The sequence below is a fragment of the Capra hircus genome, chromosome 15 (genome assembly GCF_001704415.2).
Source record: "Capra hircus breed San Clemente chromosome 15, ASM170441v1, whole genome shotgun sequence".
In the NCBI taxonomy this organism is placed as follows: Eukaryota; Metazoa; Chordata; class Mammalia; order Artiodactyla; family Bovidae; genus Capra; species Capra hircus.
Window position 1 is genome coordinate 78,756,026 of NC_030822.1, and position 144,179 is coordinate 78,900,204.

Sequence of the window (144,179 nt, forward strand, 5' to 3'; positions counted from 1 at the left end):
AAATTTCCATTTAAAATGAAATGTGAACAATGTAACTTTTATGCGTGTATGACCAACCTAGATAGCATATTGAAAGGCAGAGACATTGCTTTTCCAACAAAGGTCCGTCTAGTCAAGGCTATGGTTTTTCCAGTGGTCATGTATGGATGTGAGAGTTAGATTCTGAAGAAGGCTGAGCATCGAAGCATTGATGCTTTTGAACTGTGGTGTTGGAGAGACTCTGAGGTCCCTTGGATGCATAGAGATCAATCAGTCTTTCTGAGGAGATGCCTGATGGATTGAGATCGAAGCTGATGCTTGAACTGTGGTGGAGAGACCTTGAGGTCCTTGGACTGCATAGAGATCCAATCAGTCCCTTCTGAAGGAGATCAGCCTTGGGATTTCTTTGGAGGGGATGATGCTAAAGCTGAAACTCCAGTACTTTGGCCATCTCATGTGAAGAGTTGACTCATTGGAAAAGACTCTGATGCTGGGAGGGATTGGGGGCAGAAGGAGAAGGGGATGACAGAGGATGAGATGGCTGGATGGCATCACTGACTCTATGGACGTGAGTCTGAGTGAACTCTGGGAGTTGGTGATGGACAGGGAGGCCTGACGTGCTGTGATTCATGGGGTCTCGAAGAGTCAGACTCGACTGAGCGACTGAACTGAACTGAACTGACTGAACCTTCCTGCACTGAATAAATTTTCTTGGAATGTCTTTTAAGTGACAGACACCTTCTAGAAATGGGTTATTCAAAGATGAATAGAGTAGGTTGGTAAAGACTTAATTTCAATCTCTTTACAGCACATAATCCAAGGCAGGAATTGCTTAATTTTTAAGGATGTGATCCTCTTTCTGAGTATGCAACTTCAAAATATATTGACTTATTATAAAGTTTTATACAGTTTTTCTGTAAATTATAAAACTTACCTTTTTGAAAACTTGAAACCTTATGATATTGGAAACCTTTATGTCATAGGATCCAAAACCTAAAACATCTTTTTATGGGTACAAATACTGTGGTGTCATATTTTCATGCTCCGATTGAGGGCAAAGTTAGATTTTATAGCAGCTATGAAGTTTGACCCACCATATTTGTCATCATCACTAAGATTTATTGAGTCTTAGGGGAAAAATATCTTACAGTGGATAGGAGTTTAAAACTTGAAGAGTTCAGATAGAACCTTTAGAAGTAACTTATCTTCACCACTTGGTGAAAAAAAATAGATAACTTTTGTTCTGGTATATTTCATGCTAAAAACTTGAGGGACAAAGTGTTTACTCTGTAGTATAATAATAGATCTGTGCTTGTCACCCATTTACTCTTGGTTAGTGAAGAAAACTGATACCGTTTTCCTTTAGGATTAACAAAGTTATATGAGTTCCACTAATCTTATATTGAATTACTTTGCCATTACATGTCATGGAGTGGAAAAATAAAGTAATTTAAAATTTATATTTTAGCAAAGTGTATGTATATATAAAGTTACTACTTTAACAAATCCATTCATGAATCACAGTCTTGTAATGCATAGAGTCTTGTGTAACTCAATGAAGCTATGAGCCATGTCATGAAGGGCCAGTCAAGACATATGGGACATAATAAAGCATTTTGACAAAATGTAACAAATTGGAGTAGGAAATGGCAGCCCACTCCAGTGTTCTTGCCTAGAGAATCTCACAAAAACTATGAAAAGGCAAAAAGATACAACATCAGAAAATGAGTCACAAGGGCAGACAATGTCTGATATGCTACTGGGGAAGAGCATAGGTCAAGTACAAATAGTTCCAGAAAGAATGAAGAGCTGGGTCAAAGCGGAAGCAACCCTCAATTGTGGGTATGTCCAGTGGCAAAAGTAAATTCTGATGGTGTAAAGAACAATATTGCATAGAAACCTGTAATGTTAGGTCCAAGAATCAAGGTAAATTGCATGTGGTCAACCAGGAGATAGCAAGAGTGAACATCAACAACTTATGAGTCAGTGGACTAGAATGGGAGAAATTAATTCAGATTACCATTATATCTACTACTGTTGGCAAGAATTCCTTAGAAGAAATAGAGTAGCCCTTATAGTCAACAAAAGAGTCTGAAATCCAGTATTTAGTGCAGTTTCAAAAAAGACAGAATGATCTCAATTCATTTCCAAGCAAACCACTGAAGATCACAGCAATCCAAGTCTGTGCTCCAAACAGTGATGCCAAAGAAGCTGAAACCGAACAGTTCTATGATGACCTGCAAGACCGTCGAGAACTATCACACACACACAAAAAGTCTTTTTTATAATAGGGGTTGAAATGCAAAATTAGGAAGTCAAGAGATACTCAAAATAATAGGCAAATTTGACCTTGGAGTACAAAATGAAGTAGGGCAAAGGATTACATTTCTGTCAAGAGAACACACTGGAAATAGCAAACACCCTTTTCCAGCAACACAAGAGACAATTCTAAAAAAGGAAATCACTAGATAGTCAATACTGATCAGCTTGATTATATATTCTTAGCAGTTAGAGAAGTTCTATACAAGTCAACAAAAACAAAACCCAGAGCTGACTGCGACTCAGATCTTTAGCTCCACATTGCAAAATTCAGGCTTAAATTGATGAAAGTAGCAAAACCCACTAGGCCTTTCAGGTATGTTCATTTCAGTTCAGTTCAGTCCCTCAGTTAAGTTGAACTCTTTGCAGCCCCATGGACTGCAGCATACCAGGCTTCCCTGTTCATCACCAACTCCTGGAGCTTGCTCAAACTCATGTCCATCGAGTCAGTAATAATATCCAGCCATCTCATCCTCTGTCATCCCCTTCTCCTCCCACCTTCAATCTTTCCCAGGATCAGGGTTGTTTCCAATGAGTCAGTTCTTCGAATCCGGTGGCCTGCATATTGGAGCTTCAGCTTCAGCATCAATCCTTTCAATGAGTATTCAGGACCAATTTCCTCTAAGATTGACTGGTTGTATCTCCTTGCAGCCCAAGGGACTCTCAAGAGTCTTCTCCAACACCACAGTTCAAAAGCATCAATTCTTCAGTGCTCAGCTTTCTTTACAGTCCAATTCTCAGATTCATGCATGGCTACTCAAAAAATCTGCATGGACCTTTGTCAGGAAAGTAATGCTTGCTTTTTAATATGTTGTCTAGGTTTGTCATAGTTTTTCTTCCAGGGAACAACTGTCTTTTAATTCTGTGGCTGCAGTCACCATCTGCAGTAATTTAGGAGCCCAAGAAAATAGTCTGTCACTGTTTCCATTTTTTTCCACATCTATTTGCCATGAAGTGATAGGACCAGATGTCATGATCTTTGTTTTTAGAATGTTGAGTTTTAAGCCAGCTTGTTCACTCTTCTTTCACTTTCATCAAGAGACTCTTTAGTGCCTCTTCACTTTCTGCCATAAGGGGAGTGTGATCTGCATATCTGAGGTTATTGATATTTCTTCTGGCACTCTTGATTCCCACTTGTGCTTCATTCACCCTACCAGTTCGCATGATGGACTGCACATATAAGTTAAACAAACCAGGTGACAATAAACAGCCTTGACATACTCCTTTCCCTATTTGGAACCAGTTTGTTTTTTCATGTCTGGTTCTAACTGTTGCTTCTTGACCTGCAGATATCTCAGGAGGCAGGTAAGATGGTATGATAGTCCCAAGCCTTCTTTGGGATTGGAATGAAAACTGATCTTTGCCAGTCCTGTGGCAACCGTTGAGTTTTCCACATTTGCTGGCATATTGAGTGCAGCATTTTAACAGCACTGTTTTTTGGGGATGTGAAATAGCTCAACTGGAATTCCATCAATTCCATTAGCTTTGTTTGTATGATGCTTCCTAAGGCCCATTTGACTTTGCATTCCAGAATGTCTGGTTCTAGATGAGTGGCTACACCATTGTGTTGACCTGAGTCATTAAGATATTTTTTTTGTATAGTTCTTCTGTATATTTGTGATACCTCTTCTAAATACCTTCTACCTCTGTTAGGTCTAGACCATTTTGTCCTTTATTGTGGCCATCTTTGCATGAAATATTCCCTTGGTAACTCTACATTCTTTTTTATTTTATTTTATTTTTTTTAAATTTTAAAATCTTTAATTCTTACATGCATTCCAAAACATGAACCCCCCTCCCACCTCCCTCCCCACAACATCTCTCTGGGTCATCCCCATGCACCAGCCCCAAGCATGCTGCACCCTGCGTCAGACATGGACTGGAGATTCAATTCTTACATGATAGTATACATGTTAGAATTCCCATTCTCCCAAATCATCCCACCCTCTCCCTCTCCCTCTGAGTCCAAAAGTCTATTATACACATCTGTGTCTTTTTTCCTGTCTTGCATACAGGGTCATCATTGCCATCTTCCTAAATTCCATATATATGTGTTAGTATACTGTATTGGTGTTTTTCTTTCTGGCTTACTTCACTCTGTATAATTGGCTCCAGTTTCATCCATCTCATCAGAACTGATTCAAATGAATTCTTTTTAACGGCTGAGTAATACTCCATTGTGTATATGTACCACTGCTTTCTTATCCATTCATCTGCTGATGGACATCTAGGTTGTTTCCTTTAGTCTTTCCCATTTTATTGTTTTCCTCTATTTCTTTGCATTTTTTCTCTTAGGAAGGCTTTCTTATCTCTCCTTGCCATTCCTTGGAATTCTGCATTCAGATGGATATATCTATCTTTTCTTTCCTCTTTTGCCTTCAGCTTCTCTTCTTTTCTCAGCTGTTCAAAAGGCCTCCTCAGACAAGTACTTTACCTTTCTGCATTTTTTTTCCCCTTTGGGATGGTTTAGATCACTGCCTCCTGTACATTAAGAACCTCTGTCCATAGTTCTTCAGGCACTCCATCAGATGTAATCCATTGAATCTATTTGTCACTTCCCCTGTATAATTGTAAGGGATTTGATTTAGATCATACCTGAATGGTCTAGTGGTTTTCCCTACTTTCTTCAAGTTTGATTTTTGCAACAAGAAGTTCAATGATCTGAGCCACATTCTCCTCCCAGCCTTGTATTTCCTGAATGTATGTAGCTTCTTCATTTTTGCCTGCAAAGAATATAATCAATCTGATTTTGGTATTGACTGCCTGATAATGTCCATGTGTAAAGTCTTCTCTTGTGTTGTTGGAAGAGGGTGTTTGCTATGACCAGTGCATTTGCTATGACCAGTGTTTTCTCTTGACAAAACTCTATTAGACTTTTCCCCACTTCATTTTGTACTCCAAGGACAAATTTGCCTGTTACTCCCAGAAGCTCTTGATTTCCTACTTTTGCAGTCCCATTCCCTATGAGGAAAAGGTAGTTTGAGCATTCTTTTGCACTGCCTTTCTTTGGAATTGGAATGAAAACTGACCTTTTCCAGTCCTGTGGCCACTTTTGAGTTTTCCAAACTTGCTGGTATATTGAGTGCAGCACTTTCAGAGCATCATCTTTCAGGATTTGAAACAGCTCAACTGGAATTCCATCACCTCCACTAGCTTTGTTCATAGTGATGTTTTCTAAGGCCCACTTGACTTCACATTCCAAGATGTCTGGCTCTAGATTAGTGATCACATCATCATGATTATCTGGGTCTTGAAGATCTTTTTTGTACAGTTCTTCCATGTATTCTTGCCACCTCTTCTTAATATCTTATGCTTCTGTTAGGTCCAGACCATTTCTGTCCTTTATCGAGCCCATCTTTGCATGAAATATTCCCTTGGTATGTCTAATTTTCTTGAAGAGATCTCTAGTCTTTCCCATTCTGTTTTTTTCCTCTATTTCTTTGCATTGATGGCTGAAGAAGGCTTTTTTATCTCTTCTTGCTATTCTTTGGAATACTCAAACTACCGTACAATTGCACTCATCTCACATGCTAGTAAAGTAATGCTCAAAATTCTGCAAGCCAGACTTCAGCAGTACATGAACCGTGAACTTCATGGTGTTCAAGCTGGTTTTAGAAAAGGCAGAGGGACCAGAGATCAAATTGCCAACATCCACCGGATCATGGAAAACACAAGAGAGTTCCAGAAAAACATCTATTTCTGCTTTATTGACTATGCCAAAGCCTTTGACTGTGTGGATCACAAGAAACTGTGGAAAACTCTGAAAGAGATGGGAATACCAGACCACCTGACCTGCCTCTTGAGAAACCTGTATGCAGGTCAGGAAGCAACAGTTAGAACTAGACATGGGACAACAGACTGGTTCCAAATAGGAAAAGGAGTAAGGCAAGGCTGTATATTGTCACCCTGCTCATTTAACTTATATGCAGAGTACATCATGAGAAACGCTGGACTGGAAGAAACACAAGCTGGAATCAAGATTGCCGGGAGAAATATCAATAACCTCAGATATGCAGATGACACCACCCTTAAGGCACAAAGTGGAGAGGAGCTAAAAAGCCTCTTGATGAAAGTGAAATTGGGGAGTGACAAAGTTGGCTTAAAGGTCAACATTCAGAAAACGAAGATCATGGCATCTGGTCCCATCACTTCATGGGAAATAGATGGGGAAACAGTGGAAACAGTGTCAGACTTTATTTTTTTGGGCTCCAAAATCACTGCAGATTGTGTCTGCAGCCATGAAATTGAAAGACGCTTACTCCTTGGAAGAAAAGTTATGACCAACCTAGATAGTATATTCAAAAGCAGAGACATTACTTTGCCGACTAAGTTCTGTCTATTCAAAGCTATGGTTTTTCCCGTGGCCATGTATGGATGTGAGAGTTGGACTGTGAAGAAGGCTGAGCGCTGAAGAATTGATGCTTTTGAGCTGTGGTGTTGGAGAAGACTCTTGAGGGTCCCTTGGCCTGCAAGGAGATCCAACTAGTCCATTCTGAAGGAGATCAGCCCTGGGATTTCTTTGGAAGGAATGATGCTAAAGCTGAAGCTCCAGTACTTTGGGCACCTCATGTGAAGAGGTGACTCATTGGAAAAGACTTTGATGCTGGGAGGGATTGGGGGCAGGAGGAGAAGGGGCCGACAGAGGATGAGATGGCTGGATGGCATCATGGACTCGACGGACGTGTGTCTGAGTGAACTCTGGGAGTTGGTGATGGACAGGGAAGCCTGGCGTACTGCGATTCATGGGGACTCAAAGAGTCAGACACGACTGAGCAACTGAACTGAACTGATCTGATGAGGAAAAGGACATCTTTTTTGGTGTTAGTTCTAAAGGTCTTGTAGGTCATCATAGAACTGTTCAACTTCAACTTTTTTGACATTACTGGTTAGATTACTGGTTAGACTTTGGCGTTACTGGTTAGATTACTGGTTAGACTTCAACTTTTTTGGCATTAGTGGTTAGACTTAGATTACTGTGATATTGCATGTCTTGCCTTGGAAATATGTAGAGATTATTCTGTCATTTTTTAGACTGCACTTAAATAAAGGATTTTGGACTCTTTTGTTTTCTATGAGAGCTAATTCATTTCTTCTAAGGGATTCTCGCCCACAGAAGTAGGTACAATGGCCACCTGAATTAAATTTGCTCATTCAGGTCCATTTTAGTTCACTGACTCCTTAAGTGTCAGTGTTAACTCTTGCCATCTTCTGTTTCACTTTCTCGTTGACTACTTCCAATTTACCTTGATTCTTGGACCTAACTTTCCAGGTTCCCATGCAATACTGTTCTTTACAGCATTGGGCTTTACTGCCATCATGAGTCACATCCACAGCCAAGCATTGTTTTCACTTTGGCTCATCCTCTTTATTCTTTCTGTAGCAATATCTGTAGCAATATCTGTAGCAATTTCTGTAGAAATATCTCCACTCTTCTCCACTAGCACATTAGACACTTAACCTGGGGAGTTCATCTTTCTGTGTCATATCTTTTTGCCTTTTCATACTGTTCATGGGGTTCTCAAGGCAAGAATACTGCAGTGGTTTGCCATTCCCTCTTCCAGTGGATAACATTTTGTCAGAACTCTCTACCATAATCCATCTGTCTTGGGTGGCTCTACACAGCATGATTCATTGTTTCATTGAGTTATACAAGGCTACGATCCCTGTGGTCAGTTTCTTTAGTTTTCCATAATTGTAGTTTTCATTCTGGCTGTCCTCTGTTAGATAAGGACAAGAGACTTGCCTGGACCTAAATCAAATCCCTTACAATTATACATGAAGGTGATGAATAGATTCAAGGTGTTAGATCTGGCTGACAGAGTGCCTAAAGAACTATGGATGATGGTTCATAACATTGTACAGGATGCAGTGATCAAAACTATCCCAAAGAAAAATTAATGGAAGAAGGCAAAGTGGTTTTCTGAAAAGGTTTTACAAATAGCTGAGAAAAGAAGAGAAGTGAAAGGCAAGCTGCTGCTAAGTCGCTTCAGTCCTGTTTGATTTTTAGTGACTCCATGGACTGTAGCCTACCAGGCTCCTCCATCCATGGGATTTCCAGGCAAGAGTACTGGAGTGGGGTGCTATTGCCTTCTCTGGAAAGGCAAGAGAAAGATGGAAAGATATATTCAACAGAATTAGGAGTTCCATAGAATAGCAAGGAGAGATATGAAGCCTTTCTAAATTGAAAAGTGCAAAGAGAGAGGAAAGCAATAGAATTGAAAAAGACTAGAAATCTCTCTGTTTTCTGAGAAACCTGTATGTAAGTCAAGAAGTAACATTTAGAACCAGACATGCAACAACTGAGTGGTAGAAAACTGGGAAAGGAATACAATCAGGCTGTATATTGTTACCCTGCTTATTTAACTTACAAGCATTGTGAAATGCTGGGCTGAATGAATCACAAATTGAAATCAATTTGACTGGAGAAATATCAACAACCTCAGATATGTAAATGACAGCACTCTAATGGCAGAAAGTGAAGAGAAGCTAAATGAGCCTCTTGATGAAGGTGAAAGAGGAGAGTGAAAAAGCTAGCTTAAAACTCAATATTCAAAACACGAAGATCATGGAATCCAGTCCCATCAGTTCAGTTCAGTTGCTCAGTCTTGTCCGACTCTTTGAGACTCCATGAATCACAGCACACCAGGCCTCCCTGTCCATCACCAACTCCCGGAATTCACTCAGACTCACGTCCATCGAGTCAGTGATGCCATCCAGCCATCTCATCCTCTGTCATCCCCTTCTCCTCCTGCCCCCAGTCCCTCCCAGCATCAGAGTCTTTTCCAATGAGTCAACTCTTCACATCAGGTGGCCAAAGTACTGGAGTTTCAGCTTTAGCATTATCCCCTCCAAAGAAATCCCAGGGCTGATCTCCTTTAGAATGGACGGGTTCAGAATGGACTCTTGCAGTCCAAGGGACTTTCAAGAGTCTTCTCCAACACCACAGTTCAAAAGCATCAATTTTTCGGCACTCAGCTTTCTTCACAGTCCAACTCTCATATCCATATATGACTACTGGAAAAAACATAGCCTTGACTAGATGGACCTTTGTTAGCAAAGCCATGTCTCTGCTCTTCAACATGCTATCTAGGTTGGTCATAACTTTTCTTCCAAGGAGTAAGCATCTTTTAATTTCATGGCTGCAGTCACCATCTACAGTGATTTTGGAGCCCCCACAAATAAAGTCTGACACTGTTTCCACTGTTTCCCCCTCTATTTCCCATGAAGTGACGGGATCAGATGCCATGATCTTCATTTTCTGAATGTTGAGCTTTAAGCCAACTTTTTCACTCTCCACTTTCACTTTCATCAAGAGGCTTTTTAGTTCCAGTCCCATCACTTCAGGGGAAATAGGAAAAAAGTGGAAATAGTAACATATTTATTTTCTTGGGCTCCCAAATCACTTGCAGGTGATTACTGCAACCATGAAATTAAAAGACACTTGCTCCCTCGAAGAAAACCCATAACCAAACTAGAAAGCATATTAAAAGGCACAGATATCACATTGCCAATAAAGGTCCATTTAGTCAAAGCTATGATTTCTGTGGTAGTCATGTACAGATGTGAGAGTTGGACCATAAAGAAGGTTGAGCCCCAAAGAACTGATGCTTTTGAATTGTGGTACTAAAGAATACTCTTGAGAGTTTGTTAGACTGCAAGTAGATCAATCCTGTTTATTACTAAAAAAAATAAACCCTGAATATTCATTGGAAAGACTGATGCTGAAGCTGAAGTTCTGATATTTTGGCCACTCATGCAAAGAGCCAATTCTTGGAGAGGACCCAGATGTTGGGAATGTTGAAGGCTAAAGGAGAAGATTGTTGGATACCATCAATGATTCAATGTATATGAATCTGAGCAGATTGTTAGAGATAGTAAAGGACAGAGGAGCTTGGCTTGCTTCAGTCTATGAGGTCACAAAGAGTTAAACACAGTTTAGTAACTAAACAACAACAACAACTTTAACAAAGCAAAGTTATTTTTGGCTATTTTGTATTTGTGACACATGGGCAACTAAATATACAGATGTAAGTTTGGGGATTTCTAAACCAGAACCAATTAGTGGGGAAAACCTTTCAGCAATGATCCCCCATTTAAAAATGTACAATATGCAAGGCTGATGATTTTATACAAAACATAATAAAAATGCACAGAAATAGACATGAATCATTCCTATTTGTAGTAAAATGTAGAGGATATTTCCCTTAGCAATTGATCACCCTGAGGGAAAATAAGCAGTAAATATTAAATTATCCATGGAAATAAGACTGAATTGCAAAAGCTTCAAAATGTAGCACATTTTAGCCTGACTCTAATTACTATTGCAAAGTCTAAACTATTCATATCCATTTACAACAATATATTAAAATATCTCCACTTCTTTAAATGAAGTGGAAGTCTATAATGAAGCTACTATCAATCCCAGCAGAAAAATAGTTACTAATATTGGCAATTTATTTATTTTTTTTTTAGGGAAGGCAAAACCATGATCTCAAAGAATTCTTACTTTGTGACCATATATTGTTCTTTTTTTTTTTTTTTTGCTTTGACTGATTTTTTTTTTTTTTACTTTATTTTTATTTTACAATACAGTATTGGTTCTGCCATACATCAACATGAATCTGCTACGGGTGTACACGTGTTCCTAATCCTGAACCCCCCTCCCACCTCCCTCCCCATACCATCTCTCTGGGCCAGACAGTGCAGGGCTCTTCAATAGTGCTTTCTCTGAAGTGTACTTATGATGTTGAAATTTTTTATAAAGTCATTTTCTGACTTGACATTACATATTAAATGCAGAGTTGAACATGGTTGAACAATTTGGCTTCCTGGAAACCCTAAAAATAAATTAGGATAGCAGCAGCAAGTCAGTTTTAAGTTGCATTAAGCATTTTGCGCTAATGCATTATAATACTTGGCCAAGGTGATGCAAGTTGATTGTAAGTAAAATAATATTTTAAAACAACACACAGGACAAGTATCTTAAGTAACTAAAATGTTTGTTTTAGGCACTAAAATTGCAAATTGAAAATTCTGAAGCAGTTTAGTTTGAAAGGGGAAAAAGAATTATATCTAGTTCAGTCCCTTGATCGGGAACACTCCTGGGGGAGAAAATGGTAAGTCACTCCAGTATTATTGCCAGAATAATCCCATGGGTGAGGAACCTGATGGGCTATAGCCTATGTGGTCACAAAGAATCTTTCATAACTGAGTACACATGCACCCAGCTAAACTTGAAGTTACTCAAAGCTATATGTCATCGAATATGACAATTTCCTAAAGTTTACTAATACTAGCTAAAAAGCTCATCCATTTTCAGTCCTCCTTTGAAAGTAAAAGAACTATGTTTCTATCCTCCATGAACATTCAGAAAAAATTAAGCAAGTAGTGGACACATCAGGTTTTAAAGATGGAGAGTTAGTTTATATTATATTTATCTACAAATGTTGTTTAAATTTCCTTCTTTTATTATCTTAAAAAAGATCATGGTAATGGTTCTGTTTCTCTGGAAACCCTGAATAAGTGTTATAAAGGAACACATTTTTAAAAAGGGCTTCCCTGATAGCTCAGTTGGAAAAGAATCTGCCTGCAATTCATGAGATCCTAGTACATTTCCTCGGTTGGGAAGATCCTCTGGAGAAGGGATAGCCTACCCACTCCAGTATTCTTAGGCTTCCCTTGTGGCTCAGCTGGTAAAGAATCTGCCTGCAGTGCAGGAGACCTGGGTTTGATCCTTGGGTTGGGAAGATCTCCTGGAGAAGGGAAAGGATACTTACTCCAGTATTCTGGTCTAGAGATATAGTCCATGGGGTCACAAAGAGGCAGACAGGACTGAGCGACTTTGACACATTTTTTTAAAATCCAAAACATTCCATTCTTTTCCTCTTCAATAACCTTTTTGTTTGCCCTATTAAGATAATGCGCAATTATGAAATATTTCTTTAGGAAAAAGGATAAAACTGTTTTGGAGACAAAATGTTTGTGATTGTTTCTTTTTCTGTCTTTAATGTCACTTAACACACCCAGAGATTTACTTTTCCTTGTGTTGTTCAGTCTCTCAGTCATGTTTGACTCTTTGCGACTTCATGGACTATAGCACCCCAGGCCTCCCTACCCCTCACCATCTCTCGGAGTTGGCTAAAACTCATGTCGCTGAGTCGGTGATGCTATTCAAACATTTCATCTTTTGTTGTACCCTTTTCCTTCTGTCTTGTCTCAATTTTATTTCATAAGTGAAACACATATATCTATTATGATGATCATCTTTCCGGCACATTGATTCTGATGTGCCTGTTTCATTTATTATGGCTGTTATGGCTCCCTATGGAAATCTGGTCAACTATTTCTGCATTCGTTTTTCTAAATTGGTTAGATTGTCTCAAATTCTTTCATCTTTGATGTATGCTAGATCTGGAACAATAATATCAGTGCATGCAAACTTGCTTGAGTTTATATGAATTCTCTTTTCTCTTAATCAGATAAATGATATTTCAACAATCCAATCAGAAATTTCTACTTGATTAAAAAAAAAAAAGTCCTAGAAAAAATTAAGAAATGTATATTTATCTCCATTCATAACTGAACTGCTCCTTTACATAGCTCAGTATTTGTCATTACCTACCCCCATCCCCTTTACCCTTACCCTGTAACCCCAAAATTTGGGCATATAGTCTAAAAATCTTTCTAGCTCTCTTACAAGTGGGCTCCATTATCCTATCATCCCATTGTTTCTTTGAACCTAGGTCTTAGTGCCCTTTGACTTAGGGACTAGGAAAGGAGTGGTGGTAACACCATGAAGACCTTAGGCTGCCTGCAGAGTTCTGTCCAGCTGTAATTAATATCTTGTGTTCTCTGAATCACTAACTTCTAATTGTTTCTAAAACCTCTTCAATACTGGCTTTTCAAAAATCTAAGTGCTCCTGTTTCTAACTAATGGTCCTTCATTTAAAAAGACAGTTTCGCCTAAGCCAGGCCTCTGGCTAGACTCCTGGACACACTCTTACCCTCACCCCATTTAAGGAACCAGTTCAGTTCCCTTTCCCCAGAGAGCGAGCAAAGGAACCTGTTGCTTATTCCTGCTGGCCCCTGCTGTGGTAGGGGCTCCGATAAAGGCTTGCCTGAAAAATAAAATAAAAAAAAACATAAATCATCAATTTCAAATATTTTAGTAAAAAGCATTTTTTGATTTATATTAATACTCATCTCCTAGAAATTTACTATGCATTTCTTAAAAATGATATAAAAGTAACTGGACTTAGTGACTTGACTGTTAGAAACATCTGGTTTCTCTTTATATTTGTCACTGTATTTATTATTCTTTGTGTACCATAAGCTCTTGAGGTAAGGGACCATGTTTTCTATTTCTGTATACTTTAGATACTTTGCAAACATTATACTAGTAAAATAGGGGAAAAGTTACAGATAAATGTTGAATCTTTGTCTCATTGAGTTGTTTGTGTTTATGTGTGTATGAAGGAAAATCATAAACATCATAAATCTTTGTTAAAATTGTGGTGTAAAGAATACTCAGTACTTCTTTATGAGGATTCGAAATTTTCTGATTAACAAATGTCAGTGACTTCACTCATGGAAATAATTAAAGTTTGTTACTCACATTTACTTATCAATAATTTATTATGTTCCAGGCATTGTAGCACTGTACCACTCACAGCTGTTTGTGGAGGGCTGAAATATAATAAACATCTTCTCATTTAAGAGTTCACTAATGGTTCTTATCCATTAATTAGCCTAAATTTGGACTTCATTATAAGACATGCTTCATATCAAGGACAAGAGGAATAGAGCCTGCATTTTCTTGCCTCTCTGTGGTGGTAAACTACAATGTCTTCGTCCACTTTTTTCATCCTTCAGGCAATACCTGGCAAGTAATACTAACATCTATTTAGTATGCTTTTTCTAATGAATGATAGATAATGAAATTTTGTAATGCAGCAAGTATAATTTATGAATCAGCATCAAATAAAGCTTTACAAGAAAACTAAAGACAAACCTCACCAAATTAGCTATTCATAGCCTGTCCCTGGAATGAAACCAAAAACACTGAATAGACTAACATCTAAAGATTGTGGGCCAACTGTCTTTACAGCTGACAAGATTGTTGGCACTTCCACACACATAAAAATTAATTTCATCATTTATAATTTGCATTGGTTTTGCAAGACTGAGCAGAAGAGCTAAAAAAGAATACCTATAGGCCATTAAGGGGAATATTTTTAGATGACAACAACTGCTTGTATTGTCAGATGTTTATTTTCTTTTTTTGAAGCATGTATAATATCATATAAGAAACTAATCACCAGTCCAGGCTTGATGAATGATACTGGATGCTTGGGGCTGGTGCACTGAGATAACCCAGAGGGGTGGTACAGGGAGGGAAGAGGGAGGGGGCTTCAGGTTGGGAAACACATGTATACCTGTGGCGGATTCATGTTGATGTATGGCAAAACCAATACAATATTGTAAAGTAATTAACCTCCAATTAAAATAAATTTATATTAAAAAATAAATAAAATGTGTAATTCAAATATATAAGTAATTAAAATGCACACTAAGTCATTGACATAAAAAGTAGGCTTGAATTTTATATAAAAGTGCATGACACTTATAATTTTCTTATCCTAACTTCTACTGTAGATTTTCACCTGCAGTTTTTCACAAACTGCCCTCCTGGCTATTCTCCAGTAAAAAATTTATTGAGAATTTTTGTTCTTTATTGAGAATTTTATTTTCCTGACTTCCTCTCTTCCCCTCAATAGCTCAACCTACCACACAATTAAGAGATCATTAAGCAAAGATAATTCTACTTCCTAAGTATACCACTAAACTTTCCTCTTTTCTCTATTTATCATGTTACTGCTTAATTTATTCCTATTTTTGTCTCTTATGTGGACCGAGGAGGAGATTATGTGTAGGAAGTTGTGAAGGAGGCAGGGGGCAGGATGATGTGGAATCGTAGGCATTCTAAAAATATCAAAGCCCTAATCCCAGGAACCTGTGAATGTGTTACATTACATGTTAAAATGTTAAGGAGTTTGTGATGGAGATTATCCTGGATTATCCATCAGGCTTCAATGTAATCACAAGGACACATATAAAGGAAAGAATGAGACTGGAATCAGAAAGAGCTGTGTGTGTGAGAGGGAGAGAAAGAGAGATTTGAATGCGTTATCCTGATGGCTCTGAGGGTAGAGAAGAATCTGTGAGCCAAGGAAAAGTTGTAGCTTCTAGAAATTATTAGAGTGAAGGAAATGGATTTTTTCCTAGAGCATCTGGGGGGTCTAGGACACCTGTATTGTAGCGGTCCTATTGACACCTGTATTTTAGCCTAGTGAAATCTATTTTGGACTTCTGACTTCCAGAATTGTAAGACAATTCATTTGTATTGTATTATTTTAACCCACTATATATGTGGTAACCTATTACATATAAAACTAATACACAAGGCAAAAGGAATAGGAAAGAGGAAACATCAGTTTCTCTGGGTTAGCATGAGAGGGCATCCCTAACAATTTCAGTAATCCAGAAACACCAGGTTTAGAAGGTAAATAGATTAAGCATAATACTTGAATCATAGTTCTTCAGCAAAATAATCATGCAGTTAGACTAAGGCATAGATTCTTCAGGAGATATTCTTGCTTTGTAAGAATAATATAAACATGGTGAAAACAAAACTTAATGCTGCTATTATAACATATTTGAAACTTAATAATGATATATTTTTCAAAATATGACAGATTTCTTGTTGTTAAGTACAATATCAGTATGTTTGCATAACCTAGGATAATAATGCACTGAAACCACTTTTGTTTTCACTATAGTTCCTAAATACATGGTGAAAAGTAACAAAAGGCAGCGAGTATATATAACTTTTGGACACCACTTCACTACTTCATATCTCTATGATTAAATATTACAAACGAAACACAGTAGAGTTGTATGTATGTGAGGGAGAGTTGGAGAAGTATATTTTTCAAATTGTTTTGGTTGTACCTAAAATTTAAATAAAAATCTGTTATGATAAATTAGGTACCTAAAACAATTTTACTAGGTAAATAATTTTACACTTGAAGAAATATAGAACCAGAAATTGTAAAAAGTCGCAGTGATGATATATCCATAGGTAATGAAAGAAGATCACTGAAGGCCTGATGTGCTCCCAATTTTTAACCTCTACACTATTTTGTTACATATATTCTTTTCCATTTGTGAATAACTACCCACATGAGTAAACATAAGTGTAATCAATATCTTAAGGATTACATAGTATTCAATGCAGTATTATTGTTGAACATAGTCTTATTGGATTTTTTAATGAACAGTGCTGCAATAATCATTTCTTTAGCCAAATCTTTGTATTTATTTTTATTTATTTTCAATTTCCAGAAATAGCATTTATAAATAAATTGTATGGTTTGAGATTTTTCTTTAAATAGTACTACATTGACATAAAGAGTTTATCATACCTATATAAAAATTTTTCATTTAGTAATGACTCTGTAATATGAAATGATTTATAATTACTTATAATTATGGTTTACATTGTTGTAACCACATCTTTTCTTTGATCACATGGATGATTTCTGTCAGTTAAATGTAGTGATAGATACAGTCTGTGAAACACTAAATTTGAAATGAACCAGTGGTTTTTGGTATTTTACAAAATTGAGAGAAATTCTTGTTACAAAGAAGGAAACCTTCTACTAGTCTCAAAGTAATTATTAGAATGCCTAACATATTATGGTCAGCACACTCAAATTAATGAGATGTCAACATGATCTAAAAGTAGTCTAATTAGAAGTACTGTTAGATTAAGTTTTCATGCCTTCTGAGAGCTGGGTCTGATTGATCTAAGTCAATACTTTCTTCTTGTCAGAAAGCTTTCCAAAATCTTTTTTTTTTCTTCTCTTTTTCTTCTTCTTAATAATTTTGCTTAAGACTTCAGTGTTGGAAATGAAAGTATTTGAAAAAATAAGCAATTGCCAGCTTCTGTATAAATGTGCTTTTTCTAATCCTTTCAATTCTGTTCTGTACTGGCACAACGTCTGCTTTTTCATTATTTTATTTTTAGAAATATTTTAAATAATTGCTTTTAGCTATTAAAAAAGCTAGATGGCCTGTTAATTATTATGTAATCATTTATATGATAAACTTAACTGAAATACTCAGTATAATACCTATTAAAAAATAAGCTTAGGGCATGCATGACTAAATCTTCATAGTTAAGTTCAAAGAAATCAACTTGGTACACACACACACTAACACATATACTAACCACCTCATTATTCATTCATTAATTCATTTTCACATAACAAAGGGTTACTGATCAGCTGTAATACATAAGATATTGTGAGAGATAAAAAATTAATAACATACAGTTCTTGCTTTCACTAGTCCAATAGAGAAACTGGAAAACTAAAAATAAAATGTAAAATGAAATAAAAATAGATATTATAAGATTATCTGTGCTCTTTTATAGGTGCAAATTCTATATTTATAAACAATGAAAAATACTAAAGTTCTAAAGGATGCATGAGCAAAAATGTAGAGACAGAGATGGCATAAAATACATAAGGAACAGGTAACAAATATTTCTGCCTGATTGCATGCATGCATGCTCAGTTACTTCAGTCATGTCCAACTGTTTCAGACCCCATGGACTGCTGCCCACTAAGTTCCTCTATACATAGCGTTCTCCAGGCAAGAACATTGGAGTGGGTTGCCATTTCCTCCTCCATGGGATCTTCCCTGCACAGGGATCGAAACTGTGTTCCCGGAATCTCCTGCATTTCAGGAGGATTCTTTACTGCTGAGTCCCGGTGAAGTGCCTCTATATACTGGGGTAGCAAAACATCTAGAAATGCATTTATGTTTTCAAGGTGACAGGAAAAATGTGAAATAGCTTGTTGAGAAAAACTTTGAGCAAATAAAAATGTAAAGAGAGGGTAATATGAAATAATGTGTTTCCAACACACAGTTTTAATGATTATCTACTAGTAGCTAATGCTGCTTCATCTGTATCCCTACCTACTTCTGACCCTTCAATCTCACCATTGCACTCATTTTGCATGTTAGCAGGGTAATACTCAAAATTCTTTAACCTAGGCTACAACAATATGTGAACAGTGAACTTTCAGGTATACAAGATGGATTTAGAAATGGCAGAGGAACCAGAGATCAAATTGCCAACATCCCCTGGATCACAGAAAAAGTAAGGGAATTCCAGAAAAACATCTACTTCTGCTTCATTGAATAGGCTAAAGCTTTGACTGTGTGATCACTACAAACTGTGGAAACTTCTGAAGGAGATGGAAATACCAGACTGCCTTAATTGCCTCTTGAGAAACTTGTATGCAGGTCAAGAAGAATAGTTAGAACTGGACACAGAACAACGGACTGGTTCAAATTGGGAAAAGAATACGTCAAGGCTGTATATTGTCACCCTTCTATTTAACTTATATGCAGAGCACATCATGAGAAATCCCAGACTGGATAAAGCACAAGCTGGAATCAAGATTGCTGAGAGAAATATCAATAACCACAGACATGCAGATGACACTACTCTAATGGCAGAAAGAGAAGAGGAACTAAAGAGCCTTTTGATGAAGGTGAAAGAGGAGAATGAAAAAGCTGGCTTAAAACCCAATATTGAAAAAAAACTACTGTCATGGCATCTGGCCCCATCACTTCATGGAAAATAGGGGGAAAAATCAAAACAGCGACAGACTTTATTTTCTCGGGCTACAAAATCATGTTGACTGCAGACATGAAGTTAAAAGATGTTTGCTTCTTGGAATAAAAGCTATGAGAAACCTAGACAACCTATTGAAAAGCAAAGACATCACTTTGCTGACAAAGCTCCATATAATCAAAGCTATGTTTTTTCCAGTAGTCAAGAGTTGGACCATAAAGAAGACTGAGCGGCAAAGAACTGATGCTTATAAACTGTGATAACGTAGAAGACACTAGAGATCTCCTTGGACAGCAAGGAGATCAAGCTAGTCAATCAAATCAATCCCGAATATTCATTGGAAGGACTGGTAGTGAAGCTGATGCATCAATACTTTGGCCACCTGATGCAAAGAGCTGTCTCATTGGAAAATACCCTGAGGCTGGGAAAGACAGAAGGCAGGAGGAGCAGGGGATGACAGAAGACAAGATGGATGGATGACATCATCAACTGAATGGACATGAGTTTGAGCAAACTTGGGGTGACAGTGAAGGACAGGGAAGCCTGGTGTGCTGCAGTTCATGGGGTTGCATAGTGTCAGACATGACTGATTGACTGAACAGCAACCCCTGATCATGTATCTGCAGGAAACATTGCTATTTTCTGTACATTGTTTGTCAACAATGAAACATTAGTATAACATCAAGAAATATATAGTAATTTTTAAGTCACTACAACTGATTTACTTTAATGCATTGAGTTTTGCATTTCTTGGCTTCTATTTCTTCACCATTCTGAGTCCAATCCTCTGAAATCTAGCTCCTGTTTGAACAGGTTAGGCTTTTCCAGTAAATATCTAATTTTCATCTATGTATATTCTTCAGTTGCTGTGTCACCCAAAGCAGTTAAAATTGCTCACTTATCCATAGTGACTCTCTTTCTTCTGTGTTCTTTTTTTCTTTGAAACTTTTGTATATTTAGTAAAATGGCATTCACCTTTGGATTAAATTGCTTGTGTTAACCTTGTCACATATTATTTCTTCAACAAGTCAACCAGAGTTTTGTCAATGAATTGTACAGTCCAAGCCATTTCTCTCTTTTCATTTTCTTCAGAGGAAGCTTTTATTTACAGAAAAAAAAATCATTAAGAATAAGAGATTCAAAAAAAAAAAAAAAGAATAAGAGATTCAGACATCCTCCCCCCCTAAAAAAAAAAAAAAAAGAAAAGAAACTGAAGACTCTATCTAACCGACAGGCAAGAATACTATAAAAATACTTTTATAAAAATAGCTTTAAAAGTATGGTCATTTAACTTCAAAATCAAATATCACATATTTCTACTTATTTCAACTTACATACCTAAAAATGCTTTGAGATTAAAAGAAGAATATTAAAAAAATAAAATGAATTCCATATATATGTGTTAAAAAAAAGACGACTATAAATGGTCACTCAGAATATTGCAAATATTTATTCATCATATTTTGTAGCTGCTTGCTAGTTTAAAACTAAGCCAATCATGTGTGCTGGATCAAGTCTTCTAACTTTGTTTTTGTTTTTTACTTTTAATATGATGTAATTTTTGTTGCTGTTGAAAGCCAGACTATGTATCACATAACAGGAGCTGTGGTATGTAAGTTTTCAGTGTGAGGTTTAAATAATCCTGGTAGACATTGGGTTGTATTTAATGTTTGTTGTAGACATAGGTGTCAGAGGTTCAGTTTCTTCTAGTGTCCTTGTTTTTATCCTGTTATTTTCGGCAAAGAAGAACAAAGATCTCCTTCTTAAGTAGAGACTGTGCCATACAGTTCAGCTGTAAGCGACCATTTTTTATACCAAAGTCTTTTTGATGTGGTGGTAAAATGTGTGGGAAGACAAGTATTCTATAAATTATGATTAAATCTCAGTTTTTAGGGCCTTGGGCCCGAGGCCTGTGACCTTCACAAATGTTCCTGAATAATTTTGCCCTTACCTGTAGGTGACATAGAAAGGCTAGATAGGACTGAATGGGATAAATGCCCTTCCTTACAAAGTATTAAACAGTCCTTTTCTTTAGAGAGTAGGTCACTGTTATCTCTGAAAATATATCAAAGAGGCTAACTGTCATTTCTTCTTGATATAAACTCAAAGGCTATTTATTTATTTATTTATTTTGAATTTTCACCATGAGAATCTGGTAGGATCCTGGAGGTAATGAGTACATGGTTATCCCTTTAGACATAACCCTGAGGAGTTTCTCATTCCTCTATTAGTACATATTCACCTGATAGAAATAGAATATACTAGTTATAAACGTAGCTGTTGTTGTTCAGTCATTCAGTCTTTTCCAACTCTTTTTGATTCCATGGACTGCAGAATGCTAGTCTTCCCTGCCTTTAACTCTCTCCCAGAGTTTGCTCAAATTGATGTCCATTGAGTCAGTAATGCCATCCAACCATCTTTACCTCTGCCATCTCCTTCTCCTCCTGCCTTTAATCTTTCCCAGCATCAGAATTTTTTCCAATAAGTCAACTCTTCACGTCAAGTGGCAAAATTATTGAAATTTCACCTGCAGCATTAGTCCTTCAGTGAATATTCAAGGTCGATTCCCTTTAGAATTGACTAGTTTGATCGCCTTGCAGTCCAAGGGACTCTTAAGAATCTTCTCCCACACCAGTGTTTGAAAGCATCAGTTCTTCAGTGCTCAGCCTTCTTTATGGATCAACTCTTACATGGCTCATACATGGCTACTGGAAAAGCCATAGCTTTAACTATATGGACATTTGTCAGCAATGATCCAGTTTTTCCCATAGCCAGTCCCCCGCCATCAGTTCAGTTCAGCTCAGTTCAGTCGCTCAGTCGTGTCTGACTCTTTGCGACCCCATGAATCGCAGCACGCCAGGCCTCCCTGTCCATCACCAACTCCCAGAGTTCACTCAAACTCATGTCCATCGAGTCGGTGATACCATCCAGCCATCTCATCCTCTGTTGTCCCCTTTTCCTCCTGCCCCAAATCCCTCCCAGCATCAGAGTAAGCTTCCACAAAGTCTTATCCTCATCCATCAGAGAGCAGAAAGAATTAAAATCTTAATTAGAGAAAACTAACCAAACTGATTATATGTACCCCAGTCTTGTCTAACTCAGTGAAACTATGAGCCATGCTGTGTAGAACAGGTCATGGTATAGATGGGTCATGCCCCAAGATGGATGGGCCATGTTTGAGAGTTCTGACATAATGAGGTCCACTGGAGAAGGGGATGACAAACCACTTCAGCATTTTTTGCATGGAGAACCCCATGAATATGTAGCTGTAGAAATCCCAGTAAGGGACTATGGATAGATGGAAACCTTTGGGATACCACTGTAAGTTAACGATTGCTCAAGAAAGCTATTAGAACACCTATGGAATTAAGCAGGCTAGCTTTACTAAGCTAAGCTAAGTCATGTCAGTAGTGTCCGACTCTGTGCGACCCCATAGATGGCAGCCCACCAGGCTCCCATCCTTGGAATTCTCCAGGCAAGAATACTGGAGTGGGTTGCCATTTCTTTCTCCAGTGCATGAAAGTGAAAAGTGAAAGTGAAGTCACTAAGTCATGTCCAACTCTTCGTAACCCCATGGACTGTAGCCTACCAGGCTCCTCTGTCCATGGGATTTCCCAGGCAAGAGTACTGGAGTGAGTTGCCAACTATAAAGCCATAAATAAAAGCATAAAATGTGCCCCAGGACATTAAGTCAAATAAAAATTTCACTATCCATCTACTGATTTGAATAAGAACTATGATAAACTTTCCTACTCTAAGGGATTTTCCCAATCTAGGGAGTCTTTTGCACCTCCTGCATTAACAGGATTCTTTACCATTGCACCACATGGTAAATCCATTGATAATACTACTTTGACTTTATAGGGTCAGACATTCTCATTCCTGATACAATATAGGAGCTAATGATGTAAGACTCATGTCTACTTGAAGAAGATGGTCTTTGCTCCTCCTTCTTTCCTTTGAGTATAAAATTTTGGCCCACTTAATCCTCAGGGCAGAACTCCCTTGCTTGCCTCTTTGCATCATTCACAAGTGTTCTATATCAATAAAACTATTTCTTGTCTTTCACTTTGACTCTTTCTAAATTCCTTCTAAGTTAAGACACAAAACCCTGAGCCTTAGTAAGCTCAGACACAAGGTGAGTGAATCTAATAAAAATACCATAGACTTGCCAGTGCAGCAGGTGCAGGCTCAGGTTTACCACATTTATAGTCCACATGAGACCATATAGTCTAAGTGAGACCTGGTCTTCCTGCACATGAGGCTTCTTGTAGCTTTCTTCTGCATATGGAGCTGCTTCTTCGGGTTCTTTCCATGTTGTAAACATGGGTAAGCATCTTGTTAGTGCCCTGTGTGGTGCTCCTGGCCTCGGGGAACTCTGTGCCTGTGTGTTTGCTGTGCATTGAAATAGGAGTCTATCTAGCTCCTGCCAAGTCTCCAGGAAAACCCATTTTTTAAATGCTTACAATATAATGGCATGGCCTCTGATAATCAGGTGTAGAAACTATGTTTGCTCTTCAGGGTTCATTTCAGAGATCAAGCCCTGAGCCTTCGGAGTGGGAGCATTGACTCCAAGACCCTAGATTGCCACAGAACTCCCAACCCTAGGGACTATCAAATATGAGAACTCCCACAAAGAAAACCACTTGAATACCAGACCTGGCATCACCCAACCACCATTAGCACCCTGTGCAGGAAGCCTCGTGCAAACAACAAACAACACAAAAATACAAATCCAGTCATCAGCAGACAGGATTACCATCTCACTCAGCCCTGCCATCAGAGGGAAAAAAAAAAAAAAAAAAAAAACAGCACAAATCTCACCCTATATGAAGCTTACACAAACCACTGGATCAATCTTAGGAGGGCAGAAACCAAAAGGAAGAAAGAATTCAACACTGAAGCCTTGGAAAAGGAGACCTCAAACACAACAAGTTTAAAAAAAAAGTAATGAAAAGGTAGAAACATACTGCACAACTAAAGGAACAAACTAAAAACACAGAAGTCCAAATAAATGAAGAAAAAATAGGCAAACTACCTGAAAAAATAATTCAGAGTAATGATAGTAAAGATGATCAAAATATTGAAAACAGAATGGAGAAAATGCAAGATAATTAACAAAGACCTAAAATAATTAAAGAATAAACATACAGAGACCAGCAACACAATTACTGAAATTAAAAATACTTTAGAAGGAACCACTAGCAGAATATCTGAAGCAGAACAGATTGGTGAACTAGAAGATAAAATGGTGGAAATAAGTTTTGAAGAGCAGAATAAAGTAAAAAGAATGAAAAGAACTGAGGATGGTCTCAGATACCCCTGGGACAATATTAAATGCACCAACATTGGAATTATAGGGCTCCCAGAAGAAGAACAGAAAAAGAAAGAGTATGAGAAAAAACTTTTTTTAAGACATTGTAGTTAAACTTTCCCCAACATGGAAAAGGAAGTAGTCAATCAAGTCCAAGATGAACAAAGAGTCCCATACAGGAAAAATCAAAGGAGAAACATTCCAGGGCACATACTAATCAAACTAACAATGATTAAACACAAAGAATGAATATTAAAATCAGAAAGGGAAAAGAAACAAGTAACATACAAGGGAAACTCCCGTCTACTTAACAGCTGATCTTTCAGCAGAAATTCTGCAGGCCAGAAGGGAATGAGAGGATATATTTAAAGCATGGAAAAGGAAAAAATCTATAATCAAGATTGCTCTACCCAGCAATGAACTCATTCAAAATTGATGGAGAAATCAAAAGCTTTTCAGAGAAGCAAAAGTTAAGATAATTCAGTATCACCAAACAAATGTTAAAGGGACTTATATAGTCAGGAAATAAAAGAGAAGTAAAAGATCTACAAAAAGCAAACCCACAATAATTAAGAAAATACCAATAAGAACATATTTATCAATAATTACTTTAAATGAAAATGGATTAAATCCTCCAACCAAAAGACACAGACTGGCTGAATGGATACAAAAACAAGACCTATATATACACTGTCTACAAGAAACCCACTTCAGACCTAAAGACATAGATTGAAAGTGAGAGGATCGAAAAATATATTCCATGCAAATGGAAAGCAAAAGAAAGCTGGAGTAGCAATCCTCACATCAGACAAAGTAGACCTTAAAACAATATTGCAAGTGATAAGGAAGGACACTACATAAAGATCAAGGGTTCATTGCAAGGGGAAGACATAACAACTGTAACTATATATGCATCCAACATAGTGGCACCTCAATATATAAGATTAACACTAACAGACATAAAAGAAGAAATTGACAGTAACACAATAATAGTAGGAGACTTTAACACCCCCTTTACACCAATGAACAGATCATCAAAACAGAAAATTAATGAGGACATATGTCTTAAATAATACATTAGATGAGATGGGTCGCATTGATAACTTCAGGATATTCCATCCAAATGCAGAAGAATATACTTTCTTCTCAAGTGTACAAGTAGCACTCTCCAGGATAGACCACAACTTGGGTCACAAATCAAGTTTTAATAAATTTAATAAAATTGAAATTATATCAAGGAACTATTCTGACCACAAGTCTATGTGATTAAATATCAATTACAAGAAAAACAAACTATAAGAAACACAAACACATGGAGATTAAAAACTACATTTCTAAATAATCAACGGGTTATGAAAGAAATAAAAACAATGCCTAGATACAAATGGCAATGAAAACATGACAACTCAAAACCTATGGGATGCAGCAAAAGCAGTTCTGAGAGGGACGTTTATAGCAATACAATCTTACCTCAAGAAACAAGAAAAGCATTAAATAGACAACCTATTTTTATGCCTAAAACAACTGGAGAAAGAAGAACAACAACAGCACACACACACACTCACACACACACAAATTAGCAGAAGGAAAGAAATAAAAACATCAGAGCAGAAACAACTGAAAAAGAAAGGAAAGAAACTATAGTAAAAATTAATACAACTAAAAACTGATTCTTGGCGAAGATTAAAAAAAAATGGACAAACATTTAGCCAGACTCATCAAGAAAAAAAGAGAGAAGAATCAAATCAACAAAATTGGAAATTAAAAAGAAGAGGTTACAACAGACAGTGCAGAAATACAAAGGATTATGAGATTATTATGAGCAACTATATGGCTCATTGGAAAAGACCCTGATGCTGGGAGAGATTGGGGGCAGGAGGAGAAGGGGATAAGAGAGAATGAGATGGCTGGATGGCATCACTGACTCGATGAACATGAGTTTAGGTGATCTCCAGAAATTGGTGATGAACAGGGAAGCCTGGCTTGCCACGATTCATGGGGTCGTAAATAGTCGGACACGACTGAGGGACTGAACTGAACTGAACTGAATATGGCAATAAAATGGATAACCTGAAAGAAAAGAGATTCTTAGAAATGTTCAATCTTCCAGACTGAACAAGGAAGAAATAGAACTTATGAACAACCCAATTCAGTTCAGTCTCCCAGTCGTGCTCGATTCTTTGGATCCCATGGACTGTAGCACACTATCTATCTTCACCGTCCATCACCAAATCCCAGACCTTGACCAAACTCATGTCCACTGAGTCAGGGATGCCATCCAACCATTTCATCCTCTGTCATGCCCTTCTTCTACTGTCTTCAGTCTTTCCCCAAATCAGGGTCTTTTCCAATGAACTAGTTCTTTGCATCAGGTGGCCAAAATATTGGAGCTTCAACATCAGTCTTTCCAGTGAAAATTCAGGACTGATTTCCTTTAGGACTGACTGGTTGGATCTCCTTGCAGTCCAAGGGATTCTCAAGAGTCTTCACCAACACCACAGTTCAAAGCATAAATTATTTGGTGTTCAGCTTTATTCATACTCCAATTCTTACATCCAGACATGACTGCTGGAAAAACCATAGCTTTGACTATATGGATCTTTGTCGGCAAAGTAGTCTCTGCTTTATAATAAGTTGTCTCGGATTTTCATGGCTTTTCTTCCAAGGAGCAAGAATCTTTGAATTTCATGGCTACAGTCGCGATATGCAGTGATTTTGGAGCCCAAGAAAATAAAGTCTTCTAAATATGGAATTTAGAAAGATGGTAGTGATAACCCTGTATGCGAGACAGCAAAAGAGACACAGATGTATAGAACGGACTTTTGGACTCTGAAGGAGAGGGAGAGCGTGGGATGATTTGGGAGAATGGCACTGAGACATGTATACTATCATGTAAGACATGAATCACTAGTCACCAGTCTATGTTCGATGCAGGATGCAGGATGCTTGGGGCTGGTGCACAGGGATGATCCAGAGAGATGATATGGGGTGGGAGGTGGGAGGGGGGTTCAGGATTGGGAAATCATGCACATCCACGGTGGATACATGTCAATGTATGGCAAACCAATACAGTATTGTAAAGTAAAATAAAGTAAAAATAAAAATTAAAAAAAATAAAAATAAATAAAGTCTGTCACTGTTTCCCCATCTATTTGCCATGAAATGATGGGGCTAGATGACAGGATCTTTGTTTTTAGAATATTCAGTTTTAAGCAAAATTTTTAACTCTCCTCTTTCACTTTCATCAAGGGTCTGTTTTGTTTTTCTCTTTCTGCCATAAGGGTGATGTTGTCTGGATTTCTGAGGTTATTTACATTTCTTCTGGCAATTTTGATTCAAACTTGTGCTTCATCTAGCCCAGCATTTCAGATGCTGTACACTGTATATGAGTTAAATAAGCAGGGTGACACTATACAGTCTTGACGTACTCCTTTACCAATTTGGAACCATCTTTGCTCTGTGACCAGTTCTAACTGTTGCTTTTTGCCCTGCATACAGACTTCTCAGGAGGCAGGTAAGGTTTTCTGATATTCCCATCTCTTGGAGAATTTTCAACTATTTGTTGTGGTGCATACAGTCAAAGGCTTTACCCTAATCAATAAGGCAGAAATAGATGTTTTTCTGGAACTTTCTTGCTTTTTTGATGATCCAGTGGATGTTGGCAATTTGATCTCTGATTCCTCTGCCTTTTCTGACTCCAGCTTGAACATCTGGAAATTCACTGTTCATATACTGTTGAAGACTGGCTTGGAGAATTTTGAGCATTACTTTGCTAGCATGTGAGCTGAGTGTAATTGTGTGGTAGTTTGAACATTCTTTGGCATTGCCCTTCTTTGCGATTGGAATGAAAACTGACCTTTTCCAGTGCTGTAGCCACTGCTGAGTTTTCCAAATTTGCTAGCATATTGAGTGCAGCAGTTCCACAGCACCATCTTTTAGGATCTAAAATAGCTAAATTGGAATTCCACCACCTCCACTGGCTTTGTTCATGGTGAAGCTTCCTAAGGCCCACTCGACTTCACATTACAGGATATTTGGCTTTAGGTGAGTGATCAAACCTTCATGATTATCTTGGTCATTAAGATCTTTTTTGTATAGTTCTTCTGTGTATCCTTACCACCTCTTCTTCTGTTTCTGTTATATCCATACAATTTCTGTCACTTATTGTGTCCATGTTTGCATTAAATGTTCCCTTATTATCTGTCATTTTCTTGAAGAGATCTCTATTCTTTCCATTCTATTGTTTTCCTCTATTTTTTTTTTTTTTTTTCCCCATTGACCACTGCAGAAGGCTTTATCTTTCTTTGTTGTTTTTGGAAACTCTATATTCAGATGGATCTATCTTTCCTTTTCTCCTTGCTTTGCCTTTAGCTTCTCATTTTCTCAGCTATTTTTAAGGCCTGCTTAGACAATTATTTTGCCTTTTGCATTTCTTTGTCTTAGGGATGGTCTTGATCCCTGCCTCCTGTACAATGTCCCAAACCTCCACTCATAGCTCTATAGCCACTCTGTCTATCAGATCTATCCCACTGAATCTGTTTGTCACTTCCACTATATAATTGTAAGGGATTTGACTTAGGTCATACTTGAATGGTCTAGTGGTTTTCCCTACTTCAATTTAAGCCTGAATTTTGCACTGAGTTCATGGTCTGAACCACAGTCAGCTCCCAGCCTTGTTTTTACTGACTGTGTAGAGCTTCTCCATTTTTGCTGCAAAGATTATAATCGGTCTGATTTCAAAATTGACTATCCAGTGATGTCCATGTGTAGAGTCTTCTCTTGTGTTGTTGTGAGAGGTGTTTGCTATTACCAGTGCATTCTCTTGACAAAACTATGTTAGACTTTGCCCTGCTTCATTTTGTACCCCAAGAACAAACTTGCCTGTTACTCCAGGCAACTCTTGACTCCCTACTTTTGCATTCCAGTCCCCTATGATGAAAAGCACATCTTTTTTGGTGTTAGTTCTAGAAGGCCTTGCAGGTCATCATAGAACTGTTCGACCCTAGCTTCTTTGGCATTAGAGTTGGGTCATAGACTTGGATTACCATGATATTGAATGGTTTGCCTTGGAAACAAACAGAAATCATTCTGTCATTTTTGAAATTGCACCCAAGTACTGCATTTTGGTCTCTTTTGTTGACTATGATGGCTACTCCATCTTCATTTCTTTAAAGAGATTTTTCCCTACAGTAGTAGATATAATGGTCATCTGAATTAAATTCTCCCATTCCATTTCATTTTACTTCACCGATTCCTAAAATGTTGGTGTTCACTCTTGCCATCTCCTGTTTGAACACTTCCAATTGACCTTGATTCATGGACCTAACATTCCACATTCCTATGCAATATTGTTCTATACAACATTGGGCTTCACTTCCATCTCCAGTCATACTGAACAAAGCTATCAGGGTAGAATCAACATAATCACATAGGTTCTTTTTAAAATCTTTATTGAAATATAGTTGTAGTAGTGTGTATATTTTAGTCCCAGACTTCTAGTTTATTCCTCCCTGACTCTTCCCAATCACATGGATTCTTAAAAGCAGGATTCATAAAGTGTCATAGGAAAATCTCTCTATGGAGGAATAGTTAGAGACAGGTAACATTACTTATTTTGAAGGTAGCAGGAAGCCAAGGAATTCAAATGGCTTCTTAAAAGCTGAAAAAAATAAGAAAATGGATGCTCCCTTTGAGCCTCCAGTTAAAACACAGACCTACTGATACATGATAGTTTATTGAAATCTGTATTGGATTTCTATAGAACTCAAAGGTAATATAGTTGTGTCAAGTCACTAAGTTTATAGTAATGCTATGGGTGCAATATAAAATCAATACATCAGTGAATTCCAGTTCACTGATACTTGTCTTTATCTCCTCAGGTGAGAGCATTAGTAATTGTAATGTTAAAGTGCGCCAATAATTATCTCTAGCCACGTCAAGTGAATTGTTGGTGATGTATTCCTAGGAACAGGTTCATTCTTAGTCTTTCAATCTGAGGATGTGTAGGACTATTTCCAGGAAAACTATTTTAATTGAGTTCTCCTAATAGAATATCTTGAAGAAAATAATTGAAATGCAAGTAGTATATTTGGGAAGTGATTCTGGAAAACACCATTGGAGAGAACATAGATAATACAAAGAAGGGAATTAAACAAATAGTTACATTGCCATAGTTTTTCTCTTTCTGACATGTATATTAATGCATATATATATGAAATCTCAAAAGATGGTGCTGATGAATCTACTTGCAGGAAGCAATGGAGATGCAAACATAGAAAACAGACTTGTGGACCTGAGGGGAGGGGGGCCTAGGAGAGAGTCAGATGAATGGAGAGAGTAGTTGGAAACATATGTGCTACCATATGTAAAATAGATAGCCAGGGGAAATTTGCTGTATGACTCAGGGAGCTTAAACCAGGACTCTGTGACAATATAGAGTGGTGGAATAGAGTGGTAGGTGGAAGGGAGGTCCAAGAGGGAGGGTACATATGTATATCTATGGGTGATTCATAGCAGATTGATGCATAGCACAAACCAACACTATATTGTAAAGCAAATATCCTTCAATTAAAAATAAATTAAAAAAAATGTACATTATCATATGAGTACCTGGTATAAAGAAATGAGAGAAGAAGAGAAGAACAAGCACTTGAGAATCATCCCAGTCAGGGAAAAAGGGATGAGGATAATGATTCAAGTAGTACTATCAGCTATTAGTTAAGGAATCCTGAAGAAGATTGATTCACCACGGCTTTTAGCCCAACTATGTAGAAGACAGAGCAGGCTCTGCTGGTCAGTGACAAATTTGAGGCAAAGAATCAGAGGTGTTGGTGGTTGGAATTTGTGCCAGAGTGCAGGGAGATGGTAAAGGCTAATGGGAGACGGGTGAATCACTTACAGTATCTGCTGTTATCATTGATTCACATTTGTTTTACTAGCAATATGTCTATCACACTTGTTATCTTATATCCTTGCCTTTTGCTACTCTATACTTCATACTTTTAAAAAATGTATTGGGAACGCATGTAAGAATTTAAGATTTTAAAATTTAAAAAAAATAAAAATAAAAAAAATCTAAAAAAAAAAAATGTATTATCTAGCCTCATTTAATTAATTAGTAGTCGTTTTCATTGATTCCACTCTCTTCTTCCTCTTCACTAATTATGTTACTTGTGATCTCAAAAATGTTTTATTTGATATCAATTCTTTATCATTTCTTTATTGTTCTACTCCAAGTTTTACAATTTGGCTCAAAACCTCCTCAGGATTTCACGCCACTTTTTTACATACTGCTTTTGCTTCAGGTACATCTGAATACTCATGCATTTTCACAAGAATTAAATATTAATAATATGTCATTTAGCATATTTGTCTGGTCACATATTCTATCGTTCCCATACTACTTCTCTTTGTACTGAATTGTATCCCAGAGTTTTTCTCCATTTCCCAAATATATTAAAAGCTTTCATTCCTCCATATCTTTGCTCCTACAACTTTTTATGACTTGATTCAACTAATTTTTCATTGCCCAATCCAATTGTTAAGTCTTATGTGATCATTTCCTAATTACCGAGATAAAATAAATTATTCCCACATTAGCACTTTCATAATATTGCTTATTCTTCTATATATTTGACTCATATTACTGCTATTATCTCTTAGTCCTGCCAATACGCTGTCAGCTTTCCAGGTCATGCACCTACCTAAGTGCTTTAGATATAGTAGATGTCTAATAAATCTCTTGAGTAGCAGTCAATTATAACCAAAGTAGTCTACAAGATGAAATGAGAATCTATATTAGAGGACATAATTGTTGTTTGATAAGAGTAACATCCAGTCAATCACTCTCAGGATTAATGAATATCTATCTAGTAATATTTTGAAACATGCTTCCAAAGACAACACAACAAAATAAATTTTAGAATGACCATTTTATCATGACATAATCCCCTTTTCTTCCTTATTTGAGGCACTGAATGGAATAATATGCTTACCATGCTTTCTAGACATAGATTTATCTTCACTGTCTCAGTTAGCATAATGATCTCAGGCTCACAAAGTATCAATTTTATGATCATGGAATTATCATAACATAGTTTTGGGATAATGAGCCTATTTGACAAGGAAAATTAAAATATAGGAAATATACAAAATATAGGAAAGAAATATTATAGAAACATAAGATCCATTTGTCCTATATTAAGCTGCATTTTTAAAAACTATTTCCTGATAGGACATTAGAGTGACTTCATAAAAAATACATCTGAATTGAGCTCTTTTAGATGAATCTTTGAGGAATTCAAGTCTAAGTTAACAGGTATTATATGGTGCTATATCTTCAATAGTAAATTTGTGTGCCTGCATGCTAAGTTGCTTCAGTCATGTCCAACTCTATAGGAACCTATGGACTGTAGCCCCCAGGCTCCTCTGTCCATGGGATTCTCTAGGCAGGTATACTGGTGGGCTGCCATTCCTTCTTTCAGAGGATCTTCTTGACCCAGGGATCAAACCCTCATCTCATGTCTTCTGCATTGGCAGGCAGGTTCTTTACCACTAGAACCAACTGGGATGCCCCAATAGTAGAATAAATGTCTCTTAAATTAGGAGTACATACTGTTCACTATCAATGAATAGCACTGACTCACTTGGATAATTTTTTACCACTTTTCCTCCAAACTGAACTAGAGTTCCATTTTAAAGGGAGGGTAGTTTCACCAGGGCACAATAGGGTTCCCTCAAGCCTGGAGATCTACCTGCCACTGGATATTTTGTCCACTCCTATGCCAGTGGACAGACTAGCAAGGAAAAAAGGAGTTAGTACTCTAGCAGAAGTTGTTGTTTAGTAGCTAAGTCATGTCAGAATCTTTTGCTGCCCCATGGAAACCCACCAGGATCCTCTGTCCATGGGATTTCCCAGGCAAGGATATTGGAGTGGATTGCCATTGTCTTCTCCAGAGGATCTTCCAGGCCAAGAGATCAAACCCACAGCTCCTGCATTGGTGGACAGATTCTGTACCATTGGTTGAACATTAGATTGAGGTGAGAGTGTTGCTGCTATGGTACTGGGCGGGGGGGAGGAGTGTGTCTGAAATCAGGATACACAGAGGTTCTGATGTATTCATTCATGTCCAGTGACAAATTTAGGTGAAAAATTGCAGCAAATATGATCTGAAAGGGAGTGCAACCAGGATGAAGATCTGAGTTATCCCACCATGGGTGAAGATCTGGTCCCCTAGATCAGCAAAATTATTGCCTGAGAGTGAGTAGCACATAGAATAGCCAGTAAAAGAAGGAGATTATGAACAGTGATTATACTTTGGGGTCGATTGCTGCAGCAAAAACAAGAGTGAATTGAAGAAAACAAAGAGAACTTTAGATAAGTACAAACAATATAAAAGCAATAGTATCACCTATTAATATCTTGGAGATTACAGTTTTGGCAACAACAAAATGATGCCAAATTTTTTATGATGCCAAATTTCTTGGCAGTTGGATTAGCTTACAGGGTTACAGACAATGGGATGTGAGTAAAAATTATGTAGACCTAGTCCTTAATAGCATTTCATGAATTTATTCAGACTTTCATTCCCTGACATTATTACCTGAACACTATAAGTTTCTAATTTCAGAGTCCCCAAGTAGAGGAAGATTCCCTGAATCCATCATTTTATTGAGTCAATAACAAGTATTACTATAATAAGCCACTAAAAATTCAGGATTAATTTGTTACCCCAATGTAGCATAGCAAAATTTCATTAAAAAAGGAGACTAAATTCACTAAAAGAAGAAGGAGAAGGAAGAAAAGGATGAGGAGTAAGAGAAGAAACATTTCAATAGATAGACTTATTAGAATGAGCACATTAGAAAAGTTAAGTAGGCAATATAAACTTGACCTCAGCAACTCTCTCAAAGTGAAATGCAAAAGGACAAAGGTATATGATGTAAAGAGTTATGATATATAGATAATGAACTCAGAGTTTCCAACAATGTCTGATAGATATTTAGGAGAAAGGATGAATTAAAATGTCTATAACAACCTAAAGAAAAAAACATCTATCCTGAAGGCTGCCTCAAGTCTTCAAATATAGAATGATCACAGAAAGACAAATACACTGTATCTTAACCAGTTGGCTATTCCTGGGATGAAGCTCATTTAGATTTCAGGACACTATTGCTCAATTTAAGAACATATCAACAACTGACAACCATGCAGAGAGACAGTGTCTATCAGAAGAGAAGACATGTAAACACTGTTATATTTGAAATGAATAACCTCAGTGGTAAAGAATCCACCCGCCAATTCAGGAGATGCGGGTTCGATCTCTGGGTCAGAAAGATCCCCTGGTGAAGGAAATGGCAACCCATTCCAGTATTCTTGCCTGAGAAATCTCACAGACCAAAGAGCTTGACAGGCTACAGTTTATGAGGCTGCAAAAGAGTTGAGCACAACTTAGTGACTAAACAATAACAACAACCAACAAGGAACTAGGGTATCACACAGGGAACTCTGCTCAGTGTTATATGGTAGCCTGGATGGAAGGGGAATTTGTGGGAGAATGGATACATGTATTAGTGTGACTGAGTCCCTTTACTGTTCACCGGAAACTACCACAACATTGTTAATTGGCTATACCCCAATATAAAATAAAGGTTTTTTTAAAGGAAACAATGGAATAAACAGAGAAAATAAGCAGGAATGAGGCCATGTGGTCACTGAACAATAAAGAGAGCATAGAGATCCTGTGAGATTTGTATTGCACTTAAGGTCTGACTATACTATGCTTTTTGTCCTTACATCCACACAGATTTCATCAATGCCTCAAATTTTCTGTTTAAGGTTCTCTGTGACTTGCAACAAAAGAACAATATCTAGAGTAAACATAACCATTATTTCTAAATTTTATTTATATCTAACTCTTCTGTCTTACATTCTGTAACTTTTTCAATGCATTTCTCCTTATTTATTACTAATATTCCACCATTTTCTTAGCACATATTTTCCTTTCCCATATACTTGCTTTTGTCTTCCTGAAATACCCTTTTCTTTTTTTTCTCTCTGGAAAACTCATATTTATTCTTTAATAATGAGATGGATTACATACAACTTCATAACGTTCCCAATGATTTGATGGAGATTTTGTTATCCTTTCCTTGTGTTTCATGAATACATGTTTAATATATGTATATGTATATATATATATTTCTTTATATGTATATATATATTTATGTATATATATATTTTATGTATATATATATTTATATATGTATCAGCTCAGTTCAGTTCAGTTCAGTCGCTCAGTCATGTCCAACTCTTTGCAACCCCATGAATTGCAGCATGCTAGGCCTCCCTGTCCATCACCAACTCCTGGAGTTCACTCAGACTCATGTCCATTGGGTCAGTGATGCCATCCAGCCATCTCATCCTCGGTTGTCCCCTTCTCCTCCTGCCCCCAATCCCTCCCAGCATGAAAGTCTTTTCCAATGAGTCAATTCTTCGTATGAGGTGGCCAAAGTACTGGAGTTTCAGCTTTAGCATCATTCCCTCCAAAGAAATCCCAGAGTTGATCTCCTTCAGAATGGATTGGTTGGATCTCCTTGCAGTCCAAAGGACTCTCAAGAGTCTTCTCCAACACCATACTTCAAAAGCATCAATTCTTCGGCGCTCAGCCTTCTTCACAGTCCAACTCTCACATCCATACATGACCACGGGAAAAACCATAGCCTTGACTAGACGGACCTTTGTTGGCAAAGTAATGTCTCTGCTTTTTGAATATGCTATCTAGGTTGGTCATAACTTACATATATATATATATAAACCACTGGGAAGCAATGCATCAATTTTTTTACATAGCTTTCTTGCTTTAGGTTTTTTACCACAGGGCCCATACTTTGTTCATTTATGTACACCAGTGCCTATTACAATGGAGAGCATACAGTGCTTGCTCAATAAAGGAGGGATCAAAGAGATGGCCCAGATTGCATTCAATAGCAAAATAAATTGATGAATTTCAGCTATTTTACTCTATGACACACCAATCACAAAATATTACATCTGGGAATGATGTGATTTGATTTTGTAAGACTGCTGAAATAATAAGATGCTTTTACTTTAATTTTGTTTTTTATTTTTTATTCACTTAGGTTGATTCTGTATGCAAACTTCAGAATTTGAGGTCAGGATTCCTGAACAGACCATTAATTCAACAACAAATAAGGCATATGACAGCCCTCAAGGCAGTTCAGAAGCTTCTAGTCTCACCAACTGCTTCTAGAAGAGTCTGCCAAGTAGATTGACACTGTGGAAAGAGCAATTTTTCCCCATATGACATCTGTGATTTCAGGTGTGCTAGAGCAGTAGTCCCCAACCTTTTTGGCACCAGGAGCCAATTTCATGGAAGATAATTTTTCCACAAACCAGAGGTGGGGAGGATGGCTTCAGGATGATTCAAGCACATTACAGTTATTATGCACTTTATTTCTAATAAACGCTGCCATTAATCTGATAGGAGGTACCCATCCACAACCTGGAGGTTGGGGACCTCTGGGCTAGAGTGTTCTTTTGCACTCAACTAGGGACAAAGATAGGCACGTTACTGTTTTCTTCAATATTGGGATGGAAAACACATTAGTTAAAGTCTTTATTTTTTTTTCCCCCACTCATAGCAAATCTGGTTGCAATTCCTACATGCAAATAACAAGAGAAAATTATAGATGTAATATGTATCCATTTTTCAGAAGGCCAAAGGGCACTGTCTGTTTTTGCATTTCACAGCAAATATGATCTGTAGTAGAGGTTTTTCTCCAGTTAGCAGCTTAGGGAAATGTAAGCTAACCACACACACACACACACACACACACACACACACACACATGCACACAAATGCAAACTTTTAGGTTTGAATTTTACATTATGCATTCAGAATAAAAATAAGTATTTTCTAAAATTATGTGGTAGTATCACTTAAAATATTACGTTTGTCCTAAAATTAAAAGGCTGATTTAAAACTAATATAAGATGATTCCTTTTGTTTGAAATATGCAATATTTTGTGTAAAGTATTTTGTATCTTTCTCAGGGTATTTCTAGAATATTGCTTCAAATATGAATATATAGGCCTAAATAAACAGGCCAACAAATTTAACCAGCTATTTTGAACTGAACTTTCCAAATAGATTGCTCAGCTATTTATAGTTTGATGTTAAAGAAAAGAAAGCAGAATTATTATGAAAACTGTTGCATTAGATGGTGGACCTCTAAAACCAAAATTGCTTTCCATGCTTCTCCTTTCACTCATCAAGCCAGGGACAATGCTCCATTTATCAAAGAGGAGGAGGTTTCAATATATTACTTTATTTTTTGTTTTAGAAATGAAAATTCACCCTTTTCAGTGCACAGTTCTATGACATGGGCATACATATACATTCATGTAACCACTAACAGAATCAAAATACAGAATAGTTAAATTGGTTTAAAAATCCATCCATGCCCTTGAAGTCAAACCTTCAGTTCAGTTCAGTTCAGTTGCTCAGTCGTGTCCGACTCTTTGCAACCCCATGAATAGCAGCATGCCAGGCCTTCCTGTCCATCACCAACTCCCACAGTTCACTCAGACTTAGGTCCATCGAGTCAGTGATGCCATTCAACCATCTCATCCTCTGTTGTGCCCTTCTCCTCCTGCCCCCAATCCCTCCCAGCATCAGAGTCTTTTCCAATGAGTCAACTCTTTGCATGAGGTGGCCAAAGAACTGGAGTTTCAGCTTTAGCATCATTAACTCCACCCTAACCTGTAGAAATCTCAGATCTGTGTTCTAGTCCTATATTTCTCTCTTCAGAATGTAATATAAATGAAATTTAGTATGTACCTTTTCTGTTCTGCCTTCTTGTGTGTATGTGTGTGTGTGTGTGTGTGTGTGTGTGTGTGTGTGTGTGAATCACTCAGTTGTGTCCGACTCTTTGCGACCGCATGGAGTGTAGCCTGCCAGGCTTCTCTGTCCATGTGATTTTCCAAGCAAGAATACTGGAAATCCAAGTCTCTTGCATTGCAGAAGATTCTTTACCATCTGAGCCACCAGGGAAGCCCTTCTCATATTTAGTTTATAGTAAATGTGTGATTTATCCATGCTGTTAAGTGTACCAGAAGCATGTTTCCTCTTGTTTTCAACTATTGTTTCATTTTATGGATACATCAAAATATATCTATCCACTATTTGATGGATATGTAAGTTATTTCCAGTTTTGAGTAGTTAAGAGCTAAACCACTATAAAGATTCGCCTATAGGATATTGTATGAATTAAAGTGTTAATTTGTTAATTTTTCTTGGGTAAATACTTAGGCCTGAGTGTTCAGTGGTATTGTTTAACTTTATAAGAAACTGACAAACTGTCTTTCTAGGCACACATCAGCAGGCCTCTTGCCTATTCTGGATCCTTTTGGTAAGCACTCAGCGAAGGTTTGTGAAGAAGAACTTGCAACTGTGAATGAAATATCTGTATGTGTGTGGCTTTCAGGAGTTCCATTCTCTTTTATGCTAACCTGCACCTTACCTTTTTGTATCTGTGTTTGTCGCTCAGTCCTGTCCAAGTCTTTGTGACCCCATGGACCATACCCACCAGGCTCCTCTGTCAATGGGATTCTCCAGGCACAAATACTGGAGTGGGTTGCTATTCCTTTCTCTAGGGAAACTTCCTGACTCAGGGATTGGACTCAGGTTTCCTACATTGCAGGCAAATTCTTTACCAAAATGTAGTTAAATTCTTACTGCTTTTTACAGCACCTGGCATGTTTTCCTCTACACTCTGTCACAGGTAATGTGGGGCACAGGTCCTAACTCTTACAGGAAAGTCCTATTGTTCTTTAGATTTCAGGTCTACATTATTGCCATGAAACACTAGCTTTCTGATGGGTTTAAGAAAGCTTGTGATTTTGTAGTTCCCCCCCTCTCCTTTTTCTTGTTAGAATGGAAACACTACTTCTTCCAGTTTTCTTGTTCTAGGTGGAAGCTTAGCTAAGCTGAGCTTTTTAATGAGACAAAATTATAATTTCTGATGTTCTTAAGCACATTTAAATGAACAATCTTTAGGTTAGTGAGCTACCCAATTAAGGGGCACCTTGGTGAAAATGCCTTGAATATCTTAAATGCAGATTCATATATCTGGAGTTGAAGTTTTATAAAACATAATATAATGCATAGAATAACTATTATGATCATTGTATATTCACATCATGAAGACAGCTGCATAAAAAAGTGGAGACATTTTCATTTAATTAGGCACTAGGATTTGTTTCCAAAAAGCTAGTGAGAAAATCCATCCTCACAAAGGACTTTTTGCCTCATTGTCATGTTATCAGTTATGTATCATTACTGATTTTCTCATTCCTTTTCATATTGTTTGCTTAACTCAACATCAAAGCTCTGCTTGTTAACTTTTGCATGTTCCTTAAGACCAAAGCATTTTCTTTTGAAACTCTGCCCATTTCCTCTTTGGAAGCAGTCATATTGCTGCTTTTGATTGTAAACCATTTTGTACAAACATGTTATAAAGGCAGATATCATTTGTTATCTATCTAGGCTAGGCTTTGTTTCTATCTGCTCTTCTTTTCAGTCACGGAACTCTAGTTTTATTCAGGTTTGACTTTTCCTCATGTATTTCTATTTATCACTTCTTAGATAAATTCCAGTCTTTTTACTTGGGAATGTGAGAGTTTCCACAATCTAATTCCATCTCAGCTTTCCCGCTGCATCTCTTCTCTCTCTCATTCAAACACCAAAAGATTTATGCCGAATTAATCTTAGAAATACTGCAATACAAAATAGAAATACAAACTAGAAACAATCAAGATGTCCTTTCATAGATGAGTGGAAAAAAGCAGTGTTATATTCATATAAGAGAGTGTTTTAATGTTAAATTATCAAACCACAGAAAGAGAAGAAGCTTCAATGTGTATTTTCAAATTGGAAAAAAAATAAAAAAAATAAAACGGTCTGAAGAGGATATGTAAAGTTTGATTCCAACACACACACATAACATTCTGGAAAAGGCAAACCTATAGAAACTATAGAAAATTATAGAAAAACCATTAGGAGGGAAAAACTGGGAGGGAGGAGGTGAGGGCTCTATAAAGCCCTTTGTAGGGACTGTTGGACTGTTCTTCATGACACTATAATGGTGAATAATTGTTATACACTTCTCAGAACCCATTTCAGGTGCAACAGGTGTGAACCATTGGGCTGCAAGGAGATCCACCCAGTCCACCCTAAAGGAAATCAGTCCTGGGTGTTCATTGGAAGGACTAATGTTGAAACTGAAACTCCAATGCTTTGGCCGCCTGATGAGAAGAGCTGACTCATTGGAAAAGACCTAATGCTGGGAAAGATTAGGGGCAGGAGGAGAAGGGGATGACAGAGGATGAGATGGTTAGATGGCATCACTGACTCAATGGACACGGGTTTGGGTGGACTCTGGGAGTTGGTGATGGACAGGGAGGCCTGGGGTGCTGCGGTTCATGGGGTCACAGAGTCGGCCATGACTGAGCGACGGAACTGAAGGTGGGAACCCTAAAGTAAACTATGGACCTTGTGCTGCATTTGGTGGTTCAGTCTGGTCTGACTCTTGGCGATCAGAGGGACTGTTGCCCTCCAGGCTCCGTGGGGATTCTCCACACAAGAATACTGGAGTGGGTTGCCATGGCCTCCTCCAGGGGATCTTCCGAACCCAGGGGTAGAACCCAGATCTTCCACACTGCAGGTATTTTCTTTACCATCTAAGCCACCAGGGAAGCCCAAACTATGGACCTTAGTTAATAACAATATGTCAATATTGATTCATCAATTAAAGCAAAGGTACTACACTAATGAAAGATCAGTTTCCTTGGTGACTCAGACTTTAAAGAATCTGCCTACAATGCAGGAAACTGGGGTTCAGTCCCTGAGTTGGGAAGATCCCCTGGATAAGGGAATGGCTACCCATTCCAGCATTCTTGCCTGGAAAATTCCATGGACAGAAAAGTCTGGCAGTCCATAGGGCCACAGAAAATCAGACAACTGAGCAATTGGGCACAGAACACAATAAAATATATTAGTAATAGTGGAAACTATGGAAGGTATATAAGAATCCTATATTTTTTTCCTAATTTTTCTGTAAATCTAAAACGGCTCTAGAAGAAGTGTATTTTTTTAAATTTATATACAGCAGTTTATAGGATCTTAGTATCTTGAGTACCATGAGAATTATTTAGATAATGATTTGAAGAAAAATATTTTAGTTAAAGTAGATTGGAAAAGGCAATGGCAACCCACTCCAGCACTCTTGCCTGGCAAATCCCATGGATGGAGGAGCCTGGTAGCCTGCAGTTCATGGGATCGTGAAGAGTAGGACACTACTGAATGACTTCACTTTCACTTTTCACTTTCATGCATTGGAGAAGGAAATGGCAACCCACTCCAGTGTTCTTGCCTGGAAAATCCCAGGGACTGTGGAGCCTGGTGGGCTGCCCTCTATGGAGTCCCACACGGCTGTAGTGACTTAGCAACAGCAGCAGAGAGAAGTAGATAGGTTGACTGGCTACAACACTGGTTTGTGAATTCAGGAGTCAGTCATTAATCGTGAAGGAAGACAAGGTTATAGGTAAAGCTACATATGTTGCAAAGGTAAAGGTTTGCTTTTTGTAAAATTTGATTCTCCATGCCCATTACTCAAAATGAGATGGACTATGAGACAGAAAGCCAAACTGTCTTGCTGACCTCCTTAAGACAATATATATATAAACGTTCCGGATTCAATTGCTGTTGGTCTCTAAAATTAGCCTTGGGACATATGTAAGACATATTATTAGTGCCATTTCACAGATAAAAATGCTAAGGCTCAGAAAAGTTGAGGTTCCACTAGGACTTAAAATATGTGTCTAATGGAAAATGATGGTGAAACGAAGCAGTTATTTCTCAAGAGATTATAAGCCAAACATAAAATGTCAGGTCTAAAGATGTATTCAATACTTCAGAAATTCCAGAGGAAAAATCAAGTGTATGGGTACCTAATGGATAAATGAGAAGAGGGTAGCTCCTTCATTCAATGAGTAATGGAGACAAAACAAACATCAACAATTAGTTGTAAAATAAATAAATAAAATAAGTGCCTGGTTTCCATGCCCCACAACTGATTTATCTCTGCTGTATTATTAATCTGATACTTGTGTATCTGTGTGTCTCTGTCTCTCTCCTTTCCTCATGACATGGCTGGCAATATGGCTACTCTCAGTTCAGTTCAGTTTAGTCCCTCAGCCCAACTCTTTGAGACCCCATGGACTGCAGCATGCCAGGCTAGTATAAAATAAATTTTTATAGATGCTATACTATAAATATTTCATAGCTACTATAAAATAAACTTAAAATTTTAGAAAAATTGCATTTTCTATTTAAAGAGAGGTCTTGGGCTTTAGTATTTTTGCCTTGGGCTTGGTGTCATCATTTGTCTTCCCACCTACATTTTTTGCTCCAATATACAATGAGAGCTCTTTTCAGGCTCATCTTTTCCAAGTGACTTTTTTTTTTTTTGGTTACTCTTTCTTTTCTTTTCTTTTACTTATCTAAACCATTGCAGTGCATTTTCAAGCACACTTGGCTTACATACGCTTGGGAATATTTGACAATGTAAATTGTTTGCTCATTTTGATTTCCCTTATATATAAAGAATTTCATACAATTCCAAGTTAAATAAAATTTCTTAATGAGAGAAAACTAGTAATTCAGATTATATTGACTCATTTTAGAATTTATATAGGACTTTGCCATATAGAGAACAACGAGGCTTTTGATTAAGGCAGACTTTTGTGCTGTCAACATAGGGGTGCAGGAAGTAATAAGAGAGAGTCTAGAAACATAACTAAAAATGAATTAGTAAATGCCTTATATGTACAACAACAGTGTTGAAAATTTCATAAGCAATTGGAAATTTCTGTAAACTCAAATAATATTTCTCCAAATGTATCCATCAAAGAAATTTGAAATCAAGTTCCCTTGATAAATTTACTTTTACAATGTATTTGTAAGGGCAGCTGTTTTAAACTCAAACCACTTATGTATACAAACCATTCATATTTGTAATGCATGCTTTACTAATTTAACAAAACTATAATTTTAACTAAACATTAATTAATTGAGCTAAACTGTAAAATATATACAGAATATAAAATTACACTAATGTGATTATTATTTTTATGTTGATTGTTAATTAAAATTATTTCATTCCAGAGATTTGTTATTTTTAACAGAACTTAAATCAGAGTATATCAATTAAGTATATTAGTTCAGTTCAGCTCAGTCACTCACTCGTGTCCGACTATTTGTGACCCAATGAATCGCAGCACGCCAGGCCTCCCTGTCCATCGCCAACTCCCGGAGTTTACTCAGATTCACTTCCATTGAGTCAGTGATGCCATCCAGGCATCTCATCCTCTGTCGTCCCCTTCTCTGCCGGCCCCCTATCCCTCCCAGCATCAGAGTCTTTTCCAATGAGTCAACTCTTCGCATGAGGTGGCCAACGTACTGGAGTTTCAGCTTTCACATCTTTCCTTCCAAAGAAATCCCAGGGCTGATCTCCTTCAGAATGCACTGGTTGGATCTCCTTGCAGGCCAAGGGACTCTCAAGAGTCTTCTCCAACAGCACAGTTCAAAAGCATCAATTCTTCGGTGCTCAGCTTTCTTCACAGTCCAACTCTCACATCCATACATGACTACTGGAAAAACCATAGCCTTGACTAGTCAGACCTTAGCTGGCAAAGTAATGTCTCTCCTTATGAGTATGCTATCTAGGTTGGTCATAACTTTTCTTCCAAGGAGTAGTTTAGTTCAGTTCAGTCGCTCAGTCATGTCCGACTCTGTGAGCCCATGAATCGCAGCACGCCAGGCCTCCCTGTCCATCACCAACTCCTGGAGTTCACTCAGAGTCATGCCCATCGAGTCCATGATGCCATCCACCCATCTCATCCTCGGTCGTCCCTTTCTCCTCCTGCCCCCAATCCCTCCCAGCACTCTTAGCATGAGGTGGCCAAAGTACTGGAGTTTCAGCTTTAGCATCATTCCTTCCAAAGAAATCCCAAGGTTAATCTCCTTCAGAAGGGACTGGTTGGATCTCCTTGCAGTCCAAGGGACTCTCAAGAGTCCTCTCCAACACCACACTTCAAAAGCATCAATTCTTCAATGCTCAGCCTTCTTCACAGTCCAACTCTCACATCCATACATGACCACAGGAAAAACCATAGCCTTAACTAGACGGACCTTAGTCAGCAAAGTAATGTCTCTGCTTTTGAATATACTATCTAGATTGGTCATAACTTTTCTAAAGCATCTTTTAATTTCATGGCTACAGTCACCATCTGCTGTGATTTTGGAGCCCAGAAAAATAAAGTCTGACACTGTTTCCACTGTTTCCCCATCTATTTCCCATGAAGTGATGGGACTGGATGCCATGATCTTCGTTTTCTGAATGTTGACCTTTAAGCCAACTTTGTCACTCTCCTCTTTCACTTTCATCAAGAGACTCTTTAGTTCTTCTTCACTTTCTGCCATAAGGGTGATGTCATCTGCATATCTGAGGTTATTGATATTTCTCTTGGCAATCTTCATTCCAGCTTGTGTTTCTTCCAGTTCAGCGTTTCTCATGATGTACTCTGCATAGAAGTTAAATGAGCAGGGTGACAATATACAGCCTTGACATACTCCTTTTTGTATTTGGAACCAGTCTGTTTTTCCATGTCCAGTTCTAACTGTTGCTTCCTGACCTGCATACAGATTTCTCAAGAGGCAGGTTAGGTGGTCTGGTATTCCCATCTCTTTCAGAATTTTCCACAGTTTCTTGTGATCCACACAGTCAAAAGCTTTGACATTGTCAATAAACAGAAGTAGATGTTTTTTCTGGAACCCAGTAATTAAATGGAACCAATAATTGAATTACTATGCTATTGCTGCAAAGATATGCTTTGTAGAAATTAATATAATATAATATAATATTATATATTCTGTTATAACAATTCTATTATATTATATGTATATATTCTATTTTAACAATGCCAAGCCTGCACCTTTGTAGTGCATCTCTTAATACTTGTTGTTTTACATGCCTCTATATTTGTCCATGATGGATCTCTTGTGTACTCCAGTATGATTTAAATTAACTAGCACACATTTTTACAATCATTATTAAAATAAATAAAATTTAAGCTATTTCAGTCCTCTTACCTCTCTTTGTATGGATTCCTTTCTGAGACCTATAATCTCAGTACAGAAAAAGTAGGAGTCCTGGAAACTCAGGACATTGCTTTACCACTTAGTTTGACTGGCAAGTCATAATTTTCAAAAGCAAATTTCCCTGTTATTCATTCTTTCACTTACTCATCCATTTGACAAAGTTTGCTGTGTACCTATTGTGTGTGAGGCATTGATATGAACACGGAGGATAAATCAATATTCAAAACTGATTAAATCTTGTCCTCATTCAGCTTTCATAGTACAGGAAGATTGAAAGAAATAGGTAAAAAATTAAGTTATGATATACTGTGATAAGTATTTGGAAAAAAACATAAGCAGGTAAGGACATTAGGTTGCTCAAGGAAAGCATATCTGACAAAATGTCATTAGGTTAAAGAAAAAGTGAGAAAATACCATGTAGCTTTCCAGTAACTGTGAAGAAATCAAAGGAACAGCATGAGCAATGATCTTAAAGAGCATTCCTGGTAAGCAAAAAGAAGAGCAAGAAACTCTATGGAGCTAGTGTAAATGATAGGCCAGAGGCAGGAGATACTTATAGAGCATAAGGGAGATGATAGGTCATTAGGAACTTGTTGACAGTAATTAAAATTTCAGGTATTTGGATAAAACTGTAAATCCACTAAAAGTCTTTATTACACTCTTTGCAGGGTACTGGAAAGGTATTACACTCATTCCAGGGGACTGGAATACAAAAATAGGAAGTGAAGAGATACCTGTAGTAACAGGCAAGTTTGACCTTGGACTGCAAAATGAAGCATGACAAAGGCTAACAGAGTTTTGCCAAGAGAATGCACTAGTCATAGAAAACACCCTCTTCCAACAACACAAGAGAAGACTTTACACATGGACCTCACCAGATGGTTAATACTGAAATCAGACTGATTATATTCCTTCCAGCTAAAGATGGAGAAGCTCTATACAGGCAGTAAAAACAAGATCAGGAGCTGACTGTGGCTTAGATCACGAACTCCTTAATGCAAAATTCACACTTAAATTGAAGAAAGTACGGAAAACAACTAGATCATTCAGGTATGACTTAAATCAAATCCCTTATGATTATACAGTGGAAATGGCAAATAGATTTAAGGGATTAGATGTGATAGACTGAGTGTCTTAAGAACTATGGACAGAGATTTGTAACATTGTACAGGAAGCAGTGATCAAAACCATTCCACAAGAAAAGAAATGTAACAAGGTAAAACGGCTGTCTGAGGAGGCCTTACAAATAGCTGAAAAAAGAAAAGTGAATAGCAAAGCAGAAAAGGAAAAATATAGCTGTCTGAATGCAGAGTTCCAAAGAATAGGAAGGAAAGATAAGAAAGTCTTTCTAAGTGATCAATGCAAAGAAATAGAGGAAAACGATATAGAAAATCTTAACAGACCCATCACAAGCACGGAAACTGAAACTGTAATCAGAAATCTTCCAGCAAACAAAAGCCCAGGTCCAGACGGCTTCACAGCTGAATTCTACCAAAAATTTCGAGAAGAGCTAACACCTATCCTCCTCAAACTCTTCCAGAAAATTGCAGAGGAAGGTAAACTTCCAAACTCATTCTATGAGGCCACCATCACCCTAATACCAAAACCTGACAAAGATGTCACAAAAAAAGAAAACTACCGGCCAATATCACTGATGAACATAGATGCAAAAATCCTCAACAAAATTCTAGCAATCAGAATCCAACAACACATTAAAAAGATCATACACCATGACCAAGTGGGCTTTATCCCAGGGATGCAAGGATTCTTCAATATCCACAAATCAATCAATGTAATTCACCACATTAACAAATTGAAAAATAAAAACCATATGATTATCTCAATAGATGCAGAGAAGGCCTTTGAAAAAATTCAACATCCATTTATGATAACAACTCTCCAGAAAGCAGGAATAGAAGGAACATACCTCAACATAATAAAAGCTATCTATGACAAACCCACAGCAAACATTATCCTCAATGGTGAAAAATTGAAAGCATTTCCGCTAAAGTCAGGAACAAGACAAGGGTGTCCACTTTCACCGCTACTATTCAACATAGTTCTGGAAGTTTTGGCCACAGCAATTAGAGCATAAAAAGAAATAAAAGGAATCCAAATTGGAAAAGAGGAAAACGATAGAATAGGAAAGATTAAAGATCTCGTCAAGAAAATTAAAGATACCAAGGGAACATTTCATGCAAAGATGGGCACAATAAAGGACAGAAATGATATGGACCTAACAGAAGCAGAAGATATTAAGAAGAGGTGGTAAGAATACATAGAAACACTGCATAAAAAAGATCTTCATGACCCAGATAACCACGATGGTGTTATCACTCACCCAGAGCCAGACATCTTGGACTGTGAAATTAAGTGGGCCTTAGGAAGCATCATTATGAACAAAGATAGTGGAGGTGATGAAATTCTAGCTGAGCTATTTCAAATCCTAAAGGATGATGCTGTGACATTGCTTCACTCATTATGCCAGCAAATTTGGAAAACTCAGCAGTGGCCACAGGACTGGAAAAGTTCAGGTTTAATTTGAATCCCAAAGAAAGGCAATGCCAAAGAATGTTGAAATTAACACACAATTGCACTCAGTTCACAAACTTAGCAAAGTAATACTCAAAATTCTTCAAGCTAGGCTTCAACAATATATGAAATGAGAACTTCCAGATGTTCAAGCTGGATTTAGAAAAGACAGAAGAACCAGAAATAAAAGTGGCAACATCCACCGGATATTAGAATAAGCAAGAGAATTCCAGAAAAACGTCTGCTTCATTGATTATGCTAAAGCCTTTGACCTTGTGGACCACAATAAACTGTGGAAAATTCTTAAAATGATGGGAACATCAGAGCACCTTTCCTTCCTCCTGAGAAATCTGTATGTAGGTCAAGAAGGAACAGTTAAAACCAGACATGGAACAACAGACTGGTTCCATATTGGGAAAGGGTATGTCAAGGCTGTGTATTGTCACATTGCTTATTTAACTTAATGCAGGATACATCATGTGAAATGCTGTGCTGAATGAAGCATAAGCTGGACTCCAGATTGGAGGGAGAAATATCAATAACCTCAGATACACAGATGGTACTACCCTTGTGGCAGAAAGTGAAGGGAAATGAAAGAGCCTCTTGATGAAGGTAAAAGAGGAGAATGAAAAAAAAGAAAGAAAATAAAGTCGCTCAGTCGTGTCCAACTCTTTGTGACCCCATGGACTGTGCCCTACCAGTCTTCTCCGTCCATGGGATTTTCCAGGCAAGAGTACTAGAGTGGGTTGCCATTTCCTTCTCCAGAGTATCTTCTGAACCAAGGATCGAACCTGGGTCTCCCAGATGCTGGCAGCCACTTTACCCTCTGAGCCACCAGGGAAGCCCGAGAATGAATAAGCTGGCTTAAAACTCAACCTTCAGAAAACTAAAATCATGTCATCCAGTCCCATCACTTCATGGCAAATAGATGGGGAATGTCTGGAAACAGTGGTAGACTTTGTTTTCCTGGGCTCAAAATCACTGCAGATGACTGCAGCCATGAAATTCAAAGACATTTGCTCCTTGGAAGAAAAAATGTGACAAACCTAGAGAGAATATTAAAAGCACAGACATTATTTTACCTACAAAGGTCATATAGTCAAAGCTATGTTTTCTCCAGTAGTCATGTATGGTTGTGAGAGTTGGACATTAAAGAAAGCTGAGTGCTGAAGAATTGATACTTCTGAACTGTGGTGTTGGAGAAGACTCTTGAGAGACCCTTGGACTGCAAGGACATCCAATTAGTCCATCCTAAAGGAAATCAGTCCTGAATATTCACTGGAAGGACTGTTGCTGACACTCCAATATTTTTCCACCTGATGTGAACAACTGACTCATTGGAAAAGACCCTGATCCTGGAAAAGATTGAAGGCAGGAGGAGGGGCGGGGGAGAACAGATGATATGATTGTTGTATAACATCACCTACTCGATGGACATGAGTTTGAAGAAGATCTGTAAATTGGTGATGGACAGAGAAGTCTGCCATGCTGCAGTCTATGGGGTCACAGAGAATCATACATGCCTGAGAGACAGAAGTGGACTGAGAAAAATGTCTTTGTCACTGGAGGTATCTCTGAGAATTATCCCTGCTCAAATTTAAAGGTTTATGACTTATTGGCTTCCCTGGTGGGTCAAGCAGTAAAGAACCTGCCTCATTGCAGGAGACCTGGGTTTGACCCCTAGTCAGGAAGATCACCTGTAGAAGGGAATGGCAACCCACTCTAGTATTCTTGCCTGGAGAATTCCATGTACAGAGGAGCCTGGTGGCAACAGTCCATGGGATCTCAAAGAATCAGAGTCCACTGAATAACTAACACACATATGTGACTGACACAGAAATGAAAGTTTAGGAATGCTTAGTGTTTAAAGATTTAGCCATATAGAGTGGTGTGCATATAGGTATACTATATACCTATATAGTATACATATAGGTATACATATACCTATATGATGTGCATATAGGTACACAGAGGAAAAAGACAGTGTTTTTCACAAGAATATATAAAACAAAAAATGTGCCTGGCTGAGGAGAAAAATTCTGATAAAAAATTCCAGGAAAAAAAGTTTTAAACTTTTAGAATTAAATAACCATTAAGAGCTAGAGAGTTGAATGAATTGGGGCAGCAATTATTCCTCGGTTAAGTAAATGAAAGCATTGTTCCAGAATAGGACCACTGCAGAAAATGGGCCAGAGACAGACTGTTTTATTGATTAGTCTTTATGTTTTGAATCCTCACAATATTACTACGTTAAACAGAATACAATTCAATTTTGTATTTGCATCTTTAGAGATTCAGTCTAGTTAAAATATTGCAGAACTAGAGAGTTTTATTGGGTCATCATTAGATCCACTGAATTTTGTCCTATTGAATCAATGTACACCTCTATCCTTTGGTCAGTTTTCTCTCCTATGGCATTACATGGAACCGTATGCTCCATATTCCATATGACAAGCCTTGGGTATTGAATCAGAATCAGACATGGGTATTGGAGATTCTCCCATATCTCCTCTTCTCCAAATACAATATTATTTCTCTTAATTTTTAATTGAAGTATAGATGATTTATAATATTTTGTTAGTTTCTGGTATACAACAAAGTGATTCAAATATGTATTTTCATATTCTTTTCTTTATAGTTTATTACAAGATATTGAATATAGTTCCCTGCACTATACAGTAGAGACTTGTCATTTATATATTTTATATACAGTGATTTGCATCTTCAATCACTGTGGGAGACTAATATAAGAAAACATTGCTATGATTTATGCCAGAGAATGTTTTGCCTATGTTCCCTTCTAGGAGTTTTATGGTATCATATGAATATTTAAACCTTCAAGAAATTTTGAGTTTATTTTTGTGTTTGGTGTAATGGCATGTCCTAACTTCATTAATTTACATGCAACAGTCCAACTTTCCCAGCACCACTTACTGAAGAGACTGTTTTCTCTCCATTGTATATTCTTGCTTGTTGTGTCATAGATTAATTGGCCATAGGTGTGTGGGTTTATTTTAATATTATCTATTCTGTTCAATTGATCCATATGTCTGTTTTTATGCGATATCACATTATTTTGATTATTGTTACTTTGCAGTATTTTCTGAAGTCTGGAAGGTTATACTTCCAACATTGTCCTTTTTCCTCAGGTTTGCTTTAGTGTTTCTGGAATTTTTATGGTTGCATATAAACTTTAGCAGCTTCCCTTTTGGCTCAGACAGGAAAGATACTACCTGCAATGCAGGAGATTTGGGTTTGATCCCTGGGTCAGCAACATCGCCTGGAGAAGGAAATGGTAACCCACTCTTGTAATCTTGCCTGAGAAATCTCACGGAGAGAGGAGCCTGGTGGGCTACAGTCCATGGGGTTGCAAGAGTCAGACATGACTTAGGATTACTTGTTTTAGCTTTATGAAAGCTAAAAATTTTAGGATTATTTGTTCTAGTTCTATGAAAAATGTCATGATAACTTGATAAGGCTCATATTAAATATGTAGAGTGCTTGGATTAGTACATACATTTCAACAACATTAATTCTTCCAAACAAGATTATGGGATGTCTTTTCATTAATTTGAATCGTCTAGTTCAATCATATAGTTCTCAGCACATAAATCTTTAATACCTTTATTTAGGTTTGTTTCTAGGCATGTTAATTTTGGGAGATGCAACTTTTAAAGTACTTTAAAAATATTCCCTTTCTAATATCACATTGTTTGTATAAAGAAATCCAACAGATTTCTGTGTGTTAATCGTCTATCCTGCTACCTTGCTGAATTTGTTTATCTGTATTAATAGTTTTTGTGTGAAGTCTTTAGGGTTTTTTATATATAGTATTGTGTCACCTTCATATAATGACAATTTTACCTCTTCTCTTTAAACCTCTTCTCTTCAGATGGTTTTATTTATTTTTCTTCTCTTATTACTGTGGCTAAGACTTCCAATATTATATTTAATACAAGTTGTGAAATTGGACATCATTGTCTTTTTTTCATATTTTAGCAAGAAGATTTTTAGCTTTTGACCATTGAGTAATAGACTGGCTGTTGGTTTGTCATGAATACTATTTATGATGTTGAGATATACTGACTTTGGTGGTGCTAGTGGTAAAGAATCTGTCTGCTAGTGCAGGAGACATAAGAGACTTGTGTTTGATCCGTGGGTTGGGAGGATCCCCTGGAGAAGGAATTCTTGCATGGGTAATCCCATAGACAGAAGAGCCTGATGAGCTACAGTCCATGCAGTCACAGAGAGTTAGACATGACTGACTAAGTAGCAACATACTGACTTTGGTAAGTTTTTTTTTTTTTTCTTTTTTTTTGACACTAATGGATGTTAAATTTTATCAAAGTATTTTATGCATCTTTTGAGAGGATCATGTGGTTTTTGTCTTTTATTGAAGTGGTATATGACATTGATTGATTTGTAAATGTTGAAATATTCTTGTGATCCTGGGAGGAATCTAACTTGATCAGGTGTAAGATCTTTCTCTTTTTTTTTAATTATTTAAAATATTTTTTAATTTTTTTAATGTTATATTGTCATGTTAATATTTTTGTTGTGAATGTGCTTAGTCACTCAGTTGTGTATGACTCTTTGTGACCCAATGGACTGAAGCCCGCTTGGCTCTTCTGTCTGTGGGGTTCTCAGGCAAGAATACTGGAAGGGATTGTTATGCCCTCCTACAGGGTATCTTCCCAACCTAGGGATCAAACGTAGGTCTCCCTCATTTCAGGCAGATTCTTTACTGTTTAAGCCACCAGGGAAGTCCTTTGCTGAGAATATTGCCTCTGTATTCTTCAGTTACTGACATGTGACATGTCTTTGCCTGGCTTTGGCACCAAGGTGATGATAGCTTCATAGGATGACTTTGGGAGTGTTTCTCCTTTTAAAAGATTTTGAGAAGGATTGGTATAAATTATTCTCTTTATGGTTGGTAGAATTCATTAATGAAACTATCATGGTGATAGTTTCCATGGGCCTGGAATTTTTATTGCAAGTTTTTTATTTTTCTTTTTAATTAGGGATTGTATTTCACTTCTGAAGATGTCTATTCAAATTATTTCTTACTTCTTGATTCAGTTTTCACGAGCTATATTTGTCTGGAAACTTGATCAGGCCATTAGGGTGTCAAATTTCTTAGCATGAAATTGTTTCTAGTATTCTCTTATGATTTTTGTTTTCCTGTAGTATCAGTTGTTATTCCTTCTCTTTCCCTTATCATTTTGTTTATCTGGGCCCCCATTTTTTTTTTCCTTCTTGGTGAGCTTGGCCAAAGGTTTGTTGACTTTGTTTACCCTGTTAAACAGAGACCTCTTGGTTTTATTAAGGTTTTATTGCTTTTTGAAAATTTTATTTTTTCTCAGATTTTCATTATTTCCTTCTGTTAGGTAGTTAAAATAAGAAAAAGGAGTCCAGAATGGCAGTGGCTAAAATACAAGGAAGGGAAAAGCCTGGAAAAATAGAACAAAGGAAGGTGTGAGGACCAGAGTGAGGACCTCAGGTAGAACAAACAGCACCCCTGGTTAGCCTAATTTATATACGGCAGGCCCAGGGGAAGAGGAAAGAAAGAAAAAAAAAAAAAAACATAAAAGAAGAGCTAAAGGGTGGGGGTCTCTTCTCTGCGCCTTTTGGGTTGCCACGCCCTCACGCCTTGAGGATGTAGTTCCTTTATTTTCTAAATAAAACTGGGCTAAAACACAGAGCTGTAACACTGATCCATCTGAGAGCTGTAACACTGATATGTCAGAGGGCTGTAACACTGGTCCTTTGCTGCAAATTTTTGTTGTGATGAGACAGAACTAAGGAAATTACAAATTCCCCTGACACTTCTGTCTGATAATTTTAGGTTTGTGTCTTTCTAATATTTTCAAGTGGTAGTTCAAGTTGTCTATTTGAGACTTTTTTCTTTTCTTTCTTTCTTTTTTTTTTAGGGAACCTCTATCACTACGAAATTCCTACTTAGGACTGCTTTAGCTGCATCCCAAAGATTTTGTGTGATTGTGTTTTCATTGTCATTTGTCTTTTAATGTCCTTTTTGATGTCATCATGACCCATTGGGTATTTATTAGCATGTTGTTTAATTTCCATGTAATTATTTTCCTTGTTTCTCTTTTTGTGGTTGATTTCTTGTTTCATGCTGTTGTTGTTAGAACAGATACTTGAAGTAATTTCTATCCTCTTAAACTTCCTGAGGCTTGTTTTGTATACTAGTGTGTTGTCTATTCCAGAGAATGCTCGAATGTTCCTTGTGCTTTGGAAAACACTGTGTATTATTATTTTTTTAATATAGTGATCTGAAAGTATAAATTAAGTGTAACTGTTATAGTGTCAATCATGTCAATTAGGATCACTGTTTTATTGATTTTCTGTCTGAAATATTTGTTCATTGATTTTAATAAGGTGCTAAAGTTTCCTACTGTAATTTCATACTGGTCAATTCATCACTTTATTTCTACTAATATTTGTTTATGTATTTTGGGTGCTCAAATATTGGGTGTTAACAAGTTTAATATCTTCTTGTATGGATGAATTTATCATTAACATGGTATCCTTTTTCTTTCTTTAATGTATTGTTTTTAAAGTATATCTTTTGTGGTATAAGTATTGCTATCTCTATTTTCCTGTCATTTCCATTTGCTTAAATATCTGTCTCATCCCCACACTTTCAGTATAAGTGTTTCTTTTGCCCTGAAGTGAGTCTTCAGCATACTTCAGGTTATTGAATGTTTTATCCATTCTGTCATGCTATATATTTTTATCAGAGAATTTAATCCATTGTACTGCAAGGTAATTATTGACAGATATGCACTTATTATCATTTTAAATCTTGTTTTTGAGATTATTTTGTACTTTTTCTTTGTTGCTTTTTATTTATCCCTTTGTGTTCTGATGATTGTCTTTTTTACTATGCTTGAGATCTTTTATTTTTGGATTTCATGAATCTATTGTGTATTTTTGATTTCTGATTATCCTATTTTTCACGAATGTTAACCCATTACTATATCTACTTGCTTCAGACTGGTAGTCATATAGGCATAAACATATTCTTAAAATAATCTCCATTTTTCTCAGTCCATTCTCCCATATTTTATGATTTTGATGTCTTCTTTTACATTTTCATGTCTACCTTTTTTTAAATTATAGTTATCCTCTCACAATTTAAACAAAAAGATTTTGCAGTGGTTTATTTAGTAACTTACTTTCCAATTGTGGTTTTCTCTTTCCTGTAGATGCTTGCTTCTTTCCTCTTTAGAGACTAGCTATCAATATTTATTTTGCCCAAAGAAAGGCAATGCCAAAGAATGCTCAAACTACCACACAGTTTCAGTCATCTCACATGCTAGTAAAGTAATGCTCAAAATTCTCCAAGCCAGGCTTCAACAATATGTGAACCGTGAACTTCCAGATGTTCAAGCTGGTTTTAGAAAAGGCAGAGCAAACCAGAGACCAAATTGCCAACATTGACTGAATCATGGAAAAAGCAAGAGAGTTCCAGAACAACATATATTTCTGCTTTATTGACTATGTCAAAGCCTTTGACTGTGTGGATCACAATAAACTGTGGAAAATTCTGAGAAAGATGGGAATACCAGATCACCTGACCTGCCTCTTGAGAAACCTGTATGCAGGTTAGGAAGCAACAGTTAGAAATGAAATTGGAACAAGAAACTGGTTCCAAATATGAAAAGGAGTACGTCAAGGCTGTATATTGTCACCCTGCTTATTTAACTTATATGCAGAATACATCATGAGAAATGCTGGACTGGAAGAAACAAAAGCTGGAATCAAGATTGCAGGGAGAAATATCAATAACCTCAGATATGCAGATGACACCACCCTTATGGCAGAAAGTGAAGAGGAACTAAAAAGCCTCTTAATGAAAGTGAAAGAGGAGACTGAAAAAGTTGGCTTAAAGCTAACCATTCAGAAAATGAAGATCATGGCATCCAGTCCCATCACTTCATGGGAAATAGATGGGGAAACAGTGGAAACAGTGTCAGACTTTCCTTTTGGGGGCTCCCAAATCACTGCAGATGGTGACTGCAGCCATGAAATTAAAAGACGCTTACTCCTTGGAAGAAAAGTTATGACCAACCTAGATAGCATATTCAATAGCAGAGACATTACTTTGCCAACTAAGGTCCGTCTAGTCAAGGCTATGGTTTTTCCAGTAGTCATGTATGGATGTGAGAGTTGGACTGTGAAGAAGGCTGAGCGCCGAAGCATTGATGCTTTTGAACTGTGGTGTTGCAGCAGCCTCTTGAGAGTCCCTTGGACTGCAAGGACATCCAACCAGTCCATTCTGAAGATCAGCCCTGGGATTTCTTTGGAAGGAATGATGCTAAAGCTGAAACTCCAGTACATTGGCCACCTCATGCAAAGAGTTGACTCATTGGAAAAAACTCTGATGCTGGGTGGGATTGTGGGCAGGAGGAAAAGGGGATGACAGAGGATGAGATGGCTGGATGGCATCACTGACTCGATGGACGTGAGTCTGAGTGAACTCTGGGAGTTGGTGATGGACAGGGAGGCCTGGCGTGCTGCGATTCATCCGGTCGCAAAGAGTCGGACACGACTGGGAGGCTGAACTGAACTGAACTGATCAATATTTCTTTTAGGGTAATTTAATATTGCTGTAGTTTCTAAACTTTTGCTTGTTTGAGAAATTCTTTATCTCTCCTTCTATGCTGAATGATTATCTTTCTGGGTAGAGTTTCTAGATTGCAGGCTTTTCCCTTTTATGACTTTGGATTCATTTTGGCACTCCATCTGATCTACATTTCTGTGGAGAAATCAGATGATCACCTTATTTGTCCCATGGAACAAATAAACTATATTTATCACTTGCTGCCTTTAAAACTCTCCTTATCTTTAAATTGAGGCATTTTAATTGCAATATCTTCATGTGGGTCTGTTTGGGTTTATCTTGTTTGAGAGATTCTGTCTTTTCTATACTTGGTTGTACAGTTCTGTCTTTAGGTTTGGGAAGTTTTCAGACATAAATTCTTCAAATATCTTTTAAAATCCCCTTTTATTTTTCTTCTCCTTCTGGAATCTTTATTATGAATAAATCTGTATACTTTGTATTATATTATGTCTTTTATATGTTTTTTTTTTAAATTTAACTTTCTGTCTGCTGTTCTGGTTAAGTAATTTCAGTTATTTTATCTTCTAGACCACTAATTTGTTTTTCTGCATTATTTATTTTGCTATCTATTGCCATTAACTTGTTTTTTCTCAATCTAAAGACAATAAATTAGCTTCTCTTTATATTTTCTAGTTCCTTGTTTTACTGATCTGCATTTCCATCAGTTTCCTTTCTGAATCTCTTCAATATTTTTATTAACTCCTTTTGAACTCTGTGTCTGGCAGATCAGAGACATTTATCTCTTTGCTTATTCTTTCAAGATATTTTTGTTGTTGTTCTTTTATTTGGGTGTGGCTCTTCTGCTTCTTCATTTTACATATATTTCTCTGACTCTATGAACTTAGGAGAAATAATTATCTCTTTTTGTCTCAAAGGTTTATCTTTTATGTGGGACCTTTCCTGTATAGCATGCCTAAGTCTAATAGCTTTAGTTCAATAAAAATATGGATGTTTGCCATGACCTTGCTTGATGTGTACTTGCTGTTATCCGTTTGATAGGGGTATGATTGATGTTGTGGTGACTAAAGTCTACACTAGATATTGAGTGGGACCTCCTTTTTTCTATGTGGTTGTCACAGTACTGCACACACAAGTTAAAGCATACCTCAGGCTAGGGTGTACTGTGAGGTGCCCAGGACTGTCTGTGCTTGTCTCTCTCTGTTTTGCCTACTGCAAGCTGACTGTTGCACCCTTCTCAGAGTCTCTGAAACTGTCTACCCTTCCTGGTTGATCTCCCAGCTGGTGAGGGGAGTTCCAAGGGTGAGGGAACCTTTCCTCTTTCACCACTCTCTCCCATGGGTCAGGTCTCAAAAATAGCAGGCATGGGTAGACAAAAATTTTTTTAAATAGCTATAGAAGATATAAAAAGGAATCAAGTTAAAAGAAATTACTGATCAAAAACTCCTTTGAGAAAGTCATTAGTAGATTCAAGGAAGATGAAGAAGGAATTTGTGAACTTGAAGAACTATTAAAAAAAAATGAAATACAAAAAAAAAAGCTCAATAAAACAGAACAAAGAATATACAGCTTTAGAATAATACTGTGAAAGAAGTCAGAGAAGACTATTATTGTTTTAAAACCCACCGTAGCATTATAGTAGATTGCTTGTCAGAAACTACATAAGATAGAAGGCAATTAAATAGCATTTTTAAAGTGTTGGAGGAAAAATCATAAAATAAAACAAATATACATGTAAACAAATAAAAGCAAATGACCCAGAATTCTGTGCTAATGAAAATGTCTTTGAAAACTTAAGGTGAAAACTATCTGGCCAGACAAAGAAAACTAATAAACTTCATTGTGCCATGAGAAATATTCAAGGAAAAAGTTCTGCAGGCAGAATGAACATGAAATCATACAAATAAAGGAATAACTCCAATAATGGTAAAATGAAGCTATATATGAAAAATATTTTTTACTCCTTGGAAGGAAAGTTATGACCAACCTCGAATGCATATTCAAAAGCAGAGACATTACTTTGCCAACTACGGTCTGTCTAGCCAAGGCTACAGTTTTTCCAGTGGTTGTGTATGAGTGTGAGAGTTGGACTGTGAAGAAAGCTGAGTGCCGAAGAATTGATGATTTTGAACTGTGGTGTTAGAGAAGACTCTTGAGAGTACCTTGGACTGCAAGGATATCCAACTAGTCCATTCTAAAGGAGATCAGTCTTGGGTGTTCTTTGGAAAGAATGATGCTAAAGCTGAAATTCCAATACTTTGGCCACCTCAAGTGAAGAGTTGACTCATTGGAAAAGACTCTGATGCTGGGAGGGATTGGGGGCAGGAGGAGAAGGGGATAACAGAGGATGAGATGGCTGGATGGCATCAGATACTCGATGGACATGAGTTTGAGTAAACTGGGAGTTGTTGAGGAACAGGGAGGCCTGGTATGCTCCAATTCATGGGGTTGCAAATAGTCGGGCATCACTGAGTGACTGAACTGAACGGAACTGAACTGAATCCCTTTAAATGACTACACAATGTTTTAAAAAATAAAAATAATGTACTTTGGAGTTTATAAACTAGTAAAACTTAAAGTGTGTGACCAAAATGATACACAGAATGGCAGGGACAATTTGGAAGTATGTTTTTATACAGTTTTGCAACTCTGTAAGAAACGTGGTATGTCCTATAAACCTGTTATAAGTTATGTATGTATATTGGAGACCATAAAGTCATCTCTAAATTAAAGAAAATTTTTAAAACATAGTAAAATAAATAAACCAAGGGTGTAAATACGTTTAAGTCTATAACTTTGGGTTTTCCAGGTGGCACTACTGGTAAAGAACCCTCTTGCCAATGCAGGAGACATAAAAGATACAGGTTTTACCCTTTGGTCAGGAAGATCCCCTAGAAGAGATGACAACTCACTCCAGTAGGCTTGCCTGGAGAATCCCATGGAAGGAGCCGCTTGGCAGGCAACAGTCCATAAGGTTTCAAAGAGTCAGATATGACTGAAGCAACTTAGCATATATGCATGCGTGCTATAATTTTGGTTAGTAAACCAGAAACAGGAGAATAATTACTATTTTCAATTGAAGTTTAGTCAATGTATAATATATAAATTATAGACATAAAATATAGTGATTCATGAGAATATATTCTATTACAGAGTTTCTCTCAAAGGAATGAGAAGTTCAAGCTTCACATTTGGCTCCCCAGCATGGGGCTCCCAAACTTGAAAATTAAACCTCAGAACATTAGGCTTCAAAGGACAGCTGGGTTACTTTCTAGATTCTCAGAGAGCTGGAAGAAAGATATTTCATTCTTAAAAGGTGGACAAAAAAACCTCATGTACTCTGGAAACCAGACAGACTAATGATATGAAAGGAGCCAGAGTCAGACCTTTGTTCACATTAACTGTTCCTATTTCTTCCCAGTGGTCATATATGGTTGTGAGAGCTGGACTGTAAAGAGGCTTCACTGGTCTTCCCAGCAGTCATGTACAGTTGTGAGAGATGGCTATAAAGAAGGTGGAGTGCCAAAGAATTGATGCCTTCAAATTGTTGTACTGGAGAAAGCTCCTGAGAGTCCCTTGGACAGCAAGGAGCTCAAAATAGTCAATCTTAAGGGAAACCAACTATGAGTACTCATTGGAAGAACTGATGCTGAAGCTGGAATTCCACTTTTGGTCTTTTGATGTGAACAACTGACTCATTGGAAAAGTCCCTGATCTTGCGAAAGATTGAGGGCAGAAGGAGAAAAAGGCATCAGAGGATGAGATGGCTGGATGGCATCACAGATGCAATGGACATGAACTTGGACAAACTTCAGGAGAAGTGAGGGACAGAGAGACCTTGAATGTTGCAGTCCATGGGGTCAAAAAGAGTCAGACACAACCAGGGAACTGAACAATAGCAATGCTTCCTATGGCCAACCTGACTTCACACTCCAGGATGTCTATCATTAGGTGAGTGGCCACACCAATATGGTTATTTGGGTCATTAATTTTTTTAAAAAATATAGTTCTTTTGTGTATTTTTGTTACTTCTTCTTAATGTCTTCTGTTTCTGTCAGGTCCTTTCCATTTCTGTCCTTTATTGTGCCCATCCTTTTATGAAATGTTCCCTTGATCTTTCCAATTTTCTTGAAATGATTTCTAGCCTTTCCAATTCTATTATTTCAAAATTGGAAAATAAGTATGACAAGGCTATATATTGTCAGCCTGCTTATTTAACTTATATGCATGGTACATCATGCAACATGCCTGGCTAGATGACTCACAAGTTACAATAAAGATTGCCAGGGGAAATATCAGTAATATCATACAGGCAGGCAATACCACTCTAATGACAGAAAGTGAAGAGAAACTAAAGAGCTCTTGATGAAAGATAAAGAGTAGAGTGAGAACATAGGCTTAAAACTCACCTATATAAAAACTAAGATTACGACATCTGATTCCATCACTGTGGCAAATAGTAGAGAAAAAAGTGGAAGCAGTGACATATTTTATTCTCTAGGGCTCCAAAATCATTGCAGTGGTGACTGCAGCCATGAAAATAAAAGTTGCCTGCTCCTTGGAAAGAAAGTTATGACAAACCTAGAAAGCATATTAAAAAGCAGAGACATCTTTTTGCCGACAAAGTCTGCATAGTCAAAGCTATGGTGTTTCCATTAGTCATGTTTGGATGTGAGATTTAGACCACAAAGAAGCAAAAAGCACTGAAAACTTTATGCAAACTATGGTGCTGGAGTCCCTTGGACTGCCAGGAGATCAAACTAATCCATATTAAAGGAAATCAACCCTGAATATTCATTGAAAGGACTGATAAACAGGATCCTCTATGACCCACTGCCCAGAATATTGGAAATAAAAGCAAAAATAAACAAATGGGATCTAATTAAAATTAAAAGCTTCTGCACAACAAAAGAAATTATAAGCAAGGTGGAAAGACAGCCTTTGGAATGGGAGAAAATAATAGCAAATGAAGCAGCTAACAAACAACTAATCTCAAAAATATACAAGCAACTCCTACAGCTCAATTCCAGAAAAATAAACGACCCAATCAAAAAATGGGCCAAAGAACTAAATAGACATTTCTCCAGAGAAGACATACAGATGGCTAACAAACACATGAAAAGATGCTCAACGTCACTCATTATCAGAGAAATGCAAATCAAAACCACAATGAGGTACCATTTCACACCAGTCAGAATGGCTGCCATCCAAAAGTTTATAAGCAAATGCTACAGAGGGTGTGGAGATAAGGGAACCCTCTTACGCTGTTGGTGGGAATGCAATCTAGTACAGCCACTATGGAGAACAGTGTGGAGACTCCTTAAAAAACTGGAAATAGAACTGCCTTATGACGCAGCAATCCCACTGCTGGGGATACACACCAAGGAAACCAGAATTGAAAAAGACACGTGTACCCCAATGTTCATCGCAGCACTGTTTATAATAGCCAGGACATGGAAGCAACCTAGATGTCCATCAGCAGATGAATGGATAAGAAAGCAGTGGTACATATACACAATGGAGTATTACTCAGCCATTGAAAAGAATACATTTGAATCAGTTCTAATGAGGTGGATGAAACTGGATCCTATTATACAGAGTGAAGTAAGCCAGAAAGAAAAACACCAGGAAAGAATAACTACAGTATACTAACATATATATATATATATATATATATATATATATATATAATTTAGAAAGATGGTGACTATAAAACTGTATGCGAGAGAGCAAAAGAGACACATATGTATACAACAGTCTTTTGGACTCTGTGGGAGAGAGAGAGGGTGGGATGATTTGGGGGAATGGCATTGAAATATGTATAATATCATATAAGAAACGAATCGCCAGTTTAGGTTCGATGCAGGATACAGGATGCTTGGGGCTGGTGCACTGGGATGACCCAGAGAGATGGTAAGGGGAGGGAGGTGGGAAGGGGGTTCAGGATTGGGAACACGTGTACACCCGTGGTGGATTCATGTTGATGTATGGCAAAACCAATACAGTATTGTAAAGTAAAATTTAAAAAAAGGAAAAAAAAATAACAAGTTTTTAAAAAAGAAAGAAAGGACTGATACTAAAGCTCAAGCTCCAATATTTCAACTAATTGATGTGAAGAGCTGACTCAGTGGAAAAAACCCTGATGATGGCAATGATTGTCAGCAGAAGGGGAAGAGGGCAGTGGAGGATGAAATGTTTAGATAGCATCGCCGACTCAATGGCCATGAATTTCAGCAAATTCTGGGCAGTAGTGGAAGGCAGAGGAGCCTGGCATGCTATAATCCAGGGATCTGCAATGTGTCAGACAGGACTTAGTGACCGAACAATAACAAAAACAAGAGTTAGACCTACTTTTTCATATTGGAGTTCCTCCTAGAAAGGCAGTAGGCAAGTGCAGACATAAGCGGTATCCATTTAAGGCAGCTCCTTTGACTGTGTGGACACTGATACTGGTGAATGCCAGTCCACCAAAGGGCCAAGGACCCTGCCCCATACATCACTGTGCAGGCCCCATACGTGGGGCTCTCGAAGACTTCCAGTCAGAGACTCTGGGGCAGAGTCCACAGAGACCAGGTGCCAGGCACCAGCCTCAGAATCACCTGGCCTTTGCCTTGCCCACCAATGAGCCTGATCTAGCACTGGGTCCAGCCTTACCCACAAGAGGGTATGTACTGCTGCTGCTGCTGCTGATAAGTCACTTCAGTCGTGTCCAACTCTGTGCAATCCCATAGATGGCAGCCCACCAGGCTCCTCTGTCCCTGGGATTCACCAGGCAAGAATACTGGAGTGGGTTGCCATTTCCTTGTCCAATGCATTCATGCATGCTAAGTCGCTTCAGTCGTGTCCAACTCTGTGCAGCCCCATGGACAACAGCACACCAGGCTCCTCCATCCACAGAATTCTCCAGGCAAGAGTACTGGAGTATGTTGCCATTCCCTTCTCCAAGGGTATGTACTAGCAGCATGAAAATCACAGTCCCATAACCTACAGTTTTGACCCAAACACTAGCAGGCCAGATCCTGTCCTGGGACTATTTTGGCCCTGAATCTTCCCATTAGTAGGTCAACAGAGCCCAGACACCATAGCCAACTGTGTCAAGAACCACTTCCATCCACAAGTGATCTGAAACCAGTTTTGGGATCTCTGTACCCAGCAACAAAACTCCAGGACCTGAGTAATCAATAGACCACCACTGGCCTCAGGAACTGGCTTCATCCACCAGTGGGCAAGGAACAACTTCAGTATCTCTTGGATGTTGACTTCATCCACCACTAAGTTAGCATTAGTTCCAGAGCTCTCCAGTTCCTGTAGTCAGCTGCTTCCTGACATGGTCCCACCCATCAGTAGCTAGCATCCTCCACATGAGGCAGGGCCTAACAGTCAACTGGACTGAGTGCTAACCAAGACTATTAGACTGCCTACATAGTTAACTGATCATGGTAGAAAGACCCATGCAGTCATCATAGGTGGAAGCCCTAGAGCATATACCACTCTTGATAAGAGAGAAGTGCTAGAACACATAGGATATCTCCTACAAAACATCACTTGTCTAAGGGCAGGAAACATAACTCATCTATAGAGTAATTTAGGCAAAATGAGGCAAAACGAGAAACAAGTTCCAGATGAAGAAACAATATAAAACCAATGAAGAAGAACTAAGTCAGGTGAAGAAAACCACTCTACCCAAGAAAGAGTCAGGTTAATTATTGTAAAGATGGTCAGAGAAAGTGAATGGTTTGAAAAGTGAATGGATGCACAGACCAAAAATTTAGATGTTTTAACAGCGTTAGTATATATAAAGAACAAGGAAACAGAGATAAGGAATACAATAACTGAAATGAAAAAAATAAACTAGAAGGAATCAATAGTAGACTAAATAATTCAAAGGAATGAATCAATGAGCTAGAAGACAGAGTAAGAACTGTGAACAGAAAAAAAGAAAAAAGAAAGAATAATGAAAATAAATGAGGTCAGTTTAAGAGAAATATGAGATAAAATTAAGTGCACAGATGTTTCCATTATAAATGTCCCAGAAAGAAGAGATAGAGGGACTGAAAACATAATTAAAGATATAGAAGCTGAAAATTTTCCTAACCTGGAAAAGGAAATAAAACTTTCAAGTTCAGCAAATATAGAGCCCCAGATAAGATCAACCCAAAGAGAAGCACACTAAAAGCCACATAGTAATTAAAGTGGAAAAAGCTAAAAATAAAGAGAATATCAAAAGCAGCAAAGGAAAAGTGACAAATTACATAAATGCGATATCAGAAACAATTAGTTTGAAAGTAGAGAGCACACAGTTAAGATTGTTAATGAATTTGGAGTAAAGAGATTAGCACTTTAAAACAATTAAATATATGTATAGTTTGCTATAAATGAACTTCACGGTAACCACATATTGAAAATTCCATAGTATAGAATGCTAAAACCTATCCTTTTTAAACTAGTCCAAAAATTGTGGAGGAAGAAATGCTTCTTAATGCATTCTGTAAGGCCAGTGTCACCCTGATATCAAAATCAAATAAAATATAACAAAAAAATGAAAAGCTAATATCACTGATGATCATAGATGCAAAAATCCTCAACAAAATATTAATAAACTGAATTCAACAACATATTAAAAGGATCATACTCCAGGATAAACTGCAATTTATCTCTGGAAGGTAAGGATTTTTCAATATCCACAAAACTTTCAATGTGATACATTAACAAATAAAGTGAAAGTCAGTCCTCTCCAACTGTTTGTGAACTCTCCAGGCCAGAATACTGAAGTGGGTAGCCTTTTCCTTCTCCAGCAAATCTCTCTGATCAAGGAATTGAACCCAGGCTCTCCTGCATTGTAGATGGATTTGAGCTATGAGGGATGTCCTCATAGCTCAAAAAGAATAAAGCTATATGATTTTCTTAATATACGCAGAAAATATTTTGACAAAATTCAACATCAATTTATGATAAAAAATCTCTAGAATGTTGGCATATAAGGAGTAAAATTCAATTTGATAAGGGTCTTATATGACAAGCCCACAGCTAAAATCACACTCAAGCAGATATACCATGTTCATGTATTGGAAGAATAAATATTGTTAAAATGATCATACTACCCAACGTAATCTACAGATTGAATGCAACCCCTGTCAAAAGACCAAGGACAATTTCACAAAACTAGAAAAATTTTGATTATATAAAACTACTTCCTGAAATAAAGATTATATCTTTTACTTGAAAACATATCTCAAGGATTTTGATGACAAATACAGACTGATAATATTTCTTAAGTTAGGAATAAAAAAATAGCTATACAATCAGAGAAATTGGGAAAAAAATGGGTGATGTATAAGAAAAAATAATTGGGCTTTCTTCAGACATCTACAGCATAGTGAAATTAATGCCAAACAAAAATGTCTGCAGATTTCTGAAATACAAAAACTGTGTCATATACATAATATATATAAATATGTATGTATTATATATATTAATATATAAAATATATATATAAATATACCAATTCTGATTCATGTTGCTGTATGCCTTGCATACATATATCCCCTCCCTCTTGAACCACTCTCCTACCTCCCTTCCCATTCCACCCCTCTAGGTTGTCACAGCACTGGCTTTGGATTCCCTGCTTTTACACTGAACTCCCACTGGATATAAAAAAGAAAAGATCATTCAAAGAGACAATATCTTTAATACATTCAAGGGAATTTGAGTTTTGGGTTTGGGATTTCAGCTATTTCTTTAAGGTGCTATGCTCAGTCACTCAGTCGTGTCCAAAACTTTATGCCAATATGGAATGTAACCCTCCAGGCTCCTCTGTCCATGGGATTTTCCAGGAAAGAATACTGGAATGGGTTTCCATTTTTCTCTCCAGGGGATCTTCCTGACCCAGGGATCAAACCCATGTCTCTTGCATTGGCAGGCAAACTCTTTACCACTGAGCCACCAGGGAGGTCCCATTTTTCAAGGTAAGTGTGTATAAACATACACACACACATACACATGTGGAAACAAGTATCAGTAGAAACAAAAGCTAAAGATAAATGTGAAAGGAAGAGGATGGGGAGCTTCTTGACAATGTGATAGACTGATATCCTTACTTAGGAGGCTTAACAGGAAGAGATAGAAATTTAAAAAATTAGTCTGGAAAGAATAAAGATAAATTTAGAAAAAAAAAAATAACAACTTTTTTTTCCCCCCTGAGGCAGGAAGAAATTCGGGAGTATCTTGATATGACATAAAGATACAGAAAGTTGAGGGAAATAACACAGGTAAGGTTTACAAATGACCTAATTATTATTATTATTATTATTATTATTATTATTTACGAATGACCTAATTATTTTAAGAGAGTAGGGTGTGGACTTGTGTTGGAAAAAAATTGTTTTGAAGAAGTTTTATAAACTGAAGGATTTGCATATGCAATCTGGAAAGATGATACTAATGAACTTATTTGCAGGGTAGCAACGGATACATAGACATAGAGAACAGACTTGTGGGCACAGTGGAGAGGCGAGGGTGGAACAATATAAGGAAGGAGAGGGTGGAACAAATTGAGAGTAGCACTGCAACATATCCATTACCCATGTAAAATAGAGAGCTAGTGTAAATTTGTTGTATGATGCAGGGAACTCAAACCCAGTGCTCTGTGACAACCTAGAGGGATGGGAAGGAGTGGACAGTGGGAGGAAAGTTCAAGTGGGAGGAGGCACAAGTACACTTATGGATTCATGGTGATATATGGCAGAAGCCAACACAATATCATAAAATGATTATAATCCAACTAAAAATAAACATTTGCAAAATATTTAATAAAAATAAAAATAAAGGATTTGTTATTTGCAGCAAAATCCATTTTGTAGTTAATATTATTGTGTCTCCTTGAAAATGCTCCGATTATATCACACAGAAGTAACTACTCAAGAAAAAGAAAATCCTTCTATAAAAATCCACTCTTCTGAGTAATCAGTTCCATCTGTCAACTAGTTATAACTTTAAATTTACCAACCCACTTTTGCAGAAGTTTTCTAAGTTCATTTTCTCTTTCTTTTTACTTTGTTATTTCAAAATTAGAGAAGTTAAAGAATAAAACAAGGAGCTCCTATATATATACCTTCCCAGACTTACCAAAAATTTAGTGTGTATAAGATTTTTTTTCTTTTTTATCAGTTAACCCTTTTCTTTTAAATTAATTTATTCATTTTAATTGGAGGCTAATTATTTTACAATATTTTGCTGGTTTTGGCCATACATTGACATGAATCATCCATGGCTATACATGTGCCCCCCATCCTGACTGCCCTCCCAATTCCCTCCCCATCCCATCCCTCAGTGTTATCCCAGTGCACCTGATTTGGATGTCCTGTTTTCATGCATCAAACTTGGACCTTACATCTATTTCACATATGGTAATGTACAGGTTTCAATGCTATTCTCTCAGATCATCCAACCCTAGCCTTCTCCCACAGAGTCTAAAAGTCTATTCTTTATATCTGTGTTTCTTTTCTTGTCTCACATATAGGGTCATCATTACCATCTTTCTAAATTCCATATATATGTGTTAATATACTGTATTGGTGTTTTTCTTTATGACTTCTTTCATTCTGTATAATAGGCCTCAGTTTCACTCACTTCATTAGAACTGATTCAAATACATTCTTTTAAATAGCTGAGTCACCAGCTCGATGGACATGAGTTTGAGTGAACTCCCTGGGAGTTGGTGATGGACAGGGAGGCCTGGGGTGCTGTGATTCATGGGGTCGCAAATAGTCAGACACGACTGAGCGACTGAACTGAACTGAATATTTCATTGTTTATATGTGCCACAACTTGCTTATCCATTCATCTGCCAATGAACATCTAGGTTAGTTCCATGGCGAGCTATTGTAAACAGTGCTGTAATGAACACTGGAGTACATACATGTGTCTCTTTCAATTCTGGTTTCCTCAGTGCGTATGCCCAGAAGTGGGATTCCTGAGTCGTATGGCAGTTCTATTTCCATATTTCTAAGGAATCTCCACACTGTTATTCATAATGGCTGTACTAGTTTGCATTCTGACCGATGGTGTAAGAGGGTTCCCTTTTCTTCACACCCTCTCCAGCATTTATTGTTTGTAGACTTTTTGATAGTATCCATTCTGACCCACGTGTGGTTTTGATTTGCATTTCTCTGATAGTGAGTGATGTTGAGCATCTTTTCATGTGTTTGATAGCCATTTGTATGTCTTCTTTGGAGAAATGTCTGTTTAGTTCTTTGGCCCATTTTTTTTTTATTGGGTTTTTTATTTTCTGGTATTGAGCTGCATGAGCTGCTTGTATACATTTGAAATTAATTCTTTGTCAGTTGCTTAATTTGTGATTATTTCCTCCCATGCTGAAGGCTGTCTTTTAACCTTGATTATAGTTTCTTTCATTGTACAAAAGCTTTTAAGTTTAATTAGGTCCTATTTATCTTTGCTTTTATTTCCATTGCTCTAGGAGGTGGTCATAGAGGATCCTGCTCTGATTTATATCGGAGAGTGTTTTGCCTCTGTTTTCCTCTAGGAGTATTATAATTTCTGGTCTTACATTTAGATCTTTAATCCATTTTGAGTTTATTTTTGTGTATGGTGTTAGAAAGTGTTCTAGTTTCATTCTTTTACATGTGATGGACCAGTTTTCCCAGCACCACTTGCTAATGAGATTGTCTTTTCTTCATTGTATATTTTTGCCTACTTTGTCAAAGATAAGGTGTACATAGGTGGGGAGATTTATCTCTGGGCTTTCTATTTTGATCCGTTGATCTATATTTCTGTCTTTGTGCCAGTACCATACTGTCTTGATGACTATAGCTTTGTAGTAGAGTCTGAAGTCAGGTAGGTTGATTCCTCCAGTTCCATTCTTCTTTCTCAAGATTGCTTTGCCTATTTGAGTTTTTTTTATATATATATTTCCATACAAATTATGAAATTATTTGTTCTAGTTCTGTGAAAAATACTACTGGTAGTTTGGCAGGGATTGCATTGAATCTATAGATTGCTTTGGGTAGTATACTCATTTTCACTATATTGATTATTCCAATCCATAAACATGGTATATTTCTCCATCTATTTGTGTGATCTTTGATTTCTTTCATCAGTGCTTTATAGTTTTCTAAATTTAGGTCTTTTGTTTCTTTAGGCAGATTTATTCCTAAGTTTTTTATTCTTTTTGTTACAATGGTGAATGGAGTTGTTTCCTTAATTTCTCTTTCTGTTTTCTCACTGTTAGTGTATAGGAATGCAAGAGATTTCTATGTATTAATTTTATATCCTGAAACTTTACTATATTTATTCATTAGCTCTAGTAATTTTCTGGTGGTATTTTTAGGGTTCTCTATATAGAGGATCAAGTCATCTGCAGTGACAGTTTTACTTATTTTCCACTCTGGATTCATTTTCTTTCGTTTTCTTCTCTGATTGCCATGGCTAAAATGTCCAAAACTATGTTGAATAGTAGTGGTGAGAGTGAGCACCCATGTCTTGTTACTAACTTTAGGGAAAATGCCTTCAATATTTCTCCATTGCGGATAGTGTTTGCTGTGGGTTTATCATATATCACTTTTATTATATTGAGATAAGTTCCTTATATGCCTGGTTTCTGGAGTGTTTTTTTTTTTTTTAATCATAAATGAATGCTGAAGTTTGTCAAAAGTTTTCTATGCATCTATTGAGATAATCATATATTTTTTATCTTTCAGTTTGTTAATGTGGTATATCATATTGATTGATTTGCAAATATTGAAGAACTTTTGCATCCCTGGGATGAAGTCCACTTTTTCATGGTGTATGATCTTTTTAATATGCTGTTGCATTCTGTTTGCTAGAATTTTCTTGAGGATTTTTGCATCTATGTTCATCAGTGATATTGGCCTTCAGTTTTCCTTTTTTGTGTCATGATTATTTATTTTCTTGTTAAGCTTATTCCAGATGTTATCAGAGAAAGTCCTTTCAAAAGGGCTGGTTTTCCCAGGTCCTTTTAAGTTTCCGTGCACTACCTTACTTTCTGGTATAAGACAATCCAGGCTTTTCTTGAAATTTTCCTTTCCCAGACCTATAAGCAAACATTCCTACCAAGAGTTGGTTCCTTTCTGTGTTGAATATTATGTACAAAATAAGACGTGTGTCCCTAATGTGCTCATGACCATGGTTGTGCCACTGCTTCCAAGTCTTCTCATATAAGAGAACAAGTTCAGTCACTCAGTCATGTCCGACTCCTTGCAACCACAAGGACTGTAGCAGGCCAGGCTTCCCTGTCCATCACAAATTCCCAGAGCTTACTCTGATGTCCATATAGTATTCATGTTCACTCTAGTATTCTGGCCTAGAGAATTCCGTGGATAGAGGAGCCTGACAGGCTACAGTCCATGGGGTTGCAAAAAGCCAGACAAGACTAGTGACTTTCATTTTCACTTTCACCCAAGCTTTAAGCTTTTCTTTCTTTCTTTCTTTCTTTTTACCAATTTATGCCAGATAGAACTTCCAGGCATTTTTGGTTTTATTTTGTTTTGTTTTTGCTCTTGTTGTTGTTTTTTGTAAGAAAGTGAAAGTGAAGTCACTCAGGTATGTCCAACTCTTTGCAACCCCCTGGACTGTAGCCTATTAGGCTCCTCTCTTCATGGGATTCTCCAAGCAAGAATACTGGAGTGGATTGCCATTTCCTTCTCCAGGGGATCTTCCCAACCCAGGGATTGGACCTGGGTCTCCCACATTGCAAGCAGATGCTTTAAGCTCTAGGCCACCAGGGAAGCCCTTTTTTGTTAGAAGAATTGCTGAATGCTAACAATCTTACTTCATTCCAGATATTACTGGGGAAAAATTCAATATTTCATCAATAATTATTTCTCTTAGCTTCAATTCTTCTTTGATTCCCTTTAGTAGATCAAAATTTTGTTCCTAGTTTCCTAAGATATTTTCTCTCCTTCAGCATTAAAACAAAAAAACAAACAAACAAACAAAAACTATTAGTTCAGTTTAGTTTAGTCGATCATTCTTGTCCAACTCTTTGTGATTCCAAGGACTGTAGCAGGCAAGGCTTCCCTGTCCATCACCAATTCTTGGGGCTTGATTAAACTCCTGTCCATTGAGTTGGTGATGTTATCCAAACTTCTTATCCTCTGTCATCCCTTTCTCCTCCCACCTTCAATCTTTCCCAGCATCAGGGTCTTTCCCAATGAGTCAGTTATTTGCGAAAGAGGGACAAAGTATTGGAGTTTCAACTTCAACATCAGCCCTTCCAATGAATAATCAGGACTGATTTCCTTTAGGATTGACAGGTTGGATCTCCTTGGTGTCCAAGGGACTCTCAAGAATCTTCTCCAACACCACAGTTCAAAAGCATCAGTTCTTCAGTGCTCAGCTTTCTTTATAGTCCAACATTCACATCCATACATGACTACTGGAAAAACCAAAGCTTAGACTAGATGGACCTTTGTTGACAAAGTAATGTCTCTGCTTTTTAATATGCTCTTTGGATTGGTCATAACTTTCCTTCCACGGAGTAATCATCTTTTAATTTCATGACTGCAGTCACTATCTGAGATGATTTTGGAGCCTGAAAGTATAGTCTATCATTGTTTCCACTGTTTACCCATCTCTTTGCCATGAAGTGATGGGACCAGATGACATGATTTATTTTCATGAACGTTGGATTTTAAGCCAACTTTTTCACTCTCCTTATTACTTTCATCAAGAAGCACTTTAATCCTTCTGCGTTTTTGCCATAAGGGTGGTATCATCTGCATATCTGAGGTTATCGATATTTCTCCCTGCAATCTTGATTCCAGCTTGTGCTTCATCCTGTCCAGCATTTCTCATGATGTACTCTGCCTATAAGTTAAATAAGCAGGGTGAGGATATAAAGCCTTGTCATACTCCTTTCCCAACTTGGAACCAGTCTGTTGTACCATGTCCAGTTTTAACTGTTCCTTTTTGAATCTGCATACAGATTTCTCAGGAGGCAGGTCAGGTGATCTGGTATTTCCATCTCTTTAAGAATTTTCCACAGTCTTTTTGTGAGCCACACAGTCAAAGGCTTTTGCAAAGTCAATAAAGCAGAAGTAAATGTTTTTCTGGAACTCTCATGCCTTTTTGATGATCCAACGGATATTGCTATTTCATCTCTACTTCCTCTGCCTTTTCTAAATCCAGCTTGAACATTTGGAAGTTCACAGTTAACATACTACTGAATCATGGCTTGGAGATTATTGAGCATTTCTTTGCTGGTGTGTGAAATGAGTACAATTGTGCAGTAGTTTGAGCATTCTTTGGCATTGCCTTTCTTGGGATTGGAATGAAAACTGATCTTTTCTAGTCCTGTCTCCACTGATGAGTTTTTCAAACTTGCTGGCATATTGAGTGCAGCACTTTCACAGCATCATCTTTTAGGATTTGAAATAGCTCAACTGGAATTCCATCACCTCCACTAGCTTTGTTCGTAGTGATGCTTCCTAAGGCCCACTTGACTTCACATTCAAGGATGTCTGGCTCTAGGTGAGTGATCATACTATCGTGGTTATCTAGATTGTGAAGATATTTTTTGTACAGTTCTTCTGTGTATTCTTGTCACCTCTTCTTAACAGTTTCTGATTCTGTTAGGTGCATATCATTTCTGTCCTTTATTGAGCTCATCTTTGCATGAAAATTTCCCCTGGAATGTATAATTTTCTTCTAAAGATCTCTAGTCTTTCCCATTCTGTTGTTTTCCTCTATTTCTTTGCAGGTATCACTGAGGAAGACTTTCCTTTTTCTCCTTGCTATTCTTTGGAATTTTGCATTCAAATGGGTATATCTTTCCTTTTCTCCTTTTCATAGCTATTTGTAAGGCCTCCTCAGACAATCATTTTGCCTTTTTGCATTTCTGTTTCTTGAGGATTTTCTTGATCCCTGTCTCCTGTACAATGTCATGAACCTCGATCCATAGTTCCTCAAGCACTCTGTCTATCAGCTCTAATCCCTTGAATCTATATGTCACTTCCACTGTATAATTGTAAGGGATCTGATTTAAGTCACGCCTGAATGGTTTTCTCTACTTTCTTCAACTTAAGTCTGAATCTGGCAATAAGGTTTTCATGATCTGAGTCACAGTCAGCTCCTGGTCTTGTTTTGCTCACTATATAGACCTTCTCCATCTTTGGTTGCAAAGAATATAATCAATCTGATTTCGGTGTTGACCATCTGGTGATGTCCATCACCAGATGTAGAGTCTTCTCTTGTGTTGTTGGAAGACGATTTTTGCTATGACCAGTGTGTTTTTTGGCAAAATTCTTCATTCTGTACTCTAAGGCCAAATTTGCCGGTTACTCCAGGTATTTGTTGACTTCCTAGTTTTGCATTCCTGTCCCCTATAATGATAAGGACATCTTTTTTTGGGGTGTGAGTTCTAGAATATTTTGTAGGTCTTCATAGAACCATTCAGCATCATCTTCTCTGACATTAGTTGTCGGGGCATCAACTTGGATTACTGTGATATTGAATGGTGTGCCTTGGAAACGAACAGAGATCATTCTTTCATTTTTGAGATTATATCCAAGTACTGAATTTTGGACTTTTTTTGCTGACTATCATAGCTACTCCTTTTCCTCTAAGGGATTCTTGCCCACAGTAGTAGATATAATGGCCATCTGAGCCAAATTCACTCTTCCCAGTCCACTTTAGTTCTCTGTTTCCTAAAATGTTGATGTTCACCCTTGTCATCTCCTGTTTGACAACTTCGAATTGTTCCTGATTCATTGACCTAACATTCCATGTTCCTATGCAATATTGCTCTTTACAGAATCAGACTTTACTTCCATCACTAGTCAAATCCACAACTTATAGACATTGCATTTTGTCAAATGTTTTGTTCTTCTTCTATTGAGATGATTTGGCATGTACTTTTCACCTTTATTATATTAATGTGTTAATTAACTTTTAATAGGTTTAATTAAGCTCTGATCTGGTAAGCTCTGACCAAAGGAGGCTGACAAGCACCCTTTTGTCCCTCCTCAGGACCCACCTGTTGCTGCTGCTGCCAGAGAGCTATTGAAGCCAGGTCACACCCAGAACTTACAGTGGATGATCACTTCCTGATGGTAGACTGGTGGAAAAGGAGTCAGGAGGGCTTGTTTCCCTTTAACATCTGTTTTGTGAAGTTTGCTAAATGTAAGGAAAGCTTAAAGTCTTTTTTCTTTGAAAGAGAAACTCTTATTTAACTCTTGTATTTTAGATTTACTTATATACACAATCTAGTGCTCAGTTTTAGTTTTCATATTATTTAAATATTAAAAGACTCTTATAACCTTATTTTTTCTCCTGCTGGAAAAAAAAATCATATAAAAATGGCTTTGTTTTAAAACTTTCTCATAATTTTTTACATGCTTATAAGGTCTAATTTGTAACAATGAATGAATCTATTATACATTATTGTATTTTAGTTGCTAATATTTTCTTAAGGATTTCTAAACCTATATATATATATATTTTTTAGAGAGAACTTTACCTTCTTCAGAAATGGTATGGACCTAACAGAAGCAGGAGATATTACGAACAGGTGATAAGAATACACAGAAGAAATATACCAAAAAGATCTTAATTAATCAGCCACAAAGGTGTGATCACTCACCTAGAGCCAGACATCCTGGAGTGTGAAGTCAAATGGGCCTTAGGAAGCAAGTGGAGGTAATAGAGTTCCAGTTGAGATATTTCAAACCCCCAAAGATGATGCTATTAAAGTGGGTCACTCAATATGCCAGCAAATTTGGAAAACTCAGCAATGGCCACAGGACTGGGAGAGGTCAGTTTTCATTCCAAACCCAAAGAAAGACAATGCCAAAGAATGTTCAAACTACCATGCATATGCATATCTTACATGCTAGCAAAATAATTCTCAAAATTCTCCCAGTTAGGCTTCAACAGTACATAAACTGAGAACTTTCAGTTGTTCAAGCTGGATTTAGGAAAGGCAGAGACACCAGAGATCAAAATGCCAACATCCTTTGGATCATAGGAAAAGCAAGAAAATTTCAGAAAAAACAACAACAACTGTATTTCGCTTCATTGACTCTGCTAAAACCTTTTACTGAGATGAATGGATAAGAAAGCTGTGGTACATATACACAATGAAGTATTATGTAGTCATTAAAAAGAATACATTTGAATCAGTTCTAATGAAGTGGATGAAACTGGAGCCTCTTATACAAAGTGAAGTAAGCCAGAAAGAAAAACACCAATACAGTATACAAACTGTGGAAAATTCTTTAAGAGGTGGGAATACCAGAGCACCTTATCTGCCTCTTGAGAAACTGTTGCAAATCAAGAAACATCAGGAACATTTTTGCATGTTCCTGACATGGAACAACGGACTGATCAAAAATTGATAAAGGATCATGTCAAGGCTGTATATAGTTACCTTGCTTATTTACCTTATATGCAGAGTACATCATATGAAATGCCTGGCTGGATGAAGCACAAGCTGGAGTCAAAATTGCTGGGAGAAATATCAACAACCTCAGATATGCAGATGATACCACACTTATGGCAGAAAGTGCAGAGGGACTAAGAGCTTCTTGATGAAAATAAGAATGCGAGGGAAAAAACTGGCTTAAAACTCAACATTCAGAAAACTAAGATCATGGCATCTGGTCCAATCACTTCATGGCAGATAGATAGGAAAACAATGGAAACAGTGGCAGACTTTATTTTCTTAAGCTCCCAAATCACCTCAGATTGTGACAGCAGCAATGAAATTCTAAGACACTTGCTCCTTGGAAGAAAAACTATGACAAACCTAAACAACATAGCAAAAAGCAGTGACATTACTTAGCAAAGATTCATATAATCAAAGCTATGGTTTTTCCAAATAAAGACATGAGAGCTGGACCATAAGGATGCCTGAGTACTGAAAAACTGATGCTCTCAAACTGTGGTATTGGGGAAGACTCTTAGAATTCCTTGGACTGCAAGGAGGTAGATTCAATCAATCCTAAAGAAAATCAACCAGAATATTCACTGGAGGGACTGGTGCTTAAGCTCAAGCACCAGTACCCAATGACGTGAGTCTGAACAAGCCCAAGAGATGGTGAAAGACAGGGAAGCCTGGCATGGTGCAGTCCATGGGGTCACAAAAATTGAACATGACTGAGAGACAACAACTACAGAGTACTCAAAACTAGTCAAGATCCTATCAGAAAACATCAGACTAAGGAAACTGTTCTCACTCACTATTACATGGTGAGAATTTTCTTTGCATACTGTTTACATAATTATATATCTTTGTTGTTCAGTCCCTTAGTCAGGAGCAACTCTTTCAGAACCCATGGACGGTATCATGCCAGGCTTTCTGTCCTTCACTATCTCATGGATTTGGCACAAATTCATGTCCATTGAGTTTCTGATACTATCTAACCATCTAATCCTCTGCTTCATCCTTCTCTTTTTGCTTTCAATATTTCCCAGCATCAGGACCTTTTCCAATGCACTGAGTCTTCTCATCAGGTGGCCAAAATAATGAAGCTTCTGCTTCAGCATCAGTCTTTCCAAGAACATTAGGAGTTGATTTCCTCTAGAATTGACTCATTTTATCTCATCGCAGTCCAAGGTACTCTCAAGAGTCTTCTCCAGCACCACAATTCAAAAGTATCAGTTCTTTGGTGCTCAGCCTTCTTTATGGTCCAAATCACATTCATACATGACCTTGTAAAAATGTAGCTTTGACCATTGGGATGTTGTCAATATGATGTCTCTGTTTTTTAATATACTGTCTAGGTTTGGTGTAGCTTTCCTTCCAATGAGCAAGCGTATTTTAATTTCATGACTGCATTCATTGTCTGCAATGGTTTGGGAGCTCAAGAAAATAAAATCTGTCACTGTTTACACTTTTCCCCTTCTATTTTCCCTGAGGTGATGAGATCAGATGCTGTGATTTTAGTTTTTTTAAGCGCTGAGTTTTAAGCCAGCTTTTTCACTGTTCTCTTTCACCCTCATCAAAATGCTTTTCAGTTCTTTTTCATTTTCTGCCATTAGAATGGTATCATCTACATATCAGAGATAGTTGATATTTTTCACAGAAATTTTGATTCTAGTTTGTAATTCTTGCAGGCTGCCATTTCACATGATGTACTCTGCATATAAGTTAAGCAAACAGGGTGACAAGACATAATCCTTTTCCAATTTTGAGCCAGTTCATTATTCCATGTTCAGTTCTACCTGTTGCTTCTTGACCTTGACATAGCTTTCTCAAGAGACAGATAACGTATTCCCAACTCTAAGAATTTTCCAGTTTGTTGTGATCCACACGAAGACTGGTTTAATCAATGAAGTAGATGTTTTCTGAAATTTTCTTGCTTTCTCTATGATGCAAATAATGTTGGCAATTTGGTCTTTGTTCCTCTGTGTTTTCTAAATCTAGCTTGTACATCTGGCAATTCTAGGTTCACATACTACTGAAGCCTAGCTTGAAGATTTTTGAGCGTAGCCTTGATAGCATGTTAAATGAGTGCAGCTCTATGACAGTTTGAACATTCTTTGGCATTGTCCTTTTTGAGATTGAAATGAAAACTGACCTTTTCCAGTACTGTGGCCATTGATAAGTTATCCACATTTGCTGACATATTGAGTACTGTACTGTTATAGTATAATCTTTTAGGATTAGAATTAGTTTAGCTAGACTTTCATCACCTCTACTAACTTTGTTTGCAGTAATGCTTCCTAAGGCCAACTTGACTTCACACTGCAGGATGTCAGGCTCTAGGTGAATGGCCACAACATTAAGGTTATCTGAATCACTCACACCTTTTTAATATAGTTCTTTCGTGTATTCTTGACATTTCTTCTTAATCTTTCCTTCTGTTATGTTGTTAACATTTTTATCCTTTATTGTACCCATCCTTACATAAAATATTTCCTTGATTTCTCCAATTTTCTTGAAGAGATCTCTAGTCTTTCCCATTCTATTGTTTTCCTCTATTCTCGTGCATTATGTTCTTTATAAAGTCTTTTTATCTATTCTTGTTATTCTCTGGATCTCTTTATTTAGTTGGGTATACTGTCCCCTTTCTCCCTTCCTTTTGCTTCTCTTCTTTTCTCAGTTATGTGTAAGACTTCCTCAGAAAACCTCTTTTCCTTCTTGCACATATTTTACTTTGGGGTAGTTTTGGTCACTGCATTTTCTACAATGTTATGAACCTCTGTCCGTATTTCTTCAAATACTGTGTCTACCACATCTAATCCATTGAATCAGTTCATCACTTCTACCACAAATCACAAGGATTTGATTTAGGCCATGAATGGCTTATTGCTTTTCCTTACTTTCTTCATTTTAAACCTGAATTTTGCAATCTGAGCCACAATCAACTCCAGATCTTGCTTCTGATAACTATAAAGATTCTCCATTTTTGGCTGCAAATAATAAAATCAGTTTCAAGTGTTGACCATCTGTTAATGTCCATGTATAGAACCATCTCTCATATTGTTGGAAGAGAATGTTAGCTATGAACAGTATGTTCTCTTGCCAAAACTCTGTTAGCCTTTGCCCTGCTTCATTTTGTACTCCATGGCCAAATTTGCTTGTTACTCCAGATATCTCTTGACTTAGTGTTTTTTCATTTCAATCCCTTATGAGAATCAGAAAAGGAGATCTTTTTTTGTTAGTTCTAGAAAGTCTTGCAGGTCTTCAATGTAGGTCAACTTCAGTTTCTTTGGCATTAATGAAGGGTCATATACTTGGATTACTATAAAATTGAATGGTTTGCCTTAGAAACAAACCTAGATCATTCTGTCATTTTTAAGATAGCACCCAAGTGCTGAATTTGGACTTTCTATTAACTATTATGACTACCTCATTTCCTTTAAGTGGTTCTTGCTCACAATAGTACATATAATGGTCATCTGAATTAAATTCACCCATTCCTATCCATTTTAGTTCAGTGATTCCTAAAATGTTGATGTTCATGCTTGCCATCTTCTGCTTGACCACTTCCAATTTATCTTGATTCATAGACTAACAGATTCCTATGCAATATTGTTCTTTTCAACATTGGACTTTACTTTTACCAGAAGTTGTTGTTATAGAATCACCCCGTTGTGTCAGATTCTTCACGACCCCATGGACCGCATGCCAGGTCTCCCTATTTCTCACCATCTCATAGAGTTTGCCCAAGTTCATCTCCATTGCATCAGTGATGTAATCCAGCCATTTTATCCTCTGCTTTCTCATCCAGCACTCTTCTCCTTCTACTTTCAATCTTTCCCAGCATTATGGTCTTTTCCAATGAGTTAACAATTCATATCAGATGGCCAAAATATTGTTTCTCCAGTCTCAGCATCAGTCCTTCCAATGACTATTCAGGGTTGACTTCCTTTAAGATTGATTGGTTTGATCTCCTTGCTGTCCAAGGGACTCTCAAAACTTTTATCCAGTACCACAGTTTGAAGGAATCAATTCTTCAGGACTTTATCTTCTTTTTGGTCCAGCTCTCACAACTGTATATGACTACTGAAAAGGCCGTAGTCTTGACTGTATAGACCTTTGTCAGTAAAGTGATGTTTTTGCTTTTTAACACACTTGTCTAGGTTTGTTATACCGTTCCGGCCGAGAAGTAATTGTCTTCTAATATCATGGCTGCAGTCACCATTTGCAGTGATTTTACAGCCCAAGAAGAAGAAATCACTCACTGCTTCCACTTTTTACCCTTCCATTTGCCAATGATGCCATGATCTTGTTTTTTCTTTTGTTAATATTTAGTTTTAAGCCAACTTTTCCCCTCTCCTCCTTCACCCTCAGCAAGAGGTTCTTTAGTTCCTCTTCACTTTCTGCCATCTGCATATGTAAGGCTATTGATGTTTCTCCTGCCAATCCTGATTCCAGCTTTTAACTCATCCATCCCAGTATTTCTCATGATGTGATCAGCATATAAGTTAAAGAGTGACAGCAAACAGCCTTGATGTACTCGTTTCTCAATCCTGAACCAGACACATCCACAACTGAGCATCATTTTCAGTTTGACCCAGTCTCTATTTTTTTCTGAAATTATTAGTAATTGCCTTCAACTCTTCCCCAGTAGCATATTGGACACCTTCCAACCTGAGAGGCTCACTTTCCTCATATCTTTTTGGCTTTTCATACTGGTCATGGGGTTCTTAGGACAAGAATACTGAAATTGGTCTCCATTCCCTCCTCCAGTGAACCACACCATGTTTTATCAGCACTCTTCACTATGACCCATTCTTCTTGGACGGTGTTGCACAGCATGTTTCATAGCTTCACTGAGTTATGCAAGCCCCTTCACCATGAGAACATTTTGATCCATGAGGGGATATTATAATCTATGTAATACAATTGTCAGTAAATTGTATGAAGAGAAAATTTAAGAGACCTGGAAGGGCTCTATAAAATTACCTAATCCAACTTACAATTATGTATTGTTAGTGCGAAGACAAAAATTAAGTCCTTTGATATTTAGTCCAGGTGCTTTCCCACTGTACCATCCTACCTTTGCTTTTTGCTTTGCATAATGCTATATATGATTATATACATGCATATGTATATATATTTCTGAATCAGCTTAAATATCATTCTGGCAATATTTTGTCAAAACAGAATTATTTCAATACATTGTTCTTTTCACTTTGAAACATACTCCCTCACTGCTGGTTTATTTTCTCATTTTTTTCTGAATGTACAGTTTTATTATATTGTAGCTAGTCCCCAAAGAATATGTCTTTGATAGCACAGCAGTAAATTCCATCATGCTGGAAATGATGATTTTTGTGGTTTGAGTTATATACATGAATATTCTTCATCATAGTTAGGCTTTGAATTATAAACAGTGTTCCCAATAAGACACAAATCAAAAACATAAAACTATTAAAGCAGCTAAATTCATGCTGGAGATTTGCCTACTTGTACCGTTAGATTATCTTTTTGGATTCACTAATTTTGTGGTTCAGAACCAAAAATAAATAAATAAATAAATAAACATATAAGTGGATTATCACATGAATGAGCTAAAGCCTAAGAATTTGTTTGAATTTCCAAGATTAACATGGCAAATCTTACTTAAGATTTAATAAGATACACAGACATGACAGATGCTTCTATTTTTCAACAAGGACATGATGACACTCTTTGACCAAATATAGCTGTGTTTATATAGCTTATGCTGGCATTTTGAATCATCAATCATTTTGGAACAAAAGGCTGAAGAAAGTATTCAAATGACCATTTTCAAAAATCTACCACCAAGTACCGAGACTGTTATAAATATTTTTTATGAACCAAGTCAGTTTTAAAGTGAAAAAATATTACCTCTGGTAGTCTGGGGTATAAATAAATAAAATGAGAGTTTACTTATCTTAAACAATTTTATAAGGAGCCAGTTACACACATGTGCACACACACACACAGTTTTTAAAATGGCGTGGTACAGAGAAAGAGATGTACATCTCCCAGAGGTTAGACTATGTGCAAAAGTACAGACAAGGTGAGTAGAAAGGGTGATTAGGGTTAGCATCCATGTAAGGATTTAGAATAGGGATTGACAAACATTTTATGTATAGGTCTAGACAGTAAATATTTTAGGCTGTTTGGTTTTTGAAAATGCTCAACCCTTCCATTATAACACGGAAATCGCCACAGATAATGCACAAAAAATTTATTAACTACATTTCAAAAAAACTTTATTTACAAAACATGCTGTGGACCTGGTTTGCCTTATGAGCCTAGTTTGCGGGCCCACCTTGATAAATAGTCTAAGGGCCAGAGGAATTTAAGTGAGAACATGTGGATTCAAATCAACCATATTTAAGTTTTTTGAGCTGAGCCAAACACGTTGTGTGCATGTGTGCTAAGTTGCTTTAGTTGTGTCCAATTCTTGGAGACCCTATGGACTGTAGTCCGCCAGGCTCCTTTGTCCGTGGGATTTTCCAGGCAGGAATGCTGGAGTGGGATGCACTGCCTTCCTCTAGGGGATCTTACCAATCTAGGGATTGAACCTGCATTTTTTGTGTCTCCTGCATTGGCAGGCAGCTTTCTTACCACCAGCACCACCTAGGAGACAGAAGCCAAACACGTTATATTCTAAATTTCCCATTTTAATTTATTGCAATATAATCAGTTAAGGGACAGAATTGCTACAAAGATAAAAGGAATGAACATAGGCATCTTAGTTAGCAATAACCATATAATGCATAATTTATAAAAATCCATCCCATCACATGCCCACCCCCAACTGAAATGTGAAATAATGGGAATAAAAAGTGTAAATTCATGAGGGAAAAAAAAAAATGGTAGGAGAAAAGATGCCAGAGACAAGAAAAATCGACGCAGAAAAAAAATTAATTTGGAAAGCTGGAATTTGAGTAGCAACGTTTTTATTATAATTAAAACCTTAAAATTAAGTATCTACAGGAGTAGGGCTAAGAAGGAAGCTGATTTGTGTTCCCAAAAACTTCAGAAAATTTTAGGAATTGATAGTACATCCAAAGGTGAGGAAGCTGGGTGACGCTAAACATGGAAAAATTGATACTTGGGGCATTTAAATTGCTACATCCCACACACCAACTAGCAGAGATTTCCTTCTCTGCCCCTTCTGTATGAAACAGATGGGAGATTTAAGCTCTAAACATGTCGATGCCAAGCCTTTGGGTTTAGGGACCTTAAGCTAACTTAAGATGGGTATTTAGTCTTACTGAATACAAAGAAGTTTAAATAAGATCTGTATTCTGAATGATGATTGCCCCTCAACTGTCCCCAAAATTCACCAGAATATTGACAACTTTCTGCTTTTTAAGGCTGGTAAAAATTGATTGATGATCTAAGGAAAAAATAAATAAATAAACCTTCACATGTTGATATGATAAGGCCAGATAATCACCTCATCTCCATTTCAGTCAACTCAAAACCTGCCACTCAACTTTTTATTGTCTCACTTTAAAAATGAGTAGTGAAAATTACCAAATATTTAAAAACTAACTGTACCATGAATGACAGAAACAAAAACAAATGAACATACTAAAGAAATTTAGAGAAAGAGAGACCATGTAAAAACAGAGGAAAATATTCAGAATGTCTAATTATATCATCAGAGAGATAAGGTAGCTTTACTTTATTAAAAAAAAAAAACAAGTAAAGAACACTATTAAAAAGTAATATCCAGAGAACAAAAAAGAAAGGTAAATAAAATGTGACAGCAGAAATTTAAAAATTAAACATAATGATTGAAGCACATATTGAAAATGATTCTGGAGCAGTGCATCTCAAATTTTAGTGTACATACATATCACTTGGAGAAATTGACAAAATGAAAATTGTGATTTAGTATTTCTGGTGTTGGACCTGAGATTGTTCATTTTGAACAGGCTTTCAGATGATGTTGCTGTTGCCAGTTTCACTCTTTGAACACCAAGACTTTCTAATAGATAAGGTAAACAGAGAGATGGGAAAATAGAAAGCAAATAAGAAATTAGCACCCAGGGGATTTCATATCTGTCCAAGAGCAGACATAGAAAGAGATAGAAAGAAGAAATTGGATGGGAAATAAATAAATGGAAATTTTCCCAGAAGATGAGTTTCTAAATTGAAAAGGCTACTACTAAGTGTCCAGCACATTAAGTGAAAAATGATCTATATCACCACATAGTAAGAAAATTTCACAATATCAGGTAATGCTAAAAATATCATAAAAACTTCCAGAATACAATCAATCATACACAGCTCACCAATGCCCCCAGACACATATGCTTACATACATACTCATACACATGCACAAACACACACCCCTTATAGCAAATATTCAAAACTTATATAGCCATGTAGAAGATATAGCATTACAGTCAATTTTCCAAATCTAGATCTTAATACCCAGCTTGATACACAATCTAGAATGAGCAAAAAATAAACATGTATTTATATAGGCATAGTATGCAAGTATAGATACTTTGTAGTCAAGAATTTTTAAAAGGCTAATGTATTCATTCTCAGATAGAAATGTGCCATTGAAAATGACACAAGCCTCCTAAGATCCACAAAGCTGGGAATCTTACAAAAGAGAAAGGCAAAAGAGTTTCTATAATGTAGGTAAAGTCAAAGTTGACAGTTGTTTGGCAGGTCTATATAATAACTAGTAAAGACTGAAGCAGAGAAGACGAAAAGGTATTTCTAAGGGTCACTGGATTAAAGGTGTCAGAGAGAGTCTCAGGCTGGGTCCAGCAAATGAATAAAAAATGCTAACTGACTCACTAGGGGAGAAGCACTTTAAGTCAACCTAAATTAAAATGAATATTTTAAGGAAAAATCAGAGATCCTTAGTGGTAAGATATCCAAAGAACTCATGCTTACTGCATAGGGATATCTATTTCAATAACTAAAATGAGACTGTTAGTAGGAAAAAAATAATATATGACAGAAGGATGTTTTAATGTCACAAAGATCCCAGAGAAATCTGGAAACCTGACTTAGCCTTACAGAGTAGCTTTAACTATTTGTGAGAAAAAAATAAAAATAAAGGTTATTTCTCATTCCATTTTACAACCCTGGCTTGTTTCATGTAAAGGCTACAGTAGAATTTCTGTATGCTATACAGTGTTACAAATAGAGTGAAACTCCCCATACTTGCCATTTTGAGGTCACTGGTCAGAAATCAGAAGCATGGCTGAATCAGTGGAAGAGAATGAGGTGAAATGCATTTGATGACAGGATTTGTAGGAACTGTTGCCCACTTCTTGAGAGAGTTAGATTACTTTTACTGTCTGTATTTACTATCTGTATTTTTGAAAATCATTTAAATCAAGGGACCAGAATTGCAGTAGGGTTACATCATCCCTAGTGGCTCAGATGGTAAAGTGTCTGCCTGCAGTGCGGGAGACCCAGGTTCAATCCCCGGGGTTGGGAAGATCCCCTGGAGAAGGAAATGGCAACCCACTTCAGTATTCTTGCCTGGAAAATTTCATGGACAGAGGAGACTTGTAGGCTACAGTCCATGGGGTTGCAAAGAGTCAGACACGACTGAGTGACTTCACTTTAAACTTTAAACTTTACTATACACTAACCTCAAAAAGGGCCTCCATTATCACTCTTTGCTCCTGAAACAATGGGCATAAAGCAAATTGAAAAGGACAACAACACATTTTTATAAATTAGGCAACCAACGTGGAGACTCAGGACTACAACAGGAGGCAGTCCAGTGGTTAAGAATTCACACTTCCAATTCAGTGGGTATGAGTTTGATAACTGACCAGGGAATTAAGATCTCACTTGCTGCACAGTGTGGTCATATAAACAAATAAGAGACCCAATGATAAAGTACAAGTTAGAGAAATTTTGTGGGGTTGGGGGTGTTTTGAGCTTCCCAAGTGGCACTAGTGGTAAACAACCCACCTGCCAATGCAGAAGACATAAGAGACTCAGGTTCAGTCCCTGGGTTAGGCAGATCTCCTGGAGAAGAGCAATGCAACCCACTCCAATAATCTTGCCTGGAGAATCCCATGGACAGAGGAGCCTGGCCGGCTACAGTTATAGAATCACAAAAAGTCAGAAACATCTGAAGTGACTTATCACATGCACAGGGGTGTTTTAGCCACAGGAGGTGCTAGAGGTAAGTAAGAAATTCTGGGGACATGACTAAACTTCAAGATTGTTGTTAAGTTCATAATCTTTTGCACACTTCTCTTTATGCCATTTTCTGTATTAATAGATGAAGGCCTACAAATAAGTTTGTGTAATTGATATTTGGTCAAGATAAAAAATTATGTATGTATGTATGTGGGGCTTCCCTGATGGCTCATCATATGTTATTTTTGATGAAATTTTGTGTGTCAAAATAATGTATAATATCTAATATTCCATTAATATTTGTATAATATATTTATACCTGTATCTATAAATTTTTAAAAATCCTATAGAAGTCTGTCATATCAACCAGTCAATCCTAAAGAAGCCTGAAGATCAAACCAGTCAATCCTAAAGGGAATCAATTCTGAATATTCATTGGAAGGACTGATGATGAAACTGAAGCTCCAATACTTTGGCCACCTGTGAAGAGCTGAATCACAGAAAAAGGCAGGAGGAGAAGGGCATGACAGAGGAAGAGATGATTGAATGGCATCACTGACTCAACAGGCATGAATTTATGCAAACTCCAGGAGTTGGTGATGGACAGGGAGGCCTGGACTGCTGCAGTCCATGGAGTTGCAAAGAGTCAGACACGATTGAGCTGCTGAACTGAACTGATAGTAGCCTGAGATTTTATACTGATCAGTAATGTTGATATCAGTTGAAATATAAGAGTAGAAAGATACATAATAGTAAACAATCTAATGGATGAAATAAAACTGACACATGATTACATAAATGCTGTACTTAAATATTATCCACAAAAGTGTTTCAAATAAGATTTTACTTTATAAGGATCTATTCTGTGCCTGACCCACATTTTTATAAGTTTTCTATACATACTTATTTGCTATAATTTAGGAAGAAATATATATACATATATCAGCAAGTGTTAAGAAGAATCAATATGATAAAAATAAATAATGATTATAAAGGGCTTTATGAAGTCTTGTATCCCATGCCCTGCTTCCATGGAGGCCCCTGCTTTTCAGACCAAACTTCCCTTCCATCCACAGGAGAGTCATTCAGTAGAACTTTAAAAAGCCCTGGATAGAGAACTTGTTGTCTCTCCTCTGGGATACTTAGGACTCTCTCCCTGTGAATATAATCCCAATATCTCCCAAATGTGACCCCCTTTTGGGGGGGGTCAATGTTTTGGAAAGTTTTGCCTTGTACAGGACGTTGATTTTCGTCAATTTTCATGGAGTTTATGTAAGCTAAATGAGATATTTTTACTGCTGTTGTTCAGTTCCCCAGTTATGTCTGACTCTTCATGATCCCATGAACTGCAGCACACCAGGTTCCCTGTCCTTCGCTATGGCCTAGAGTTTGCTCAAACTCATGTCAGTTAGGTTGGTGATGCCATTCAACTATCTCATCCTCTGTCATCCACTTTTCTTTCTGCCCTCAGTCTTTCTCAACAGTGAGTCAGCTCTTCACATCAGGTGGCCAAAGGATTGACATTGCAGGTTCAGCATCAGTCCTTCCAGTGAATATTCAGGGTTGACTTCCCTTAGGATTGACTGGTTTGATTTCCTTGCAGTCCAAGAGACTCTTCAGACTCATCTCCAGCACCACAATTTGGAAGCATCAATATTCAGTTCTCAGCTTTCTTTATTGTCCAACTTTCACAACTGTACATAGCTACTAGAAAAAAAGAACATAGCTTTGACTATATGTATCTGTTGGCAAAGTGATGTCTCTGCTTTTTAATACACTGTCTAGGTTTGTCATAGCTTTTCCTCCAAGGGGTAAAAGTCTTTTAATTTAGTGGCTGCAGTCACAGGCTTCAGTGATTTTGGAGTCCAAGAAAATAAAATCTGCCACTATTTTCACTCTTTCCCCAACTATTTGCCATGAAGTGATGGAACCAGACTGCATCATCTTAGTTCACTGAATGTTGATTTTTAAACCAGCTTTTTCACTATCCTTTTTAACGCTCATCAAGAGACTCTTTAGTTACTCTTCACTTTCTGCCATAAGTGTGTTGTCATCCATATATTTGAAATTATTGATATTACTCCTGTCAAGCTTGATTCCAGCTTGAGCTCCATCCAGCCTGGCATTTGGCATGATGTACTCTGCATATAAGTTAAATAAGCAAGGTGACAATATACTCCTTACCCCATTTGGAACCAGTCTGTTGTTGTTCCATGTTCAGTTCTAACTGTTACTTCTCCTACATACAGGTCTCTCAGGACACAGATAAGGTGGTCTGTTATTTCAATCTCTTTAAGAATTTTCTAGTTTGTTGTGATCCACATAATCAAAGACTTCAGCGTCACCAATTAAGTAGAATTAGATATATTTCTGGAATTTCCTTACTTTCTCTATATTCCAAAAGATGTTGGCAACTTGATCTCTGGTTCCTCTTTCTTTTCTAAATCCAGCCTGCACATCTGAAAATTCTTGGTTCATGTGCTGTTGAAGCATAGTTTGTAGGACTTTGAGCTTTTCCTTGCTAGCATGTGAAATGATTACAACTATATGGTAGTATGAACATTCTTTGGCATTGCCATCTGGGGGAATGTAATGAAAAATGGCCTTTACCAGTCCTGTGACCACTGCTGAGTTTTCCAAATTTGATGGGATATTGAGTACAGCACTTTTACAGCATCATCGTTTAGCATTTTAAATAGCTCAGCTGAAATTCTATCACCTCCACTAGCTTTGTTTGCAGTAATGATTTCTAAGGCCCTATTTGACTTCACACTCCAAGATGTCTGGCTCTAGGTGAATGACTACACCATCATGGTTATCCAGGTCATTAAGAGCCTTTTGGTATAGTTCTTCTCTGTATTCTTGCCACCTCTTCTTAATCTGTTCTGCTTCTGTTAGGTCATTTCCTTTTCTTCCCTTATTGTGCCCATCTTTGCATTAAATATTCCCTCAATATCTCTGATCGTCTTGAAGATATATATAGTCTTTTTCATTCTATTTTTTCCCTCTATTTCTTTGCATTGTTCATATAAGAAGGCTTTCTTTTCTCCCCTTGCTAGTTTCTGGAACTCTGCATTCAGTTGTGTTTCTCTTTCTCTTTTAACTTTTGCTTCTCTTCTTTTCTCAGCTATTTGTAAGGCCTCCTCAGACAATCACTTTGCTTTCTTGCATTTGTTTGTCTTGGGCATGACTTTGTCAATGCCTCCTGTACCATGTTATGAACCTCCATCCATAGTTCTTCAGGCACTCTGTCTATTAGATCTAATCCCTTGAATATATTTTTCACTTCCATTGTTTAATCATATGGGATTTGATTTAAGTCATACCTGATTGGCTTAGTGGTTTCCCCTATTTTCTACAATTTAAGTCTGATGTTTGCAATTAGGCGTTCATAAGCTGAGCCACAGTCAGCTCCAGGTCTTGTTTTTGCTGAATCTTCTCCATCTTCAGCTGCAAAGAATATAATCAGTATGATTTTGGTGATGATTATCTGGTGATGTTCATGCATAAAGTCATCTCTTGTGTCATTGGAAGAGAGCATTTGCTATGAACAGTGTGTTCTATTGGCAAAACTCTGTTAGCTTTTGCTCTGCTTCATTTTATACTCAAAAACCAAACTTACCAGTTGCCCCAGGTATCTCTTGACTTCCTAGTTTTTCATTCCAATTTTATTCCAGTTGAAATTTCATTCCAGTAGTGAAGTGAAGTGAAGTGAACTGAAGTGAAGTGAAGTGAAGTTGCTCAGTCATGTCCGACTCTTTGTGACCCCATGATGAAAAGGACATCTTTTTTTGTTCTTGTTGTTATTTGTTCTAGAAAATCTTGTAGTTTTTCATAGAATGGTTCAACTTCAGTTTCTTTGGCATTATTGCTTGGGGCACAGACTGGATTACTATGGTGCTGAATGCTTTTCCTTGGAAACAAACCTAGATCATTCTGTCTTTAGACTGCATCCCAGTACTGCATTTCCGACTCTTGTTGGCTATAAGGGCGTCTATTTCTTTGACTTCCCTGGTGGCTCAGACGGTAAAGCATCTGTCTACAATGTGGGAGACGCAGGTTCGATCCCTGGGTTGGGAAGATCCCCTGGAGAAGGAAATGGCAATCCACTCCAGGACTGTTGCCTGGAAAATCCCATGGGCAGAGGAGCCTGGTAGGCTACACTCCATGGGGTCACAAAGAGTCGGACACGACTGAGTGACTTCACTTTATTTCTTTGAAAGGATTCTTGCCTACAGTAGCAGATATAATGATCATCTGAATTAATTTGCCAATCCCTTCCATGTTAATTCACTGATTCTTAAAATGTTGATGTTCACTCTTGCCATCTCCTTCTTGACCACTCCCAACTTACCTTGATTCATGAACATAACATTCCAGGTCTATGCAATATTGTTCTTTACAGCATTTAACTTTGCTTTCACCACCAGGCACATCCACAACTGAACATAGTTTCTGCTTTGGCTCAGCCTCTTCATTCTTTCTGGAGTGTTTCTCCATTCTACCCCAGTGGCATATGGGACACCCACAGACCTGGGGAGCTTATTTCCAAGTCTCTCTCTCTCTCTCTCTTTTTTTTTTTTTAACCTTTCCGTAGTGTTCATGGTGTTTTCAAGTCAAGAATATTGAAGTGGTTTGCCATTCCCTTCTCCAGTGGACCACGTTTTATCAGCAATCTCCACCATGGCCCATCTCTTCTCACTGGCCCTGCATAGTGTGGGTCATAGCTTCATTCAGTTACACAAAGCTATAATCCATGTGATTATTTTGGTTAGCCTTCTGCAAAGTGGTTTTCATTCTGGAGGCTGTGGGATTATGGTTCTTGATTCTTCTGTCTGCCCACTGGTGAATGAAGATAAGAGATCTTTGGAAAAGCATGTAAAGTATCTCTTTGGTTGACTACTGAGGAAAATATACAACAGTCTCCTCAGTATTGCCTAGACCCGGAAATATTTCACTGATACTTTGCTGTGGCCTTCCCTTACATGTTGACTCTACAGACCTCTATATTTGAATCATCCTTTGAATCTGTTCCCTCTTCCTTATTTCTAGATCTTAAATATTAATTCAAACTACTTCCTCATGTGAATAATCACAATAGCATCCTTACTGGCCTCCATTTCCAGTCTTTTTGTAATGCTTTTATTGACTAGTATCAATAAAACCTGTCAACTGAAAAAAAAAATCAAATATGGTAAGATAAAAGTCTGATTATGTTCCTCCACTACTGAAAATAATCATGGCCTATGGAATTAAACAAATCTTAGGCTTTGTTCAACCTCTCCTCTCATGATATGAATTTTATCTAATATCTCACCATTTCTTAACCATATCCTCTATCTAACATCTGTAAACTAGTCAATATTTATCAAACATATAGAACATTCCTCATCATTCCTAACATTCTTATTTTTAGAATTTCCTTAAGTCTATTGTTCAGTTGTGTCTTTAAAGATGGCCTCCACATAATATACGCTTATCTGCAATGTGACCTTGCAGCTCCTCCATCAAGCAAGGGATTCTATATCACCACCTAGTCTATCTAGCTGTTAAAACAGCCTAATCTTTGACAACTTTGACAAACAGAATATGGCAGAATTAATTTTTCTAATACCCTAGAGGGCTTCCCTGGTGGCTTGAATTGTAAAGAATCTGCCTGCAATGCGGGAGACCCAGCTTTGATCCCTAGGTTGGGAAGATGCCATGAAGATGGAAATGGCTACCCACTCCATCATTCTTGCCTGGAGAATTCTGTGGACAGAGGAACCCAGTTTATGGAGTGGCAAAGAGTCAGGATGCCTGGCCAACTAATACTATGGGTCTTTGTTAGCCTCTCTTGTATTGTTAAATGTACCAAATGCTACAATTACATATATTTGTCTTATTTACCTAATAGAGTGAAAACTTCTTGAGAACAGGGACTATAACTTTCATCTTTGCATATTTCAAGGAGTATAGCAAAATGTCTTGGTTTTATGAGGTTCTAAATGGACATTTATCACATGAATTAGTGAATTTTGACCCATGTGATATTGTCCTTTATTGTTTATATTGTTCTTTATTGTTCATTTATTCTTTTCACAGACAGACTTTTTTTTTTTAAGTTTTAGTTTTTCTTTTGACAGCAAATGGTTGTTAATATTTTGGTACTATTAGGAGGAAGGCTGCTATGAACAACTGCATGCCTTTTATAGCTAAATGTGCAAACTTATTTTGTGATATATAAATAAGAATAAAATTACTGACTCATAGAAAAGGAAAATGCTTAGGTTTTGTAGGCAATAACCAAGAGATTCCCAAAGTGTTTTCTTAAATCAATTTATTCTCCCACTTGTAAAGTACAAGTCTTCCATATTTATGGTAATGCATAAAATTGTCAACTTTTAAATTTTTATCCATCCTGGGATATGTAGCAATATTTCACTGTGATAAGACTGATTTTATAACTTTGTTGTTTTGTTTTGTTTTGTTTTTTAAATTTTAAAATCTTTAATTCTTACATGCGTTCCCAAACATGAACCCCCCTCCCACCTCCCTCCCCACAACATCTCTCTGGGTCATCCCCATGCACCAGCCCCAAGCATGCTGCACCCTACGTCAGATATGGACTGGCGATTCAATTCTTACATGACCGTATACATGTTAGAATTCCCATTCTCCCAAATCATCCCCCCCCTCCCTCTCCCTCTGAGTCCAAAAGTCCGTTATACACATCTGTGTCTTTTTTCCTGTCTTGCATACAAGGTCATCATTGCCATCTTCCTATATTCCATATATATGTGTTAGTATACTGTATTGGTGTTTTTCTTTCTGGCTTACTTCACTCTGTATAATTGGCTCCAGTTTCATCCATCTCATCAGAACTGATTCAAATGAATTCTTTTTAACGGCTGAGTAATACTCCATTGTGTATATGTACCACCGCTTTCTTATCCATTCATCTGCTGATGGACATCTAGGTTGTTTCCATGTCCTGGCTATTATAAACAGTGCTGCGATGAACATTGGGGTACATGTGATTTTATAACTTTGTTTCCCATTTGGAGATTTTCTTTAGTTAGCATATTTTCCAGAGTTGTGTATACTATGTAAATTATGTATTTTCTTTCCTTCCTTGTTTGTGGTGGTTCTTTACATGTTTGGATATTAATCTTTTCTCACATATAAATTAAATTATTTTTTCCCAGTCTGTGACTTGCTGATTTCCAAGAACTGTATTTTGATTAATTCAAGTTTTTAATTCTTTAATTTATTTCAAGTTGGAGCATAATTGCTTTACAATGTTGTGTTGTTTTCTGCTGTACAGCAACATGAGTATTTTTCATCTCAAATTTATATCTTTCATGAAGTACTTTTAAAGTTTTTACTTTAATTGATTTTCTTTATTTTGCTTTCTCATTATTTTATGATATCTTTATTTACCAAAATATATAAATTATTTGAATAAGAGCTAAGTATTTTTATACATGTAACTATATTTAATGTGAGGTAATATAGCTTCATCTCTGATTCGGCCATGATTAATGAATAAGATCAACTCAATTCAAGCAAGCAACTTAGATTGATTATATTTCTCTAGTGCTAAATATTGGAGAAGGAAATGGCATCCCACTCCAGTATCCCTGCCTAGAGAATCCTGTGGACTGAGGAGCCTGGTGGGCTGCTGTCATAGGGTCACATGGAGTCGGACACGACTGAAGCGACTTAGCATGCTTGCATGCATTGGGGAAGGAAATGGTGAACCACTTAAGTATTCTTGCGTCGAGAATCCCAGGGCAGAGGAGCCTGGTAGGCTGCCGTCTGTAGGATCGGAGAGTCGGACATGACTGAACCGACTTAGCCGCAGCAGCAGCAGCAGTACTAAATACATATACATTACTTAGTAAATAGCAAGTTAATGTTTCCTTTAAGAATTTCTTTCATTATGTTAGATATAGCATTCCATGTTTTCACCCAAGTTTGGTTTTTAGCATCAAATTTTCCTTGTGGTCTCAGATTCCTTTCTTCATTCTGCTAGAATTTAGTTGTAGTGGATTCTGTTCTCTAGAGCTGTTGCTCATTAAATAGATCTGCAGTGGAACTTTCTTTTCTCTTCCCCAAATGGTAATGTTTTGATCTTGGCACTTCCTACAGGGTGAACTAGATGCTCTGTAACCTGGTTACATTTTAATGTATGGATCAAACTAATTTTAGAACAAAAAAGGTATATCTATTAATTTTTCTCAGAATTCATCAATTTATGTTAAGTGTACATTGAGTTAGAGTGGATTATATAAGGATGTATCGATGTTTGTATAAACTCTTTTAATGCTTATGAGACATATATCTATTACACATTAATTTTTTTCCCCCAAATTTTAAAAAGGTGGCCTGAATGGTTTAATCTATCTACCTATATTAGGAAACTATTTAATAATGCACAATTGGGAGGAACTCAGACTCTTATGAGTCTACTCATGGTCCCAGCATGTATCCCTAAATCTTGAGCCCTGGTAGGAATAGGTCTATTATAGACTGTGACTTTGCTATTTCACTAAAATTACATTAAGGTATCTCTTGACCTTAGAATATTGGAAAGGCTTGTCTATTAGCCAGATCATTCTGTGCTAACACTTCCATTTTTTTCAATAAAAGTATCAGAATTCCAAGAAAAAGCTCTATCAACATTTTTCTCTTGAATGATTTTTATGCAATCTTGAGGAAAGAATCAATGTATCAGGTCTGTATCATCCATTTCTTGCCTCTGCCATAACCATGATGGTGACTATGTCAAACTTTGAGAACTAAACATTGGGAATGCTCACATCACTGAGTAGTGATATTATTCTACATACTGGCAAGGGGTAGGTCAGAATGAAAGATGGTGTCACCATACTGAAAGGAAACATTACATTTCATGATATACACCTACTGCTTGACTTGAGGACTGTGTCATCTATAATCATATGGTTGGTTTGTGACCAACCACCTTTAAGGTCTTTCCGGGACAATAATATCTCTTGAATGGCCCTGAAGTTTACAGCTGAAGAAAAAGCCTGTTCGTTCAATACATGCTAAATGACAAGAGATCCTGTAACTGACATTTCTAGCCTTCTAATTTTCCTGTTATTTTTGCTATATCCCTATATCCCTTGCTGTAATAAAGCTTAGCCATGAGTATAATTTTACATTAAGCCATGTAGGTCCTTCCAGCTAGTCGTCAAAGTAGTAGTTAGGATTGCCAAAAACTGCTGATAGCAATAGGTTTTTTAATGCATGCATTTTTAATATTTTATTATAATTTTAATACATAAAGAAAACGAAGTACATTTAAGTTTCTATAGTAATTAAATGTTTTTTCTCTTTTTCATTTTGCTGATTCTATTTTACTGCTTCTAAGTGAATCAATGTCCATTTTGCCCTATAACATCCGTCTATAATGAATAAAATTAATTTGAAATATATAAATTTTGCCAATTGCTAACTATGGAAACACATTTTGCCAAATTGCTAACAATTTGAGCCTATTGCTAACTATGGAAAAATGATTCATTAGAACATTAGTGGACCAACATCATAGTTTATGTCTTTTCCCAAGATGCATATTTAAAACAAGATGAGCTTAACATCTCTCAACATGGAGTTTACCTCCATTTCTATTAGATAAGTAAAATAAACAAAATTATCTAACTTAAAAGTTATTGTCAGGATTAAATTAGGCCATCTATAAAATAATGCCCAAAATACGACATGAATGTAGACTATCAAGAAGAATATCCTTGGTATTTTTAAATAAAAAAGTTCTAAATAATGTATGTCTCATGAGACAATTGTAAATGGATTTTAAATTTCAGTTTTAGTTTTGAAATTTTTGCTGCTATCATCGTTTTAAAAATTTTCTTTTACCATATTAACCTTACATCCTATGACCTTGATGAATTCACATAGTATGTCCAATAGATGTTTATCAATGCCTTAGGATTTTTCACATAAACAAACCTCTAGTTCAGTGTTGAACAAGAGATGTGACAATGAGAATCCTTGACTTACTTCTGATCTTATCAGGAAAGAGTTCAATATTTCACCATTAAATATGATGCTAAAGATAAGTTTATCTTAAAATGCCCCTTATTGGATTGAAGAAGTTCCATCTCTTCCTAGTCTGTTCAAAGTTGTTTTCAGGAATAGGGATTGATTTTTTTTCAAGGGGGAGGGTGCTATTAGGATGATCATAAGGTATTTCTTCTTTATCCTGTTAATAGGGTGAATTACATAGATTGATTTTTTTAGAGTTAGTTCAGCTTTTCATTCTCTAGACAGAGACTACTGGGGAAATGCATCATAATTTTCTATATATTGCTGCTGCAATTTATATGAAACTCCTTTTCTTTAGGATAGAACTACTTCACAAGAATATTTATTTTCTGACAAGTATATGTCGATTTCAGAGCTCCAGGTGACAGCATTATCTTTCACACAGTCTGTTAGTTTAATTTCTTATATTTTCCAGCATAAAGCTGACTATCTTTTCTAGGAGGTAAATTGGTTTCTATAAAGTAGCTTAAGAGGTTCCTTACAGATTTGTAGAAAACTTTAGTTTGAAGCTGCTATGTTGACATTAGAAATTAAGCTCACTTCAAGTGCTATTTCAGTGCTATCCCAAGCCAAATTATGGGCTTGGGATTTATGAAGATACTGGTAACTGAATAATGTCACCTGATAATATGGGTCTTTAAAGAGTAGTGCTTGCCTTTTTCAATGAGATTGCAGTTTATTTGTATACTCCACATTTTTCATTAAAAATAAAAATTATTTATTGCCACTGGATGTATAAACAAACATATAAACTTTATTCCCATATTTTAATCAATTTATTTTGGCAAGTCAAATACCTTTAACTACTTGTGAATACAACACCAAATATTATTTTTTATTAAAGATATGATTATAGTCGTGATAAAAGTGAAATTTATCTAACTCATCAAACATGTATTAAGCATATATAATGTGCAACAAACTGGATGAAGACCTCTAAGGAGCAATAAACAAAGGAAAAGACATAAAGAACCCCTGGTGGTATTTTTTTTTTAAACACATCTATATTAAAGAATAATTTTCACAAGATTAAAAACATGACTTATGAACCTATAAAATGTACAAATGTCAAAATTTTAATTTAACTCATTATTTAATGAGAGAACTGGTAAGATGCTTCAAAAAGTATTTCTGAAGTAATGACATACAGGTAATTTTATGTTAAGATCACTACATTAGAGAAACAAAAAACAGTTAAAATTCAAAGGGGAAATAATATTTTGGGGGTTATCTTTTCCCCAAAATAGAAATTGATTTTTCTTAAGAAAATCTACAAGTTAAATTATACTTTACTGAAGCCTAGGATCATGGGTAAACAGTGAATTTAACCATTACATTCCTGTAGATAATGCTTTGCTTTCATATGAAAAATGTGCTCCCCACATTTTTCCTCACTTTCAAGGTTTAGATAGTTTCCCATACGTAGATAAAAGCAATGGATGTATATCATACTTCCCTACTGCTAAACCATGAAAAAGCATTTAAAGTGAAATTTTGTGGAATATTCAGATGAGGAAAGCATATTTAGAGTAGGCATTTAGGAATAATATAATACCAATTGGCATAAATGCGGAATGGGTAGAGAAGAGAAACAAAAAAGGAAAAAAAATTGACTCAAAAATACAGAAACAGGAAGGCATGGATATATTTCAAAGCCGTAAGGACTCAAATTTGCTTGTAGCCCCAGAGGCCTGGAAGAGAATAGCAGGTTATAAAGGATGAGAAGACAACTTTTGAGATTAGAATCTGTCAGGTTAAATATTTTTTTACTTTTCTTGGTAGGTCAGGAGGATCCTTGAAAGTTTTATCACCTGGATAAAATGATGTGTTCTTTAAGAAGAAAGAACTAGCAATACCATGTTTTCTAGGACCTGAGAGACTATACAAATGGTCAAGGCCAGACCATGTATGGTAACAGAACTCTGATCCACAATTGGCAGCAACCAATACAGTGAGCCAACTGATTTTCTCTAGTAACAGACCCAGGAAGCCAACCTGCTATCTGTATAAGTCAGATGTAATAAATTAAATAATAATAGTAATTTCTCTAACAACTAGCTCCAAAGTGGCAAGGACTTTACAATTTCCCTTATTTTTGCCTCTGGTTCCAACTTAGGAAGAGAAACTAGAGAAAGCCAAAAATGCACTCCTAATCAATCACACAGAATATTTCATTTCTAGTTGTCCTCATACACCTACCCCATACTAACAGCAAGCTTTCAGGACATTTATGAAACCTTCCTCTTTTATCCACTATAAAGCTTCCCCACTCCTCTGCCTGCCTTTGATTATCTGCTAAAATTCTAGTGATGGTGGCTGACTTGTATACTATTAAAAACTGGAGAAATAGATTCTGCTTGTTCTCATTTGAATGTTCTTTATTTCCACAAAATGTGCAATTAAAATTAAGGATTCATTTTAAAATAATCAGTTTATTGAAATAGAATACTTTTGTCCACCTAATGAGTTGGGTGTCTCAGTAAGCCAGGCACTTTGTCACACAATACAGATTAAAAAAAAAAAAAGTACACTCTTGTTCACAGAAAGCCTCCATCTTGTGTGGGGAAGAAGCAAGTAAATATACATTACACTATTGTCAAAGACAAAACTGAGCGCGAGACAAATTTAACCCATAATAAAATAAAATGTTCTTTCATAAGCATCAAGGGACACTTCCACCATCATTTTCATTTCAGTAGAAATTATGGGTATTAAAAAGGAGAGTAAATTGTATAGAGTAAAAAGAATACTGAAACCATCTATTTATGTGGAATGTAGAAGTGGAGGAGACTTATTAATGTGTAATTGATAGTCCTTGGTTTCTGGAAGGGGTAAGCCAGAAGTTTAGGGACACTTCAAAGGAGGAAGTTCAGTGTTAGGGACTGAGGGTTTTCTGTAACTGGCCATTCTCCTGTAATAAGTCTAGTTGATGGAGTGTTTTCACACAGTCTGTCATAATTTCATGATGGGTTGGAAGTGATGAGAGGACTGCTTTGGCAGGCAATTTCTCATCACTATTTATTATGAGCTAAGTCCCTGATAGCTTTATAGAAAGAAATAATATGAATTTAAGATAAAATAAATTTAGTACTGCTAAGTAACATTACAAAATGATGAAACTCCAAAAGTGATCACTCCCAAAATTCTTAAAGACCAGAGCACTTTCTTGTGTGTGAGTTAAAAGTTTTTTTGTGTATATCTATGTACGTGAATTGTTAAAAATAAACTGAGACATATTGCAAATATTAAGAATTTATTTGAGTGAAATTGATTCAAATTGGGCAGCACTCAGTCTAGCAGGTAGTAAAGAGCTCTAGGATTTGAACAAAATGATAAACATTTATAGGCATAAAGAAGCAGAACAAGGACATTATACCAGGCAAAAACTTGGTCATTTATGAAGAATTACTTTCCTTTTGGGAATAGCAGGAGTCTATTAAGCAGATTATATGCCTAGTCCTGATCAGGCAACTCCTGATTGATTATTATGGATCTCATTTCTGGGAGAGCTGAAACTATAATTAAGTTTTGGCTTGGTGACATGAGGTTTAGTATAACTGACTCCATTTTGGACTTGTTTTCTTTTTTAACAATTTCCCCTTTCGATCATACTCTCAGCCTGACTGAGAGATGCTATAAAATTTAAAGCTTTAGTACTACTCCCAGCTATGACTCTGGAATTCTTGCTTTTTTTTTTTTTTTTTAATTCAGTCTGGTATTTGCAAGTCATAATTTCAGATTCACATCTTCTTTCCTTTTCTGACTTTCTAGTCTTAGAATGATTGTTTAGTGGTCAGTGGCTGAAAATGTGCATGTAAAGCTTTCGAGAGAAAACAGCACACCAGGGAGACTACTATGATTATTATCAACAAGGTTATTCCCAATGTTTAGAGTGAACTTCAGAGCCAAGGTCCCTGAGACCCAAACCAATCAGAATCAAATGTCAAACAAAGACCTCTCTCAAGCCAAAAAAATTGTTTAGTGATTACATATATATATAATCAGTATATATATATATATATACAGTGTCTCAACCTCCCCAGCAATATTAATCCCAGTGCAGCAAATGGTGCTAATTACAAACACCTCCTTGCTCATATAAAAGATGATCAAAACCTATTCCATTATCAAGAAAGAATTTAACCAAATAATCCTGGGATTTTTGTGAGGTGGCTATTGTTTAAGCAGCCGATTCTGCAATAGCTTCAGGAGTAAGGAGCCAATCCTGGATGTCTCATTTGCCCTTATTCCTAACCAGGGGACTAGGTACCTGACAGTGGAAGCTAATTTTGACTCATGAATACTTCCTGATACTCCCTATTTGAGTCTATAGCGTGAGGCTGGAAAAGTGACAGTGGAGGCTATCATTCTTTTTTTTTTTTTTTTAAATTGAGGTATAGTTGAACATAAAATTCATAACAGAAAATTATGTTATTTTCAGGTGTGTAGCATAGTGATTCAACTATTTTATAGATTATACTATTTAAAGCTTTTATAAAATAATGTATTAATGAATGTATTTTCCTGTACCATAAAATATGTCCTTATTGCTTATATATTTTATGTGTGGTAGCTTGTATATCTTAATTCCATACCCCATTCTGTCCTTCCCCTTCTTCTCAGTGGTAGTCTCTAGCTCATTTTCTATTTGTGAGCCTGTTTCTGTTTGGTTATATACAATCTGTTTTTGTTTTGTTATATATTAATTTTGACATATCTCCTCACACTGATCACAATGACTATCATCAAAAAGTCTACAAATAACAAATGTTAGAGAGGGTGTGAAGAAAAGGTAACCATTGTGCAGCATTGGTGAGATAATCAGTTGACTCAGCCACTATGAAAAATGTATGGAATTTCCTCAAAAAACTGATGCAGCAATTTCACTCATATATATGTATTTGAAAAAAAAGTAAACACTAATTCAAACAGATACATGTTTTCCAATGTTCGTATTATTTAAAGCAACTTATGTATCCATCAACATATGAACAGATTAAGAAGATACACAGCAATGGAATATTAATCATAAAAAAGAAAATTTCCATTAACAACATCTATGAACCTAGAGGGTATTGTTCTTAGTGAAATAAGTTAGAGTAATACAAATACTATATGTTATGACTTATGTGAGACTAGTGAAATTTAGCTGTCTATAGACACACAGATTTTTTTGTGTGTGATTACCCTTGTCTTTTGTTCCTTTCTCTGTATAGTGGCTGGATATGAGGTTCCCTGGGTTTGGAATTGTTAAGCAGAGGTAGAGAAATGGACTCCCAGGGTTAGAGAGGTTGACACAATAGAGACAAGGCTGAGTTATCTTGAGAGAAACTGAGACATTGGGAATCAAGGAGACTTTTGTGACAGGCAGAACTATAAAATCATGGCAAATTCAACAGTCATTTGGAGGTTGAATTACTCTCCACCACACACAATGTTCTAAAATATATCAAAGGTATCATTATTTTTTCAAACCAAAGCAAGGCAAAAAGTGAACCAAAGAATCATAAAGATCTTCATGGTTTAAGAATTAGGAAAAATTATTCAGAAAGGGAAGGAAGGCTAGAAAGAAATGTTCTTGATAAAACATCCTGAAAGAAAGCAACATACCTCATTGTGAGCTACCGCTATTCTTTATCAATTTAACTTCAAGGTTTCTAGCATTTACACAGACCAGATGCATTAGTGACAGATCCAATGAGAGTTTGTTAAAATAGACTTGACAAGGAAATTGGATTATTCTTATGATGTGTAACATTTTTAAAGATAATAACTGGAATTATGACTGACCTGTGGTGGATTCATGTCAATGTACGGCAAAACCAATACAGTATTGTAAAGTAAAAAAAAAAAAAGAAAAGAAAATAATAATAATATTAAAAAAAATTCAGGACATATTACATTTTTAAGGAATTTTATAAAATTTCTAGAATTCCGTTGTTAATAATATTTATATATTTAAATCTAACCTAAGTGTGCTTGCCATCACATATTTGACAATGCTTCCCATGTAATTTAACATACAATAAGTTTAATTAGTTTAATATTTCTCTTTTATATGGTGAGAGACAAATACTTTGAAACTTTCCACAGGCCTTCTGGGAAAACTTAAAATTGCTTGGAAGTAAAAAATTTTAAGAAGCTGTCAAGGCATCAAAGAGCTTGAATATTTGATTAAATGGTATCATAGATTATTAGTAAATAATACTTCATAATCTATTAAAAGTGACAAAAGAAGATGTTAAAGGCAAATACAGAAGATTACACAGTTGTGAACACAACATAGCTCTCTTAATAGTGAGAAGACTTGGATTTTATAAGTAATCAAAGACCTGCTCATGACAAATGAAGTAGAGAAAATTATTTTGATGAAACATAAAATCTTTGCTTACAAGTTTCCTAAAAGATTAAAAACAAACAAACAAACAAAAAACAAAAATTACTTTCACAATCTCTTATCAAGAGAAGATTAATAGTCAAATAAATAATACCTTGTCCTTTTAACAAAGAGAAAACCAATCCTAAAATTTATTCTTTAAAAACTAATAAATTTATTTCTATCTTATCCAGGTTGACCATACATAAATTTCATTTTCACAAGTCTTCTATAGTCTTTTATGTAAGATTTTATCCTAGTTTTATTGTATTTTTTATTATTTCAGAACAGTTATTTTGCTTTCCTTCTCTACTTTTCAAATATAATTATTTTCTTTAACTAATTATTTCTGTCATTTTCATTACATTTATCAAGTGGAATCTCTAACTTTTAAAATCATTATTCCTAGTGAATACTAAAAAGTAAGCAATTGTGGAATGTCTATTAAAACTACTATCTCTTAAATGGCATAAATTTTAATATGTTTTTATAATTTCTAGCTGTATATTATTTCTCATGGTACGTTTTGAAATGTGACACAAAATATGCTAATTAATAAACCCAAATGTCTTTAGCTCCTTTATAAGACAAAAGTAGATACATTTGTGTTTAATGTTAATGTTTCAGTATTTTATCTTATTTGGAAGTAATCTAGGTTTTTGATAAGTATCCATCATTTAATCTATCTCAGTATAACTTTTATTTATTTTTTATATAAATTTATTTATTTTAATTGGAGGTTAATTACTTTACAATATTGTATTGGTTTTGCCATGCATCATACAAGTTGTCAGTATAACTTTTAATTTTCAAATTACCAAAAAAAAATTGGAAATTGTTTTAAAGTAGCCATATTGTAAGGTACAATTATGGTTAAAAAGTTCATTTAGAAAAGAGCAATATGTTGGAGTAGGAGGATGTGGAATTCACCTCCCCCCATGAACACAACAAAAATACATCTATATGTGGGAGGATTCTCACTGAAAACTAACTGGAGCTACTGGCAGAAGGACTTCTGTACAACCAAGGCTGTAAGAAAGATCCATACAGAATTGTGTAGAAAGGGAAGAAAAGAAATCAAGTTGGGACCCATGTCCCTGGGAAGGGACTCAGAAGTAAGGGAAGGTTACACAGGTTGACATCCTCCCTGAGAAGTGAGCTGTTTAAGGCACATATTGGGCATCCCAGCCCTATTCAACACAGGGAACACTACTTCCCTTGGCTAGTTGGGAGAGAAAACAGGACTAACAGAAGGCTGTGGGAAGCCTGGACGCCCCCCTGTGAAGAATGCATGCTAATTTGCTTGATCCTGAAGCAGAGAAGAGAGGGTAAGTTGAGATGGCACAAGTGGCTGATCAGTTTCCCATAATTTACTTGGTGTGTGGCTCAGCCTGAGACAAGCAACTGCTCTAGCACCACCTGTTTCAAGATGCAACTCCGCACTGAGAAGAGGTCTGACCAACATTGCATCTGAGCAGGGCAGGGGCAGCTTGTATACTGTTACTTATACAGAAAGCAAATCAGAAAAGGTACCAGTCTCTGTCTGGGGCTGGACTACCACAGTCCATGTCCCAACCTATGCTGAGGCCAGCACAGGTCCCTCCTTCCCTGTGGTGCACCTCCACATCAGGAAGAGTGACAGAGGCTGAGGGGAAAGCTCAGCTATTAGGGACAAAGAAAGCTCAGACCTGAGGGGGCATCTGAGCAGGGTAGGGACATTTATAACTCATGTTGCACAGGTATCACATCAAGAATCCAGGTCTCTGACCCCAGCTAGGCTGGAATGAGTTCATGCTCAGACCCATGCCCAGTGACAACACCAGTTCCTCTTGCTCCAGGATCACTCCCCTTTGGAGTGAGGGTGCAAGGGATGAGAGTGGGGAGAGAACACACACCTAAGTGGAAAGAAGCCAGTTTGGGCCCAACCCTCACGGCTTCTGACCCAGCAACTTAGGACATGATTCCACCCACAGTCAAATTGCTGACATTGTTAGATCATAGAAAAAACAAGGGAATTAAAGAAAAAAAAAATTTTCTTCTGCTTCATTAACTACACTAAGGCCTTTGACAGTGTGAATCACAAAAAGCTGTGGAAAATTCTTAAAGAGATGGAATATAAGACCACTTTACCTGTCTCCTGAGAAACCTGTATGTGGGTCACTAAGTAACAGTTAGAACTGGACATAGAAGAACAGACCCTGCTTATTGAACTTATATGCAGAAATGCATATAAGTACGTTTTGTATATGATGCAAAATGCTGGTCTGGATGAAGCACAAGTGAGAGTCAAGATTACCGGGAGAAATAGTAATAACCTCAGATATGCAGATGATACCACCCTTAAGGCAGAAAGTGAAGACGAACTAAAGAGCGTCTTGATGAAGGTGAAAGAGGAGAGTGAAAAACCTGGCTTAAAACTCAACATTCTATGTAGATGATCATATCATCTGCAAACAGTGTGTTTTACTTCTTTTCTTTCAATCTGGATTTCTTTTATTTCTTTTTCTTCTCATGCTACCGTGGCTAAAACTTCCAAAACTATGTTGGAAAGCAGTGGTGAGAGTGTGCACTTTTGTCTTTTTCCTGACTTTAGGGGAAATGCTTTCAATTTTCACTATTGAGGAATTGAGAATAATGTTTCTCTATTTTATTTATCTTCTCAAAAAAAAAAAAAACAGCTTTTAGTTTTGTTGATTTTTGCTATAATCTCCATTGTTTCTTTTTCATTTATTTCTGCCCTAATTTTTGTGATTGATTTATTTCCTTCTACTAACCCTGGGGTTCTTCATTTGTTCTTTTTCTAGTTGCTTTAGGTGTAAAATTAGGTTATTTGTTTGATTTTTCATGTTTCTTTTTTTAATATAAATTTATTTTAATTGGATGTTAATCTCAATATTGTATTGGTTTTACCATACGTCAACATGAATCAGCCACAGGTATACACGTGTTCATCATCTTGAACCCCCCTCCCTCATCCCTCCCCGTACCATCCCTCTGGGTCATCTCAGTACACCAGCCCCAAGCATCCAGTATCATGCATCAAACCTGGACTGGCTATTCGTTTCATATGTGATATTATACACGTTTCAATGCCACTCTTCTGAATCATCCCACCCTCGCCTTCTCCCACAGAGTCCAAAAAACTGTTCTATACATCTGTGTCACTTGTGCTGTCTCACATACAGGGTTATCGTTACCATCTTTCTAAATTCCATATATATGCGTTAGTATACTTTATTGGTGTTTTTCTTCCTGGCTTACTTCACTCTGTATAATAGGCTTCAGTTTCATCCACCTCATTAGAACTGATTCAAATCTATTGTTTTTAATGGCTGAGTAATACTCCATTGTGTATATGTACCGCAGCTTTCTTGTCCATTCATCTGCTGATGGGCATCTAGGTTGCTTCCATGTCCTGGCTATTATAAACAGTGCTGCGATGAACACTGGGGTACGCGTGTCTCTTTCAGTTCTGGTTTCCTCGGTGTGTATGTTTCTTGAGGTAAGCTTCCAGTGCTATGAACCTTCCTCTTAGCACTGCTTTTACTGAATCCCATAGGTTTTGGGTTGTTGTGTTTTCATTTTCATTCGTTTCTATGCATATTTTGATTTCCTTTTTGATTTCTTCCTTTTTTTTTTTTTGGTTATTCAGAAGTGTGTTATCTAGCCTCCATATGTTTGTGTTTTTAAAAGATTTTTTTTCCGGCAGTTGACCTCTCATCTTGCCACATTATGATCAGAAAAGGTGCTTGAAATTATTTCATTAAAAAAAAAATAAGGCTAAATTTATGGCCCAGAATGTGATCTATACTAGAGAATGTTCCATATGCACCTGAGAGAAAGATGAAATTCATTGTTTTGGGGTGAAATGTCCTAGAAATATCAATTAGGTCTAACTGGTCCATTGGATCTTTTTTTGAGGAGCAGGGACTTAATTGATATTTATAGACCATTTCATTCAAGTTTGTATTTCCTTGCTAATTTTCTGTTTGGTTGATCTATCCATGGGTGTGAATGGGGTATTAAAGTCCCTCACTATTATTGCATTACTGGCAATTTCCCCTTTCATACTTATTAGCATTTGCCTTATGTATTGAGGAGCTCTTATGTTGAGTGTATATATATTTATAATTGTTATATCTTCTTCTTGGATTGATCGTTTGATCATTATGTAGAGCTCTTCTTTGTCTCTTTCAGTTCAGTTCAGTTCAGTTCAGTCTGTCAGTTGTGTCTGACTCTGTCTCTTTACACAAGCTTCATTTCAAAGTCTATTTTATCCGATATGAGCATTGCTACTCCTGCTTCCTTTTGGTCTCTATTTGCATGAAATGTCTTTTCCAGACCTTCACTTTCAGTTTCTATGTGTTCCTTGGTTTGAGGTGGGCCCCTTGTAGACAGCATATATAGGGGTCTTGTTTTCATATACATTCAGCCAGTCTTTGTCTTTTGGTTGGGGCATTCAGCCCATTTACATTTAAGGTAATTATTGATAAGTATGATCCCATTGCCTTTTACTTTGTTGTTTTGGGCTTAAATTTATAAATCTTTTATGTGTTTCCTGTTTAGAGAAGATCCTTTAGCATTTGTTGGAGAGTTGGTTTTGTGGTGCTGAATTCTCTCAGCTTTTACTTGTCTGTAAAGCTTTTGATTTCTCCTTCATATCTGAATGAGATCCTTGCTGGGCACAGTAATCTGGGTTGTAGGTTTTTCTCTTTCATCACTTTAAATATGTCCTGCCATTCTCTTTTGGCCTGAAGAGTTTCAGCTATTATTCTTATGTGGATTCCCTTGTGTGTTATTTGTTGCTTTTCCCTTGCTGCATTTAATATTTTCTCTTTGTGTTTGATCTTTGATAGTTTGATTAATATGTGTCTTGGGGTGTTTTGCATTGGATTTATCCTGTTTGGGACTCTCTGTGTTTTTTTGGACTTGAGTGGCTATTTCCTTCCCCATTTTGGGGAAGTTTTCAAATAGTAGCTCCTTAAGTATTTTCTCATGCCCTTTCTTTTTGTTTGTTTGTTGTTGTTGTTTTTTTTCTCCTGGGACTCCCATGATTTGAATGTTGGGGCATTTAACATTGTCCCAGAGGTCTCTGAGGTTGTCCTCCTTTCTTTTTATTCTATTTTCCTCTCTGCTTCATTTATTACCACAATTCTATCTTCCACCTCACTTATCCTATTTTCTGCCTCAGTTATTCTACAGTTGGTTCCCTCCAGAGTGATTTTGTTCTCAGTTATTGCATTATTCATTATTGATTGACCTTTCTTTATTTCTTCTGGCAATCAGAGAATAAAAATATATAAAAGGGATGCAGATTGGAAGTAAAACTCTCACTGTTTGCAGATGACATGATTCTCTACATAGAAAACACTAAAGACATCAACAGAAAATTACTAGAGCTAAACAATGAATACAATAAACTTGCAGGATATAAAATTAATACTCAAAATTCCCTTGCATTCCTATACACTAACAATGAGAAAACAGAAAGAGAAATAAAGAAAACAATCCCATTCACCATTATGATAAAAAGAATAAAATACTTAGGAATAAATCAACCTAAAGAAACAAAAAATCTTTATTTAGAAAATTATATAACACTGATGAAAGAAATCAAAGATGACTCAAATAGATGGAGAAATATACCATGTTATGGATTGGAAGAATCAATATAGTGAAAATGAGTGTACTACCCAAAGCAACCTATAGTTTCAATGCAATCCCTACCAAGCTACCAATGTTATTTTTCACAGAGCTAGAACAAATAATTTCACAATTTGTATGGAAAAAAAAATCTTGAATAAGCAAAGCAATCTTGAGAAAGAAGGATGGAATTGGAGGAATCAACCTGCCTGACTTCAGACTATACTACAAAGCTACAGTCACGAAGACACTACGGTACTGGCACAAAGATAGAAATATAGATCAATGGATCAAAATAGAAAGCACAGATATAAATCCTCTCACCTTTGGACATCTCATCTTTGATAAAGCAAGCAAAATTATACAATGGAGAAAAGACAATCTCTTTAGCAAGCGGTGCTAGGAAAACTGGTCAATCACATGTAAAAGAATGAAACTAAAACACTTTCTAACACCATGCACAAAAATAATCTCAAAATGGATTAAAGATCTAAATGTATAACCAGAAACTATAAAACACCTAGAGGAAAACATAGGCAAAACACTCTGACATAAATCACAGCAAGATCCTCTATGACCCACCTCACAGATTAATGGAAATAAAGGTAAAAATAAACAAGTGGGACCTAAATAAAGTTAAAAGCTTTTGCACGATGAAGGAAACTATAAGCAAGGTTAAAAGACATCTTTCCGAATGGGAAAATATAAGCACAAGTGAAGCAACTGAGCAAGAATTAATCTCAAAAATATAAAAATAGCTTGTACAGCTCAATATCAGAAAATAAACAACCCAACCAAAAAATGGGCCAAATAACTAAACAGACATTTCTCCAAAGATGGCAATGACGACCCTGTATGCAAGACAGGGAAAGAGACACAAATGTGTATAATGGACTTTTGGACTCAGAGGGAGGGAGAGGGTGGGATGATTTGGGAGAATGACATTCTAACATGTATACTATCATGTAAGAATTGAATCGCCAGTCTATGCCTGATGCAGGATACAGCATGCTTGGAGCTGGTGCATGGGGATGACCCAGAGAGATGTTATGGGGAGGGAAGTGGGAGGGGGGTTCATGTTTGGGAACGCATGTAAGAATTAAAGATTTTAAAATTAAAAAAATAAAAAAATAAATAAATTTTTTTTTAAGAAAAGAAGACATACAGATGGCTAATAAACACATGAAAGAATGCTCAACATCACTCATTATCAGAGAAAGGCAAATCAAAACCACAGTGAGGTACCATCTCACATGGGTCAGAATGGCTGTCATCAAAAAGTCTACAAACGATAAATGCTGGAGAGTGTGTGGAGAAAAGGGAACCCTCCTACACTGTTGGTGGGAATGCAAACTAGTACAGCCACTATGGAAAACAGTGTAGAGATTCTTTCAAAAACTGGAAATAGAACTGCCATACGACCCAGCCATCATACTGCTGAGCATACACACTGAGGAAACCAGAATTGAAAGAGACACATGTGTTCCAATATTCATCACAGCACTGTTTACAATAGTTAGCCATGGAAGCAACCTACATGTCCATTGGTAGATGAGTGGATAAGCGAGTTGTGGTAAATATACACAATGGAATATTACTCAGATATTAAAAAGAACAAATTTAAATCAGTTTTAATGAGGTGGATGAAACTGGAGCCTATTTTACAAAGCGAAGTCAGTCAGAAAGGAAAACAGCAATAGAGTATACTAACTCATATATATGTACTTTAGAAAGATGGTAATGATGACCCTATATGTGAGACAGCAAAAGAGACACTGATATAATCAACATACTTTTGGACTCTGTGGGAGAAGGCAAGGGTGGGATGATTTGAGAGAATAGCGCTGAAACATATATATTACCATATGTGAAATCAATATAAGGTTCAAGTTCAATGCATGAAACAGAGTACTCAAAGCCGATAAACTGGGCCAACCCTGAGGGATGAGATTGGGAAGGAGGTGGGTGATGGTTTCAGAATGTGGGACACATGTACATTCATGGCTGATTCATGTCTGTGTATGGCAAAAATCACCACAATATTGTAAAGTAATTAGTCACCAATTAGAATAAATAAATTAATTTTAAAAAATAAACATTCTAAAACCAAAGATCGTGGTATCCAGTCCCATCACTTCATGGCAAATAGATGAAGAAACAATGGAAATAATGAGAGACTTATTCTTGGGCTCCAAAATCACTGCAGATTGTTACTGTAGTTATGAAATTAACATACATTTGCTTTATGGAGGAAAAACTATGACAAAACAAGATAGTGTATTAAAAAGCAGATACATCACTTTGCTAGCAAAGACCCATCTAATCAAAGCTATGGTTTTTCCAGCAGTCATGTATGGATGTGAGACTTGGACCATAAAGTAGGCTGAGTGCCAAGAAATGATGCTTTCAAATTGTGGTGCTGGAAAAGACTCTTGAGAGTCCTTTAGACTTCAAAGAGATCAAACCAGTCAATCCTACAGGAAATCAGTCCAGAATGTTCACTGGAAGTCTCTCAAGCATTTATCTATCTCCTTCTCTTGCTGTATGATATTTACCTATCTTTCTTAGGTAAATGCTACCAATTCCTGGATGCTGTTACCTCCACAGCCAGAAATGACTATGTCTAAACCATAATTGCACCAAATTTATATTACATTTTCACAGTTATTCACTGTGTAATTGCTGAATGCCAGCTATATTTGGAAAATATACTAAGAAATTCTCCAGGACAGAATATTGGCATGAGTAGCCTTTCCCTTCTCCAGGGGATCTTCCCAACTCAGTGATTGATCCCAGGTCTCCCACATTGCAGGTGGATTCTTTACCAGCTGAGCCACTAGTGAAGCCCAAGAGTACTTGACTGGGTAGCCTATCTCTTCTCCAGGGGATCTTCCTGACCCAGGAATCCAACCAGGTCTCCTTCATTACTGGTGGATTCTTTACCAACTGAGCTATTGAGGAATCCCAAGAACTAGGAACCAGTGCTAAATAAGTTCAGATCTCTCTGACTTTACAGAACATATGGTGTTAACTGGTAGTTTTCATAGGCTAAAGTGTACCAGTCTTTCTCTCCTCCAACTGCTCAAAATAAGGAATAGTGTCTTATCTATTTCACATGATTATAGCACTTTGCAAGATATTGGGAATATAGTAGATAGACCATCAATAACATGATGCTACAGTGTGGAGAAAACGTGTTGTATTCTAGGAAGGTATCTTTGAAAGCGCAGGTGTCCCTGATTCACTCTCTTCTATTTTTTCTCTCTGATTTGGCTCCTTCTGAATTTTAACCTTAACTCAGACTATGTTCAGAGAAGACAATGGCAATCCACTCCAGTACTCTTGCCTGGATAATTACATGGATGGAGGAGTGTGGTAGGCTGCAATCCATGGGGCAGCTAAGAGTCAGAGACGACCAAGTGACTTCACTTTCACTTTTCACTTTCATGAATTGGAGAAGGAAATGGTAACCCACTCCCAGGGACAGGGGAGCCTGGTGGGTTGCCATCTATGGGGTCGCACAGGATCAGACATGACTGAAGCAACTTAGCAGCAGCAGCAGCAGACTATGTTACCAAAGGTTCATAAGTTGTTGTAAAATTGCAGCACTGTTTATAATAGCCAGGACATGGAAACAACCTAGATGTCCATCAGCAGATGAATGGATAAGAGAGCTGTGGTACATATACACAATGGAGTATTACTCAGCCATTAAAAAGAATTCATTTGAATCACTTCTGATGAGATGGATGAAACTGGAGCCAATTATACGGAGTGAAGTAAGCCAGAAAGAAAAACACCAATACAGTATACTAACACATATATATGGAATTTAGGAAGATGGCAATGACGACCCTGTATGCAAGACAGGAAAAAAGACACAGATGTGTATAACGGACTTTTGGACTCAGAGGGAGAGGGAGAGGGTGGGATGATTTGGGAGAATGGGAATTCTAACATGTATACGGTCATGTAAGAATTGAATCGCCAGTCCATGTCTGACGTAGGGTGCAGCATGCTTGGGGCTGGTGCATGGGGATGACCCAGAGAGATGTTGTGGGGAGGGAGGTGGGAGGGGGGTTCATGTTTGGGAACGCATGTAAGAATTAAAGATTTTAAAATTAAAAAAAAAATTGTTAGGAGATTTTAAAGTTGTTAGGGTGAGATACTTTGAGAAGCTCTAGGGAAAGCTGGAAATCTAATAGTTAAAAGATACTGAATCTTATGAAATAAAATCTGAATACTGCAGTCAAAATAAGTATTCTGAAAGACAAATCTGAATACTCCCTCTTCATCTTTACAACTATTTACAGACAGTATTTCCTAAGATAAGACATAAACCAATTAACGTACCTGACCAAGTTGTGCATAAAATAGACTGCTGATTTTTTTCTATTTCTTTTCTCCTTTTCCCTGCGCATGTCTGACTAATTCCTGCTTAGTGTTTTGGTCAACCCAATATGTATAGATAACATTTACCCATGGCCATCTGAGTTGCTTCCACTGTTAAGTTATTCTGAATAATTCTGCAATGTACAGTCATGCATGACCTTTATGTATGTATTTTGTCTCAGTTCTCTTGAGTATGCTGGTTTATATGATAACTTTATATTTAAAACTTTTTTTTTTTTTTTTTTTTACCACACCTTGCAGTTTGTGGAATCTCAGCTCCCTGACCAGGGATTGAACCCAAGCCTTCAGCTGTAAAAGCACATGGAGTCCTAACCACTGTAACACCTGGAAATTCCCCTAGTTTAAGTTTTTAAGCGACTTCTAAACTCAGTTTTCCAAAGTGCTTTACCATTTAATATTAACCACTGCTGCTGCTGGTACAGCTAAGTTGCTTCAGTCATGTCTGGCTCCCCCGTCCCTGGGATTCTCCAGGCGAGAACACTGGGGTGGGTAATATTACCACTAACAATGTATAAATGTTCTAATTTCCCCACATCTCTCTCTTATTTCTTGTTAGCATTTGCTATTATCTGTCTTTTATTATTATTATTGCCATTCTGGTGAGTACAAATTGAAATCTTATGGGTTTGACTGGCATTTCTCTAATGACTAATGATGTTGAACATCTTTTGTGTTATTTAATATTTGTGTTATTAAATATTTGTAGAAGTTCTTTGGGGAAGTTTCTATTCAAATCATTTGTCCATTTTCAATTTTTATAACTAATTTAATTTCTGAAATTTAATTTATTTTTATTATATTCAAGTGTTTTTTATATATTCTAGATAAAAATCTCTCATCATATATGTGACTTACAAGCAGTATGAAGGGTTCTCAAAACAAAACTAAATAAAAATAGATCTGCCATATGATCCAGCAATCCCACTCCTGAGTTTATATCCAGAGAAAACCATAATTTCAAAAATATACATGTACCCCAATGTTAATTGGAGCACTATTTACAGTAGCCAGTATGTTATGGGAGCAACATAAATGTCCATAGATAGCGGAATGGATATAGAAGATGTGATACATATATACAATGAAATATTACTTAGCCATTAAATTAGACACTGTTCTTCATAGTGGCTGTACCAGTTTACATTCCCATCAACCTTGTAGAAATGTTCCCTTTCCTCCACACCCTCTCTGGCATTTATTCTTTATAGATTTTTTCTTGATGGCCATTCTGAGAGGTGTAAGGTGATATCTCATCGTAGTTCGACAATGGCACCCCACTCCAGTACTCTTGCCTGGAAAATCCCATGGATGGAGGAGCCTGGAAGGCTGCAGTCCATGGGGTCACTAAGAGTCGGACACGACTGAGCGACTTCACTTTGCCTTTTCACTTTCATGCATTGGAGAAGGAAATAGCACCCCACTCCAGTACTCTTGCCTGGAGAATCCCAGGGATGGCGGAGCCTGGTAGGCTGCCGTCTATGGGGTCGCACAGAGTTGGACACAACTGAAGCGACTTAGCAGTAGCAGTAGCAGTAGCAGTTGTAGCAACAGTTTGTGGTGTTAATCATCTTATGTGGCTTTTGGCCATCTGCATGTCCTCCCTGGGGAAATAATATTGTTAAATCTTCTCATTCATAAACATGGATTGTCTATCTATAAGGTTTTCTGTAATTTCTTTCAAAAGTGTTTTACAATTTTCAGGATATAAGTTTAAAAACTTACATTAAATTGCTGCTGCAAATAGAATTGCTTACTTAATTGCATTTTTACATGATTTGCTGATTGCTAATAGAAATACAATTTTTTAAAACATTGGTATTGGACATTCCAATCTCATTCATCTGATTTATTTGTTCTAATAGTTTTTAGAAGATTTATTAGGATATCTATATACAATTCCATGTCATCTGCAAATAGATATAGCTTTTTTTTATCTTTCCAATCTGACCATATCATCTACATAGAGAACTTTTCTTCTCTTTCCAACCCGTATGCATTTATTTCACTTCATTGCCCCAATGTCCTGGCTAGAACTTCTAGTACAAGGTTAAATAGACAAGGTGAGAACAGGCATCTTTGTCTTGTTCACATTCTTAAACAGTAAGTCTTTCAACATAGTGTGATATTAGCAAGATTTTTATGTATTTTATCTAGTTGTGGAAATATATTCCATTTCTAATTTTTAAAATGTTTTTACCTTTAAAAAATGTTGGATTCAGTCAAAGGCTTTTTTGTGTGTCTATTTAAAAGATCATAAAGTTTTGTCCTTTTTATATTGACATGGTGGACTACATCAGTTGATTTTATATTAAATAAATACAAAATTCCTGGAATAAATTCTATTGGATTGTAGTATATAATCTTTCTTTTATGTTACTGGATGCTTCTTGTTGTTGTTGTTGTTAATACTTTGCTGAGGTCTTTCATATCTATATTCATAATAAATAATTGGTCTATAACTTTCTAGCTAAGCATTTATCTGTCTGGATTCAGGATAATACAATCCTTATAAAATGAGTTATGAAGTGTTATCTCCTCATCCTACGAGTTTTGGATGTAATTATAAAGGATTTGTATTAATTTTTCCTTAACTGCTTGGTTGTTGTTCAGTCACTATGCTGCATCTGACTCATTGCGACCCCATGGACTGCAGCACATCAGCCTTTAAATCTTCCACTCACACTGCCTTAGCTGCATCCTACAGTTTGATATGTTGCTGGTTTTCACTTTTATTCATCTTAAAGTATATTTTTTATTTCCTTTTGTGATTTCTTCTTTGATTCATTGATAACTTAGGAGTATGTTTTAAATTTCCAAATGTACATGAGGCTTCTTTCTGCAATTGAGTTTTTCTACGTGTTTCATGTGCACTTAAGAATATATATTCTGCTGTTGGTAGGTGGAGTGTTTTATAGATGTCAATTAGGTTTAGTTAATTAATAGTGTTGTTCAAGTCTACCGTTTCCTTACTGATCATCCATTTAGTTTTTCTGTCCATTACTGAATATGATTATTATTGTCTTTGACTATCATTGTTGAATTGTGTGTGTTATTCAACTTTTGATCAATTTTGTTGCATGTATTTTGAGTTCTGTTTTTAAATGCATGGTTATGGTGTGCACATGTGCTCAGTCATGTTCAGCTGTTTGAGACCCTATGGACTGTAGCCTGCCAGTTTCCTCTGTTAATGGGATTTTTCAGGAAAGAATACTGGAGCGGGTTGTCATTTCCTTCTTCAGGGGACCTTCCCTACCCAAGGAATGAATCCATGTCTCCTATGCCTCCTGTATTGCAGACACATTCTTGACCACTTAGCCACCAGGGAACCCCTTTTAAATGCATATATGTTATAATTGTTGTATCTTTTTGATGGATTGATCATTTTATCATTATAAAATGTCCCTCTTACCTCTAGTCATATTTTTTGCTTAAAATCTATTTTTCCTAATATTAGTACAGACATTTCATCTGTCTTATGCTTGCCATTTGTGTGATATATCTTTTTCTTCCCTTTTAAACTTCTCTTTCAAGCTCTTTACATATTTGAATTTAAAATATGATCCCTGTTGATAGCATCGAGTAGAATCTTGGCTTTTGTCTAGACTGTCAATCTTTTCCTTTTAATAACTTATTTAATCCATTCATGTTTGATATTGTTAATGATATATGTACTTTATATGTGACATTTTACCTTTTCTTTTTTTTCTGTTTCCACTTGCGTTTTGATTAAGTGAGTATTTGCTAGCATAACCTTTTAACTCCTTTCATGATTTTTCAGTCCTTTGATTATTTTCTTAGTGGTTGCTCTAGGGTTTACCATATACACCTCAACTTATCAGGACTTCCTTCAGATTTACACTCAATTCCATTGAAATAAAGAAGTGTTAATTTCATAGAACTCTATTCCCTCTTCCCCCTTTTTGTACTATTGTTGTTACGTAATATAAATTTCTATTTTCAATAATATATATGTATACACATTGTCATATATAGTTACTGTATAAATTAGTAAAATAAAGAAGATATAGATATTAATACTATATTTTACAATATTTACTTTTATCACTTTTTTTTCTTTAATGTGGATTCAAGTTATTTTCTGGTATCACTTGCTTTCAGTCTGAAGCATTTCTTTACATCTTTTTCATCAGGTGCCTGATAGCAATAAATTCACTCAATTTTTGTTCATGATTTTGTTTTCTATAACTTTCACCAGTTATGGGTGATTCACTGAGAAGTATATACACAGAGCTTTTTATAACAGCATCCTTCAGTAATACATTTTTAATATCTAGAAATGTTTATATTTTCTTGAATGCAAACATGAGGTATTGGATCAGAGGATATTATTACCCAAAACAATAATTGTATCATTTCAGCATATTCCACTTTATCCACCTTACTGAAGTGCTAAGAGCCAAAAGGTTAGGCCTGCAGCTACAGGGTTTCTACCACTGGAAAAGAACCTCACAATTATGAATCTATGTGCTTATATAATATGGCTTGCACAGCTGGTCTCTATTCTGAGAGAGGAATAGAATTAGAATAACTTCCCTAAAGAAAACTAAGTCTCCATAGAAAGTAAAAATTAAGGTCCCTTGGTTTTTGTCCTTTGGAATGAAAATAAATCTCTTCAGTAGGGCAGATAAGATATTTGTCCCTGGTTTACACTCACTGGAATGCCCCAGTGTTCTGGGCTTTATCCCTGTTTGAAATGTAAATGTAAATACATAGACATAAATCTCTCTGGAGTTCTCTTTCTATTCAGTCATTTTTTTTAACATTCAAAGTTTTGCCTTTCACCTCAGATTTTAGTTTTCAGTGCTCAAAAATTCTCTCCAAGCAGAAAATTTGATATTGTTTATAATAGGCAGTAATATATGTTTATTTTACAGATTATTAATATGGGGTCCAGGAATACATTTAGATAAAATTAGGATGATTCTTCTTCATTTTGCTTTTTATTGCTCTACTTGGTTCCTAGCTGCCAGGAATAACTACTCCAATATCACTCTATAATATTATCTTTGTTGTTGTTCAGTCAATAAGTTGTGTCTGGCTCTTTGTGTCCCCAGGAACTGCAGCAAGCCAGGCTTCCCTGTCCATCACTATGTCCTGGAGTTTGCTCAAACTCATGTCCACTGAGTCAGTGATACCATCCAACCATCTCAGCCTCTGTCTCCTCTCTTCTTCTCCTGTTCTCAACCTTTCCAAGCATCAGGGTCCTTTCCAGTGAGTCAGCTCTTTGCATTAGGTGGCCAAACTATTTTGAATTTTCCAAACATTATCTTGGGGAATTAAAAATCCCTCGGGAACTCAGAGTCTTTCCTTGGGAGTTAGATAGCTGTCTGGACCATCAAAATCCTCTGTTTTTGTTGTTTTGTCTCTAAGTCATGCCTGATTCTTTGCAGCCTCATGGACTGCAGCATGCCAGACTCCCCTGTCCTTCACTATCTCCTGGAATTTGCTCAGATTTATGTCCATTGGATTGGTGATGCTATCTAACCGTTTATCCTCTCCTACCCCATTCTTTTGCTTTCAATCTTTCCCAGCATCAGCATCTTTTCCAATGAGTCAGCTCTTAGCATCAGGTGGCCAAAGTATTGGAACTTCAGCTTCAGCATCAGTCCTTCCAATAAATATTCAGGATTGCTTTCTTTAAGATTGACAGATTTGATTTCTTTGCAGTTCAAGAGACTCTCAGGAGTTCTCTCCAACAACACAATTCAAAAGCATTAATTCTTCAATGTTCAGCTTTCTTTATGGTCTAAGTGTCACATCAGTACATGGCTATTGGAAAAATCATAGTTTTGACTATACAGACCTCTGTCAGCATAGTGATGTCTTTCGTTTTTAATGTGCTGTCTTGGTTTTCCATAGCTTTTCTTCCAAGCAGCAAGCATCTTATAATCTCATGGCTGCAGTCACCATCAGCAGTGATTTTGGAGCCCAAGAAAATGTAATCTTTTACTGCTTCCACTTTTTCTTCATCTATTTGCCATGAAGTGATGGGTCTGGGTACCATGATCTTAGTTGTTGTTGTTGTTTTAGTGTTGAAAATCCCCTTCCTGGATCACAGCCTTCTTGTGGTGAAGGGGTTTGTATAACTCAATGAAAGTATCAGCCACACTGTGCAGGGCCACCCAAGACAGACAGGTTGTAATGAAGAGTTCTGAAAAAATGTGATCCATTGGAAGAAGGCATGGGAAACCATTCTAGCATTCTTGCTTTGAGAACCCCATGAAGAGTATGAAGATGGCAAATTCTTTCTTGTTAACATTTTATGTATTGTTAAATATAAAAGCAGGATCTTAAAAAAAAAAAAAGATAAAACAAAACAAAGTGGACAGTCCACTATTCCCAGCATTATTACTGTGGAGAACAAAAATATTCACATTTCCAATATGGTGTCAACTGAAAAAAAAAAAAGCACAACATCAAAGTTGAGAGTTATATTTTATTCAGTGGGCCAAACGGAGGACATAAGCCTCAGACACATCATCTCAGATAACTCTGAGAGACTGCTCCAAAGTGACAAGGGAGGGGCCAGGATATATAGGAGCTTTTGCAACAAAGACAAGGTGGTCAGGACATAAAATAATTACTATTAAAGAAAACCAGATATCATAATGTAAGAAATGTAGTGCTTTTCTGTGCATGGGAAGATGTAACAGCCTGGATTCATTTAAATTATTTCTCTGCTAAGCATCTCAGCTATCTGTGACCAGTATCCTATTCTTTCTAATTTTGAGTTTTCTGTCCAGGAGCAGGGGTTGGGGGACACTCCAGGTTTGATTGCTAAATGGCAGGCATATTGTTTCTATCTTGTTCCCTTAGGGCTCATTGTAGGGTGACTGTAATGTGATGGCTTGATGGCTGCAACAACTTTTGCTTATTGATGTGACAGGCAACATTTTTCATTCACACAAAGCTTAAACCAATTTTTGTAACATATTTCATAACTCATAATTTATCTCATTTAATAATTCAACTCAGTGATGTGCTAATGAGAAAAAAATAAAATCTAGACAATTTTGTATTATTTTCTAGTTCAAAATTGGCTTATCAAATTATCTCTCACAAAAATTTGGAGAAACTATTCTCTACAATAGTCAGTCTCTTCTGCTTACCTACTCTGACAGGCTAAAGGGAGGCCATCTTTTCCATGTACTTGTTAGGAACAAAATATCCATCAATAGAAATAAACACATAAACAAAACAATGAACAGGCTTGTAGGAAGAAGATAAAAGGGATAATTTGCCCCTGCAGAAATGAGAGTAGTACCTCTCTTTGTGTCTCAGAGTTTTTAGAATCCAATGAGGAAAATAATGCTCAAAATTCTTCAAGCCAGGCTTCAGCAATACATGAACGGTGAACTTCTTGATGCTCAAGCTGGTTTTAGAAAAGGCAGAGGAACCAGAGATCAAATTGCCAACATCTGCTGGATCATCAAAAAAGCAAGAGAGTTCCAGAAAAACATGTATTTCTGCTTTATTGACTATGCCAAAGCCTTTGACTGTGTGGATCACAATAAATTGTGGAACATTCTGAAAGAGATGGGAATCCCAGACTACATGACCTGCCTCTTGAGAAATCTGTATGCAGGTCAGGAAGTAACAGTTAGAACTTAACATGGAAAAACAGACTGGTTCCAAATAGGAAAAGGAGTAAGACAAGGCTGTATATTGTCACCCTGCTCATTTAACTTATATGCAGAGTACATCATGAGAAATGCTGGACTGGAAGAAATACAAGCTGGAATCAAGATTGCCAGGAGAAATATCAATAACCTCAGATATGCAGATGACACCACCCTTATGGCAGAAAGTGAAGAGGAACTAAAAAGCCTCTTGATGAAAGTAAAAGAGGAGACTGAAAAAGTTGGCTTAAAGCTGAACATTCAGAAAATGAAGATCATGGCATCTGGTCCCATCACTTCATGGGAAATAGATGGGGAAACAGTGGAAACAGTGTCAGACTTTATTTTGGGGGGCTCCAAAACCACTGCAGATGGTGACTGCAGCCATGAAATTAAAAGACACTTACTCCTTGAAAGAAAGGTTATGACCAATCTAGACAGTATATTTAAAAGCAGAGACATAACTTTGCCGACTAAGGTCCATCTAGTCAAGGCTATGGTTTTTCCTGTGGTCATGTATGAATGTGAGAGTTGGACTGTGAAGAAGGCTGAGCACTGAAGAATTGATGCTTTTGAACTGTGGTGTTGGAGAAGACTCTTCAGAGTCCCTTGGACTGCAAGGAGATCCAACCAGTCCATTCTGAAGGAGATCAGCCCTTGGATTTCTTTGGAAGGAATGATGCTAAAGCTGAAACTCCAATACTTTGGCCACCTCATGTGAAGAGTTGACTCATTGGAAAAGACTCTGATGCTGGGAGGGATTGGGGGCAGGAGGATAAGGGGACGACAGAGGATGAGATGGCTGGGTGGAATCACTGACTCGATGGACGTGAGTCTGAGTGAACTCTGGGAGTTGGTGATGGACAGGGAGGCCTGGCGTGCTGCTATTCATGGGGTCACAAAGAGTCGGACACGACTGAGCAACTGAACTGAACTGAACTGAAGATGACTCCTGAGTCCTTATTACACTTCCTGGTTTCGGCTGTGTGAGAAACAGGTAATTCCTTTCTTTTTTGTGTAATCTCTCTCGAATGACTTCCTGTTATGGCTACCTCACTGTAATGCAACATATGGATTACTAAAAATAATTGCAGTATGCAAAATCATCAATAAAAAAAGGAACTGATGGTAAGTGTGAAGTTAGAAGCAAAACTCCTCAAAAACTTCATCAACAACACAAAAAAGAAAAGTAGGAACTAAAAAAATAAATAATTCCCTGTTTTATACGTGCTAAACAGTCAAGAAAATGTCATAATAGATACCGCAATTACCTTGTGGAAAAAGAAAAGAATTTTCTGTAAAGGGACATAAGATGGATTAAATCTTGTGATTTATTGTTAAATGACAGAAACAATACACAAAATATAATGTTTTACAGACTTAAAGCCTGAAGCTTCTTTGTTTTTTTTGTTTGTTTGTTTGTTTTATTTTTGTTTGTTTGTTTGTTTTGCCTGTGAGGGACAGGTCCTTCAAGGGTTCTCTTTATAGGAGATATTTTCTTCATAAAAATTAAAAAAAAAAAAGTATATGATTCATAGCCATCTTCAGTAACTTTCTGTATAAATTCTGGAATTTCTTTTACAGCTTCTAATCTTAAATTATGGCTTTGTTTAACAGCTGAAAACTGGAAATTTTATTGATTTTTGAAATCACAAACTGGTATTAATAGAAGCCACTTCTGCAGGATTTGGAAATTTCTGTTTAAAATCTTATTTTATAAATAGTGCTTTATATTTGATTATGGAAAGGTTTTTCTGACTTTTTAATGTTTGGTCTTCAGTATAAGCGCAACAATCTTTCTATTACTTCTACTTCTTTATGTCTTGCTCTTACTGACTTTGCAGTGCTTGACGTCTTTCCAACCACGATAGTTCTTTTGTTTTCATGGCATTGTCTCCGATGGTCCCCAATGTACATTCCCTGAATGCTTGTTGTTTGAAATCTATCACATGTTCATTTATTTCAAAACGTTTAATTATTTCCAGCTTCTCTCCAATATTTAGGCTTTTTTTTTTTCTTTTTAATAAATTGGTCTGTGTTTCCTGATCAGTACACTGAGATATGTTTGGTATGCTGAATGAGTCTCCAAAAATGCACAAATAAATCAATATTAAAATGATCCTTTAGCATAACACATGTAATGAATAGTGAGCCAATAAAAGAAAATGTGTGAGGTATGCCTGCAACTTGGAAGGGTTAATTTTAAATTTACACTGGATCTGCTTCTGTGACTTTAACCCTTTTTTTGTTATTATGAGCATACATAATACCCTACAGCCTGAGCAGCCTGCCTCTGAAGAACCTGAGGGAAGTGAAACCAGCCTGAGGCTTGCCATTCTAGGGATATTTGCAAGGATTGAATAGTGTTTTACTTTATTTTCACTTTCCCCTATCTCTGATCCATAAAAGAACCTGGCAACTAGGCCCTGACAAGATGGTTATTTTGAGGTGCTAGCCTGCCATCTTCTCAGTCAGCTGTCTCCACAATTAAAGTCTCTTTCTTGCCTCAACACCTCATCTCTCGAATTCATTGGCCTGTTGTGCAGTGAACAGAGAGAACTTGGACTCAGTAACATGCCCACGTACTCATTTTGTGCATTCCTTTGTGGTTCAGTTCAGCTGGGTACATTTTTTGTATTCACCCAGTATTTCTTGCACATAAATTTGCATACAAGCCAATGGAAGTTCTTTTTTTTTTTTTAAAGTTAAATTGATTTGCTTTAATTTTGCATTGTTTATAAATTGCTTCCTAATAGATTGCATTGGGACACATATGTGTTTCAAAATAAGTGTGATGGAAGAACTGACTGTACTTAAAACATGAAGTATCTTTAGTAAGACACTTAACCTGTCTATTTTTGTAAGCAAACATGACATGTGGCATTAAAATACATGTTTTAAAATTGCAATTATATTTAAAAGTTAAGTAGCCAGCTTTAAGAATAAAAATGATCTAATTTAAATTTTCAGGAGTTTTGGAATATGCAGTGTTAATGTGTCAGGGGAGTGTGTAATTTCCTTGGTTCTGTCTTGTTGCAACAAAAATTTGAAGCGATGGACAGACTGGTGTTACAGCCCTCAGACTGACCAATGTTACAGCCCTGTGTAATTTCCTTGGATGGATCAGTGTTACAGCTCCATGTTACAGCTCAATTTTATTTAGAAAGTAAAGGAAAATATATTCTTGAGGTGTGAGGGTGGGCCAACCCAAAAGACTCAAAGAGAAGAGAAGCCCCGGTCCAATTTTGGCTCCTCTTTTTATATGTTGTTTTTCTGCTCCCTGCAGCCTGCCCTATGTAAATCGGGCTAGCCAGGAATGCTGTTTGTTTTACCTGAGGTTCTCACTCTGCCCTCTGACCTTCCTTTGTTCTATTTTCTCAGGATTTTCCCTTTCCTTGTCTTTTAGCCACTGCCATTTTGGACTCCTTTTTTCTATTCTAACTACCTAACAGTAACTGATTGTCCTTTATACATAAACAGGTTTTCTTCTACGGATAAAAAGGCCAGACTCCCAAGATTGCCTTCTGTATCTGAATTATCATATAACTATGTAACCTTAAGTAAGTTACAATAAATGATTGCTTTTATTATCTGTAGAGTAAGGATTAACTGTTTCAGCTGACTCGAAGGGAGAAAATCATAGTTTAAAAGTATCTGTTTTATTCTAAGTAAATAAAAATTGATTCAAGACATTGTGTTTACACAATAAAGGGTAGTGTATAATAGATTTGGCATCAGTTCAATTCAATCGCTCAGTCGTGCCTGACTCTTTGAGACCCCATGGACTGCAGCACACCAGGCCTCCCTGTCCATCAACAACTTCTGGAGTTTATTCAAACTCATGTCCATTGAGTCAGTGATGCCATCCAACCATCTCATCCTCTGTTGTCCCCTTCTCCCTTTAATATTTCCCAGAATCAGGGTCTTTTAAAATGAGTCAGCTCTTCGCATCAGGTGGCCAAGTATTGCAGTTTCAGCTTTAGCATCAGGCCTTGCAATAAAGATTCAGGACTAATTTCCTTTAGGATGGACTGGTTGGATCTCTTTGCAGTCCAAGGAACTCTCAAGAGTCTTCTTCAACACCACAGTTCAAAAGCATCAATTCTCTGGCGCTCAGCTTTCTTTATAGTCCAACTCTCAAATCCATACATGACTACTGGAAAAACCATAGCCTTGACTAGACGGACCTTTGTTGACAAAGTAATGTCTCTGCTTTTTAATATGCTGTCTAGGTTGGTCATAACTTTCCTTCCAAGGAGTAAGTTACCATCTGCAGTGATTTTGGAGACATATATGTTTGGAAGCATATATGGAAACAAAGAAATATTACTTATTTTAGAATTTACCCCCTATTCTGTCTTACCACATTTTAAGTTCTTCATGTTGAAATACACCATTAAGAGAGGGACCAGAAACAAATAATAATAAATACCAAAAATACAATGAAAATAAATTCTGTTAGTATTGGAATAGATCAGAACTTGAAAAACATTTTCTTTAATGGAACAGATTAAGTTAAATATTCAAGGCTTTGTCAGCCATACAGTCTCTGTTGCAAATCATTAAATCTGCTATTATACTCAAAAACAGTCACAGAAAACAAACAAACAAACAAATGGCTATAGCAGTATTCTGATAAAACTCTATATTTATAAATACAGATGGTGATCCAGATTTAGCTCAGATGTCCCCCAGGAATAAATCCTTACAAACTAAAAAATAGATTTTTAGAATACCTACCTTTTCATTATAGTGTTAATCTATCTAGAGATGAATATAGAATATTTCAACAGTCCCACATTTAGTTTTGTAATATTAGCACAATATTAGCACATCATTAGATTATCCCTGGTGGTTTAGTTGGTAAAGAATCCGCCTGCAATATGGGAGAATAAGGTTTGATCCCTGGGTTGGGAAGATACCCTGGAGAAGGAAATGCAACCCACTCCAGTATTCTTACTGGGAGAATTTCATGTACAGAGAAGCCTGGAAGGCTACAGTCCATGGGATTGCAAAGAGAAAAACACAACTGAATGATTAGCACTTCAGATTATTTCACTAATTTCTAAAGGCATTCTGTTCTAGTGATTGTTAATATTGGGAAGATTATTAAACATATCTGTGAGGCAGAAATCACTAGGCAGTTTCATTTTACTAAAAAGAACTGACTTGGCTTCTGCATAGATGGATCTATAATAATTATTACATATAATACTTGTATTTCTGATTAAGTAAATCAAGTTAGTGATTATCTATGTTATTTTCTAAGACATTAGCATATTTTGCCTAAAGGACATCCCAGGCTTTGTACTAATCTAACAAATTTTAATATTTATTAATATTTACCAGGTTTTTGCAACCTCAGAAATAGTGCCATGGTAAACTGGAAAATTCTTTGTTTCAAAAGGAATTGTTCTGTGCAATGTTAATTAGTAAACAGCATTCCAGTTTTCTACCTACTAGATGCCAAGAGTGCTACTGCAGTCAAAACAATCAAAACTGGCTCCAGATATCATGGGAAAATATAAATTGGGAACCAGTGACATTTACTCAGAAATTATATAAATATACACGCATATACATGGCATTTAATGGTTCAGTTCAGTCACTCAGTCGTTTCCAACTCTTTGCGATCCCATGAATCGCAGCACGCCAGGCCTTCCTGTCCATCACCAACTCCCAGAGTTCACTCAGACTCACATCCATCGAGTCCGTGATGCCATCCAGCCATCTCATCCTCTGTCGTCCCCTTCTCCTCCTTCCCCCAATCCCTCCCAGCATCAGAGTCTTTTCCAATGAGTCAACTCTTCATATGAGGTGGCCGAAGTATTGGAGTTTCAGTTTTAGCATCATTCCTTCCAAAGAAATCCCAGGGCTGATCTCCTTCAGAATGGACTAGTTGGATCTCCTTGCAGTCCAAGGGACTCTGAAGAGTCTTCTCCAACACCACAGTTCAAAAGCATCAATTCTTCGGTGCTCAGCCTTCTTCACAGTCCAACTCTCACATCCATACATGGCTACTGGAAAAACCATAGCCTTGACTAGATGGAACTTAGTCAGCAAAGTAATGTCTTTGCTTTTGAATACGCTGTCTAGGTTGGTCACAACTTTTTTTCCAAGGAGTAAGCGTCTTTTAATTTCATGGCTGCAGTCCCCATCTGCAGTGATTTTGGAGCCCCCCAAAATAAAGTCTGACACTGTTTCCACTGTTTCCCCATCTATTTCCCATGAAGTGATGGGACTGGATGCCATGGTCTTCGTTTTCTGAATGTTGAGCTTTAAGCCAACTTTTTCACTTTCCTTTTTCACTTTCATCAAGAGGCTTTTTAGTTCCTCTTCACTTTCTGCCATACAGGTGGTGTCATCTGCATATCTGAGGTTATTGATATTTCTCCCGGCAATCTTGATTCCAGCTTGTGTTTCTTCCAGTCCAGGGTTTCTCATGATGTACTCTGCATATAAGTTAAATGAGCAGGGTGACAATATACAGCCTTGCTTTACTCCTTTTCCTATTTGGAACCAGTCTGTTGTCCCATGTTAAGTTCTAACTGTTGCTTCCTGGCCTGCATACAGATTTCTCAAGAGGCAGGTTAGGTGGTCTGGTATTCCCATCTCTTTCAGAATTTTCCACAGTTTCTTGTGATCCACACAGTCAAAGGCTTTGGCATAGTCAATAAAGCAGAAATACATGTTTTTCTGGAACTCTTTTGCTTTTTCCATGATCCAGCGAATGTTGGCAATGTGATCTCTGGTTCCTCTGCCTTTGCTAAAACCAGCTTGAACATCATGAAGTTCACGGTTCATGTATTGCTGAAGCCTGGCTTGGAGAATTTTGAGCATTACTTTACTAGCATGTGAGATGAGTGCAACTCTGCGGTAGTTTGAGCATTCTTTGGCATTGCCCTTCTTTGGGATTGAAATGAAAACTGACCTTTTCCAGTCCTGTGGCCATTGCTGAGTTTTCCAAATTTGCTAGCATATTGAGTGCACCATTTTCACAGCATCATCTTTCAGGATTTGAACTAGCTCTACTGGAATTCCATCACCTCCACTAGGTTTGTTCATAGTGAAGTTTTCTACATGGCATTCAATGGTATTGTTATATAAATCACTATGGTAGGGAGCTTCTAAGTTGGATGCTGATAATTCCTACCTCCCTGTTGTTCAGTTGCTAAGTCATGTCTGACTCTTTTAGACCCCATAGACTGCAGCACACCAGGCTTCCTTGTCCTTTATTATCTCCCAGAATTTGCTCAAACTCATGTCCATCAAGTCAATGACACTTTCCAACCATCTCATCTTCTGTCACTGCCTTGCTTATGCTTTTGCATAAACGTCTTCCCCTAAGTGTCAGATTAACTTAATGATTTGCTTTAACCAATTATCTATGACAAAAGTGATGAAATATCAGTTCAGAAATAAAGTTAGAATAGGTTCTGTCTTGTTAACTTCTTGCTCTTGCTCCTGCTCCCTCTGATGAAAGACAGCTGCCCTATAAAGTGACCCAGGTGGAGAGGAACTAAGGGACAACTTCAACCAAAAGTCCGTAGGTAAAACCACGGTTAAAAACCATGCCAGTGAGCTTGGAAGGGGATCCTCCTTCAGTTCTACTTTGAAATGATTGCGGATTCCAGTGACACTTTGTTTGCTGTGTCTGCATGTTGATCTCAGAAACTGTAAGAAAATAAAAGCCTGGTTTTAAGCTTCTAGTTTTTGAGGTAGCTTGATATGCAGTTATGGATATTTAATACTGTGGTATTTCATTTAGCTAAAATTAATTTATTATGGATTTTAGACTTCTTGATTTTTAAAAAAAAATTTTTATAAGGCAAATTCCAGGGCGTTGAGTAATCTAGTGCTCAGCTGTCATGATTTTGTTTTTCTTCAGTCTTTATTTCCTTTTAATAATTAGTCTAAAATCTCTAATTTACACTTCACAAGATATACATCCACTACTAGATGATGGAAATGTAAAAGAAAAAGAAATATTTGTGAAAATAGAAAAAGACTTGTATGCATAAAAACAAAACATCAAGAGATAATTATTTTTAGTACGTTTTATTTTTTTTTAATTTTTTAATTTTTTTTTAAATTTTAAAATCTTTAATTCGTTTTAGTGTGCTTTAGTGTTTTGAGTATGTTGCTTCAATGTAACCACAAAATCTAAATTTTAAATTTAAAGGAATTATTTAGATGAAGTTCAAAAAGAGATATTTCGCCAGATTTTGGAGCCCCAAAAAACAAAGTCTGACACTGTTTCCCCATCTATTTCCCAAGAAGTGATGGGACCAGATGCCATGATCTTCGTTTTCTGAATATTGAGCTTTAGGCCAACTTTTTCACTTTCCTTATTCACTTTCATCAAGGGGCTCTGTAGTTCTTCAGTTTCTGCCATAAGGGTGGTGTCATCTGCATATCTGAGGTTATTGATATTTCTCCCGGCAATCTTGATTCCAGCTTGTGTTTCTTCCAGTCCAGGGTTTCTCACGATGTACTCTGCATATAAGTTAAATGAGCAGGGTGACAATATACAACCTTCCTTTACTCCTTTTCCTATTTGGAACCAGTCTGTTGTTCCATCTCCAGTTCTAACTGTTGCTTCCTGACCTGCACACAGATTTCTCAAGAGGCAGGTTAGGTGGTCTGGTATTCCCATCTCTTTCAGAATTTTCCACAGTTTCTTGTGATCCACACAGTCAAAGGCTTTGGCATAGTCAATAAAGCAGAAATAGATGTTTTTCTGGAACTCTTTCTTTTCCCATGATCCAGCGAATGTTGGCAATTTGATCTCTGGTTCCTCTGCCTTTTCTAAAATCAGCTTGAACATCATGAAGTTCACGGTTCATGTATTGCTGAAGCCTGGTTTGGAGAATTTTGAGCATTACTTTACTAGCATGTGAGATGAGTGCAATTGTGCAGTAGTTTGAGCATTTTTTGACATTGCCTTTCTTTGGGATTGGAATGAAAATTGACCTTTTCCAGTCCTGTGGCCACTGCTGAGTTTTCCAATTTTGCTGGCATACTGAGTGCAGCACTTTCACAGCATCATCTTTCTTCAATTTGAAACAGCTCTACTGGAATTCCATCACCTCCACTAGCTTTGTTCATAGTGATGCTTTCTAAGGCCCACTTTACTTCACATTTCAGGATGTCTGGCTCTAGATGTGTGATCACACCACCGTGATTATCTGGGTCGTGAAGATCTTTTTTGTACACTTCTGTGTATTTTTGACACCTCTTCATAATATCTTCTGCTTCTGTTAGGTCCATACCATTTCTGTACTTTACCTAGCCCATCTTTGCATGAACTGTTCCCTTGGTATTTCTAATTTTCTTGAAGAGATCTGTAGACTTTTCCATTCTGTTCTTTTCCTCTATTTCTTTTCATTGATCTCTGAAGAAGGCTTTCTTTTTTTTTTTTTTAATTTTAAAATCTTTAATTCTTACATGCATTCCCAAACATGAACCCCCTCCCACCTCCCTCCCCACAACATCTCTCTGGGTCATCCCCATGCACCAGCCCCAAGCATGCTGCACCCTGCGTCATACATGGACTGGCGATTCAATTCTTACATGATAGTATACATGTTAGAATTCCCATTCTCCCAAATCATCCCACCGTCTCCCTCTCCCTCTGAGTCCAAAAGTCCATTATACACATCTGTGTCTTTTTTCCTGTCTTGCATACAGGGTCATCATTGCCATCTTCCTAAATTCCATATATATGTGTTAGTATACTGTATTGGTGTTTTTCTTTCTGGCTTACTTCACTCTGTATAATTGGCTTCAGTTTCATCCATCTCATCAGAAGTGATTCAAATGAATTCTTTTTAACGGCTGAGTAATACTCCTTTGTGTATATGTACCACTGCTTTCTTATTCATTCATCTGCTGATGGACATCTAGGTTGTTTCCATGTCCTAGCTATTATAAACAGTGCTGCGATGAACATTGGGGTACATGTGTCTCTTTCAATTCTGGTTTCCGCGGTGTGTATGCCCAGCAGTGGGATTGCTGGGTCATAAGGTAGTTCTATTTGCAATTTTTTAAGGAATCTCCACACTGTTCTCCAAAGTGGCTGTACTAGTTTGCATTCCCACCAACAGTGTAGGAGGGTTCCCTTTTCTCCACACCCTCTCCAGCATTTATTGCTTGCAGATTTTTGGATGGCAGCCATTCTGACTGGTGTGAAGTGGTACCTCATTGTGGTTTTGATTTGCATTTCTCTGATAATGAGTGATGTTGAGCATCTTTTCATGTGTTTGTTAGCCATCTGTATGTCTTCTTTGGAGAAATGTCTATTTAGTTCTTTGGCCCATTTTTTGATTGGGTCGTTTATTTTTCTGGAATTGAGCTGCATAAGTTGCTTGTATATTTTTGAGATTAGTTGTTTGTCAGTTGCTTCATTTGCTATTATTTTCTCCCATTCAGAAGGCTGTCTTTTCACCTTGCTTATATTTTCCTTTGTTGTGCAGAAGCTTTTAATTTTAATTAGATCCCATTTGTTTATTTTTGCTTTTATTTCCAGAATTCTGGGAGGTGGATCATAGAGGATCCTGCTGTGATTTATGTCTGAGAGTGTTTTGCCTATGTTCTCCTCTAGGAGTTTTATAGTTTCTGATCTTGCATTTAGATCTTTAATCCATTTTGAGTTTATTTTTGTGTGTGGTGTTAGAAAGTGATCTAGTTTCATTCTTTTACAAGTGGTTGACCAGTTTTCCCAGCACCACTTGTTAAAGAGATTGTCTTTACTCCATTGTATATTCTTGCCTCCTTTGTCAAAGATAAGGTGTCCATATGTATGTGGATTTATCTCTGGGCTTTCTATTTTGTTCCATTGATCTATATGTCTGTCTTTGTGCCAGTACCATACTGTCTTGATGACTGTGGCTTTGTAGTAGAGCCTGAAGTCAGGCAAGTTGATTCCTCCAGTTCCATTTGAAGAAGGCTTTCTTATCTCTTCTTGCTATTCTTTGAAACTCTGCATTCAGATGCTTATATCTTTCCTTTTCTCCTTTGCTTTTTGCTTTTCTTCTTTTCAGAGCTATTTGTAAGGCCTCCCCAGACAGCCATTTTGCTTTTTTGCATTTGTTTTCCATGGGGATGGTCTTGATCCCTGTCTCCTGTACAATGTCTCAGACCTCATTCCATCAGGCACTCTATCTATCAGATCTAGGCCCTTAAATCTATTTCACTTCTGCTGTATAATCATAAGGGATTTGATTAAGTCATACCTGAATGGTCTAGTGGTTTTCCCTACTTTCTTCAATTTGAGTCTGAATTGGGTAATAAGGAGTTCATGATCTGAGCCACAGTCAGCTCCTTGTCTTGTTTTAGTTGACTGTATAGAGCTTCTCCATTTTTGGCTGTAAGAATATAATTAATCTGATTTTGGTGTTGACCATCTGGTGATGTCCATGTGCAGAGTCTTCTCTTGTGTTGTTGGAAGAAGGTGTTTGCTATGATCAGCGCATTTTCTTGGCAAAACTCTATTAGTCTTTTCCCTGCTTCATTCTGTATTCCAAGGCCAAATCTGCCTGTTACTCCAGGTGTTTCTCGGCTTGCTACTTTTGCATTCCAGTCCCCTTAAAATGAAAAGGACATCTTTTTTGGGTGTTAGTTCTAAAACGTCTTTTAGGTCTTCATAGAACCGTTCAACTTCAGCTTCTTCAGCATTACTGACAGAAACTAGTCCACTGGAGAAGGGAATGGCAAACCACTTCAGTATACTTGCCTTGAGAACACCATTAACAGTAGGAAAAGGCAAAATGATAGGATACTGAAAGAGGAACTCCCCAGGTCAGTAGGTGCCCAATATGCTACTGGAGGTCAGTGGAGAAATAACTAGAGAAAGAATGAAGGGGTGGAGCTAAAGCAAAAACAATATCCAGCTGTGGATGTGACTGGTGATAGAAGCAAGGTCTGATGCTGTAAAGAGCAATATTGTATAGGAACCTGGAATGTCAGGTCCATGAATCAAGGCAAATGGAAGTGGTCAAACAAGAGGTGACAAGAGTGAACATCGATATTCTAGGAATCTGCAAACTAAAATGGACTGGAATGGGTGAATTTAACTCATAGGACCATTATATCTACGACTGCAGGCAGGAATCCTTCAGAAAAAATGGAGTAGCCATCATGGTCAAAAAAAGAGTCTGAAATGCAGTACTTGGATGCAATCTCAAAAAAGACAGAATGATCTCTGTTCGTCTCCAAGGCAAACCATTCAATATCTTGGTAATCCAAGTCATACAAGTTATGAATGCTTAAATGGCTGACAGTCAGTGAAAACTCTACAGTTCAAGGCTCGGGTGAGCTTTCCTAGTTAGCAATAATTTTCCTGTGTTGTTAGACATAGTTTGTAGAAGAATCATTTTTTTATACCATTCCACGGGGAGAGGGACACCTGAAAGCTTGTGTCTGTTTTCCCCTATACTTGATCTCATGTGCCTTTTCCCTTTTCTGAGTTTACTCTGAATCCTTTGACTATAATTGTAAATATGAGCATAACAGATCTTCTGAATGAATTATATGAGTTCTAGTTAATCTTCAAGCCTGAGAATGGCCTTGGTGATCCATAATGGAGAGAAAATTGTAATAATGATTATAAATGCACACAGTTTCAGATGAGTTATACATTTAACTACTACCGTTAACTGTATTTATATTATCAGTATTGAATGGAGCAAGAACCTGTGGGGCTCCTGGGTGTGGAAACCTTTTCATATCCTCTGTTTCTTGTTTGTAGGGGATAGACTCCAGCCTCCATGACCTTCCCTGAGTTTGAAAGGGCAGAATCTTGGGGCTGGCTCACTGGGATGATCCAGAGGGATGGTACAGGGAGGGAGGTGGGAGGGAGGTTCAGGATGGGAAACACCCGTGGCGGTTTCATGTTGATGTATGGCAAAACCAATACAATATTGTAAAGTAATTAGCCTCCAATTAAAATAAATAAATTTATATTAAAAAAAAGAGAGAATCTAACAGCTGCTAATCACAGAAGGGAGGGCTTCCCCAATGGCTCTGCAGGTTAAGTATCTACTTGCAATGCAGCAGACACAGGAGATTCAGTTTCAACCCCTGGGTTGGGAAGATCCTTTGGAGAAGGAGATGGGAACTCACTCCAGTATTGTTTCCTGGAAAACTGCATGGACAGAGAGGCCTGTTGGGCTACAGTCCAATGGAGTTGCAGAGTCTGAAATGAGTGAGTGACTAAGAGCATAAGTATAAGCACAATCAGAGAAAGAAGGGGCAAGGGAGGAGCACCCAAGGAACAGTAGTGCAACCTTGGAGCAGGGTCCTGGTTCCACTTCAAGCAGTACACACAACAACACCTTTTAGTTCTTCTTTAGAACTAAAACTCCCACAAATGGAAAATGTTAGCTTTCTTCACTCCAGAGATCAGTTTGATAACCTCAAGAAGCTCATCAGGAGACGTCTTGAGGCCAGATTAAAAGAATGTAGGTCCTGTACACCCCCTTATCCTTATCAGCAACCTTGCCCTTGAATCATTGATATAAAATTTACAAAATCCTCCTGGCTTAGGACACACAATTTTTCAAGCTTTGAGTCTCCCTGTGTCTCCATTTGCCTGGCAAAGTAATAAAGATTTTCTCTTCTACTTCACCCAAAACTCTGTCTTTGGGATTCAATTCAGCACCAGTACACAGAGGCAGAGTTTTTGCATTGATATTGCTCTTGATATTTTTTGTAATGTCACATAAAATAGGTACTGGAATACTTGTTATTATCAAATATGATAACAATTTTGATGTCAATGATAAAAACTAAAGATATATGAGCTTAACATCAGATTCTGGAAATATTTTATAACATATTATAGAGCAGACAGTGAGCATAGTGGGAACAGGCATTATAGAATAGATATCTTTATAACTGAAACACCTAACATAGCACATGATACATATAAATGCTCAATACTTGTTTGTAAAACTAAATGAGTTCTAAGAACCTAAAAAATAAGGTATCACAAGGGATTAGCATAGTTACAGAATCAACATGGAAGCATAACCTCACTCTATTAGTATTTTAAGTAAAGTGGTATCTAGTAAGAATGGTCAAGCAGAGAAAACTCACAAGATGATCTGTATTTCAGAAAAGTGTTAAAATTTCTCATGATTTATTTATTTAGCAGTTGGAGAAACGTGGGCCAGATGAGAGAAAAATCAAGTTTGGTCAGAGTTGGGTGACAGTACATTTAGACGGTTGAATTACATCTCCTCCACTGATCACTTAAAAAAAAAAAAAAGAGTGATCATTTAGACTCTGTCCTAAGCCTTGTCCTATGTAACCATTTTATCATTGACTTGGATAAAGAAAAAAATGTTTGCTCATAAAATTTTCAGGTGACAAAAAGCTGAGAGAAACGATTAATATACTGCATATCAATCAGTATTTGAAAAGTCCTCAACAGCAGTTTATGTGGAAAAGATGTCAGGATTTAGTTGACTGCCAAAATCAATCAGCTGTGACTGTCAGAGAAGTTAAATATATGTGGGTTGTATAAAAATTCAGTGGTGCAGATATGTGTGCAAATATGTGCATATGCCTGTGTGTTTCACTCATGGCTGTAGGAAATTACCTCATACAAAATCAACGGAGCTAATAGAACCCATCCAAAGAGGTTGTCTTAACTCAAAATTCATGGCTTTTCTCTTACATGTCAGCTATTCTCATACTTTTGATCAATCATGCAGTACATAATCACCATCTTTAAGATTCAGCAATTTCTAAGAGTCCTAGTGTGACCAAGAAAGCTGTTATCCTAAATGGCTTTATTAATTCAGGAAAGTAAATTGTCAAGAGGTGTTAGGGCTCATCTCAGTAAATACATACTAAACTGTTTTCAGTGATCTATTTTAGAAAGAATTTTGTGTTAGTAATTGCTTCTAGATCAGAGGGGTGGAGATATGAAAGGCCTGTCACAGGACCACCTGTAAGAGGACATTAAAAGCAGGAAGATTATCTGAAATGTCTGATCAAAAAAGAAAAGCTTGCTTGAGAAAGGGAGAGGAACAGCCTCTCCTTATCACCTTAAAGGATATAAAAATAATAAGCAAATATCTTTGAGAGTCATAAGGAAAAATAAAATTTACAAAATGTTTAAACATGAGAAGAATTTCTAGCATGTGAGTTTCTTCTCCGATACTCATCCCCTCTGTGAAAATCTCTGTGTCTCACAGACTGTTGTGGGTCCTCTCCCTGTTACCTTCCTGCGCACGTGTCTACAGGAGCTGTACTTTCTCTAAAACAGGATGCCTTTCTGTGAATTATGACTTGCTGTCAGCTGAGCTTGAGAATATAATTGCCTTTGCTGATAGGAGACTGGGAAATGGATCACAGGTGAAGAGCATAATAAGGTGCTGAAGTAGGTGGGGAGGAAAACCGCCCCTGAATACTCCAGTAAATGCAGGGGATACTTACTTCTCACTCCATTAAAAGTTAGCAGAATATTTGTTGTGGCTATGTTTGACTTTAATGGAATACAATGTGTAAGAAAAGTTTGCACAGGGTGATAAGAGTTAGATCCTGAGAAAGACAAACAAGTATGGTTCAATTGAAATGATTAAGTACCAACACCCCACTAGAATATGACAGCAAAGTTAGGCCCTAAATGGTGCTTGGTAGGAGGGGTCAGTTTCATGTACTTTAAAATAATAACATTATGATTATTACAAATGATACAGTGTTTAGAAGTATACTTTATTGATGCATGATTTACCAAAGATAAATTATATAAATATTATTAATATAATAAATTATAAATAAAGCATAATTCTCAGTAGTATAGTGGGGTTATAATTGCTACTTCAAGCTGTCAGAATGAAAGTTAAAATTTTAGAATGTTCTTCTATCCATACCAAATTATTTGAGTATCTAATACATACTTGGGATTAGAATATTATTTTAATTCATTAACCTCTTAGAGTTGAGAGTCTAATGGGAAAAGAGAAGGAAGTATATCTTCAGTGAAAATATACCAACAATAAAGTGTAATTAACAACATCCCTAGTTTCTTCAGTGACCTGGCTCATGAAGAGAGAGAAGAAGCATGTATGTGTCATAGAGAGAGAGATGGAGATAAAGAGATGGAGCTAGAAGGAAAGAGAGACAAGAGAGATTGAGACTGGCTTGTTAATTATTTTTAAAATGAAATTAGCTTGTGACTGAAGCGACTTAGCAGCAGCAGCAGCAACAGCATTAATCACTATTCAATAAATGGAATCGCTCAGTCGTGTCCGACTCTTTGCAACCCCATGAACTGTAGCCTACTAGGCTCCTCCATCCACGAGATTTTCCAAGCAAGAGTACTGGAGTGGGTTGACGTTTCCTTCTCCAAGGGATCTTCCCAACCCAGGGATCGAACCCAGATCTTCTGCATTGTAGACAGGCACTTTACCATCTGAGCCACCAGGGAAGCCCACTATTCAATAAGGTAACTTCAACAAGCAGAACTCTCATTCCTTCATTGCAGCTGATTTGCCTTTTAGAAGATAGGGGAAATAGAATTTGGAAAAGGAAGACAATTATATAAATAGCTTAGTTAAAAATAGTGGTGAGGTTTTACCTAATTAAATGCAGTCTGCTAGGATTCATTTCAAAGCCAGTTTTCTGGAAACTGACTATGAACTGGCAATTTGAAAGGGGGCTTTTCAGTGAGCACAGTCAGCAAAGTGCTTGAGGAGGTGAGGAAAAATCATCTGAGTGGAGGAAGACTTTGAACTACATTTCCACAATTCAGTTATCATAGATCCCTCAGTTGATCTCACAGTGGGTTTAGGGGCTATGATATCTCTTTAGAAAGAAAGGGGCCCAAACTTTGCCACTGGTTCCATTAAACAATTGTTGGATATGGGCTCCCTTTAGGAAAATGTTGTAACCTTGGTGAGGGAACTTTCTTCAACTAAAGCAATTTCAAGGGAATCACATACCTGTGAGCAGTTAGCGGCTTAGGGAATAGGAGGTGAATGTAAAGAAAGGGAAATCTGGCCTGGTCATCACAGCATCCACCACAAACATCTAGATGAATCCCATTCACTAGATTATCATTCAACATTCCCAGAATTTGCCTCTTTAGACAGAGTACTTAAAAGCCTTAAAGAGGCATGTAAGCAGACTCAATCACTTGTGTCCGAGGGACTCTGCAAAGCTATGGACTATAGTCCATCAGCCTCCTCTGTCCATGGGATTCTCCAGGGAAGAATACTGGAGAAGATTATGATACCCTCCTCCAGGGTATCTTCCTAACCTGAGGATTGAACCCCCATCTGCTGCATTGCAGGTGGATTCTTTACTCACTGAGCCACCTGGGAAGACTTTTAAAGAAGCATAGCTCCTCAACTCAGCCTCTAAAAATTCAGCAGACAACTCAAGTATAGAGTTTGTAATTGACAAGCATTCAGAGGTAGCTCAGAAGATGAATGGCAAAAGGAAATGGAGAGATTCTAAAAAGAGGAGTATTGATCACAAAAAACAAAATCGTGTAAAATTATTGTGTCAGAGGGGACAAATGGGAGAGGTCTTCTTGAATTTTTTTTTTTTCCCTAAACCAGCTTTCTGAGGTGCAGCAGACAAATTACAGAAGATACAATTAAAATTAATTCAGTCCATGGGGTCTGCCTCTATTCCACCTAAATAACACTGAAAAGCCAGGAGCAAGCAATGAGAATTCAAACTTTCACAACTTAAAATAAACCTATGAAAATCATCAGAATGATACACCTACAAGGAGAGAGAGGTGTGTGTGTGTTTTAAAAGTATCTGGTTTCCTTGGTGTGTATGCCAAGCAGTGAGATTGCTGGGTCATAAGGCAGTTCTACTTCCAGTTTTTTACTCAGCCATTAAAAACAATACATTTGAATCAGTTCTAATGAGGTGGATGAAACTGGAGCCTATTATACAGAGTGAAGTAAGCCAGAAACAAAAACATCAATACAGTATACTAGCGCATATATATGGAATTTAGAAAGATGGTAAAGATAACCCTGTATGCGAGACAGCAAAAGAGACAGATGTATAGAACAGTCTTTTGGACTCTGTGGGAGAGGGAGAGGGTGGGATGATTTGGGAGAATGGCATTGAAACATGTATAATATCATATAAGAAATGAATCGCCAGTCTATGTTCAATGCAGGATACAGGATGCTTGGGGCTGGTGCACTGGGATGACCCAGAGGGATGGTATGGGGAGGGAGGGGTGAGGGGGTTTCAGAATTGGGAACACGTGTATACCCATGGCAGATTCATGTTGATATATGGCAAAACCAATACAATATTGTAAAGTAATTAGCCTCCCATTAAAATAAATAAATTTAAATTTAAAAACAAAAATAAAATAAAAGTATCTGGTGCAATTCAAAATGAAAGGAAAAAATTATTGAGGCCAAGGAATAAAGGAACAAACAAGACCTATGGGAAACGTAGCATTTCTAAGAAAAATAGCAGATACTTCTAAAGAAACAGATATTGCCAAAAATGTTCTCTAGAAAGATTTTGCTCAACAATTCCTAATTAAAGCTTGCATATCTAGATGAAAGACTGATGTCTTTATAAATGCACTTGAATACTGTGAAGTATATTTATTAGGATACATTTCCATTGTGGAATTATTGCAGACTGCTCTGTTTTATAAAGTTACATAATTGTACACATCCAATTTATATTTAATACCAGGATTTAAGTCTTTTGAAAATGGAGTCATGTGGAGGTAACTGCATCTTGCAAACTTAGAAGAGCAAAGAACATTTCAACAAATACTTGGTAGAGAGAAAATGCTATAGAGTGTATTCCATATGGTAAAATAGTTATATTTCTTTTGCTCTGGAGTCTGGATGTCTGGGTTCAGATTCCACATTTACCACCTACTAGGTGAGTTCAAACAGTTACTTGAACTCTAGACTCAGTTTCCAAATCTGTAAAATGGGGATATTCTTTGTAATATTCTTTGTAATTATGGAGCTGATTATAGTCTCTAGTATATTGTAATCATTCCATGAATGACAACTATTATTGTTATTACTATTAATTTTTGTGGTGAGCAGGTGTTAGCAAACTTCCTTAGAATAAAAATGTCTTAGAAAAATAGATAAGGAGGAAGAATGAGAGTTTAGTGAGTGTAATCAATGAGGTTTTGTAAAACAGAGATACTTCAGTCATGAGAAAGTATGAAATATGGATTATTTATTCCTAGAAATGAGTTTATATCATTATATACATACATGTTTTCAGTAGTTTGATGGGTTAATGATTTGGTGGCCTAATGGTTCTTCACATTTGACTATACTAACAGTAAATATTTATTAATTGCCTACTATGTTTCTGCTGCAGTTCTTGGCACTTTACATATTTAGATACAACTAAGTTTTCCTCCAGTTTTTTTTTTTTTAATCAGGTAAACTGAAATCCTATTTCAAGTGGAAAAAATATGATGAGTGTTTCTAGTAACTTGAATATTATTAAATTGGGAAGTCAAAATATAATCCCAGACACATTGACTCTAGAGATTATGATCTTAAATAGTACACTGTTTTATAGTGTATCTACTTGCATGTGTGTTCAATGCAATGTAAAACATTGGAGAGTAAGCCTGTTATTCATGAAATCAATTCGAGGATAAAGTTATCTTATCTTTATTGATTCTCTAGTACTACTAGACTGTCACTAGATATAAAATAGTATTTGCAGTTCTACCTCCTGGTAAGGTTAATAAAGGGTGAAAATTAAGTAGGGTTTTAGATTTTCCATCCTAAAGGAAATCAGTCCTGAATATTCATTGCAAGGACTGATGCTGAAGCTGAAACTACCATACTTTGGCCACCTGATGCGAAGAGCTGACTCATTGGAAAAGACCCTAATGCTGGGAAAGATTGAAGGCAGGAGGAGAAGGAACAACAGAAGATGAGATGGTTGTATGGCACCACCGACTCGATGGACATGAATTTGAGCAAACTGTGGGATTTGGTGATGGACAGGGAAGCCTGGCATGCTGCAGTCCATGGGATTGCAAAGAGTCGGACATGAGTGAGTGACTGACTGAACTTAACTGAACTAATACTCATTCCAAGTGCTGAATGGCTTAGGTGGTCAATGGGAAACATGGGAACTGTGATTATATGCACAGCACCTATCAATGGTTGGTGGCTTATCACATAATTATTAGAATCAATTGATGAGAAATAAGAGTACCACAATCAACATAGTCTAATGGACCAACTATCAAAAGCATTGAATTGGCAGCCACTGGTGGGTAACAGTAGGATCCCGTCATAAGAGTTGACATCATTCTTCCACTGTCTTATGGTCACACACATGGAAACTCTATTTTTAAATATGAGGGTATTTCCTCCCTCACCAAATTATTCTTTTCTAAACTTTTGTATGTTAGCTAGGGCTGAAATAACAAAGTGCCACGAACAATGAGCCTTACAAAACAGAAATACATATTTTCAGAATTCTGGAGGCTAGAATGCTGAGATCAAGGTGTTGGTAAGACTAGTTGCTTCTGAGATGTCACTCCTATAAATGGTCTTCTCTCTATACGTGTATATTCAAATTCCCCCTTCTTATAAGGACACCACTCTCCAAATAGTCACCATTATCTCTGAATAGAACCACGCTTTGAAGTACTGCAGGCTAAAACTTCAATGCAGGAAGTTTGGGGAGTTGAGCTATACACATTAGTAATGGAAGAAAAATATATTGTACAGTCCACATGATAACAATTATTTTATACTGTCACCCAAGCCTACATGGTACTACAGTCCAGTAGAAGACTCAACTTGAAAGAAGCAATTCTAAACTTTGTTCAACATAGTCTACAAATGAGTCAGATACACAAAAGTGCGGCAGAGTTTCCTTCTCGTATAGCATTTCATTCATTTGATGGGGGGTGGAAAAGAGGAAAGCTTCACAAATTCATATTTTACTCACTATACCTTTTGGAATCAAAGAAGAATGCTCACACTACACACACACACGCACACACACACACACAAAACACAGGATATCTGACTTCATTGTCGTTTTTATGAACATCTAATAAGCCTTTTGTTTTTCACCTAGTAGTAGCTATGGTTACATTTACCATATTTTCTGAAAGTCATTGGTCAAAGCCTTTCAGTCTTACCAATCTAGAATATAAATAACTGGGTACTAGATTCCCTTGGACTGCAAGGAGATCCAACCAGTCCATTCTAAAGGAGATCAGTCCTGGGATTTCTTTGGAAGGAATGATGCTAAAGCTGCAACTCCAGTACTCTGGCCACCTCATGTGAAAAGTTGACTCATTGGAAAAGACTCTGATGCTGGGAAGGAATGGGGGCAGGAGGAGAAGGGGACGACAGAGGATGAGATGGCTGGATGGCATCACTGTCTCTATGGACGTGAGTCTGAGTGAACTCCGGGAGTTGATGATGGACAGGGAGGCCTGGCGTGTTGCAATTCATGGGATCACGAAGAGTCAAAAATGACTGAGTGACTGAACTGAACTAAACTGAACTAAATTTGTAACACATTAGGGTCATCAAAAAATTACAAAATAATGGAATATAAGAGGCAAATCCAAATTGAAGGTAAAAAATGGTGATAAGAAACTCAGAGTATAATTTCACTTAACAATTCCTTATTAATCAGTGTAATCATAGATGAACCATTCTTCATGTACCTGAAATGTTTTTCTCCACTATTTCAGCCCTGTACTTTATTTTTGCCCCTTAATTTTACTGTGATGGAAAGAACAGACAACATAATTTTCATATTCTTCAGGGGACCATGACTAGAATGTTATTATTTGAATAAAGATACAAGGAGTAAGCATGAGCCTAAATTAAAGCTCCAGTGAATATTGTGGGAATCTTGATAGGCTTAAGAAAAACTATTTTAAAATCTCACCTTTTAGTCACATTACTACAAAATAGACAATAGTGTTAGATATTTGTCATGTACCTATTCTAGCCTCAACAATTATTCCATCATGACAATTTCTTTTTTCTTAACCATACTCACACTCTTTGTCCTTTGATTATGCAGAAGTGAGTCTCAGGAACTAAAACTTTTAAAAATAAATATTTCAGTATTTAATTCTAGAATATAACAGCTTTAATAAATATAACTACAACAGTATTAACATGTTCCTGTAAATAAAAATAAATTCTCTTTTTAGTAGATTTATTTTTAGAGAAATTTTATGTTTACAGTATATTCAAAAACAATGTACAGAGATATTACATATATTCCCTGTCCCACTCATGCACAATATTTCCCACCAGAGTGATACATTTAGTACAATTGATGAACCTGCCTTGACATATCATTATCACTCAAAATTTATACTGTGTTTCACTCTTGGTGCTGTTACAGTTTATGGCTTTGGACAAATGTATAATGATATGCAACCATAATTATGTTGTCATACAGAATACTGTCACTGATCTAAAATTGCCCTGTTTTCACCTATTTATTCCTCCGACCTCACAATCCCTGGCAACCGCTGATCTTTTTACTGTCTCCATAGTTTTACATTTTCCGGAATGTGACAGAGCTGTAATTACACTGTATGTAGCCTTTTCACACTGGTCTCTATTACTTAGTGGTGTTCATTTGTTTCTTGTATGTCATTTCATGGTGTGATGATTATTGGCTTTAAGTGCTGATTGTTAGTAATATAATGTATAATAGTGATAATATTATTAAATGTATGCTATGCATAAAATAATTTCTTCTTAAAATATGTAGTCAGTTTACATTTTTATTTTATTTATTTATTGTATTTTACTTTATTTTACAATACTGTATTGGTTTTGCCATACATCCACATGAATCTGCCATGGGTGTACACGTGTTTCCAATCCTGAACCCCCCTCCCACCTCCCTCCCCATACCATCTCTCTGGGTCATCCCAGTGCACCAGCTCCAAGAATCCTATATCCTGCATCGAACCTAGACTGGTGATTTGTTTCTTATTTGATATTATACATGTTTAAATGCCATTCTCTCAAATCATCCCACCATCTTCCTTTCCCACATCTGTGTCTCTTTTGCTGTCTTGCATACAGGGTTATCATTACCATCTTTCCAAAATAAAATATATAGTCAGCTTACATTTTTAAAATTATCACATATATATTCGTAATATTTGCAAAGTCAAATAAAATCCATATATTGCAAGTGGTTGAAATGCAGCTTAAATCTCTCTCTTTTTTTTAATTCACAATTACATGTCTCTCCTGCAGTCTCTTTTTTACTGTCATTGTTTTTGTTGAGGAGATTAAGAAATATGTTGTAGCAAGTTCTCACACAGGCTGATTTTTTCTAATTGCCATTGATAACAGAAAAACAATTGCCTGAGATACCTATCACCATAAATATTTTTCCTAGAATGCAAACAGCAAGGAAAAATAATACAGAGGAATGTCTAGGATGTAGAAGGATTGTCTGGAACACTAAAGGAAGAGTCTGTTACTAAAACAAACATGTACATCATAGACACATGAATTAGAATCTTGATTCTTATGATTAAGAGCTTAACATTGGACAAGTTTTTGATATTTTTGTTCTCAACTTCCAGGTATGTAAAACTGCACATAAGTACATAATAGTTAAATTGCTGAAAACAGAAGTTTCTTTTATTATTGTTTGATTTCTTTTTAAAAGTATTTTTAATATTTCATATTATTTAATTTTTTAAATTTTAGAATTTTAAATTATTTTTTAAACTGTGAAAGCTGCCAGAGAAAATGTACAATTCCTACAGAGTGATAACCTTGACAGCTGGTGTC